General features: G+C 45.8%; 1 protein-coding gene and 1 long non-coding RNA gene across 6 annotated transcripts; one reads left to right on the top strand and one right to left on the bottom strand.

The window, feature by feature from the left end:
* Positions 1–1,376: 1,376 nt before the first annotated feature.
* On the bottom strand, positions 1,377–57,292 carry GPR22 (G protein-coupled receptor 22). Of its 5 annotated transcripts, none has more exons than XM_032954269.2 (5): positions 56,820–57,292; positions 25,230–25,262; positions 13,013–13,317; positions 11,384–11,987; positions 1,377–8,983 (listed from the first exon to the last, which is right to left on the bottom strand). In XM_032954269.2, exons 4-5 carry the CDS (start codon positions 11,933–11,935, stop codon positions 8,153–8,155), a joined length of 1,383 nt encoding a protein of 460 aa, XP_032810160.1. In that variant the 5' UTR covers positions 11,936–11,987; positions 13,013–13,317; positions 25,230–25,262; positions 56,820–57,292; the 3' UTR covers positions 1,377–8,152. The 5 variants fall into 5 exon arrangements, with proteins under 5 accessions (XP_032810160.1, XP_032810159.1, XP_032810158.1 ...); XM_032954268.2 differs by lacking the exon at positions 56,820–57,292 and adding an exon at positions 56,002–56,805; XM_032954267.2 differs by lacking the exon at positions 25,230–25,262.
* Positions 57,293–106,227: 48,935 nt separating this feature from the next.
* Positions 106,228–113,252, top strand: LOC142924575 (uncharacterized). The gene is made up of 3 exons (XR_012941689.1): positions 106,228–107,171; positions 107,761–107,954; positions 111,181–113,252. It is a non-coding gene; the product is annotated as an uncharacterized LOC142924575 (long non-coding RNA).
* Positions 113,253–121,896: the final 8,644 nt, after the last annotated feature.

The raw sequence follows: 121,896 nt of genomic DNA, 5'->3' as shown, positions 1-121,896 counted from the left end.
CACACTGATGTGCCAACGTTGTCGAGCTTGGCTGCATAATTCATGACACTGGGAGGATTACCGAGGACGCCGCTCTTTAAGTGTTTGTCAATTTCCCCGCACGAGTTTTACAGCACCGTTGACATGTCCTTGTAGTGCTGTAAATTTAGGTTTGGTTAGGTTTAACAAGTAGGCTTTCGCGACCAATACCATTCATAATATAGGTTGAATTTGGGTTAGATCGCGTAAATATAAATGTGTCGTTGAACCCGCCACCAACCAACACAGCCACTTAGTAAGATTTGTCATGTAAACAGAACGTGCCAATTTGTTACTATTTCAGCACACCAGGGGGGCTGCCGTGACGGGCGAGAGGGTGGGGGTGAAATTCACAGAGGGAACAAAGTGAGAGAGAGAGAGAAAGAAAAAAGATCAAACTTAGCAAACTTAGAAATGTAATGCAACTCAGAGAGTCGGCCAACACAACAGTTAACGCTTCACCTGGTTGATCAACGTCCTTCCAAAGTTTGCAAAAATTTGCATCCGTTTTCTCGGTTGAAGTCGATTGCTTGTGTTGCGATCGAAACATCGTGATCTATTAGTTATTTTCTATCTACGTGACTTTACCGAAAGAACCAAAGAGTATGAATTCCTGCAGTCACGAAAGCTTCAAATCAAGACGTGAGAATTGTTTATTTACAAGGAATGCAATATGCATGCAAATTATTCCCTCGCGATCCGTTTAGCCTCAATGGAGCAAACGTAACTTTACAAAGCGGGAGAAAAATAAATTGACGTCACAAAGCTCTGCCCCTCCGCCCCCCCCCAAAGAAAAATAAAACATGCTTCAAATCGCTTTAAACTATTGTCATTGTAGTGCGTATTTAATGTGCCGCTGCACTCTGATGTTGTAGGAGAAAAAATCATTAAAAAGTCTATTTAATTAAGTAGAAAGTGCTGTCTATGTTTATTTAAAGTTGCGCATTTTTATGTGACGTCACATTTCTCAAACACCCCCCCCCCCTCGTCACACATCGTCACAAATGTCTGACCCCCCCCCCCCTAGGTGCGTGACGTCATTTATGGACGGTCCCCTTAGCACCATCGTTGTCCTTTCTACCCTTCCTCGATCTGAGGAAGGGTAATCATTGCGAGGGGTTGTCCCACACTGATCCCTGCCCAAGCAACGTTCTTACCCGCCTCTACTGGACTTGTGTGAAAAATAACTTAATAGTTCATTGGAATCGAATCTTGAAGAGAACCGCTACCTGGAATTTGATTGATTTGCTTGGGGTTAAGTGGGGGTGAGTTGAATTAATCTGTGTATGTAATACCATTGTACAATAATCAATCTGTGGATATAATACCATTGTACAATAATGCCCGCAGCTCACACATCTCTTTGATCAATTTTATTCTCAACAGAAAATAAATACAAATGCATTGCCTGCTGTAATGCACAAAGTATGTGGCGCTTTTAAATAAATTACAATATATTGTGACTGAAGAACACCCATACTGTGCAACGGAAAGGTACAAGATCAGGATAAAGATGTGAAGCCGCATCTAATAATGCTTCACTGCATGGTAAGCTAACAGACTTGAAATTCTGGATCTGCAAATACAAAGAGCAACATTTATACAGTACAATGTACAAATACACCGAAATGAACTTGCGTTAAATTATTTAGCATTAATTATTAGATATTTTAAGTCTATTTTTCTTGATTGCCAATGTGCTTTGGATGTCAGTTTTCAGTATACATCCTTATTTGTTTTCGTTTGTGCAGTTTTATTTTAACCTTTTATGTGTTCTAAAATCACTGATCCCAGTTCGGCACCAACACACACACACACGCACGATTCTCCAAAATGATCATGCTCCCACCGTGTGTCCAATGTAACTTCAACTCTGGTAGACAGAGAGGCATCCTCTGATTGGCATGCAACATGTCCACTCAAAACCCCCCTTCCTCATGTTATATACGCTCGGAGCTCGGTACAATCAAATCAAGTGCAATCACAAATTCTCGAACCAGTGGTGTAGCGTGCTTGGCATTGGCCCTGGTGCAATGAATGAAATAGGGCCCCACTGTCCAATTTCTCCTGCTCTTTGAAGCCTGGCAACTGGGCCACCCCTACTAGCCCCCCCCCCCGCTCCAGCCCATAGCCACCTCGTGCAGTTTCACTGCCTGCACACTCGATAGCTACGCCGCTGGCTGGGAATGATAACATTTTGTGCAGTCGTCGTCATAGGCTGCAATGGAAATGTCAAACCCATCGGAACGTTTTCTGTTGTTGGTGGAGACAGAATGAAAGGGTTTCTTTTTGTAATTGTATATCCACCCCAGGGTTTGAACTTGAGAACCGCTGTGGTGTTCTGCTCGGTACCCTGGTGTGGTACATTAGCCCTTTGGGTCACAAGATAACGCTCCGGCAATTTCTCACGAGTGTGCGAACCACGCTCGACTCTCTTGACATTTCATGAATGAGCAAAAACACCACACAAATTGTTTTCTTATCATGAGGCAAGTAGGGTATTCACATTAAAATGTTTTATGCAAAGATACCAATTGAGCAGAGTACTTGTGTTGGCCCTACCCAAGTGTCCTCTGCGATGAAACAAATTTACAACTAATTTGATTTCAAAGAATAACTACATTAACCATGAATTTCTTAACCAAATATTACAAAGGAAAAACAAATAGCTTAATATAATTCTCAATGAACGTTTTCACTTACCCTTCTCCATTTGCTTTCATTCATACGTATCTTTTTGTCCACTAACCATGCCCTGTGCTTGCAATGAGAAAATTTAATACTCCGGGAAAGGAGATCACGTGCGTGCGTGAGTTAAGTGTGGTTCCAATTCAATCCGCGTAATTTAGAACCATCCGCCATGTGTGGAAGTCAAGCAGCGTAACGGATAATAAAAATCTGTTCAAGTGAACTGCCTTTGGCCTCCGCCTGAATGAGGACGCTCATGTAATTCATATTAAGCATTTTACATCGACGCTGCTGCCGTAAAATGCATCATCGGTATTCATTTCAACGTGCAATAGTGGATTTTAACGCCTATCCCAGTGCACTGCATTGATTCTTACAGAGTCATTTATTCAGGAAAAGGTGTATTTTTAGCACGTTAACTTAATGATCAGCATGACCTTATCAGATTGAACTGGGTGATGCTCGGCAAGGGGTTAAAATGGATGGCTTTGGACTGCACGTTTAAAATTGCTCTCTCTCTCTACTTGCACATCCAAAAAGCCTAGGAACTATATAATTAATGTGAAGAGTAATTGTTGCCAATTTTAAAGTTATTCGCAAATACAATACGGCAGTCTTGTCATTGACTCTAATTATCCTTTGGGCCTGGATAACGTTGCTCTGTTTTTGTTTCTGCAACATGCCATTTGAGAGATTAAAGGGGACTAGGCAACCCAATTCGGCCGCGTGGAAGACTGAGTGGGGCTTATTTTCTTACGTGGAAGAAAACGGATGCTCGAGCGCTGTACATTGGGTTATCTGAAGAGTATCCTGACAAGTTTTTTCGTGTGCATATTACAGTGAGGGAAAAAAGTATTTGATCTTCTGCTGATTTTGTACGTTTGCCCATTGACAAAGAAATGATCAGTCTATAATTTTAATGGTAGGTTTATTTGAACAGTGAGAGACAGAATAACAACAACAAAAATCCAGAAAAACTCATGTCAAAAATGTAATAAATTGACTTGTATTTTAATGAGGGAAATAAGTATTTGACCCCCTCTCAATCAGAAAGATTTCTGGCTCCCAGGTGTCTTTTATACAGGTAACCAGCTGAGATTAGGAGCACACTCTTAATGGGAGTGCTCCTAATCTCAGGTTGTTACCTGTATAAAAGACACCTGTCCACAGAAGCAATCAATCAGATTCCAAACTCTCCACCATGGCCAAGACCAAAGAGCTCTCCAAGAATGTCAGGGACAAGATTGTAGACCTACAGAAGGCTGGAATGGGCTACAAGACCATTGCCAAGCAGCTTGGTGAGAAGGTGACAACAGTTGGTGCGATTATTCGCAAATGGAAGAAACACAAAAGAACTGTCAATCTCCCTTGGCCTGGGGCATCATGCAAGATCTCACCTCGTGGAGTTGCAATGATCATGAGAACGGTGAGGAATCAGCCCAGAACTACACGGGAGGATCTTGTCAATGATCTCAAGGCAGCTGGGACCATAGTCACCAAGAAAACAATTGGTAACACACTACGCCGTGAAGGACTGAAATCCTGCAGCGCCCGCAAGGTCCCCCTGCTCAAGAAAGCACATACATTCCCGTCTGAAGTTTGCCAATGAACATCTGAATGATTCAGAGGACAACTGGGTGAAAGTGTTGTGGTCAGATGAGACCAAAATGGAGCTCTTTGGCATCAACTCAACTCGCCGTGTTTGGAGGAGGACGAATGCTGCCTATGACCCCAAGAACACCATCCCCACCGTCAAACATGGAGGCGGAAACATTATGCTTTGGGGGTGTTTTTCTGCTAAGGGGAAAGGACAACTTCACCGCATCAAAGGGACGATGGACGGGGCCATGTACCGTCAAATCTTGGGAGAGAACCTCCTTCCCGCAGCCAGGGCATTGAAAATGGGTCGTGGATGGGCATTCCAGCATGACAATGACCCAAAACACACGGCCAAGGCAACAAAGGAGTGGCTCAAGAAGAAGCACATTAAGGTCCTGGAGTGGCCTAGCGAGTCTCCAGACCTTAATCCCATAGAAAATCTGTGGAAGGAGCTGAAGGTTCGAGTTGCCAAACGTCAGCCTCGAAACTTAATGACTTGGAGAAGATCTGCAAAGAGGAGTGGGACAAAATCCCTCCTGAGATGTGTGCAAACCTGGTGGCCAACTACAAGAAACGTCCAGACCTCTGTGATTGCCAACATGGGTTTTGCCACCAAGTACTAATTCATGTTTTGCAGAGGGGTCAAATACTTATTTCCCTCATTAAAATGCAAATCAATTTATAACATTTTTGACATGCGTTTTTCTGGATGTTTTTGTTGTTATTCTGTCTCTCACTGTTCAAATAAACCTACCATTTAAATTATAGACCGATAATTTCTTTGTCAGTGGGCAAACGTACAAAATCAGCAGGGGATCAAATACTTTTTTCCCTCACTGTATATAATAAAATATATATTTTAAACCAAAAAAATGGTTGCATTTAATACAACGATGTTCTCACAATGAATACATTATCAGTAAATGCATGTGATAAGAGATTAGGCATCTGTCTCTTGGTCTGACAGTCTTAATTATGGCAGCTTAAACCATCTGTCTCTGTTCCTTTGCTGACACAACTCAGGCCGCAAGAGAAAACACAACCATTGGAGCTCACGCACGTTCGTGCCCACAAACCCCGTGCATCGCTACACACAGGCCAATTTTGGAAAACAAGTGGAAGCTCTCATAAATGCTCGTTGTTGGATCTCTCCGATGTGTTCCCTGGTTGTATATTGGGCTGTGGTTTGCCAAGACGTCCCGACGCTCCACGTTCTGGGAGCATTTTTATATTCGATTCCTAAAAAGAAGCTCCGAGCACGTAAAGCGAAAGGTGGGACATCGCGACGAGCGACACGCGGTTCAACCCGAAAACCCATCGCAGAGCTATAAACAGCACAATCGCGAACAACCCCACGCAGTAGCTTATTAAACCTGCCCAGGTCACAGCATGTAACCCTGCAAGGTCTCAACTTGGGTTGGGCAATTTCCTCTTCAGCAACCCTAATTCAACCCTTACTCAATGCAGCATTGTAGCACCGTATGGAACATTGTACATCCACGTCCGTGCATTTGGCAGCCCCAGGAATTTGCAAAGGAATAACCTCATTGCCTGCATTAGGAGTATGCACCCTTAATGGGGGTGTGTGCGTGTGTGTGCATGCGTGTGTGTGTGTGTCATCTCAATTATTTCAAACATAGCGCCCTCGTGATAGGTAGCCGTGCACTATAAGTAGTGGCGCGAAGACCAAATGTACGAAATTATCACGATGTATCTCTTTATCTCTCAAATAATCTGGCACGAAAGTAATTGTCATGTTTCTTTTGAAGATTTATTCCCTGCCCACTCATTTTGTGAATTAGTTTGAACAGGTTGTATCTATAATACGCTGCATTTAATTCCCTGAAGTTTCATCTTAAGTTATATATGTTTTTAGTTTAACAGCAGCAAACTCTATATATATCTGTACACAGTTTTAAATCACTTTTCAATATAGATTTTTGTTGTTAAATCAAGTTAAGCGCGGTACATGGGTTTTAATGTGGGGAACACAGTTACAAGCTATACTACACAGTGTACAGAGTCTGCATCAGCAAGACATTGTGGCGAGACACTATCTACAGCATAAGTTTGTTTTAAATGTGCACAATTCATGTCTCTTGTGCGGTGCGGTGCGTGTCCTGTCATTTTTATTTTTTGCGAGACGACATTCATTGATTTCGATCATTGCACAACGTGTAACAGAAGCGGCACTTCAAAATTCGGACACGTGGGCTCAGTTTCGAAGAAAAGAAGTGAAGAAGCGCTGTTGTGAGGACGCCAACGCGATTGACCCCCGGCCGCTGATCGTTTTCCACGGCGCGTTACAGCGGCGCGTCGCGAAGGTGTCCGATCATACCCAGGAAGGGGGTTGAGGGGGATACCGCTTTTTGGTCACGAGCGATCAAAGAGTTTGCCCACGTGCATTTTCACACTCTTTTTTTTTGTCGTTGCAAGATATTGCAAAAAAAAGTGTGCGCGCCGATGGCCTCTCTATGGGGTTTTTTTCTCTCTCTCGGAAAAGTTTCTGCTTGCTGAATAAACCCGCAAGCTCCTTTTCAAACCAAGGCACTCGCCCGAGCTCCCATTCCTTCTCCGTTCGGCAGTAATCCGACCGCTAGCCCTGCACATGCCCACCCAGAACGTCGGAGACGTGATCGCGCGGTAATATCGGCGAAATGAAATATGATTGTGCACTGATGCATAACTCCACGTGGGATGTGCGTTGGTTTTGAAAGATGGTTGGAGAAAGAAAACGAAAGGCCAGGAGCCCCGTGAAAGAAGGCTGCCGTGTAAAATGAACTTCATCTCCTAGCATGACAGTGTCAGTCGATAATTATCAGTCCCGTCGGTATCCTTTATTTAACCAGGAGGATGCAAATTACCCGTTGACATGCATGCAACAGCATTGCCTCTTTTACAAGGGTGTCCTGGTTTCACTGGTATCAATTTTACTTCACTGGTACCACCAATCATCAGTGTTTGTTCTATGACTGTGCATTTGTTGAATATGTACAGTATATACAATGCACCTCTTGGAACTTCACGTGTGGTTCACCATTTAATGTATTAATTTCACTTCCCGTTGCTTTAAATAAAATAAAACATCGCTTAAAGCCATTTAGGCTTTTAACGAGGGTTAAATCACCGTATCGTGCCAAGTTTAGTAAATGGCGTTTAAAAAGCTCAATCCAGGATAATAAAGTTCATAGTGATGATGAAACATTTTTGCAATTGTTAGATTACATTGCAATTACAATGTATTATAAACGACAAGGATATATGTAGTAAAACAGGCCTAAAAAAGTCTCCATATAAAAATCCCTCCCATTGCTTTATTTATGTATTTGATCAGTTTTTTTTTATATTGACGTAATAATCACCATCACAAACGTGTGAGGGGCAGCACGAGTTAATATGTTCACATTCCACAGAGTCACGTTTAACAAGCACACGTCTGTGCAAAAAGATGAATTTGCTCAAAAAGAAATGTTAATCAAAGATTTGTTTTTCATCACGTAGACAAAAGATAATTTTTTTGCACATCATAATTTTAGATATCTTTTATACATATATTCTGTCTCTTCTTTTACGAAATCATGAACTCAAGTAGCCACGGCTGGCTTCGTCATTATAACAATCTTAAAATCGCGTGTAGAAAAATGAAAATAAATAAGCAGCAGATACTGTGTTGGTATTCAACTTCAGTTTTCATAAACACCCAAAAATGTTCTTTTTAGACCACAAACACCCTTTCTTTTTTCCCTGTAATACAACATGCCACAATACAGCAGTTTGTCCTTTTTTTCATTATATATAAATGTAAAAGCACCCGTTAAGTGATTTCTTCAGCGGGGGTTGCAGCGTCTCACTCTTTGATGACCTCCGTCATGCACTTGTCCGTGACATTGCTGCCATTGTACTTGACCTTGCGGTTGCGCTGTGGCTCAATCCACGAGTTGTGGATGACGGCGCCGCTGTGCGGCGGAAGCTGGTCCACCTCCACCACGGACACCACGCGCTTCTTCATCTTGTTCTTTAGCACCTTCTGGAACTTCTGTCTGGTGAACGCGTAGAGCAGCGGGTGGAAGATGGTCGTGCCGTAGGCCATGGCCAGGAAGCAGAGTCTGATCTTCACGAGCACGTCACTCGGGCCCATGCACAGGATGACCGTGTTGAGCACCGAGATGGGCGTCCAGCAGACGAGGAACGTGGAGATGATGATGAGCGACATTCTGAAGACGCGCTTCTGCCTCTCTCGCCTCTCCCTGTGCCTCTTGACGGCGCGCTTGAGCGCCAGGATGACGGACACGGACGTGCGCACCCCCATCGGCGCGTTGTTCTGGGCGCCGCTGCTGTGCGACAGCGTGCTCTCGCGGTGGCCGCTCGACGTGGTGGACGCTGTGTGCGCCGTGCGCTTGCGCTTCTTGTTGGCCGCTTTGCCGGGCTTCTTCTTTTTCCTCTTGGGCGCCGTCACGGAGAACCGCGAGCCGATCTTGATGTTGAGCGCCTGCAGGATTTTGGAGTAGGTCACGAGCATGACGACGGTGGTGATGGCAAAGAAGGGCACCTGGACCAGCAGGTGGTAGTACATGCCCATCTCCTTGTGGTACTCGTTGCGGTTGACACACAGCAGCGTCTTGTTCTGCCAGGGTTTGGAGTTGGGCTCTTCTGAGGCCGCCTCCATGAAGAAGCTCACCTGCAGAGAGAAGAGCCTTAAGTAATCCTACGCTGTTGTCAAGGGAGGAGCGATCTTTCAGTAGTTCACGCAGTGCTACAAACACGGCCGAACCGAGTTTGATCCCTGGCCATGGCACGAAGTGGATTCCTGAATCAGTCCTGGCCTCCTCCCGGCCTCCCCTGCCCCCAAACCCCTTCACCATCTCGCACTGAACAGCGTGGTGAAGTATGGTCAAACAACCGCCATGACTGATGTGTCATGGAGAGAGGCCTTCATTCAGCTGTAGATTGACAAATGAAATAAATGAAAATTCTGAAGACTGCATAACTTGAAAACAAAAGGCCACAATTGAAGGGATGAAGCGAAATGTATTTGGAAGAAAATATATACTCGCAAAAGTGAGAGGCAGTCACATTTGAAGGGAATGACAGGAGATACAATTCATATTACACGCACATTCTTCGTCTCAAACTCACAATTTTGCCTTTAAATTCACATAATTCTGATGCCCGGCACACTGCAGCAATTTATCAAGAATAATTACATCATGCTCCGCCCGGGAACAGCACCTTGCATTCAATAAAAAATGGGTCTAAGTGACTGCAACTCAAGATGAGTGCCTGCTTTTTCTTTCTCTGTTTTTGGTACAGAAGTAAAATTAGAGAGCCAAGTCCCACATCAGCTGTGGGGCTCCGTGGTTCTCTTGTACTAAAAGCCCATGCTGTTCTTGAGTTTTAACAGCTTCACTAAGTATTCTTGGTTCTTTCGGTAAAGTCACGTAGAAGGGAAACAATAAAATAATAACAAATGACCGCATCCTTTATTTTCGTCTCCCCCCTCCTCTTTTCCGAACATAGATGGACTCGTCCATCTGAACAAACTGTCAAATCGCTCTCCGTGGTGCTAACGTTAAAAATAACCGCCACTTTTTTCAAATTTTCTTGCTGTGGTTTTCACACCTGATGATGATTGCTTGTGTTGCAGTCGAAACGTCGTGAGAATTGTATTGTTTTATATTTGTATTATTTTATTGTTTCCCTTCTACGTGGTGACTTTACTGAAAGAACCAAGAATGTGAATCCCTGCAGTCACGAAAGCTTTAAATCAAAGCTTCACCAAGCTTTGATTTTCTGTAATTGTTTGCATTCTGTATACTTTGCAGAGACCTTCTAAGTCTCAAACATTAGTAAGGTTCACCTGATCCCAATACACGTTAAAGGAATTTCAATGGTTTATATTCCCAATGGTCATGAAAGCGCAATCCCCGATGTTTACGTGAATAGCTGATCTAACTGAAATGTGTCAGATGAAGTTTGCTCTCACCGTTACGACAGCTGGATAGTTTATGACAGCTATAGCACAGGGGATCAGTTTTATGTTTGAGAAGCCAAGAATTTAATCTCAACAAGTACATTGGAACGGAAAAAAGCGTAGTGGATTTTGGCAAAGATATAAATTACTGTTTTGTTTTCTTGGACACTGCCACGTATAACTCCACCGTCTGTCGCATTTGGTACTTTTTACATGAACGGCATAATAAGTCAAAAAATTCCCACGGTCGCTTTGGCCGGCGTCGTTGTGCGCGCACCGTTGTGCCACCGCGCCGCGCTATGAATCACACGCACACACGGCGTCTATTTCCTCGTTGTGTACGGGCAACACATTTCTAATCTATTTTGGAAATGTGGCCTTTTCCCCAATTTTCACTCAGGTTATTCTTTTGGTGACATGTCATGGGGGACAAAGGATCCATTTGGAATTCTGGCCGAGCAATGCAATCGCACTGTTGGACATTGGCCCACAGATGGAGATATAACAAAACTACTTCTGGGCTCCCTTTAGAGCAACCTCTTATCGACACTCGGGGAAGCACTTTCCCACATGCTGTGCTACACAGAAATGTCCACTGCAAGGCAGTCAAAACAATATTTTTTTATTCTCAAAACTGGGCTTTGGTGTCCAGGCTGAGACCATTACCTCACTAGACTTGAGAACCCAGTTCAAATCGCAGTACACTGCCCAGATTCGAGGCCAGGGTGTCGACAGTGCAGGCTGACTCAGTGCTCTAACCTCTAAACTACCGGGTCACCTCGCACTGACCCATGCTTTAATCAGCCAGCATTAAGTGTCCCATAAAAGAGACGCTGCTATTGTCTCTGCTGCTCGTGATAATCTTATCTCGGACACCGAGTCGATGTCTGTCAAAGGTGAACATAACTTCCTTTCGAGCTATGTCAAACAAGACACTCGAATTCATTGCATGTTGCTGATGAAGTTGCTTAGTTTAAGCTTGGAAAGTATGCTAAGCATTAATCTTCCAATTTGCACGTGCTGCATTCGTGCGCTGTAGTCCACCACCTCCAACAACAACATTCCATTCACCCCCCCCCCCCTCCCCCACGCTCCACTGTCCCTCACCTCCAGGAAGGGGATGAGGAACGCCAGGAAGGACAGCGCCCATACGATGGCGAGGATGGCGCCGGCGCGAGCCGGCGTGAGCACGCGGTTGGCGGGCCGCACGGAGATGTCGTAGCGGTCGATGCTGATGACGAGGACGCTGGCGGCGGTGGCCACGCCGGCGAAGGACGTGGCGGCCTCGTGGGAGCAGCACAGCAGCGGCGTGCTGCGCTCCAGCGGCGACAGCAGCAGGGCCACGGTGAGCGGCACGCAGCCGAGGCATATGAGCACGTCGAAGACGTGCAGGCTGACCGTCACCGCGTTGCTCACCGAGCCCACGAGGCCCGACTTAGCGCAGTAGAGGGCCAGGACGATGAGGTTGCTGCCGAGGCCCAGCACGATCTCCAGCGTGAGGAGGCTGGTGAGGGCCACCTGCAGGGCAAGTGGGTAGGAGGGGCCCTCGGAGGCCGAGGAGTTGTCCCGCGGTGGAGCGCCGTCCGGGGCCAGCTCCCCCGGGATCGACGACGATGAGAGCGTGTCGGTGACCATTTCGGAAAGATTCCTGGTGCGCATCACGGAGGGTGGCCGGATTTCCCGGTGCCGCAGCTGGATTTTCTGGCCCTCACTATGAGTTCGAAATTGAGAGAGAGAGAGAGAGATAGATACGAACGTATCATGGCAGTGGTGAGCAAAATTATAATACTCTTGTGAGGTGTTTTGTTTCCAATAAACATTGGCCGAATGACATTATGGGCCTTAAAACACATTTTATGAAACAAATTAGTTGTTTGTAAAAATTGTAGCTTCACCTTCAAGCGTTATTTGCAACGATGAAATGCATCTAAACAATATAGAAGTTAGGACCTCCTTTGCCGGTACCAAAATATAAGAATAGGTTTTTCACCTTTTTTCTGGCAACAAAACTGAAACCTTTTTACTAGGAATCATGTCTGTCAAAATGCAAACAAAAAACATACTCTGATAATATATGCATTGTCCTTGAAACTGATTGGTCCACACCAGAGACAGCTTTCTTTTGAGCCTGGTTAATGCAGATATGGTGCTGGCAAAGGAGGTCCCATGATGTAGATGCTCAACCCCAGCTCTCATTACTCTGATAGTGGCATTGTCTTTGAGTTGTACGCCTTTTGGCGCCCTCTGGTCTAGCACCAATTGAGACGAGGCTCAAAAGAAAGCTGTCTCTGGTGTGGACCAATCTGTTTCAAGGACAATGCATATATTATCAGTGTTTTTTGTTTGCATTTTGACCACAAGTATTGTGGTTAATGCAGACATGATTCCTAGTAAAAAAAGGTTTCAGTTTTGTTGCCAGAAAAAATGGGAAAAACCGATTCTAATATAGAAGTATTCGCAATAACATTAATATCTTTGGTTTAAGACATAAATGACCACCGTGACATGTTTACATACTTTCAGAGCCAATTTTCCGACAGCAAAAGAATATATATTGATATCTCATTATCCACAAATTCAGAAAAGGGCTTCTCAGAAATGACTGTAATTTATAAAAATACGATTGGTGTTTTTGTTCCTCCAATGTTGATATCTTTCATAATTAGGCAAAAGCCCTCGCATCATTTTTTGACATGGTATATTGCGTTTTAAACGCTGAAAGACGACCGTACTCACTGTCAAAAAGGTCCCAAGGGTGGCGTTATTCCGACTCGGTTCCCTCATCCAGCGGCCGCTGCATTCCTCTCCGTGATTCATATTCAGGGGAACGTGCGCGCAAACACACGCGGCGGTGGTGCCAGGGACGGTGGCCTCTTGCCCCAGCAGCCCCGAGCTCCCACAGCGTCCACCCGATTGAACTTTGTGAGTCACTGGCGGCGGCGGTAGTGGCGGAGGAAAGCGGCTGCCTGCAGCTTCCTGCGAGATTTTTCCTGCTGTGTGCCTCGCTCGTGAGCCCTCCGCATCATTCCGAGCGGTGCCACCTGTCGGACGAAGAGCAATCTCCGTAAATCACGGTTTTCAGTGCCTCTCCTGCGCTCATTTAAACGTTTTGTTTTTGCCATGTGCTCCAATGATAAGAAACAAAATGCACGCTAAATTTGATAAACCGTATAGAACCGCGCGCTTGGCAGGAGGCTTCATTTAACTGGATTAAACAGGTCATCCCAGGACATACGACAATGAATCACACATACTAAGCCAATTTCCCTGTTTAAATATACATTGCTTTAATATTTTTTGACATACTAGAGGGATTATGTTAATGCGAAGAGGTCTACGGGAAAAGGGTGCGCCCAGAGGCTTTCTGCAGTGTAGCGGCAGAATTTCCGGACGGGTCCGAGCAGACTTGAAGAACCGAACTGGTGAAGAACCGAACTGATTCTCCTCCCCGTGAATGTTGTTTTTTTCTCTTTCCCCCACGGCAGAACAAAGCAGAGGAAATGTCATTACAAGGAAGGTAATGCTCACTCCAAGGGAATATGTTGGCCTGTGTGGCCAATATTGAGCACTGAATCTGTATGCAGCACCCAGTGGGAAGATTGATGTTGTGTCTTTCGACATTCTCTCCCTATACATTATTTACCGGCCGGTTTCAGAAGTGGCGAGCCCCACATTTTCCTACAATGTGATTTTTTTAATTATTCAATACCCAAGCTACGACACAGCCATGAGACCATTTGTATTATTCATCTTGGTCCGTGTCTCATGTCTGCCTCCAATCCTACTGACCTCCAATAAACATAAAAAAAAATTGTTACAATTCACTCAACCTTTCCGAAAAGCACCCCCCCCCCCATCCTGACAGTAGCACCCCCCCCTTCCCCAATCAAAAAAACAAAACCGCATACATACACACCTTTTACAAATCATGTTCGTGAATCATGGAGTTCCACACCGGATTTAAATGATTTATCTGGTTCCCAATTGACTGCTGGGTCAGGAGGTAAACTTGAAGGACCGGGAAAAGGTTCCTGGTGTGTGTGGTTTCAGCAGGAAATTGAATCTAAGAATATATCATTAAGATACGCATGATGTATGGACAAGATTTATTGTCCGTCACGTTTACTGCCATGCAGCAGCAGAAGTCTGCTTTCCATCCCAGCGTCATCTTCGATAAATTTATGGACTGAAGTCGAAAATGGCTGCGATGTGTGACGCGTTCTTGCACTTATTGCAAAAACCGTAAATCATTCGCGGCGAGACACTTTTCCACGCCGCGTTTTCTGATGAAACGTTCTAAAAAATTTTTGTTATTATTTCATTTTTTTTGACTGAAGATCGCTCGGGTCACACCGCCGGAGCGAAAGCATTGTTTGTATCGATCAGCTGTGACCTATCTCGAAGCCTTCAAGACTCCTCCCGGTGTATTTCGTGCGCTCCTCCCTCCTGCCAACCTCCTTTTATTTCCTACGTCTTCCCTCCTGCACGATTTGAGCTTTTGTTGTCACTCATCCGGAGCGCACAATGAATAAATTAATACGATTGGGGGGGGGGGGGGAAGGCACCCAGAAAGCTTTTTTCTAGATTGATTTTTTTCCCTCCCTACCTTCCTGCACTCTTGCGTCGCTCAATCTGTCAGCTCCTGGACATTTTTTTTCTTCCCTGCTACCATGCAGGGCTCAGCCAAAATGGTTGTAAATCCACTCGAGCAAATGTTTGCTTAGCTCTTTAGGCACTGCGCTTGCTCAGTACTGCCCTCCTACCACAGAAGGAAGAGGCGTGAAGGCTTATTACCAAGCAGTCCTTTACTGCCGATAGTAAATTACGCTGCTGACGCTGCTGCTGCTGCTACGTGCGGCACCGGATGGTACGTACGGATGTTGGCGCCGTACGTAGCCAACCGTGCTAATCGGAGGTGCGGGCGAAGAACAACAAACTAAAACACAGAGCGCAGTTCTAAGGACGAATTAGAAAGCAGTTCTAGTACAAAAAGAGGCGCCGGTGCAGCCCTGCAAATCTTAGTTCATGCTACTCCTGGTGGAAAGGCCTCCCGTAAGAGAAGCTATGGAGAGTGGCTTGGCGTCCTCTGGTCTAACGCCGTTTGAGACGAGGCTCAAAAGAAAGCTGTCTCTGGTGTGGACCAATCCGTTTCAAAGACAATGCATATATTTTTGATTGAAAGCTTTCGTGACTGCAGTAATTCATATTCTTAGCTCTTTCGGTAAAGTCACGTTGAAGGGAAACAAAATAATAAAATATATTGTTCCCCTTCAACGTGACTTTACCGAAAGAGCTAAGAATAATGCATATATTATCAGAGTATGTTTTTTGTTTGCATTCTGACCACAAGTATTGTGGTTAATGCAGACATGATTCCTTGTAAAAGGTTTCAGGTTGGTGTTTTAACATCTTAACACCTGTTTTGATGCCAGCAAAAAGTGGAAAACCTATTCTCATATCTATGGAGAGGGTAACTTTGGCGTACTCTTTCATGCTGGAAGAGCATCCACATTTTACCCGTCGGCACACGCTACCTGCAGACTAACTGACTGTGGTGTACTCATTCACCGCAGTCAGCAGACACAGACGGGGTTGGTGGGTTGGGGGGGGGATTTAAGAAACCTGCCCATCACTTCAACTGCCGCGTTTCGAGATCGAACCGGCGACCTCTGGATTGCACATCCAGTGTGCTACCCCCACTACACATCGTGGCAGCATTCAATGCGGTGGGGGTCGTGCCCAGACATCAATGTGGATACAAACGTGCACCCCCCACCCACCCCCCGGCTTCCCCAAGTCCTACTCCAGCTTGCGGACACCTACGGAAAGCTAAAGTAATGACGAATCTTGTTCCTTACGTTGGGAATATATCTCATACAGTCACCCGAAGCCTCGTTTGATAAGATACCATGGCCGATAGCAAAACCATATACACACATTGTTGGTTTTATCAACGTGGGACGTGCTGCACGAAGGGCAAGGAGCGGCTCGTGTCAGTTTTGACGGGATGAGCTGCACGATTCTATTACAAAGCTATCTCTCATCGGCACCGTATCCGCCAGTCTTTATGTGTAGCCACGTGTCGCTATTTTTAAGCGTGCATCTTCCCCTGCCCAGTCGTTTCCGTCATTCCCACAAAACCCTGGTAACGTCTTTGACAGTTTATTGTTGTTGTTGTTATTGTACGTGCAGCTATTGGGACGAGAGGTGAGTGAGGTGTCCCCAAAGCAATGCCCCCCTCACCACCACCCCCTCCCCCCCCCCAAACTCTCCACTGCAGCGATTCCATAGCTGCAGAATCCACAGCCGTGTTGACTCCGGGTGCTGATTCGCACCCACGGGATCATTTCACATAAGTGGCGCCGCTATTGACCGTTTTGAATTGGCGCGCCGTCTTGTGAACACGACCAGCCCACTGTCGCCGGTCTAGTTTCAATCTTCTCTCTTCTTGAAACGGGACACAGTGTCCCGGACCCCTTTAAGACGACTCTAAGCGCACCGCTGTCGCGTTCACCATTGTGGCAGCACTGTCTCGCACTGCGACTCGTGCTGTTAGTCGGTCATATAATTAAAATAATCCACCCGGGGATTGCCAGAACTCCTGCAATAATGAAAGGCAATTAGACAGGAACACAGAGGCATTAGCAAACAAAAGGGCCTCGGGTTATCGCAGCCAATCTGGTAACGTGATACTGGCCTGGCTAATCATTCCGAAGTTATACACTGGAGATGCCTCCCAGAATTACCTTGTGATGCAGCCAACACCGCTACGTTGAATACATTTTTGGTAATATAAAAAAATAAAACGTTGCTGTAATTTGGAACAACTAAGTGTTTTTAATATTACGTGTTAGCTTGTAATGCAGCCAACAATACTACAGTGGCTATATTATTGGAATAAAAAAAACAAATCTTTCAGTATTATGGAAAAAAGCCTAATTAAAACTATATTTTAGATTAATTTGCTTATGATGCAGCAAACATGACTACGTTAATTACATTTTTGCAATTTATTCAGTTAATTCGTATATTTTCGAGAGAGAGGAAAAAAACAAAAGTCAATTACATTTACAGTAATATTTTAAATCCTTTTTCCCAGCTGAAGCTATTTTTGGTGCTTGTTGGAATTTCAGAGTAATTTAATTATTTGTCACAAATCATACACCCTATGTATGCGCAAATTCAGAGGTCCGCAGCTTATTGTGGGATCTGATATGTCTCTGTAATCTGCGTACAGTACATATGTAATGGGCCCAGCTGGTGTGATTTTTTTTCTTGGCTGTCCCTTATATAATACGGGGAATGTTGCCGTCGTTTCACGGTTGCCACACTGGACTTGAAATCCAGAGGTCTCCAGTTCGATTTGATCTCCTGGTGTGGCATTTGAAACGATGGTGCAAGATTCTTAAATCTCCCTTCCTCTGGCCGCCCAGCAGTACAAATGAGTACGCCAATAAGTAGATCGGCAAGGTCAAGTGCGGTGAGACGTAAGTGTGGGCACGCTCGCGTACGTTGAAGGTAGTGAAGTGGGACAGGGCAGGATACGTCTCTCGACAAGGATAATTGCCGATGGTCGAGACTGATGCTGGAGATCAGTCAGAGGAGAAAAAAAGATTTCCAAGAGGATGTCCACCATGAAAATGGAGTGATGATATCAGCTCTCATGCAAGGAGCGAGACTGATTGTTTCATAGCGACACCGTGAGATGGTGAAGGCTTAGGAAGGCCTTCGTTCAGCAGTTCCCCCGCACCTCCGATTAGCACGAATGGCTACGTACGGTGCGAAATAAGTTCAACATACATGGCTGATGATAGTATCTAAATGCAAACGTAACTCACGTTGCCCTACTCAAAAGTGGGATGTGCATCGCAGGGAGCAAGGAGTATATTTAAAAGTTTTTTTTTTTTAAGATGGGAACAGTCTTAGGCAGATGATAATAGGGTCTTCAGCCTGGACCTGAGCGAGGGCTGGGAGTTGAGAGCACGAATGTCTGTCGACTCCCGACCAAGTGCAGGGAGTTCCAGATCACAGGTGGTGGGTGCCAGGAGGGTTGGGTGGGGGGTAATTGAGGAGAAGCAACCTCCCACTGAGCGAAGAGCAACTGGGCATGCATAGAGTGCTGCTTGCAAATCATGCATTTAACAAGATATGGAAATTGAGTGGGTGCAGCATTATTGGGTAGCAAGTGAATGAGCGACAGCCAGTGATTAACGGCCGTCATTACAAAGACCTGTATGTGAATAATGGAGCTTTGTTTTCCACGCGTATGGCCCCCCTCACTCCTCCTTAATTCAGAAATAATGAGGTCCCCACCTGCTCTGTGTTGTGGTGTGTACTCGGCGAGGTTTGTGCGTTAATAATAATAATAACGTTATATAGACTGAGCCATATTCTCTGCAGGAACAACAACGACAACAGCAACGACAACTGTTGGTGATGTCCAGGCCTCAGTATTAAATATCGCAGATGGTTTGTACGGTTTCGCTTTGCGTGACAAAAGTATTGGCATAAATTGAGGCGGGATAGGGAATGGAAGTTCAGCAAAATGCACGCTTGAATCGACTTGTAAGCACCGTTGAGTGTGTACCGCCTCATATGCACGGGTGTTCTCCGGCTCCTCCGGTTTCATCCCAAAGGCAAAATACTCCTAAATGAAAGCGGCAAAGCATCCCAATGCAAGGCGCTCCTACATACGAGTCTTGAATCTCGGTGGAGCTTTCCTTGATAAATAAACGATGTTCTGGAAAATAAACATGGGCTACGTAACATCAATGACTTAAAATTCAGTAGAAAACAACAATCCCTACTTTATGCAAGTCAAGGTTGCGTACCGTTAATACAAATACCGTAAGACCACTACTCCTGTTTCTCCACTTTAGCTAGCTCCTTAAAGCAATGGACAATTCGTAAAGGCCCGCGGCGTTGACAGCTGCCACCAATCTCAAACCGCGGAACGCACAGTAACGCCATCGCCCGCTTCCTTCATTCGCTAGCAGCATTTCGGATGTTTAACGTGAGGCTACTCACGGAAGCTGCTGCCCACTGGCTCGCTCGTCAGCCTCGACGTGAGCATTTAGATGTCACGGCTCAATTCATTCCGTACGAAAGAAGGGGTGGGGGGGGGGACAAAAGTTCATAGAGCTCCCCTTGCATTTCAATACAGCTCCTGGGCACTGCAGAACTCAGAAAAGGCATCTCTCTCATATTCGCAGTGACGCTCATGTCAGCTGTTCCTCCCTGGTCACACACGCCAAAGCATTATCGCCGTGTTAAGTCAGACTAATGCCCACTGTCACTTGCAATGCACACAAATGCACTGTCACTTGTGTCTCTGTGTGTGTCAATTGTGTTGAGCAGACGCAAACCAAAAAACAACATGCCACCCACGTGTTTGTCTCTGTTCACCATAGCTTTGCTATAACATCATCGTCATCATCATCAGCCAATGTCTATCTACTGCTGAATTAAGGCCTCGCCAAGCTGCCACCGTACCTTGTGGCCCTGTGCTGCCAGAGCCCCATCTATCCTGCACGTGAACTAATCTCATCCCTCCGTTTCCGCGGATTCGTTCTCTCGCCTTCCGCTTCCTTTCTGTCGCCGGTCCCGTCCACCGGCAATCACATCTCTTCCGCAAGCGTGCCCCGCCAAAGCACACTGACGTTTCTCAACATTCAAAGACATGTCTCTGTCTTGCATTTTCCCCCCTGATCCCATGCGTGTTCATCTTTCTGTTTCTCAGTGCAACTCTCTGTTTTTCTCCATTGCTTTTCAGCTTTTGTTCCACTTGGTTCCTTTGTGCCCATGCTCTGATCCACCTCATAGCAGCTACTCTTAATATGCACCGATTATAATTGTGTGCATATTATGCGACGCATGATAATCTCAAATAAGCTATGTACAATATGTATACTGTATATTTTATATCAATCCAGCATGGTCGAGCACATCTTCAGGGTAAGGTGGATAAAACTCAATTGTGTTTCTAACACACGAAGAAAACCATATTTACCTCTTTGTACCAGCAAATGTCTCAGTTTAATCATCATCATCATCATCACCAATTGTTTACGTTGAAGCCAAAACAAGTATTTTTTGTTGCTGGGTCCCTCAAACGCAATCATAATAAAGTCACAAATTGTATACACAGTTGCCAACGAGGCATTTATCATTGTTAATTTTACCGTCAGTTTGTTGTTAATTTCTCCACCCACATATGTGAGCATTAGTTTGGCGACGAAGGAAAACATTTAAGGAACCGAACATGTGGAACTTAAGAATGTGTGTTCTTGAGGTTGTAACTGCCAGATTGCCCACCGATAACCCGAACTTACATCTCTCATTGCCCTCATCATCATCAGCCATGGCCAATCGAAACAGCTCAATGTGGATGACACACAGCAGTCATCGCCATTTACTGCAAAACCTTGTGGCAGGAGCCTCCTGCAAAATATTCAGGAGACTCGGCGAGGTTTTCCTGGGTTTAACAAACTTAAAAATAAAATAAAAAAAATCCGCCGCATGATGAAGGCCTGCACAAGCTGCCGCCATCTCCCACAATCCTGCGGTGTAACAAGCCACCCAGCACCCCTGGACACAAGCTGATTTTTCATCGCTCCATCTCCCCGGTAGACGATTCCTCTCGGACGCCGCTCCAGGCTGCCGCTCCCTCATTATTCTTGCCATCGGCCATCAGCGCTTCTAGCGACGTTACATATCTCAAACTCGCTTACTTTTATTTATAATTTCACCCTCAATGGGTCAAGTACAATGCTCACTTCATATATTACTATTTAATTGCATGATATATTGTATTTCAAGCGACTTAAAATACATGGTATATTTATAAATACCTTGAGTTATTGCCTCAAATTCAGAAAGTCTAAGTTTTTACACTTAAACGAGCATGGTGCGGTACTCATGTGAACCTTATGGCGCTACCTCGGGGTATCATAGTACCCCGGCTCTCGCACAATGTCCGTGATGCAGTCATTTTTAGTCTGTTGATGGTCGGCGATGCGGCAATCGACTCATCTCGACGAGCGGCACACGATGCACCACTACGGTGCGTGCGAGCGTTCAGGGTTTCAGCGCGATCGTCCTCGCTGTGTTTCGACATCGCGGAGTGTGACACTGATTTCGGATTGATTGGTACCTCAGCCGCGGAGTTAAGCAACACCCCTGGAAAAAATAGTGTCCCAGAAATAAAATATTTAATTGCCTCGTCCATTTTGTATTATTTGGTACCCCGGGGTACTGCCATAAGGATAATTTATTGTTGATGGCTCGGGTCACCACCTATTCCACGGACCAAACCCAGGCACGGTTCTCAGTCAGCCGAGGTCTATCAAAACTGTGCGGCACTGTCCATTATATTGGAATAAAGTTCAACACAATACCACCAGATATCGGTACACACAATCAATTCCTGCCGCCTGAACACAGATGCCAATTCGTGAAACTGTCCGGGTCAAATCAGGACAGGTGGGAACACTATATATCCCTAAGCCAGTGGTGGATATTCCTCATTCCTTTGGCAGGGGTGAATTCTCCTGCAGGACAACCAGTTTTTGCCTGCCACGCGAAGCGTTGGGCATTGAGCCTGCAGCGACAATGGTTGCACGCATCTCCTGGTGGTGATTTAAAATCGCAGCTTTCACGCTCCCACCGCGGCACCGCCACCCAGCTGCAGTGACATTGGTATAAAACTACAATGGTTTGTAAAATATTACATTTCCTCAATGGCACGGAGCGGTGGTGCAGTGGCTAGCACGCTGCGCTATGAACCCAGCAACCTGGATTTGATTTCCAACCATGGCTAACATCAGCGGCGAGTGATATCACAATCAGTCCTGGGCTGCCTCTAGGTCGACTCGGCTTTAAAATGTTTATTTTAAAATTAGTGGTGTGTAAACATCACCATTGGGGAGTCAAAGGCACCGACCACATCATCCCCTGATGCACCACACCAGCCTAGAGAGAGGCTATAATGAAGATTTTTGGCTTTTTTGCATATGTATGTATATATAAAAGACTTTATTCGGACAAGATGAGATCTGCCGAGTGAGCCAGCGTTACTGGCACTTTAAGTGTAACAGCTTAGACGTTTTCCATCGCCATGGTGTGGGGAAAGCCTGTTTACTTTCGGCTGTTGCATTTAGATTTCGCATCTCCTTGCCAGAACTGCATTGATTTGTGATGTATCCTACGCTGGAATGCAGCAGCCAACACGCGGATGGCTTTAAAACCCAGCCAAAATGATCTCAACGCAAAATAAAAATGAATGTATAATGCTAAGCAGTGCTTTAACTCGAAGCATTCAATAGCAGAATCTGGCACGTGGTCACAACATAATTTAGATTCTGCCCGATTCAATTTAACATATCCTTCCAGAACTTCGTAAGTTATAAAGTAGTTGGGGAAAAAAGGTACATAATTATTTAAAAAAAACATTGTTATAGAACTAAGCCATTCTGTATGTCGGAGATTATGGGTTCGAGTCTGGGTTTCGCCCACGCATAACTAATCCAGGTTCTCGAGTGCAGCATGATGATGGTCTCAGCCCAGGCACAATGACTGCACAGGAAAAAAAAATCCCACTATGTTAAATTGGGGCTTAAACTAAATTTTGAAAGAAAAAAAAATCCAACTTTGAGAGTGAAAATGTAAAAAAAAATGTGTCATTGCTATGAGATGAAGACCTCCATGGTGGAGTGCGTGGGAATGTGCAAAGTTTATCTCAGAAGTAGCTCAATTATATCTACTTTTGTAGGCTGTTCTTTAACACGGGGTGATGCACTGTTTTCTTCGATTTTTGAATGCACATTTCGTTTCGTGAAATGACATGTAGCAGTGAAATATGGGTAAACTCAGCCTAAAGTGTGTAATGCTAATGCAGTAATAATGCTCATGGAGTGTTAACAAAGGCGGATGGGGGTTGTTGTTGTTGGCACGCACGACCTGACCTTAATAGGCGCTCACTAACAACCAGACTAACAAGGGCATCCTTATACATGATTTATTTGTGTATTGTTTTTAATGTACACGTGCGTGTGTGGTTATCTGAACTAGTTCTGGGTCTCCCCTCGATTAACTCAGCCTCGAATGAGTATCGGGTGCGGTGTGTGAACATCGCCAATAGAGAGAAAAAGACGGCCGGGCGTGGTTCTGGCCACCAACCCCCCTTTGTGCGCCATGCCAACCTTCTGAGGTATACGCTCACAGTACTTGCCCAAAAAGTCTATTTATGGATATATAAGGGGGATCTTTGTCTTGTTTGTTCGGTACACAGTGTCCTTCGGTTACATCATGCGATGCAGTCGTCATGTTTACTGAATACAACCCGTGTGTATAAAGCAGACAGACCTAAGGCAATCTTTTACACTCTTCAAACAGTATGTCTCTTGCAAGAGACCTTGGAATACTCAAGTAAAACTCGATACACTCGAAGTATAGTAAAACATTGTTCAAAATAATAGCCGGTGTCAATTCATTTCCGCATGAAGGCCTCCCCCCGCCATGTTGATCATGGGCATTGTTTGACCATACTTTGCCGTGCGTGTCGGTGAGCACTGCTGTGGCAGCGTAGAAGTATGGTGGCAGCAGAGGTTGAAGGAGGGAGGTCCAGGACTGCATTAATTATAATTATCACTCACCGCCGGTGGTAGCCGTGGCCAGGAATTTAACTCAGGATAATCAGATTCGTGGCGCAGTGCGTGAACCCCTCTATCGCAACCCCTTTTGTCGACCCACTGTTATGTGAGGGGCCTCCCCACACCATGCACGGGGGGGGGGGGGGGCGGCATGTGGGGTAATTTGACTATACTTCACCGTGCCGGTCAGTGCGGGTTGGTGAAAGTGTCGGGCATAGACATGGGAGCAAATAACTAAACTGAACAATTTTTTTTATTTGACCAGGTAAGGCCCACTGAGCTATAAAGCTGTTTTTCAGAAGCGACCCGGCTATCACAAATGATAGCTCAACGAAGCAGTTTATCACGTGGACATTTATAGCAGCAAAAAAAAAACCGAAACTCTAAACTCATGTTTCTAATTGTGGAGGGAAAAACCGAAGAACCCGGAGAAATATCTACGCAACCACTGGGAGAGAGACACCGCAGACTCAAAATACACAACAGGCGTCAGGGTCGGGATCGGACCCACGACCTCCTGCATACCAGGCGAGGTAGTTAACGTCTCGCCACCGTGGGTGTAACAATAGTGCAACGGCAGAATAGTACAACAATGGATTTTACAACAATGTCCTCTGCTGTTCACAGTGTATCCCCGCAGCAGCCTATAACACCTGTTTTGTGCCTGGTGGTTGCTCATATAAGCTCTGTTCAGGCTCAGCCCTGCTCAGCTTACGGCCAAAAATCGCCCACGACGTGTCCGATCCCCTCTGCCCTCGTACACGACAGCGTAAAACGATGTAATTGCATCGAATGAATAGAGCAGGGTCCTTTTTTGTTACACAATCACATGAACCTTAACTGTGCTCTAGGGCATGCTGAACTGTCATGCAATATTCATAACAGTTGCTGGCAGTAATGAAATGTAGATAAATAATATAACCTCTTAAGCATAATCGATATGAAGAGCTGACCACTAAAAACCCTTGATCAATAGAACCAAAGTGCACGTACACTGTGCCATGTACAGACGCTCGCGAGCAGACTGCTGACCTCCATGCGCCTATACGTCGTGCCATCCCTGTACTCGGCGCGCTATAAATGTGCAACCCTAATGCCTTCTCAAAAAACAAATGCATTTACCGGTGATGTTATTTCCTCTGATAATGTACGGTGTAAAATTCAATACAACGGATGATAAGGCGTTGTGTTTGTTTGAACCAATTTGAGTGTTTTCTAAATTTATTTTTGCATTATTGAAATATTACTCAATGCACGGCGCATCATTTTTTCGTTTGCTTCATGAATACAATCACACGACGTACCTGTGCCGATGCTTGCATCCTGGGATTATATCCCTTAATTGGAGGCAAGGAGAAAACGAAAGCAACGAATAGCAAAGGTGAGGATAAATCCTTGTTTGTGATAGCCCAGTGGAGTAAATCTTCGCAGAGGCCCTTTCCATTTTCCTCCCACGGCCCGCAGATTTCTGCGGGGAAATCGCTCCGTCTGCCGTCAAGCCAACATTCGGCACACACTCTCATCCCCCCACCACCACCCGTCGCTGTCGCCGCTATCACCCAGCGCTCGCCAATCCCTCCCCTCCCGCACTCCCTCCTGCCCGCCCCTCCAGCCCACCAGCTTCACACGTTAGCACCCACGGGTGGATCAATAAGCACCCCCCCCCACCACGGAATGAAAGCAATTTAAATCTCGGCCGACACTCTTCTGCTCCGCTGCCGCAGCCGCACGTAGCTTGCCGGCCCCCGAAAATTCACTTTCACCGGTGAGTCGCTTTTGCCACCGTTACACTCCGGGCCGTTCCGCCAGCCGCAACGAAAGGCAATTTCTGCCCTCCCGAAATGTCCCCCCCCGTTTAGACAAATCGAGATCGTCACCCCACCGCAATTCCTGCACATCAGAATCGGAAGTTTGTTTTGCCGAGGTTAAAAAGCCCATGAGAGCGATGCAGCTTCCTGTGCAAAGGCCCACCCGGACAGCAGAGAACAGTCGGCCCAGCCGATGACAATTTTTTCTGCAAAAAAAATACAATGAAATATAATCCTGCCCAGGGCTCGTGTTCTACGTCCTGCAATGAAGGGAGGATCTGGAACATTGCGACACGCGGGTCGTACCTAAGAGTGTATTACAACTAATATGTCACCATCTGCTGCGCGGTGTCATGCCACCACAGAGGTGCGCAACAGCAGCAAGTGGCATTACCGCCACGAGACCCCCCATCGGGCAGCGCGTGCCGCAAAAAAAGTTGCGTGACAGCAAGAGGATTTATGTCGAAGCTGATGCCGAACGGAATCTTAAATGAAGGACCTCTCTTTTGTTGCCTGCAACTGGGGAAGGAGCGTTGGTCGCAGCAAGGATCGGGAGGCGGATGGCATATTTCCCAGCACACCCATTTGATCGATGAGAAAACACAGCAGAATAATGACCCTCTGCCCCGAAGCCATTCATTCTGTTGCTTTGCAGACGCGAGGTCTGCAGAGTTTTACGCGAAGACACCGCACAACCTGCGACTGCACTCAAGGCACTTTATCACCCGCGACAGATTTAAACAATATTGGGTATCAGGCGCTCGGTCACCCGGCGTTTGAGACTGTCCTGCCGGTGTTGTTTTATTAATACAACTTCAAATTGTGCATCATATACTGCTGCAAGAAGGCTCCGCGCGTAACATTTACGAGGCTCCAGCTGTCATCGTTTCCGCAATGGCGACGCGATGACGTTTGCATTTAATTTGCGCAAACTCTCACGAAAATACGTACGTGATCCAAAAACATCATGAAAAAAACACGAGTTAGTGGATACATTCGCGACGAACAAGAAAAACGTGGGGTGGGTGGGTGGGGGGAGAATTAAAAAAACGGAGCTTCAAACTGTCGCTGAAAAAGGACACCAAATGGGAAGAGTGCCCGTTTCAATAAACCGTACACTCATCGTTGTGTCCGGGCCGAGAAAGCTTAGGAAAGCGTGGTCAACAACAGATACGTTTCATCGAAATGCATGCCAGTCCCTTGCGATGCCACCGAATCATTCCATTGAACCGACGGCCCACACCTGAATCGGGCGCTCCGCAAAAAAAACCAAAAAAATCCCAGCTTGCCTTTTGCCAACGCGGTACCTGTAACCCAATATGCCAAGGCAGCCACCAGGGCTGACAACATTTTAATGACATTTAACCACGGGATGACATACTGCGCTCTGGCCGCCGCCAGCGAGTGCGGGGAAGTCGGTCGAGTGCGGGAAGCTGCTTATCCAACTCCGTCGATGCGTCGTTGCCTTAGCGAGATGGACTGGGTCCAGCGAAGGGGGGTGTCGACTTGGCCGTCCTTCACACGGCAAGTCGGCACTCATTATGTTCTGGGTTTTTTTTTCATCATCGGTAATTCCATGGAGGATGGGTGCGTGGCAGGGGGGGGTGTTCCCCCTCAACTTGACAGACTTTTGGAGGGTGGGGGGACAATGGATTGTAGACCCGCCCCACTACATATCGCTGTGTACAGAGAGGTAGGAACCAATATACTTAATTTTAACAGCATACAAACTCATTCTAGATTTGAAGCTTTCGTGACTGCAAGGATTCATACCCTTTGGTTTTTTAGGTAAAGTCACGTAGGTAAAATAAAATTAAAATAAAATAAAACTAAATTAAATCACGACGTTTCGGAGGCAACACAAGCTTCCGTCTTCAGGTGGAACAGACACAACAAAGTTCGCTGTATCAAGTTGCCTCCGAAATGTCGTGATTTAATTTAGTTGTTTTATTTTATTTTTATTTTATTTTACCTACGTGACTTCACCAAAAAAACCAAAGAGTAGCATACAAACTAATATCTTTAGTCCAAACGTTTTATTTACCACAGATACATTTTGATCTTCGCATTCAATCTTTCCATTTCACAAATGCGCCCCTTTGTTATATTTCTTCTCTACCTCAATGCAACCTCTCGTGGCGTTTGGACCAAAATTTCTCTCCGTTTACCTTCTTCCCTTTTCACCGTCCACTTTCCCCGTGCACTGGAACACGTTCCACAGACGTTCTACTTGGAAGGTCATTGGCGGATGGGTTGGGGGGTTGGGGGGCACAGCTGTAACATCCCGCAACGTGACAGTGGCCCTCGTCTGCTCTGCTGGGGGACACTTTGCTCTTCCTCATGGTTCAGCAGCAGAGATCACGGACGCACGGCTGAACCCCGCCATACAAGACGGTCGGTATCGGGGACGCCTTAAGTTCACTGCAACTGAGTGGCTCCAGGCGCTGTCTCGCGTTATCCCACCTGACATCCGCTGCGACGCCATCGTGCAACACGAGATGGGCCACAGCAACAACAACAAAAAAACCCGTAAGCAATTCCGACCTCCCATCCACGGAAGACTTCAAAAACCAAACCACGAAAGCGCTTCAAGTCGTTCTGGAAATTAAAATTACGGCCGCTATTCATGTAGCTGGCACCAACCCATCATCCGGATGGCCAGAATCGTGGAATGCGTTCAACATAAATGACCAACACCTCATCGCCGACCTAACAGGTCCCTGGCTTCGACCTCCCGTGACTACGGTGGACTGCACTCAACCGAATCCGCCCAGGACACGGTGGGCGAAGAAGGCGGCCACCTGCTTCACGAGCGGAAGATGAGGGATGACCCCCGAGGGCGACTGTGGCCACGCGTCCCGGACCGCGGAACGTATCGCATCAACCTGGCCCCGCACGCCTCATTTCTCCACTTAGCATCTCGGGAAGCCGCCGTGTGGATCGACAAACTCGGACGTCCCATTCTGGGCCCTTTCCCGTCGTAACGAAATCAGAAGAATGCACTATTCACGACTAAATTACCTGTCCTAGGAACAGCGTCACTCCGCGGAGGGAAAAAAAAAGCTGTAGCTGAGCCGAGTGGGCACAAGAAAGTGCCACGTAATCTGAGGCAGGGACTCCTACGCTTGTCCACATCTCCTCTCTCACCCCGTCTTCTTTCTAATGGACACCTGGTGGCGGTGACACCACCGCAGTCCTTCGCCCTGGCCCCTTACGCTCCCGCCATCGTGATGCCATTCCGCCGTGTGAAGCGGTGGCACCGCCAATGGCTTTCAAGGTCTACCGAGCACGCACCAATTGCCCTCAAATTCCTGACCGCGGGGCACGCATGTACGCTGAACCTCTTTCGCACCGCACGTAGCCAACCGCGCTCATCGGAGGTGCATATCCACATCTGGCTCTCCCCACATCAGAACTCCCTCGACGTCACGTGTAAATCGGTAACATTTTACACGGGAGAAAATGTTCAAGGACTGAAGTTCTCGAGGCGCACAAGTATGGGTCACTGAGTATGGCCAATGCCACACTCCGTGAGAGACGACGGAATGAAAGTTAAGTGAGGAAGGAAGCGCCGAGAAGGAGCGCTACAAGTGAGTGGCGAGGTTGGATTTGCGTGACAGGTGGCATCGCTTACGCAGCAGGAGGGGAACGATCTAGATGAGTGTTCCTGCCCGGAACCCCGCATAGAGAGCGAGAGAGATGCTCGCTTGCGTACTGGATTCCGAGAAGGGGCTTGCGAAGGCTTGGCGGTGGGAAGGGATCCCTTCACCCCCTTTAAATGTACGCCCCCACCCTACCTCAACCCCCATCTCGGGCTGCCTCTGTGGACTTGAAACCCATTTCGTCAGGCCGCATCGCTGTTTTCAGTTGAGCGGCAAGCCGCTGCGGTCAGCCGGAATCCTGGCCGCTGCTTTGTTAATAATGGCCCCCCACTGTACGGTCGCCAATCTCATAACGGATCCTTTAAAAGCGGAGTTTGTTTACCCCCCCCCCCCCACTTCTTTAAGCGTGATATTGTCACTCTTCTGTTATTCCAGTCACGTCCTGCAGAGTAAAATAATTAATAAAAAGGGGGCAGAATCGCTTCAGAGAGACGTGCGGATCGTGAGTGAATTCCTAATGATGGAGATTTTTTTGTACATTAACCCATTTACCATGCCATAAAAAAATATTCACACATTATTGAAGGGCTTTTGACAAAATTTGATCACATTTACCTAATGAGAACATAGCAGCAATGCGAAATTGACATCTTAAATTGTTCTCCGTGTGACGATAGACGAGCTTCATACGTCGTCTTACGTGACATGTCAATATCTTCCTTTTGGTAAATTGCTTCTTGAAAAATTTACTGCGATACTGACGACCAAAATAATGGTTTACGTTGATGCCTTTTGGAAGACCTAAAAGGTGGACTGATTTTCTGAGTAGCTGTAGAACGAAACACATTTTCTAAAAGGTATTGAGCCACCATTTATGGCGCTTATTTGCGTTTTAATGCAGCAAAACTCACTTAGAGCTCTGTGTGGACCATACGAAATGAATTATATTCACAAATTTAAATGCCGGCACCTATCACCTTTCAACACCTTGTGTTGTTGGTGATGTATGTTACAGCCCTTTGTCAATCCACTGCTTGATGAAGGCTTACCTACATTGTGTCGGTCATGGGTTTTTTACATTTTGTGTTTACCTTACCATACTTCACCACGCTGATTATTGCGGATTCATGAAGGGTGGGTGGGTGGTGGGGCATAGTAGGGGGTGGGGCACAAGACTGGTTCACACATCACTCTCGCCCTGGCCGGGAATCGAACTCAGGCAGGGTTCATTGTGCAGTGCACTAACCACTGATCCATCTTATAAAAAAAATCTCACTGCAGCCACACTTCAGAGGTATATTTTTTTCCCATGGTAGAATTCGCTTAGAGCTCCTGTGCCAACATTAGACAATGATATATTTCACAAATATAAATGTCTACAACTATCACCCTTCAAAACCCCCTCTAAATTGTGCCATTTCACATTATAGTACTGTTGTTGGATGGCTTTTTAGTGGTTCTGCGAGTCTTAACTCGATCTCAGGACTCTCAATTTATCTGCATGGTATACTACTCAATAATAATAATAGGGTCAAAAATTGACGGTCTCACCCCAGGTTCCCACCTGGTTAATACATTGATCAGTGCAAATGAGCCATGCAAAGAATAACGATGCCTATGTCACACAGTATAATCGGGAAAACACCACAATTCCTATCAGCAACCGGAGCAAAAATCCGCATTCAGCTTTCTGCTGGCCTAGGCATTTATTATCTGGGAGTGATTCATGATTGGAATTACGCTGAGAGACAGACAGAGGAACGAGAAAATTAGAGAATATACACAGGTTAATGGGATCATTCAAACTGTTAAGGGAAAATAAACAACTGGGGCTTGGGCAGGAAGCGTCGCTCCGAGGGTTGATGGCGAGCGGTCAAGAATGACGACGGAGTTGCAGCCGCGAGATGGAATGCACCTGAATAGTTTTCGGCCACCGAGGAGATGGAGCTATGAAATCGGCTCGCGTGCAGGTGCGTTAGGTGGAGTATTACATCACAGGAAGGCCTTCATCCAGCAGTGGATTGACCGTGACAGATTATGATGATTTTCTTGGTTTTATGGGAATTATTATTAACTGCATAGGATATTAGATTTTGTTCTCTAAACAAAGTATTATCTGTAATACAAAAATTATGATTACGTAGGGTGGGGAGGAGCGACGGTACAGTGCCACTGCTTTATTAAACCAGCTGACAGGGCTAACACGATTCCCAGCCGTGGCTAACACGAGTGGTGAGCAATTTCTGAACCGGTCATGAAACCCGCTCCACCATCCCATACCAGGCAGCGTTGTGAAGTATGGTCACATAACCCCCCCCCCCCACCCCCCATGTGGACTCACACATCCAGCAGTGGATTGTCAGAGGGCTGTAAGTTACTATTATCGATGAATGGATGCGTCGTTCCACCCCCGCTACATCGCACGTCTGTCCGTAACCCCACGAGTTATCCTAAACTGTGCATTAGCATGTGCAAGACTCGTCACGTTTGAAAAATTAAGGCATTTGCTCATCAAGGTCACAGCGGCTCAACGCGCACGTTGATTGTTGCCGCACGCCCCTGTCGGGATTTTATACATATATTTTTTTAAACACCTGCGCAGGCAAAGATGAACTTTTTGCACTCAAGTCAAGTTCTTTAACCGTGGTTGGTTGGTGGCGTTGCCACCAGCACAATGGACGTTAATTGGTATGGTCACGGCCAAATATAAACAGGGCATTGATGCGACGATGTTTGCCGGGCGGACAAAAAAAAAGTTGGCACGGTCACAAAGTCGTTAAAAAAATATGAACAATAACAATCCCCCAGTGCCGATTATCCATTAAGCAAAAGTAGCATATGCTACGGGCCCCAATATTTAAGGGCCCCGCGCTAAATGTTTTCAAGCTATCAATTCCGCTTCAGTGATTCTGAACTTGCTCTTACGATCGTGCTAGACTGCCTTCAAACTTTTATGAACGACTGGGTGTTAAAGGTTAGCGATTTGTCGTATTATCTGGCTGTATAGCAAATGAAAAAATGCAATTACTTTACTATGCAAGTAATTTTTGTAATATATTTACGTGTTTTTTATTATATTTAGGGCCCCTTTATAACATATGCTACAGGCCCCCCCACTAGTTTAAATCGGCACTGTAATCCCCCTCCTCACGACACACAGAAACGTTACCTATTTCCTTCCCTGTGAAAAATGACGCATCATGCACAGTTAACTGGCGTTGCCTCCACCAAATGTGGCGCTTTTCCTCACGAAGGGGCATACAGGCTGCATCTGGAGAACCCAGCGCTGCTCTGCGCAACTATACAAGGGCACACGTGAATCTAACTATAGCTTTTGTCAGGATGTTGTAATGGCAGAGCAATTCCACTGCATCAATGCAAGGTTGTAAGCTGTAAATAGCCTCAGAGTACTTTACGGCTGTGAGTGCATTTTTAGAAGCAAGAGAGAAACATACTAATTGATTGTACAAATTTTGAGCAGAAGAAGAAGAAGAAAAACCGCACGCTATTGCTGCCAACAGCCAGCATCCTTGTTTAGAGACAAACTCTCTGCACAATGCACGGAGAATGACAGCGGCGCTTTCTTGCGGCAGGCATCACGGTGTGTGATTATTTGAACAATTGTCGCAAAAAAAATCATCGCCGAAAAATGAAGGCTTTTATTTGCGGAGAGCCGCAGCATCGATTCACAACCTGAACAGAGTGGTAATATCTTGAAATGAAAGAGATTTATATTTTTTTTTTGGGGGGGGGGGTGCTGGATGGGTTGGGTGGGACGGGGGGATGATGGAGTGTGATGAACAAAAACAGAGCCAATCAGGCGCGGGTGACCTTTGACCCCCCAGGTCCGAGCTGACATGATGGTGGCATTTTTTTTTTTAAAAAAAACCTCACTGCAGCTCCCACACCAAACTTACTTCTGTAACTGGCCATGTAAAATAATGGAATACTCTGCATTTTCCTCACACTCGAGCGGTGTGAGGGCCTCCATTTTGTAGCGGTGATGGAGAATTCTAAAACAAATGGCCCTTGCTTGACCTCGTATCACCATTATCATCTGTCATGATCATTCCACTGCTGGATGAGAGGCTGCTCAAGCTGCCGCCATCTCTTACAATCCCGTTATATAACAAATCATCTTTGCACCTGCACACGAGCGCCGATTTCATTGCTCCATCTCCTCGATGGCCATTCGCCTAAACGTGTTTGGTTCCTGAGCTGCCGGCTGCGTCAATGTTTTTTGACCATCGGCCATCATCCCGTCGAGCAATGTGTCCAGCCCAAGCCCACTTATATTATATTCTTGGTTCTTTCGGTAAAGTCACGTTGAAGGGAAACAATAAAATAATAAATGTATTGTTATAATTATTTTATTATTTTATTGTTTCCCTTCAACGTGACTTTACCGAAAGAACCAAGAATGTGAATCACTGCAGTCACGAAAGCTTTAAATCAGTTTGAATTATGTCATTAAGCTGCGAATAATTTCAACTGCGGGTAGTTTGTAAATACTGCATATATCGATTTTTGTTCTAATTGTTTAGAATTTTACTAATTTTATGTGGAGTTTGCGTTTTAATGTGACGGTGCTTTGTGTCAGAAAGGTGCCACGCCTAAACAAAAAAAATGACCTGACTAAAACTGTCGCCATTGCTCTGTCAAGACTTTTGCACACAATCTAATTTCATCATTCTACCTCCATGGTGGACTTTCTGTTGGGCCCGTTTCCTTCCTTTGACAGCCATTCTGTTGTTAGTCTCGCCCACCGGCTATCTAAAACTCACTTGCTTTTCTAAACAGTCAATGCAATCTCTATAAGGTGCCGATGTTTTTTTAATCCACATGTACATTTTCTCATATCTCAATGTCATTGGAGGCATGCATCCCTTCTCATATGTTTCTTTGTGCATTGTACCATATGAAATGCCAAGGGTGTGTTTCTGCTCACATGCTCTGGAGCACATTGTTTTCTCTTTAATTTGAGATGGGATATCTCAGACAGAGGCATCTGCTGTGTATATGGATTCACAGGCAGCCCTGCGGCCGTGTTAAATGATTAATCATAACGTCTCTTGCACATCCTTCTGAGCTGCCCGCTCATATGGGGGATGAGGTTTTTTTTGATGTGGAAATATTGTTTTTCTATATATTGGCTGAGTTTATTGTCACAACTGTCATTATACTCTACCGTTCATCTGCCCTCAATTTCAGAGATAGTTCAGTAGGCTATGCGATTATGTAACTGTACAAACACGTAATGTCTCAAGCACTAAGGTGCAATCAGAGTATCCTTGTGATGACAATTTACTGATACGTTGTGTGCTTGAGTTTACTTTTAAAAATACTACTGCCCTGAGAAAAGACATTGCAGGAACCACAGCGAATGCAGGGGCAGGGGGGGGGCTGAATTTCTGGCAAACAATCACGTGCATAGTTGTGCTTCGTTAATGAGACATGCTAGGGTGCGTGACGCAAGGTAGGATAAGCAAGGCGGAAGTAAAAAAAAAGAACACGGGGGCAGGTTAAGTGTTTTAAAAACGATTAGGCAACAAAAAAACTTTACGCTGGAGGGCCGTTAGGGAGACGGGCGCAGCCTTTGAGTGGTCTCCACGAGTCCAACAGCCACGGGGAAGACATCGGAGTGGATGGTGGATTCGTGTTCAAATCAAATCTTGGAGGTTCGCCACGTCGACTGTGCAGCAGCTGTGGGAACCGGCTGAAGGTGGAAATGTGTTGGTGACGACGTGTGCTTCCGTGGCTTTGGCCAGGGTTCCTCCTTGGTCTTGAATGTTATTTCATACTTGACGTCATCACACAGGGCCATCCCGAGCTCACAATACTTGTGTAATGACCGAAAATGACCCCAAGCCAATGTGCAGCCTAACGGCTATTCAAAGATAAACCAAGGTCTCCGATTGGCGGAAAGAGGCTTCCAGAAGCATTGGTCGGGAGGCGTGGCTTTCAAAGTGATTGGAGGAAAAGGTTTGAACGAGGATAGGCGGGAAACAAAGTGCAACCCAGAGGCGATGGTTGGGATCCATTAGAGAGGGAACATTCGAGAAGGGGACTGAAACGATTTAAAAGGGCAGAGTGACAGAGCATAAGCGGAGGGGACGTTTGAAAGTAGAGCTTCAAGTTCAAGCACGAAGCCCCAACCTGGATTGTTCTATGTGAATTAAAGCGGCTCCTAGTACTTTGTCGTCCGAGTCTTAACACATGGGTACTGAAACATGCACACGTAATGAAGGTGGTGACATTTTGACAACTCTTTACGCAGAAATATACTTGCGATGACCCATCGATAGATTGGAATTGACTATTTTTCTTACAAAACAGGCATCGATCATACGCACAGGAATCTATTATTAATTGATTGATTAATGCATGTTTTGGTGGAGTGATGGTGTAGGTGGTCAGCGCACTGCACTGTTAACTTGGCAAATTGAGTTTGAATCCTGGTCACGGAAAACATGGGTGGAAAGTGATATGTAGACCGGGGCAATATGGTGCAGTACAACAGTGGGTTTGTATTCCCTGCCATCTATTTCCACACCATGTAGCCTCACAGCCTATACCAGTCTGGCAAGCTTTGTGGTCTCCCATCCAAGTACTATCCAGGCTCAAATCTTCTTGGGCTTTCGAGGCCTGACAAGAGAAGGTTCAACACACAGGTGTGGGATCCATGTTTGTTGCTCTGTCATTGCGGCTGAATGACAGATGGACTTTTGAGCCACCTTTTTGGTTATAGCTCTTAGCACTTTTCCCTGTCACGTGGTAATTGTGTGGTGCTTTCCCCCTAAATGTTTAATAGGGGACCTTGGCATAACCCTCTGACATTCAATTCCCTAAATATCTCAGATGAAATAAAATTATGACAAGATATCTTTGAAATGAAGGGTTGTGTCCCCTGGACCATGAAGGAAATGATCATGGGGGGTGGAAAGAAAAAAACTGAGGCCACAATCTGGGGACCTAAGAACATTCGCAAGACGCGTTTTGTGAAATTGCCGGTAAACCAGCAATCCTCGAGAAAAGCCAAGTTTTTAAATTGTTATTTTCAAATTCACGTCTAAGAACATGCTTTTGCCCCAATTGGAGCTGCAATTTTGGAAATATTTCGTGGACCTGACCAAGGTCAAAATAATGGCCTGGTTGTTTCGTCTGAAATTTCCTTAATGTTTGGTTGACACGAGAGTTTGTGATGGGGAAAAATAATGCCCTCTAAAAAGGTTACGTACCAGAGATTTGACGAGGGGAGGGATTTAGTTTCGTAAGAAGAGGTGGTCTGGAAATATCACATATTGAAATTAAATATATTCCCACATAAAAGAACATATATAATGTCAAAGATATATATGATATGGCAATTTTTTTTTCAGTGAAGACGCCTGCCTGTAATGTGGATACATTTAACATGAACGACCTTCTGTGTCCCGGTGGCAGGAGTAGTGGCGCAGTAGTTGGCCTATTGCGTGATGAACCCAGCCACCCGTGTCGTTCAATAGCCCGGCCACAGCTAACTTGAGTGGCGAGCGATATCTAAACCAGTCCTCGGCCCTCTAATCACCAAATCGGCAATGACCAGCGTGGTGAAGAATGGTCAAACAACTGTCATGACCCCTAAGATTTTGGAAGCCCTTTATCCAGCAGTGGATTCGAAAATGGTCTATTTGTCATTATTATTATGAACACAGTGTACTTGGCAAAAAGCACACAACATATTTCCACAGTGATGTAAAGAGGCTTTCTATATATAGGTGCTGCTGGATGTTGTATTGAAGCTGTCACGGCTGTAATGTGTGATTGATCATCAGATACAAGTGTTTGGTGAGGTAGCCTCTCCATACATTATACTTTGTTAAGACCAATGGGGAGATGAAATAAATGTTTTATTTCGAGACATTTTATCATGCCGGGCGAGAGAGAACTGCAGGCCAATCGTGACATCGGCAGTGCCGAGAGGGCAACCTTGTGTCGTTGGGAAACGCCGGTTCGATACGTTGGACCGCACACGTATGATTTAAGCATGGCGATGCGTCGCACATTCGAATTTGCAATGCCGGCGTTAATTTAAAAGGAACTTAGAAAGGCAAGCTTTGGATTATAATTAAATGCCGTGGCTTTCAATCTGTTCTGATGTGACGTCCCCCAATTTGACGGTTGGGACTGAGGTCCTCTGTGTGCATTTTAGACAACCGCAGCTTTCACGCTTCACTTTATTCACTCGGATTTTCTGTACCAATCCAATTTTTCGGTGACCCCCCCTTTCTGGAGGTCAAGAAAGCATTACTTCTCGGTTTCCTTTCATACATTTTTTTAAATGCATTAAAGAAGTTGTTGTGGAAAAACAGTAAGGTGTTATTTGCCGAAGAGGTGACTGTGGTGGTTTTGAATATTCTGTTGGATGAAAAAAGTCATAAATATGTATATATTTTTCAAGCAATGATGTCACGGACTGCTGTTTTTGTGTGTGTATATAGCTGCTTCTTACCATGAGAAGCATCCTGTTTGCTGAAGCAGGTATTACTCACGATCAATTTTGTTTCTGCTACGTGGCATTTGCCAACATTTCATCCATGGAAATCTCAACGTGACAAGCCGCCACAGCCCACATCACTTATAGTTGTTATTCCTTTTTAGAAACATTGGGCGAATTGGCAAAGATAACAAATTGACACAGCGTCGACGATACGTGCGCACTCTTGGATGCCACTCTGCATGATACTCCGGCATGCCACTCCGGCATTTGCAGGATGTGCCCGTGACTCGAAGTTCGAGTGACACTCAATAAGATTTGAGTGGCGCTGGGATTCGCAAACAAAGAGTCCGACATTCTCGCAAGGATGCACAAATTAAAACCTGTACAAAGACCCAACGCCGCCACAGACGGATGGCTCCGAGAAGATCCTAGGTCACCGGTGCATGTGAGGACACTAAAAAAAATGTCCCAAGAGTTTAACAAGTGTGATTAAAGTGTCGTGTCAAGCCCCCGTCATTGTTACGTGCGGGACACATCTACTCACTGCAAGAGTATAAGGGCACTTCAACGCAGCACTACCCACACAGAGATTGGCTCCCTCCTCCTCTGTGTTGGCTTAAAATTATTTTTGCACACGAGCTGGAGGTGGAGTGCATCTGTGATTAAATTCGAATCTGGATATAAGCATAGCCCTCGGGAGCTAGGCCAGATGTGCTTGTATCCAAGTTGTACTTTGCATTCCACCCACCAGTGTGATGTAAGGACATGTTGCTAATATCAGAACTGTTATTTTTACAAGGCGCGCTTATGTACAGCTTCTACCAGCAGGCTATAATCATAAATAATAAAATATAATATCACATTGACAATCGTCTGCTGAGTAAAGGCCTTCCCTCACTGTGCTTTTGCCATGGGAGTTGTTTCACTATTAATCGCCCTACTGGACATCTGTGAAAACGGGCTTCAGAGGTCATCGGATTCCTCCAGTCTAAATAAAGATTCTGATTCTAAATCAGTAGCCACATATGTTTGGGAATAGATGTGCGTGTGCCAATGTGGTACACATCATGCCTCTTGTGGCTGGCTGCAGGGTTTATTCGAACCAATTGCATCCAAAATATCACGCCAAGTCATTCATAGCGGATGTTTGATTGTTACTTCACCACGCTGGTTAGTGCTGATTGGTTAAGGCGAAGGGTGACAGCTTATGAAGGACATGGAACGCTTGCGTAATGTAGCTCTCAGAGACACCGTCTTGTCTTTATGTATATTTATTGTGAATAAAGTCCGCTGACAACTTAACGAGTAACTGCGAGTGACTATATACACTTGGGTCATGAAACGACTCTATTCTGAGACAACATAACTCTAGCCTCAAGACAACTCGAAGACGATGGAGACGACCCATTCCAAGGCGGCGACGGCGATTCCCCAGAACAACAGCCCCCAGGTCCGGTCCGTGCTGGCCACGCCGCTATTCCCGAACTCTTGCTCACCGCACCTGGCCGGGTCAATCTCCAGCCCTTATTACACTTAGCCGCCGTTGGGTCCCGTGCTCCCCCTCACGTGACCCTGTCAACGCTTGTCCCATCAACCATCATGAGCACGTAAATTAGTAACCATGATCCCGGGGAACCATACTGTCCCTCTATCGCCCCGTGCTGTCCTTACACTTGCATAGAGCATCGCTCTTCGTTCTAAGGTGGCTTTTGTAAAGCAATGTGGTCGAAATCGTAAACTGGCGAAGAGCCCATAGTGTGGGGCCTTTGATCAAAGTTATTATATTTGTTTATTCAATGGTTTTTTTCGGTAAAGTCACGTATGTAATTTATGCAGTCACGAAAGCTTTAATTCTTTATTATATTTGTTTATGTTTTCATCTCGGTGAATTGTCATGGCAAATCAATGTACGGGCCACAAACACAACCCGCGTTTTTGATTCATGAATACAGCATTGAGGAAGCAGGATTGTACCGCGTTATAAAATCTACGCTTAGTTCAGGTGAAACCTCAATATTTGGATTGTTATTTATTCCTTTTATAACTAATTTAAATACACCTTGACAAATTATTGATGGAAATGTCACGAGGACCTTGCCTCAATATTGGATATGCCCACAGATGAGCATTATGGTCACGTATATTAAAAAGTACAACTCATTTTACTTACGTTTCATGTATGTATGCATATTTATAGTTTTGCATTTGTCTTGTCATTCGATAGTCCAATACCCATCCGTTAGAAATGTCTTACTTTTATAGAAATATCCCTTTGAGAAGATGATACAAAATATGTCGTTTCTATTATACAAGTCCTGTTGAAGCAGTCATCCTTCTGATTTATGGTTAGCATGTTGTAAAAATGTAAAAAAAACAAAGTTTAATCTAATTCTTTTTTTTATATAACAATTTGTTCCATATCCTCTCAAGTTATATGGAGAGATCAAAGGAGTTTATTTTACAGATGGATCACCAACTGACTCCAAGGTAAAGATAAGATGACCGCCATTCATATTTAATATTTTTGTACGCAATTTCATAAAGGCCCACAAGTATAAATCTTGACAAAGCTTTCGTGACTGCAGGAGTTCATATTCTTTGGGTCTTTCGGTAAAGTCACGTGGAACAAAAAAACTACGACGTTTCGATCGCAACACAAGCAATCGTCATCAGGAGAAAAAAGAGCGGGAAAGCTGCTGAAGCAGTCTGTTTTAAAGATTTGAAATGGGCGCAGCCCAAGGGTCATAAACAAAATGGGCGGGGCTAGTGATGTTAAAGTGAGAGATTAGCATGGCAATGTAAGATCGCAGAGCCACCGCCACATCGAGGGCACGAGCGATAGTGGCTGTGTCAGTGTGAAACAATGAACCTATAAATGTAAAACCAGAGAGTCGAAAATAACTACTAACATTGGAAGGAAGGATGGAAACATCACATGAAGCCATCCAGATATATAGACACAGACACAATTTCAACCGAGAAGATGGGTACAAATTGAGCAATCATTGGAAGGACGTTATTAACCAGTTTAAGTCATAACTGGCTGTGATATTTCCATCCTACCTTCCGATGTTAGTAGTTATTTTCGACTATCTGGTTTCACATTAACAGGTAAAATGTCTCACACTAACACATTTGCCGTCGTTCGTGTCCTCGATGTGGCGGTGGCTCTGCGATCTTACATTGACATGCTAATCTCTGATTTTACATTAACAGGTTAAATGTCTCACACTAACACAGCCACCGTAGCGCGTGTCCTCGATGTGGTGGTGGCCCTGCGATCTTACATTGACATGCTAATCTTTGATTTTACATGAACAGGTTAAATGTCTCACATTAACACAGCCACCGTCGCTCGTGTCCTCGATGTGGCGGTGGCTCTGCGATCTTACATTGACATGCTAATCTCTGATTTTACATGAACAGGTTAAATGGCTCACACTAACACAGCCACCGACGCTCGTGTCCTCAATGTGGTGGTGGCTCTGCGATCTTACATTGACATGCTAATCCCTGATTTTACATGAACAGGTTAAATGTCTCACACTAACACAGCCACCGACGCTCGTGTCCTCGATGTGGTGGTGGCTCTGCGATCTTACATTGACATGCTAATCTCTGATTTTACATGAACAGGTTAAATGTCTCACACTAACACAGCCACCGACGCTCGTGTCCTCAATGTGGTGGTGGCTCTGCGATCTTACATTGACATGCTAATCCCTGATTTTACATGAACAGGTTAAATGTCTCACACTAACACAGCCACCGACGCTCGTGTCCTCGATGTGGTGGTGGCTCTGCGATCTTACATTGACATGCTAATCTCTGATTTTACATTAACAGGTTAAATGTCTCACACTAACACAGCCGCCGTCGCTCGTGTCCTCGATGTGGTGGTGGCTCTGCGATCTTACATTGACATGCTAATCTCTCACAATACAATGGTTACCTCCGCGCTCTCGTCGTGCAGGTAGCTCTCCAATCTTACATTGACATGCAAATTTCTCACTTTAACATCACTAGCCCCGCCAATTTCGTTTTTGACCCTTGGGCTACACCCATTTTAAACCTTTTAAATGGCCCACCTCAGCAGCATTCCCACTCTTTTTTCTCCTGATGACGATTGCTTGTGTTGCGATCGAAACGTCGTAGTTTTTTTGTTCTACGTGACTTTACCGAAAGACCCAAAGAATACCCACAAGTATACTTACTGCATTAGGAATAGCAACGGCCATGCCCTAATGCTGACCACCATGTTTACACACATTATGACAGCGTGCAATAAAAAAAAAACATTTTCTGAATGATACCTCAATACCTGAAGGAATGCTGGTTGCAATGGTGGCCTGTCTCCAGCACCCTCCCGAAAGCTTATTTAATGTCTCCGATGTGTGCTTTGTACCACGTCTTCCGAGGCACGATGCCCCCACGTTTCACTGAACACGCTGGGAACTGCTTCAGCAACTGAATTCGGCTTTGCGGAATTGAATGGCCGTGCCAGTACCTCGGAAATGCCGTCACGTTTTGAGGAACTGAATTCAGTCGCTCGGGGAAATAAGAAAAATCTCCCAGCGTGCGGAGCGGGAACATCGGACATCACGTTCGCCAAACAACACGCCCGGCACAAGCCACAAGCGAATGGCAGAGCTAAACTTCCACGGACGGGGGGAAAGACACCGGGTGCTGGTCCCCTTTGCGCGTGAGCTTTTGCACGACGCGCACGAGAGAGAGAGAGAGAGGGCCGGCGGCTCCTTGGGCCACCTCTCGTCGTGGCGACCGTAGTTTATTTACGGTGTTCACCAACTCAATTGGGCCTCCGCTCGGAAAGTCAATGCGGCAATTCTTGCTCTCCGTTGCGGTCGGAGTCACGCTCTCAGTGGCAGAATTTAACGATCGGCGATTCAAAGAGGAGAGGAGGGGGGGGGGGGGCACGGTTCGCAGTGCATGGCTCACCCGGGGACCGATGATTGGATTGAAATGCAAATTGGGCATTTATGTCTCGGTGGCCTATCGGTATGAGCAGCTCTGTTGTTGTGACATTTGCAACAAAGGATTTACTCTTTTTGTTTCTAATAAGAGATTGGATTTTTATTTGTATTAATGTCATGCGTGACATGTAGACGTCTACCACTGGAAAAAAATCGTTTGCTCAGCAAATGGAAGGCAACAAACACGGCCAATCCCTCCCCCCACCCCCACGAAAACCTAGATATTGAAACTTTGTGAAGAAATTTGCCTCACTCCAAATTGATGGCAAAAGATAAAGGTGCAGCCCTGCAATTGCATGCTCATGGCACTGCTGACTGGAGGGTCTCAAAATAGAGAGAGAGAGAGAGCTCAAGAGAGCCCCTCCAAAGGTCATTTGACCTACTCTTCCATGCTGGCCAGACATCTTGGAAGAGGTGGGCCTTTGCCCACGCTTTACCCTACAGCAAGACACCTGCCCATTAACCGACCGCAGTGAACCTATCTACTTATGCCGCCCGGTGAACAGAGGCGGCGTGGGCGTGGGGAATTTAGGAAACCTGCAACCGTCGTTTCAGCTGCCACGCTGGGAGATCGCATCGAAAGCGGTGAGCCTTTCGGATGGCGAGTTGAGCGCGGCCGCTAACCCCTGCGAGGGAGATGGCATCCCCTGGGGCTAACGGTAATTTGTGCGACGTCGAAACGAGAATCTCTGAGCCATTCCCACTTGCGACAGAGCGAAGCAAATGCTCGTCCGAGCGTGGTGGATTGATTGCCCGGTCCTGATTTACAAGGCAGATTAAAATTCCCGCTCGCGGGAACTAACGCGGTGACATCAGAATGCCGGGGGAACAGGTAAGCTGCCATGTGTTAACTATAAACAATTTTTATTTTACCAGGTAAGGCGCACTGAGCTATATATTGTAGCTCTTTTTCAGAAGCGACCTGGCCACAAATGATAGCTCAACGAAGAGGCTTATCACGTCTAAATGTACAGCAAGGAGCCAAATACTCTAAGCGCGTGATGTTGATTCTAAATGTGGAGGGAAAAACTGGAGGGCCCGGAGAAAAATCCACGTGACCACGGGAAGAACATGCAAATTCCAAATATACAGCAGGCGCCAGTGTTGGGATTGAACCCACGATCTCCTGTATACCGGGCGAGGTAGTTAACATTTCGCCGAGTGAGGGTGGGGATGCTGGGGGCTGGAAGCACCAGGAGCCGGTTTCCTTGCTTGAAATGCTGAATAATGAGCAGGGGGAGAGAAAAGAAAACGCTCCCTCTTTGGTCGTTTGGCAGCGGCTGTCAGAAAGCACGCCTGACGCTGGGATTGCCGTTGGGCAGCCGAGGAAAGGGCAGTGGAGGTCGGAGGCTCAGGGGCAGCCGAAGGAGATGTGCGGCTCCTCATTGCTGTCCCTTTGTTAGAGCCGACGCAGTAATCTTTAAAGCATTTTTTTCAACCGCGCCACACCGTGACAGCTGAATAGCTCGGCGCTTAGCGTATTTGGAATACCTGCTGGTAAAGCCGGGGGTCGTTCGTAAAGTGTGCCGTCTACCGCAGTAGGGAAGGACATTGACGACTCTATGAAGGAAGAAGGTCATTGTTCACATGTAGACGTACATCCTCTAAATAATGTGTTTGTAAGGAACATATAATTGTATATTGATGTTCCTGAACCAATTCCTAGCAAATGACAACATGGATTGCAGTAAATATGTTCGAGGCAAGGTGGGCCAACTTTGTGGAATTTCACCAATTACAATAAGTACATCTTGTTTTTTTCCACCGACAGCGTCATATTGAGAAGAATGGTTGATGCTTTGAGAGCCAACCTAGAACATCCCTGACTATTTACACAGTTTAACCTATTCGCTCATTTTCAGTTTCAGTTTTCAGTTTTATTTATGTGGTATAGCCCTGTGAGCCATTCGGCTCATGAAATCATATGGTAATTATAATTATTCGTATCACGAGAGACAAAGACGGCCGTAGTCCCAAGCGCCATAGCCAATTGGCTGGAGGCCAAAAATTATCATATTTATTAATCAGTCCATAGCGGGTTTGGCCAATAGATGATTTTAATGGACATTGATTCATCAATTAAAATGTAGTATTATGCTCATGACACATGCATTGAATCTTTCATGTGTTAATCTATATAATTTACAACGCATGAACATTACGTGCAAATGACGCGTGCTTGGAATTACACCGACAGTCGGGAAAGAGAGGCATGTGGATCAGCGAATGAGCACAAATTATGGGAGACATCATCACGTTGACTGTCAAGGAAAAGGAGCGGGGCTTGTGCAGCATACATCGCGAGGAGTGATTATAGCGGACGGACAAGACTGGCCGTGGAATGCCAGCCAAAGGCAGGAGCACAACCAACAGGGCGAACGCCCGCTGCCGAAATGGAGCGATGAGAATAGTTCATGCGCAGGAAATGTCATGGACTGTGGCATCACGGGGCCTTGTTGGGAAAGCAACGGCACGGAGAGGCATTGATCTCGATGATGGCTGTTGGTGACGATTTGCTTGTAATAATTTCAAATGATAAGTGTTACAGCTCGGCTAATGGGGAAGAACGCAACTGCACCAACGAGACAAATCGTCGCGGGAAACGACAGAAACGACGGCGTGAAATCGAAACGACGAGCTAAATCTTGTCCGGATAATTGAATCGTGATACTGAATCGTGACTCTTCATCAAACTTGCTCGGGGAGCGATGACGTGCAGTTGACGGGAGGGAATTGTTATGGAGATAATTGCTTATGAAGGTAGCTGTTTGGCACGCCTGCAAACGCCGCTCTGTTGTTGACAGACAATCGATGAGCGCCGCTTGATGTGCGAAATTAAGAAAAAGATGCCTCCCTCCTCCTCCTCCTCCTCACAAGTGTCCCTCTCAATATTGGAGCTGCAGCTTGCACTGGCCAGATTTCCCATCCATTCGCTCAAGAGGCGAATCATTGGCGCCTTATCTCGCAACGAAACGCGAGGCGCCTGAATTATCAGCTAATGAGGTGGGGGTGGGGGCATGAAGATGGAAATCGGCAACAACTGAGAGCAAAAAAAAAAGAAATGTCCTAAGTGATTTCGGTTACTTCCAAAGAGGAAGTGGTGATGACAATCAGGCGGGTTGTGAGGCATGTTCGCTGATTAATAACCGACACAATTGGAACGAGCGAGGCTTCTGCCGACGTTCACTCTCTGTGTGAGGAGAAGCCCTTGCCGCCATCGACTGCTGGTCACGGCGTGCGAGTAGGATCGGCTGCCAGAGCATCTCCTCGGGAATCAGAATCGTGGGAAAATGAATCCGCTAGAAAAGCCGCAAGGCTTTGCTGTTGCAAAATATCCCTGTTGTTCGATGCGGCGACGCTCTCCGAAGAAAGTTTGCATGTCAGGGAATAACACTGAAACGGCTGGATAGATTTTTTTCTTAAAAGCCATTTGATTGTATGATTGAGGTGTAACTGCTAAAGTACGCGTGTATATATATAAAACTTTAATTGTGAACTCTATACGTTCGCTCTGGAATGGTTGACAAATATAAATGGCCTGTGGCCTGTCAAACATTTATTTGACGGTGCCTAGAATATTTTGAGAAAGAGAATGACTGTGGGTTGGAGTCCGCCTGGGACACGTCCGCGTGTGTCTGTCGTGTGTGTCATGTGTGTGGTGTGTGTGTGGTGTGTGTCGTGTGTGTGTCATGTGTGTGTGTCTCGTATGTGTGTCATGTGTGCGTCGCGTGCTCATGCCAGGTCTAGACCGAGCCATTCCCGGTGCGATTGTGGAGCATGGAAACCCCCCACTCACTACAGGCACGAATGATTCTACTCCTCTCGACACACTCTCCCAACCTACCTCTCCCCTCTCATCTTAATCTATTCCCCTCCACGCTGTCTCATATCTATTCCATCTCGGATCACTCTACTCCCCTCCACACTCTCCGAACTCTCCCCTCTCGTCTCACTCCACTCCCTTCTGCGCATCCTCCCACGTCTCTCATCTCAATCTATTCCCCTCCACGCTCTCTGCTATCGACTCCATCTCGTCTCACTCTACTCCCTTCCACTCTACACATTCTACGCTTCAGCAACCGAAGTTTTCTCCTAAAGCTCCCGGTCCACTTTCGCTCCGTACGATGTCGCTTATTCTCCTCTGCTGTCCACACAGCTTGGAACTCCACTCCCCCAGCAGTCTGTGATCTCGACTCCCTGCCTCGATTTAAAGTCCAGGCTCAAGGCCTTTATTTTTCTACTTTGACGGACGTGACCGCTGCATCTGTACCAAGGGAGTAGCCATGGAGTCAACATTGGGGGGAAATCTTCCAGGGTGTCTGGGAGTCCCAACCCAGCAAAATATCTACATTTGAAAACGAATTTCCTGCCAAAAATATAAAAAAATTCACTAACACATGGGATGGACTTTTTTTCATTCATAACAATGTCTAATAGTGTATTATTACATTGCTCTGTTTTTACTTTTTTACCATTTCTTGTTTCATTGTATGTAATGGCAGAGATTAGGGATTAATAAAGTACAACCTAAACCACAATAATATAAACAGAAATCTATGCGTTGATTTATATGAAGACAAGTCCAGATATTGTGGCCAAGGTTTAGCAAATTGTTGTTTTTATTTACATAGCATAGCAATTATTTTCATAGCAATATATTGGGAGGGGGGGGGGGGAGACAATTATAATATGTATTATAATTACGGCCTTGGTCTGTACAGCATCTTAAGATGTACGCCCAGAATCGCGCGACTGCCCACGGGAGAATGCTGTTCGTGGTAAACATTCACACGCAGACACAGGCAGTGCAATGAATGTAAAGTTGTCGCAGTGAATGCGCTAAGCTGCACGCGAGGTCGTTGATGCACATTTAGAATTCGAGTGAATTGCATTGTGCTCAGCTATCTTGTAAAATTCGCGAGCATCTTGATGTTGAATAAAGGTGTTACATTATTTAAGTTTGAATGGATACCTTTCAGCATTAATTATTCGAGTATGGCGCAGAGGCTGTGTCGTTTACCTAAATTCTATGAGCGTCAGGGGGGAGGTGGGAAGGCGCATACAGATACGGTATACAAGATTCACGCCTCAAGGTCGGTACACCAGGAGAAAAATACCTATCATGTCATGCGACTAGTTCACGTTCTCGTGCGAAGTGCGCACGATATTCCCAGCCGCAGTCCATTGATGGTTGTGAAAAGGAAAATGAACGCCCCTCCCCCCCTCCCCCGACGTTGCATTTGCACCTCGCGTCGTAGGCGTCGTCAGCGCTTGCAATGGATGAATCAGCCACAGGTGCGCCTCGTAGATCCTCGTAGCTCGCTCCAGCCGGGGCTGTGGTCGTGCACAATTGTCGGCAAGAGGGCAACTTGAAGAGCTTCTGGAGGTAGCGCCTGCGGGGTGTCATTTGTGGTGGTTCCACCTCGGCGGCGATGACTTTGAGGACCGTGCAAAATGGGACCACCGGCTGCTGCCCAAATGGCACTCCTTACAACGTCGTGGCACTCCTTACAACGTCGTGACACTCCTTACAACGTCGTGACACTCCTTACAACGTCGTGGCACTCCTTACAACGTCGTGGCACTCCTTACAACGTCGTGACACTCCTTACAACGTCGTGGCACACCTTACAACGTCGTGGCACCCCTTACAACGTCGTGGCACACCTTACAACGTCGTGGCACTCCTTACAACGTCGTGGCACCCCTTACAACGTCGTGGCACTCCTTACATCGTCGTGGCACTCCTTATTACAACGTCGTGGCACTCCTTACAACGTCGTGGCACACCTTACAACGTCGTGGCACCCCTTACAACGTCGTGGCACACCTTACAACGTCGTGGCACTCCTTACAACGTCGTGGCACTCCTTATTACAACGTCGTGGCACTCCTTACAACGTCGTGGCACACCTTACAACGTCGTGGCACACCTTACAACGTCGTGGCACTCCTTACAACGTCGTGGCACTCCTTATTACAACGTCGTGGCACACCTTACAACGTCGTGGCACCCCTTACAACGTCGTGGCACACCTTACAACGTCGTGGCACTCCTTACAACGTCGTGGCACTCCTTATTACAACGTCGTGGCACTCCTTACAACGTCGTGGCACTCCTTACAACGTCGTGGCACCCCTTACAACGTCGTGGCACTCCTTACATCGTCGTGGCACTCCTTATTACAACGTCGTGGCACTCCTTACAACGTCGTGGCACACCTTACAACGTCGTGGCACCCCTTACAACGTCGTGGCACACCTTACAACGTCGTGGCACTCCTTACAACGTCGTGGCACTCCTTATTACAACGTCGTGGCACTCCTTACAACGTCGTGGCACACCTTACAACGTCGTGGCACACCTTACAACGTCGTGGCACTCCTTACAACGTCGTGGCACTCCTTATTACAACGTCGTGGCACACCTTACAACGTCGTGGCACCCCTTACAACGTCGTGGCACACCTTACAACGTCGTGGCACTCCTTACAACGTCGTGGCACTCCTTATTACAACGTCGTGGCACTCCTTACAACGTCGTGGCACCCCTTACAACGTCGTGGCACACCTTACAACGTCGTGGCACTCCTTACAACGTCGTGGGACTCCTTATTACAACGTCGTGGCACTCCTTACAACGTCGTGGCACACCTTACGTCGTGGCACACCTTACAACGTCGTGGCACACCTTACAACGTCGTGGCACTCCTTACAACGTCGTGGCACTCCTTACAACGTCGTGGCACACCTTACAACGTCGTGGCACTCCTTACAACGTCGTGGCACTCCTTACGTCGTGGCACTCCTTACAACGTCGTGGCACACCTTACAACGTCGTGGCACTCCTTACAACGTCGTGGCACTCCTTACAACGTCGTGGCACTCCTTACAACGTCGTGGCACCCCTTACAACGTCGTGGCACACCTTACAACGTCGTGGCACTCCTTACAACGTCGTGGCACTCCTTACAACGTCGTGGCACTCCTTACAACGTCGTGGCACACCTTACAACGTCGTGGCACACCTTACAACGTCGTGGCACACCTTACAACGTCGTGGCACACCTTACAACGTCGTGGCACTCCTTACAACGTCGTGGCACACCTTACAACGTCGTGGCGCTCCTTACAACGTCGTGGCATTCTTTACAACGTCGTGGCACACCTTACAACGTCGTGGCACACCTTACAACGTCGTGGCACACCTTACAACGTCGTGGCACACCTTACAACGTCGTGGCACTCCTTACAACGTCGTGGCACTCCTTACAACGTCGTTGCACTCCTTACGACGTCGTGGCACACCTTACAACGTCGTGGCACACCTTACAACGTCGTTGCACTCCTTACAACGTCGTGGCACTCACGACGTCGTGGCACACCTTACAACGTCGTGTCACAACTTTGTGGCACCCACGACGTTGTGGCACCCACGACGTTGTGGCACCCACGACGTTGTGGCACCCACGACGCTGTGGCACCAGCATTTTGCACCAACGGGTGGGGCACCGGCCGCGTGCCAAGGCGCGTCGCTCGATGTGTCGCGACCACTCCGCGCTCAATAATCACAGACGACGGGGCTTGTAGGATGAGTCTCCGATTCACTTTAGGGCAAACACGTGGGCAAGCGATACGGATCGCTGGCTGCGTAGCCGCAATGAAGCCTAACGCCCGCGCGCACACTCCTCTCTATCCCATCTTGCTAATTAAAACTGCACGGGGAAGTCGGACGTGTCGCACAGAGGCGACAGAGGGAGAGGCAAGGCGGCTCCCGGGGCTTGTGGGTAGTGTTGCAAGCGGTGGGGGTGGGGGATTACTTGATGGTTTCCCTGCCGATTTTCGCACACCCAAAATCTTAATTTGCAAATTATAACGTGGGTTGTGTCGACGTGTGTGCTGTGCGCACAAGCAGATTTCAGCCTCCCACACGTTTCCCCCCCACCACCACCACCACCTTCCTGCTCCATGAGTGTGCATGCGTGTGTGGTGAGTGCGAGAGAGAGGAGGTACCGTGAATAGCAGGTGTCTGGCCTGCGACCTTGGCGTGACATTGAGAACACTGACATGACGCTGTATCCCAAACGCGTGGCTGTTCTCTGAGAGCATCCAACTCCCTCCCCCCCACGCCGCCCTCTGACGCTTATAGAACAGAAGAAAAAACAACGATGCAACCTCGCCGCATTGCTTATGTGTTGATACGAGGAATAATTAAATAAATACAAAATGAATGGGCGTAGCGAGCAACTGGTTAGAGAGGCTGTGGTTGTGATCCAGTAAGCACAGCGTGACAAAGGCATTGGCAGTACTTTTTTCAGGTTTGTATAATTTCGCTATGGGATATCTGTCACTGCTGTGATGGATTCTTTACCGATGGCATCGTTGGAACTGTTCGGTAGCGTGTGTCTTTTTGCGAAGCGATTGGCTTAACGTTGCCTTTTTTCTCTCCTTCTCTCTCAAATTTCAGCTCTTGGAATAACTTTTTGTCGAATTGTCGTCCGATTTTCACGGGCTTCTTGTCAATGTGCAGAACACATACGGCTTACAAGTACACACGGCGACATTGTGAGCTGGCCTATAAATAGAACAGTTACGGATAATGAATTAAGGCAAAAGCCACACTCGCACGCTTTGTTTGCCAGCGCAGCGGCTTCTGATATATTTATTAATGACTACGGGAGGACTCTCTTTTCAACAAAATTAAGTCCTTGAAATGTAATCCAGATCATACATTTCACTGAACACGTGGACGCAAACGCGCGTCTAGAATTAGAGTAAATTGCATATGGCTTATTTGTTTTCTTGTTGAATTCATGACAATCGTGAGGCTTAATGAAGACGTGAAAATCATTCGCTTGATTTGATGCCTCTCGGAAGAGCCGTCCCTAGGGTTACGTCGAATCGGGAAGACTGCCCCTGGCCCCGCACTTTGGGGGACGGTATCTGATGTAATACTTCCGGTTTAGTTTGAAGGCGTCAGGGGGGGGGCACACACAGTGGGGTTTGCCCCAGGCCCCGCACCCCCCTTATGGATGGCCCTGCCTCTGGGGGTTATTTGTTTTTGTTGACAGGTCATTATTTAGGAGGTGATGCAGTTAAAGGGCTAATTATGCCGGCAACCAAATCTCTCTCCACGTGTCCGATCGTCGCTGGATTTCGTAAGCTAAGGAGGTGTTTGAGCGTGGTAAGTCATTGGATGGGTGACCACCAGTGCATACCAGGTGTTGTAGGCAACAATCTGTGAGTTGCCAGGAGATGGCAGCACAGCAATAGGTTTGGTCCATTCACTGGAATGGATCTGTCATTGGATTGAATCTATCTCTGCGGACTTAGAGTGTTGTACCTTCGTATGCGTGGATTTTTTTCCGGGTTCTCAGGTTTTCTCCTTGGCGCCAAATCCTCATTCATGGAAATGAGCAAACACCCCGATGCAGGACCCTGCTGATTTTTTTGTTTCAAAGACTTGATGAGCGTTAGCAGGGGAAAAGAAATGTCGAATTGCGGAAATGTGCGACGCATTCTGATTAGGTTACAGTGTACGCTCTTCAGGTTTTGTTTTACGATACTGCCCTTAGTGGCTGTTGCATCATCGCCACACGTAATTGCACCTTCATGCGAACAATTTATTAACCTGAATTGCACTCGAGGAGCAGAAATGTTGTGTGCCCCTTCTCCGTGCAGAGATAATAGCTTTGCTCGTCCCGTCACCAACAAACAACAAAAAAACCCCAGAGCATCCAAAAACATTTAACATTTGCGGCGTTTCGTTGTGCCCTGACAACCTTAACGAAGCGTTTCGTGAACATATGCTGAGTTTGTGATCTTGTCAGGTACCAAAAGAGTTGATTGTTTTACGAGGCACCCCTTCACTTGGGCCCAATTATCCGAAGCGCCCGTGTGCTTTCTACCTAATGGCGCTTGTATGAAATAGACCCTCGTCAATGGACATTACGGAGCCCCTGTGTAACGGCGACACGCGTTTTATGGACAATCAATGGGGAACGCGATACGACAATTTTTTTTTATCAAACCGATTAAAAGGCGCGAGCGACAAAGGCCGTCGGGAAAAGGCAACGGCAGTGCGGAAGCTTCGCTGTATTATTTATCAACAATATCACATCCCCTCCCTTTCGTAGTCTCTCGCTGATCAAGGGCGACTTCCTTCCACCGTGGCACCGTGTGTACTGAGATAACTGAAGGGCCCAAAATGCGAGATGCCCAGATTCTGTCGCAGGTGGGTCAGGAGGTTTTGGGCGCGATGGATCGGTGGGTGGGTGGGTGGAGTGAGCTGCAGAGCACCCGATTGGCTTCCTTGTGCGCTCGCCGATGAGACTCAAGATGAACGATGCCAACCCGAATGCTTCTCCTTCCAAGTTTGTGCGATCTGGAGCCGATGTAGATGTCACATTTTTTTTTGTCAACGCCGTGACGTGGCGTTGACACACGACCCGGCGTTTGACTTGCAATCCGCGCGTCAAACACATCGATGTGATTTAAAGGCTACATTTGGAGTTAACATTATTTTTATATGGTTGTATTTTGGAGCTGAACAGGTGGCTCAATGGTAGACCCAGCCCATCATCTCTCTGGGGTTCGAGAAATTAAGTACCACTTTGTGGGGAAGTCAACAGTGGTTGTCCTATGGAGAGGCCTCCCTCCCACCATAAAAATGTGGAATTTGCACCACTGGGTCAGGGCTGTAAAGGGGATATGAGCACCACCTCAATGCCCATTTGAGCAGAATGCGTTTATTTTATTTTTACATGTTCTACACGATCTTTTTTATTTTCGCCTTGGTGGACAGCTTAAGAGCGCGTACCCTGGGGGGGGGGGGGGGTTATATGATTACCTTTATTTAATTAACTTACCGTTTTGCCCCGTTGCATGCGCGATTAAGCAAAACAAAAGATAGCTCCCAGCTGTGTGGCATTTCCAAGCGGCTTCGCAGTACAACGAACAAATACCTGGCACGGCACATACGCACACCCCTCCTGGCTGCTTGCAACTCGGTAAACATGTAAAACGCGCACCGCTGGAAGCCCTCTCGCAAGCACCCATGCTGCCACACTTTGAAGGTGCAAAGGCTGCAGCAGCGAGTGACACCACTCTTTTTTGTTATGCGTGTTCAAATACATATTTTTCGGGTCCGAGGTGGGTGCAGCAGTCGCGCAATGCCCCCCCCCCCCCCCACCATTCCTTCATTAAACGCGCAGCGAGCAGTTGTGATGAAGAATTACCAAATAACCTCCCTGACTAATATGGCTGTAAGGAGGCAGGCCTTGATCAAGCAGTGGATCGACAAAGGACTGTACTGTATAGTCATTTCAAGGTCCGTAAGTACCGTTGTGAAAAGTCTGTGATTTCCAGCTAAATTTAGCACGAGGCAGTGTCCATCTGCTGTTTACATCCCCGAGCCAGTGGGGGACATTCCTCATTCCTATGGCAGGGACGAATCTTTCCATAGGGCAACGACGGTTCTTCCACACATCGTGGTATTCATGTTATCAACCCTGGAGGGCTGGAGGACTGAGTCAACCCCAACCTCTTGATCAGAATGAGAATATTTATTTATACTGAAGGAATCCAATGAGCTATAAAGCTTTCTTTATTCACAGCTATCCAGTAGAGCTGTCCACTGTACTTCTATACGCTCTACTTCTGAGCCATCCAGCCAGATCTCGTGGCCGGAGACGTGAAGGGTGGCAGAGGATAAACATTGATAATCAACATCAGTCATTGCTAATCCACCGCTGGATAAAGGTCTCCCAAAGCCGACGCTGTCGCTCACGAATCTGAGATGTAACAATCCACGTAGAACCAGCACACGATAATGATTGCTCGGCTTCATCTCCTCGGTTGGTGTCCTCTCCTATTCGCTCCTTTCCACGGCTGCCACTCCGCTACTATCATCCCGTCGAGTGAAGATTTATTCGCGCCTTGAACTTACGTCTTAAATATGACAGAAATATGAACCGAACAATTATTCACCTCGTTACTATGAAATGGATCGGTAAATTCGATGCAGCGGCCAATGAAAGAGCCGTGAGTATTGGCAATTCTGTGCCAAGATGCATTACAAAAGCCATAACGCCGCATCGATGACATCCGCGCACGTCTCGAAATTTCACGAATAGACCAAATAAGTTTTTTTTTATCCCACCCACTCGGTTGCGACGTGCAAATCCAACTCGTTTCTTTTTTTTTCTTTCAGAAAACAACGATGGCAGGTACAGAAACACGATATATATACAGTACATATTTTACCCGACCAACACACAAAGACAAGCGATTTCTATTCACAGTGTGGCAATGCTATTTTCCCTTTAGTTTCGTGAAAGATAAGAGGTTTAATTCACCTCGTTGACATTGTGAAAAATGGATATTTCAAAAATATATATGACTTTTTAACAATCAGCATTTGCTTTGGGTGTTTAATGAATGCACTTGCTTGAAGCAACCACCCAACTCTCCATTATTGATCGGGCGGTATTGATCGCAATTTAACGTCGAACACTCGATAAGAATGCATCTCGTCCTTAAACACTTCCAGTGAGTATGAAGCATCTGAGGACAGCCTTTTTGACCTCAAAATGTCACATTCCTGTCTCAAAAGACCTTGCCAAATGTCTGACATTTGTACCGATCGGGGTTGTCCTTTGCGGACGACGGATACATATGGAAGTTTATATATTTCATGTTCATCTTTGTTGCCACAATTTCTCTCCCCTGCTGTGTCAATGACTTCAGAAAACTAATGTGCACATTAAATTGCCATGTTAGCATGTATGAGACAGAGTGCAGTCTGGCTTCATATGCATTCAATCCATTACAGAGAAAAGCCAAAGCAATCGAATGTGCTTATTTGCAAAGAAGCTATTGCTCTGAAAGAAAAGCAAAATCCAGATGCATTTCATGATCCTAATGATTAATCAACGATGCCGTAGTTATTAGTTTTTTTTCTTTCTAACTTGTGTGTGTGCTGCTCTGCAGCGAAATTGAATGACATTTGAAAAAGTCTCTTCTGTCGCTGCAGGAAGCACAGCCTCGAGCTAATTACTTAAACCAAATTGAATTCCCTTCCTTTTAAGCATTCTAAACGCATCTGCAGAACAGCGGGTTACCAGATCAATACAGAAATGAGGAACGGAGGGATGCGCGCACACGCACGCACGCACACACGCGCACACGACGCTTACCTGCAGAGTTATTGGAACATCGGAGCTGCAGCGTTACTAGTTTTGTCCTCTGTGCGATAACCTTGTGAGTGTGGCTGACGGCCGCGCTTGAGAATGCACCGGACTGGTGAGGGTGTTGTTGTTGTTGCTGCTGCTGCTGGGAGCGCCGCTGTCCGTTACCGCGCGAATCACAAACCGGAGCTTCCCACTTCGGGGTTCATCGTCGCGACCAATCCAAAAATTACCCAGGGGGGTGGGTGGAGGAGGATGTGGTGGGGGGTGCACACGCGCATCGCTGCGATGGCGAATGAGCCCACGCTTGCTGGGATCCTTTAAGTTATTTTGTTTTCTGCGTGCAGAAATATAATTCGCGGGTGTGTGTTGTTTACCCAAAATAAGTTTGCCTCTACAGAGGACGTTCGCCAAACTGCCCGCGGCAGCGACAATCCGACAATCAGGACGACGGCGGCAATCGGAAATGAATCGACTCCCCCTTCCCACCTCGTGGGGCAGAAACGCATTAGACGAAATGTGCGTCTGAAATAGGCAGGGTGGGTTTCCAACGTGTCGAGTTAAATTGTATACTTGTTTGTTGCATTGCTTTAAAAGCAAAAAAAGACATACGTATTTTAATTATAAGTCTTTTCCAGGGAAACCTTATTCAAATGTATATTACATTATTGGGTCTTTCGGTAAAGTCACGTAGATAGATTCAAGAATAATATACAAGAAAATGAATTCCTGCCGTCACGAAAGCTTTAAGTCCTTATTAAAATTCTTATTTTGTATTTGGACACATTTCATGCAAAAAAGAAACTGAAATCAATGAGTTCACTTACCCTGGGTAACGTGAGCTTGATCCGTGCAAGAGAAAGTAATTGGCTACTTAAGCGGAGTCATTTTATCATCACAAAGAGTGAAAAAATAAAGACGTCCCTAATAAAATAAAAATAAAACTGATCTAGGCTGTCTTTGTCATAGCTGTCCGAAGGCATGCCCAGCTTTCAGAGAGGGGAAAAACCATGAAGAAAACTAAAAGGACGATACAAATTTGTATAAATATCTTCCCCCAGCTTATCTTTCGGCAGATGAACCAACGAGAAAATCTGCTTCAACGGGCGCGTCCTTCTTGTCAGTGCTTGCGGAGACGCACGAACACAGACATGCGACAGATGCGTCCAATTGCTCCTAATCTTCACAGCGGCACTTGGAGGATGACTGGGACATCCCTAGTAATAAATAAATAAAACATAAGGCGCATGACACACACGTGTGTCTCAACGTCGATCGTCAGCCACGAGGGGTTTTTTTTATCTCCCCCCCCCCCCCCCCCAGATAGAGGCGTTCACACCGCCGAGCGAGCGTGCGTTGTGTGCGTGCGTGTCGCGCGCGTTCGCGTCGCCTGCCCAAGAACGGCTCGAGGCTGCGGGCCCGGCTTGAGGCTGCGTCGCCTCTCGTGGCGCCGGGCGTGTGCACGTGGCGTGCGTCTTCTGGGACAGAATGGGGAGCGGTGGCGCAGCGGTTAGCGCGCTCCGCGACGTACCCCCCAACGCCGGTGACGATTATCTGAACCGGCTCTGGGCTTCCCTTAGGTCGACTCGGCCTCCAATGAGAACCTGGTGCGGTGTGTAGTAAACATCGCCACAGGGGAGACAAAGGAGTTCGGGCGTGGTGCTGTTAAGGCTATACGGGCGCTCTTTCTCTTTGTTTTGTCTGAAACAGAATGTTTATATGGGTAGCCAGAGTGAGATGTAAAATGTTGTAAATGTGAAGAGCCATGTTAATGCACCCATTGACGTTTGCGCTGAGAGCACCTTCAATAAACGGAACCAAACTCAGAATGGGGCGGGGGGACAAACAGAGCAACGTTGCCTCGTTTGTTTGGGTTTCGTTTTCTGAAATTGCTTCCAGGAACGTGCAGCGTCCCGGTTCAATGAAATTGGAGCGTTCGATTTGAAACGTTAAAATACAAACTGCGGCCTGTGTGACACACTTATGTGCTGAAAAACAACACTTCGCGACGCGTCTGAAAATAACAATTTATATTGGTGAACAAGAAACACTGTGTGTGTATGTATGTAATAACGCTCCGGTTACTTTGGATGTCTAGATTTTATTAACATTCGTTTGATTCAAGGAGGCGTAGGGCATAGTTGCAGCAACTGAGTGTGGCATCTGAGAGTGTAACTCACAGGCTTCATATAAATCTCATGGCAACACGGACACCCGGTGTCAAAATCTTCTGCGTAATCGCCACTTTGCTGGTGCCATCTTCTTGGGAAACTCTTCTCCTTGATGCTGTGCCAATTAAATGGGCAGACTGGTGGTTGTAGTGGAGACGGGTTCTGTTTGCCAATTCACCACCACCACCACCACCCACACCAGCTCTCTGATTATCCCCTTGACTTCCAATTTGCTCCAGAAAGGTGGCAGAGTTCAGATCGCAAAAGCTGGTCCCCCGCTCACTCAGCTGTGCGATAAGGCTGAGGGGAAGAGGCGGACGCGCAGAGAATGATGATAATAAAATGATGAGAAGCCCAGAGCAATCTCTCCCCTGCGCATCAGCGATACGTGTGAATAACGCTGGTAGGCCTGGCATATTTGTTATGCGCGGAGCAGCAGAAAAATCAATGCTCCATGTCTATTGTCTAGCTTCACCTCGGGAATTGTTTTAAAAAAATGTGAAAGGTGCAGCCCTGCAATTGCGGTAGGAGTACATCCCGTTCTAAAACGCTTCCATCGAGTGTGAAGCATCCGAGGACAGCCGTTCTTTTTACCTCAAAATGTCACATACCTGTCTCAGAAAGACCTTGCCAAAGGTCTGACATTTACACTTAGGGTTTGTCCTTTGCAGACTACGAATACATATGGAATTTTATTTATTTCATGTTCACCTTTGTTGCCACAATTGCTCACACCTGCTGTGTCAAATAATTCAGAAAATTAATATACGAATAAAATTGCCAGATTGCTTAATGGATGCTATTTTGGCCTACTGCATCACGCTGGCTGTACATATTTATGCATGTTGGAATTCGTTGGCACCGTGCTCATCGGAGGTGCATGGGAATGGCAACGATCGAAACACAAAAAAGCACTTCTAAAGAAATTAGTTTTCAATTTAGATTTAAAAGAGCGTTCCAGACGAACCGCAGAAGCGCATCCGAAAGCAACGCGATGTGGCCTTTGATCGATTGTTAGCCAAAAGCTGCTGCGCGGATAACCACAGTTCGCGCGATGATCCATGCTGCTTAACGAGATTAGCGAGGCATCGTCGTTCGTTTGTGGCAAGCACTTTGTGTGTAATGAGTGCGACCTTATTATCACGTATTCGTTCCGCAAACTGGAAACCAATTCAGCTCGGCGAGCACCGGACGGACACGATCGGATCTTGCAATGCCTGACGTGACACGCGCCCAAAAAATGTTGCACACGCTGCAGATTGCTACTGTTTTTTTGCCAGACGTCTCGTAGAGTAGTGAGTTGCAATAATCGAACCTTGTTGATACTATGCTACATGCCAACGTGGTGGCTATGTCACGACTCACTAGTAGCCGAATGTGTTGAAGCAATGGCCTAACAACCCCCAAGGCTGAAAATGTGCGAAAGAAGCCTTGATCCAGCTGTGGGTTGACAAAGGACTGACAATTATTTTTTATAATCATAAACCCATATGCCCTCCTGTACATATGCATGCAAACACACGATATGTGTTCTCTTCTTTATCCTAAAGTAAAATTGCATAGAATAGAATAACGAGTTTTATTTCTACGTATTTTTTTAAAACATTAAAGTATTGAAACTAACCAACAATTTGATTAATTAGGAATATACAATGTCACATCACAACAAGGGTAATGTGCATATAGCCGAATATTTATACAGTAAAAAATATATATATTCTGAATAACATAAATAGTACCTCTACAGCAACTCATAGCAATCGTAACATCTGGCAACCCAGCAGCATTTGTTTAATGAGTCTGACTGCTGATGAGACCCAGAATATCAAAACCGGTCCAGGGTTTGCTTGAAAAAGCAAATGCTCCTGGATAATATTGGTCTAGAAAGTTAAAACACATCCATATTATTCATTGAAGCTCTGTCGTCCCGACAAGGTCTGTACCTTTCACCTGAAGACGGCCGCTTGCATTGTGGCCGAAACGTCGTGAGAATTTTATTGTGTTATTTTATTATTTTATTCTCATTCTACGTGACCTTGCCGAAAGAACCAAAGAAGAATATTAGGTTACTTGACGTAATTAAAATTAAAATACAATGGCTTATGATAAGCAGGTAGTATGCAAGTGGGTGGCCAATGAACCATCAATTGTCACTTGACTGTGCAACTACAAAGCATCACAACTACTTGGTTTTACTGCTAAACCTCTTGGAACCAAAAGTGACAAGGCTAATGAATGGGCAATTGAGTCCACACAGAATTGCACTCCTTAACGTTCCACCCCGGAGATCAGCCAGTGTGGGGTGGGGCTCTAATTTGGGTTAGCACAAAAACAAGATGGGTTCGCCTTATTGCCAAAATTAAAAAAAATCACAAAATAAATGCAACAATGTATTTGCTTATTTAATCACCATCATCATCCTCCTCCTCCTCAAAAGCCATGATCAATCCACTTCTGGATTAAGGCCCCTCTTCGTAGTCACCAACCCTCACGGTCTTGCAACGGTAGAATCTATTTTGCCCGGATCTCCTCGGGCTTTGGAAGCTAAGCCGGTAGGAGCCTGGTTAGGACTTGGATGGGTGCTTGCTGTGGTTTGCCAGGCGTTGGAGGTAACGGGGCTGTGAGGTGGCAGTATTGTGTGTCATCCCCCTTGTGTGCATGGATTTTCGCACGTGAATCCAAATGCTTATATACGGAATTGGCCACATCAACCAATGCAGGACCCTCGTGAATGCATTTTTCTTCAGACTCAGTGAGGCTTTTCCGAGTAACGAATTGCCATTATTGTTATTTTTTCTACTTATATACATAGGCTGATAATCGATAATGAAAAAATGCAATATGCGAAAAAGATGTATTTGCTTTAGTTGAGCACGTTTATTCCATATTCTTCCCATTGAGGGATGCGGTAATTTTTTAAAGGGTGGATTGTGAATGATGGAATACATCTATATTCCACGTGACATATGGAGCCAAGATCCATTGCAATTGGCATCATTATTTATTATTTCTCCTCTGCTCCCACTCGCTAAATTGACCGCTTATGGCAAGCCCTGTGCCTGACGACTGCACACAGTATGGTAAACAAAGCAAGCACACACATAGGGCCCTGAGCAGCTCAAAGGGCCGCAGATTCCCGTGGCATATACTAACACTATAATGAAAATAAAAAAAGTAAATTAATCTTTCTCATCTCTATCGCGTCTGCATCTCTCTTCTCTCATCTCACTCGATCTCTATAACTGTGCGTACCCGTTGTCTCCGTGTCGACGTCATTTCAAAATGTATTGCGTTGGGCGCCCAATTGGCCAGCACTAGCACCAGTGCATCCAGAGACTCAAGTTGGCATGGCCAGTGCTGGTGCAACGCTGGCAGAGCTCTGGGCACGTGGGCACCTCCATAATAAACCGGCCTACGCGGTCACTGTGACAAAAAGAAGGCACTCTACAAGCCATTGCACTATATCACCTTGGCGCTAATGGGCAGACTGCTGTGCCCTTTAGAAGATGGGCAGGGAGTGGATGAGATTAAGAATGATGCCTGTGTCAGACAATGGTAAATGGGGATCCCTGGAGTCACGGGGGGCTCAATGAAAACGTGCGAATAACAATCGCTGACATTTCATGCACTTAGGGCTCTATTGCCCGCAGGTGGTCTGTACACGCAAACGAGTTCGTTTACAGTGGGGAACGCCTTCTGAGATGTGGTGCTCCGTTCACTTGAGGGCGGCCGCGACGTGAAAGCTTCTCTCTGCCTACTGCCAGTGTTTGACAATGAATGAGTTGCTAAAGTGTTTTGAGAGTAATTCATTCTTCGGGGGGCAGGGGGGAGTGGGGGGCAGTGGGGGTGAGAGTGAGAGGAGGGGGTGGAGAGGTGTAGCAGATTTAAGGAAATACTCAAGATCAGACTAACATTTTTTGTTGTTAATTGACTGTATCGGGTTTAACGACACATTCATATTTACGCGATCTAACCCGCAAAAAAAACCTCCATTATGAATACTCAAGATATTAATTAATTCATTGTAACAACAAAAATTGAATTTAAAATAAGGACATTCCGAGGCACAAAAAATTACACACACAAAGGAGCGACTTGCCTCTTTGTGTAAATGGAGATAGTAGGGCACTCGAAGCTAAATTGGAAAAGTAACAGAGGTATATTTGGCTTCATTAACACCGATGTGAGAGCCTTTAAGAATGTTGAAACTAAAATAAAACTATTTTTTTTATTGAACCAGGTAAGGCCCACTGAGCTCTATAGCTCTTTTTCAGAAGCGACCTGGCCACAAATGATAGCTCAACGAAATGGCTTATCACGTAGAAATTTATAGCGGCCAAAGGCTGCATAAACAGGGTTGTCATGGTTAGTGCGCTAATTTACCATGAGCTCTAAGCCAACGGTATTTACCGAGGACATGCGGGTACATTGGCAAGTGGTCGCGAGCGCGTCTCTCATTTCGAAATGCTGAAATATGACTCGGATTGTGTGGGTAATCTGGAATTGTCAATGCATAATGGGATTGTTATTACTTTCTCCCCATTTCCTGTGATATCCAAAGGTGACGTTAAGAGCCTGATTCTTGAGCACGAACACAAATCCTTACTACTGTAGGCTTTGCCATCTGAAATGAAGATACAGACTCATTTTTATTCATGCAAAAAAAAATATTTTCCCACAATTATATTCCGATCGTCCTATCGTCATCATGCAGTGAGACGTAACAAACAAACTATCACCGCGAGCAGTGCACCAGCCTGTGTCAGATAAAGGCCTAAGAAGGTGGCACGGCAGAACTGGGTCTGCCTCTCTTTCGCTCGGCATTCGAAGAACAATTGACGAGATGTTAGTCAGTTTAACACGTAGGTTTTCGCGACCAATATCATCCATAATAATGCACGTTGACTCATTAATCGCCCCCCCCCCCACACCACATCTACGCCTCTATATAAGGAACGAAACAGGTGGACTTCTCCACATATCTGGCTGTTGCCTGATGAAGCTAGTTGTAATTACTGGCGAAACGTCGTACTCAGTTTGTAAATGTTGTGGCTTGGCTCTCCAACACACCGGTGTGCTGTACTAGTGACGAATTGGCCACGTTCTGTTTACGTGACAACCCTTACTCGTTGTCTGTCGGGTGGTGGCGGGTTTTAACGACACATTTTTCTTTTGACTCTAAACTTTCGTAACTGCAGGAATTCAAATTCTTGGTTCTTTCGGTAAAGTCACGTAGATAGAAAATAAAAATAAAATACAAATAATAAAATACATTTTAAATTAAAAATAATACATTTTTGCTTTTTATTATTTTCAATTTATTATTAAAATGTAATTCTTTATTTTATTATTTCTATTTTTATTTTATTTTCTATCTACGTGACTTTACCGAAAAACCAAGAATATGGACACATTTATATATTTACGCGATCTAAAAAAAACGTATTAATTGACGAAATATTTCGATTTAAAGCTTCCGTGACTGCAAGGATTCATCTTCTTTGGTTCTTTCGGTAAAGTCACGTAGAATGAGAATAAAATAATAAATTAATAAAATAAAATAACACAATAAAATTCTCACGACGTTTCGGCCACAACACAAGTGGCCGAAACGTCGTGAGAAACGTCGTGAGAATTTTATTGCGTTATTTTATTTTATTATTTTATTCTCATTCTACGTGACTTTACCGAAAGAACCAAAGAAGATGACGAAATATTGTAGCCGCGTGTCGAGTTTGGTGCGCCCTTCGAGGGCGTCAGGAGTTTGCTTGATGCAGAGCGGTCCCGCCTCCTGTGTAAAGTGTTTCATGTGCAGAGGTCTGCCGCGTGATGAACAGATTGCACTTCGCGTTCACTCTTTCGTTTTCCGCGTGTGAAGGAGATAGCCCCACGTGCCGCGTGTTGTTCGAGAGCGATTAAGCGCAGGCCCATTGCCGTCGACACAGGCTTGAAGCCGGGTGGTAATTCCTGCTGCTACTTCTGCAGTCCCTTCAATTGCCTCGTATCCACACTTGTGTGCTATCCCAATAGTGTGTCTTGCATGCGAAGTGTAACGGAGCCATCTGATTACGGGTGCTGAAAGAAGCAGAATTCATCTTCTTGGTTCTTGCGGTAAAGTCACGTAGAATGAGAATAAAACAATAAAACAAAATAGGACAATAAAATTCTCACGACGTTTCGGCCACAACACAAGTAGCCTTCTTCAGGTGAAGGAACAGAACTGTCGGGACGACAGCGCTTCAATGAACGCTGCTAAGATTCGCAGCATCTTTTAAGCTAGGTGGTAGAAGTAAAGCGCCTTGACCCACCTGAAGAAGGCTACTTGTGTTGTGGCCGAAACGTCGTGATAATTTTATTGTCTTATTTTGTTTTATTGTTTTATTCTCATTCTATGTGACTTTACCGAAAGAACCAAGAAGATGAATCCTTGCAGTCACGAAAGCTTTAAATCGAAGCAGAATAAAGTAAAAAAAACACACACACATTTTATATGATTCTCTGTGTTGAGGACATTGGTGGTCAGGCTAATAATCGGCTCGCTACACTTGGTTAATCCAGAGTGGGTAAGGCCTGGTTTCAAACGAAGGTAACTCGGCAATGCTTACTTAGTGCCTCTGACGAAAACATCGTCTCTCTGAGCAACCCGGCCACCTCCGACTGAAATTTCCGCGCAATGAGAAATTGACACCGTGACAATGATGACCACGATTACGACGGCGATGACGTTGCTGCTGCTGGTGGTGATGATGACGATGATCGCAACAAGGCACGTTTCGTACGCTTCACAACCGCTGGCAAAATGGGCGTAAGTTTTTTTTTGAAGCGGGGCAAGAGTATCGGCATTGCGAGCGGCGTGCAATGTAACACAAAGAGAATAAAACGATGAAATGTCGCAGGGGCGGTGGGCGCTGTTCCGTTGCGAAATCCCTCCCTTGACTGGCGAGCGGCTGCGCTTTAAACGCAAAGTGTGAGCCGCGTGGAATAATGATGGGAATGAGGTGGGTGGGGAGGAAGGGGGCATGATGGAACCTCTCTCCTCACCTTCAGCAGTTAGGATTGCATGGAGTTGGCGATGTCATTTTAAGAGTGACGAGGGCCAACTACGTCGGCACCGATTAATGATATCGCCGTCGTCGATGCTTATTTTGATATCACGAATTATAACGTGTGCGTGCGTGTGTCTACGTGTGAGCGCACGCGTTCACTGCATCGTGTAGACCCGCGGCGGGGTGGGGGTGGGGGGGGCATTTCCAGTCGAAGCATTGGCAAAACAATAGCCAACATCCTTGCCAATGTCTTGGCAATAGCAAACCAATGGCGGTGTATTTAACGGTTGGCGACGTAGTAAGACGCGAGGCGTTATACATGGGAGTGTGGATGCTGGTCGAGCAATGTGTCCGCAGTATGAACACAGGTTAGAACAACGTGCGCCCTTCGACTGCGATTCACTTAAAACGTCAACTCTATGTGTTTTTTGGGGGATGAGGATGAAGGAGGGAGGGGAGGGAGGGGAGGGGAGGGAGGGGGGAATTTAAATCCGTGTTTAATAAAGGAGGTGTTTAGCGTGTGGCATGCTTAGGGATGATTGAGGTTTGTCAAGATTAATGCGGAAAGTAGCAGCGGGCGCTGCATTGGGGCTCTCGCCCAAATTGCAAACGCAGGGCTGTAATGCTGAGTAGGCGTGTTGGGGAATTTCACACCGTCCGCTGAATACTAATGTCTTCTCCCCCCCCCCCCGCAAAGAGTGGGGGTGTTGGGAGACGCGCCGAGCTGCGGTGCACTGCGCTACGAACCCGGCGAACCCGAGGTTCGATCCCCGCTCACGGCCAATACCGGTGACGATTATCTTGCACCGGTCTTGGGCCTCCACCAGGGTCGACTCAGCCTCAAATGAGAACCTGGTGCGGTGTGTAAACCGTCGCCACTAGGGAGACAAAGGCAGCTGGGCGCTGTGCTGGCCACCCACTCCGTTGTGTGCCGTGCCATGCCAGCCTTAATAGGTGCTCACTAACAGCACTTGCCCCTACAGTCTATTAAAGGCTATACAGGGGGGGGGGGGTCTTTGTCTTTGGAGTGTGCGGGAGGGGGCTCCTGAGAGCATCAGTAATTTATCCGGTAAATTGTGATAATATATTTTGAAATTGCTCGGGTCATTATTTATCATTCTGAATATGAATGATACATAATGCTCTGGCGTTTATACACTCGTACAGTAGATCGACACCCCCACCCCTCCTCCCCCCCCCCCCAGCAGTTTGACGCATTGTCACGATCCAGCTCCACAATTTAACATTGCCATTATTTTATCGTCTGTATTTTTTTTACCATCTCATTTGTATCTTTTCTCATTTCGTCCGTCTCATTTGTGCAGTTTGGTTGGCTCCGACATCCAAAATGTAACGTGCAGATATAATATGCGTATCGTTTGTATGCAACGTACTTCTGTTCTAAGACGCGTGATTCAGTAATGTTACATGCACACACGAATGGATTTATGCCGATTAATCCAGCCATCGTTACACATCCAATAGATATTTAGTTTTTTGCATATACAGTGCACTACATGCGACAATGAGTGGGCTTAGCGATACGTGTTGGGGAATATTCATTGAGATGAGATTTGGAGATGGATGTTGGGAATATCTCTCAGGGAAAGGAGGCAGAATGACGAAGTGAAGAGCCCTCAGCAACGTTAATTAATATTCTTGAGGTCAGGCAGGCGAGATTGTAGATGATTTTGTTCTTGTATTGAGACAAAGGAGATGCAATTCGAAGGGCTATGGAATTAGAGACTCAATCTCACATAGAGACCCATTTACTCACACAGAGACTCACGGAGATCTATAGGCACAGAGATCCACAGACTCACACAAAGACCCATCGACTCGCACAGAGACCCATAGACTGACACAGAGACCCACAGACTACACGGAAATACATAGACTCACAAAGACACATACACTCACAGAAAGACCCATCGACTCGCACAGAGACCCAAAGACTGACACAGAGACCCACGGACTAACACGGAAATACATAGACTCACACAGAGACCCATAGACTCACAAAGACCCATACACTCACACGGCGACCCATTGACTCACGCGGAGACCGTATACAGTATATTGGAAGGGCGATCGAGATGCCATCGGTGCAGGGTAGAGAGGGACCGAGCTTGAACTGGGGGATGCGGTGGGATGGGGTATGATGAGTGTAGATGTGAGTGGGTTAAGAGCCACAGAGTAGAAGCTCATGGAGAAAATCCAAGCAGTCAACCCCATGCAATCATGGGACCTCTGGCTTTTAATAAGAATACATTTCAAATACTAACTATACAAGACTTCAGATATATGTCGGTGACAATATCTTCGCAAATAGTGTTTACTTAGATTGTACGGTCAAGATGTTTGTACAAAACAATCGGCGACTTGGAGTGTCTTAAAGGTCATTTCGTTTCCTCCAGTTGTTTTAATGGCAAGGAGACTAATGTGAGAGTCTTGCCAGCGGCGGACGTGCGTTGCCGGTAAAGTTGAACTGCTGACCTCGAGCCTGCAACAACAACAAAATGCCGCTAAAATTCCAGAGCGACGCTCAACGCAAGGGAATGCGAAACGGATGGCGAGAATGGATTTTGACTGGAGCGATTGACGATGCATCTTATGTTACGATATGGAGCGGCGTTAGCGTTTGAACTCTTTAAACGGATGCGTGTGTGCGTATGTTGTGCTCCGATTTGCTCTCTGAATATCCTGAACCTTTCTTCATGACAGCTGAAGATCCGCAAACACAGACGCGTGGCACATTGCATTGCATGCGTGCATGCATTTACAGAGGCAAAGGAAGATTCCCCCTGAAGCCTTACCAGACTGTTGGGGCAGGCAGGTTCTGCTGGCGATCGCCCATGGAGTTCAGCACGGCACACGAGGGTGTGGTGTGGTGACCACCAGTGGTTTAGTGAGGACGTAATCTTGCTCTATTTAACATTCCTGACACCAAATGCAGTGTACTTATTCAGAGACACTAGTAGGAGGCGTTATCCCTCTTGTTTATTCAGGTTCTCATAGCCATCGGGGATAACTCCATACCGGGCCGGGACAGCCAACATGCTTCCAGACCCACAGCTTGAAGAGGCGAAGACCACTACGACAGCAGCATGAAGAGTTCCATTCCCGATTCTGGCAAAATCACCCGATGATGCTGGATGTAATTACCAGCGAAACGTCGTATTCAAATTGTAAATGTTGTGAATTTACTCTCCAACGCACCGGTGGGCTGAAGTAGTAAACTAATTGGCGCGTTGTTTACGTGGCAAACCTTACTGGCTGTGTCGGGTGGTGGATGAGTACGACACAACATTTATACTTAACGCGATCTAACCCAAAAAACTTTATTATGAATAATATTGGTCGCGAAAGCCTCCGTCTTCAACTCACCAGTGGTGATGTTTACACACCACACCAGGTACCAATTTGAGGTTGAGTCGGCCTAGGGGAGGCCCAGGACCGGTTTTGATATCCGTTGCCGATGTTGGCCACGAGCGGGAATTTACCTTGGTTCCCTGGGTTCGTAGTGCAGTGCTCTAACCACAGCACGTTCACTCTCCGCATACATACACAAACAAAGACAAAGATCCCCCGTATAGCCTTTACAGATTATTTGGGCAAGTGCTGTTAGCGAGCACCTATGAAGGCCGGCACGGCACACGAGGGGGTGGGTGGCCAACACCACGCCCCACCGCCTTTGTCTCTCCCTAGTGGCGATGTTTACACACCGCACCAGGTACTCACTTTAAGCTGAGTCGACGTAGGGGACGCCCAGGACCGGTTCAGATAATCGTCACTGGTGTTGGCCGTGAGCCGTAATCGAATCCAGCTCGCCAGGTTCGTAGCGCAGCGTGCTAATCGCTACAAAGACAAAGATCCCCCGTCTAGCCTTAACAGACTGTAGGGGCAAGTGCTGTTACACACACACACAACCATCAGTACGAGGTATTGGGTGTGGCAATAGTTTACCCCCACGTCCAGTGGCGAGATGACTTGTCATGAATCTGTGTCAATATTTAAATCAGGAATTTATTATTTCGTCTTATATTTACCATCTTGTTTGTGTTGTTTCACAATTCTGACGTCTCATTTGTGCAGGTGCGTTCACTTCATTAACTTTCACGTAACATTGGAATATCATTTGCATGCATCTTGAGGTCAAAATTTATTTTAATTGATGAATCCATGTGTTGTTAGATGTCTATAATTATCCATATAAACCCCTATCGTGATTGAATGATCGCATAATTATGGGTCATGATTCGGGTCAATAATAAATCATTTGCTGTCTGGTTTTGACTTTCGTTGGTATTATTTCTTATTTTTTTGGCTTCATTCTCCACTCTCATTGAACTCCATTACCCCAGATCATCATATTCCCACGAACTGTGCGTACAGTGCCAACAATGCAATGTTAGGATGTTACAATTCTATGCATTTATTGTGAGCACGATAACCATTTCAGTTGAATCAATACAATGTTACATACCGAAAAGACACAGACGTACGTCCACACATGCTTACGTACATACATACGCACGTGCATGCATTCAATAGCTGCGAAAGCACGTAGCAACTGTATTAACATGCATGCATTCACCGCAAGCACCCTTTGACGAGATCATCAGCTGTGACAGCCGGACCGTCACGCACTAGCGGACTGAACTCTCCCCGCTGGTTGCTGGTGATGGCGGTGACAACACGGGCCATCGAGGCTAATGTGGATAGTGTCGATCGCACCAAAGGGCACGGCGCCATCCAGGTTGTCGGTCACCATCTCAATCATCTGGTCCCGCCAGGCGTGGCTGCACCAGCGATCCTCTCCGGCAACCTCCACCGCCGGGAATCCGTGGCCCCCACACACAAAAAAAACAGCCGCTGTGTTTTTTTTCTTTTTGCTCCGAGTAACAGCAACACGCATCTTTGGCATCGGCCGAGCGGGCTGTGGAGCCAGAGAGAGCTCAAGCCACTAGGTCCCGAAGGGCCCGTGTCAGTCAATATCATCCCGATGCCAACCTAACACCACGACCACATTTCTTGCCCTCAACGTGACTGCCCGCGTGCGTGCGTACGCGCGCGTGCCTGCCACGTGTGCGTCGGCGCGTGGGTTCGCGGTGTCAAGAGGTTAATTGTGGTCGTGGAAAGAGACTGCGAGCAGGTGTTACTGGGGTCCCTTTTGCCCCTGATGAGAGCTCCAGATAAAGCCACCCAAGCCCAGCACTTAGGGGTCACAAGTCACGAGACTTCAAACCAATTACCGTGCCACCACCTCCCCAACAAAACAAAAGAAGGCAGCCTCTTCCCATAGTTCTCTCGTTCACAAAATCAGTCGCATCACTTGGCCAAGAGCTTATTGAAGGATAATGTTGACTTTTTCTAAGGTAGGGCCACTTAATTGCAATTACGGAGACTTAAAGTCCCCGCCCCGTAAACTCGAGCACCGCCAGACCCCGTGCGCCTGCGGCCAACGTCCCTTGCGCGTTGACGTGGGCAAAGCCAACAGCGTGCATGTTTGTAGTCGCAACAACACAGCCGCTGCCTGCAGGAGGTTTGCTGGTGGCGTCATTTTAATGAGCGTATATTTTTAGCGCTTAAAAGCACTCGCATCGCTGTTCAAAACATAACTGAAAAACGCCTTTGCCACGGTTGTTTGGTGGTCGCTGGGTCTTCACGTTGTAAAGTGGCAAAATAATTTTTAGTCAAATCAGTAAAATGCCAAGCAAGGAATCTGAAATAACGCGTGCGTCTACTTTGTATCAACATTGATGCGTTTCACACCTGTGCCTCATAATCGCAACGAGTAATCAGAGGCATGCGATGGAAAGGCACCCATTTAACATTCTGCAATGGGGTTCAACTGGCCCAACGCGCTCGCGCACGCAGGGATATTCGTGCGGGAACATCTGGTACAAAGAACATCGGGGCGGGCGGGAGTGTGGAAGTGTTGGAAGAATATTCCGTTTCTCTGAGCCCTCTCCTCCACCGTCCACCCTCTCCCACCTCCCCGATCCCTAACCTCTTTAAAATTTCAAAGGCGACAGAGCAACGCGATTGTTAAATTGGGTGCGGGTGGCTCAGGGGGACGTTGGCTCTGGTTTGCTTTCGTGCATCGTTGCAGGTAATGAAACCGCAGCAAGGATCCCATCACGGACACCCCTCCCCCCGCCTTCCACCGAAGGGCTCCATCATCCCTTGACACCACCCCCCCCTCCCCCCCCAGATCCATTTGTGTGTAAATGTATTGATCACGTTTCATTAAAAGGCTTTTTATTATTTAATAGACAAGGTGGAAACGTTATCGCGACTAACTTTCGTGATTTATATACCACGTGCTGTACGTTATCTTGATATCACCCCTCGCTCCGCACCCCTTTAACTCTTAAATTCTATTGCATTTATGGCGACACTGGATTCACGCTAATGGGGGGTGGGGGGCTGGGGGCTCTGTAGCCAAATAACACGCGGCAAATTAATCTAAAAGCATATACTGGACGTCGAATTGTTTTTATCACGGGTTGGTTTTTTTTCGTGTTTTTGCGACGCGGCCTGCACGGGGAGTAAGGTCGTTTAAATAATGAGATTGAATACCGTGCGGTTCATTTAATCAGCAAGCATGTGCGTGCGTGTGTGCGTTTGTTTATGCAACCTCCGCCTGGCACACATTGCAGACGCAGCCCGACCTGTTAGCGGCATCGCTTCGTCGCAGAAAATTTCGCCCCGGTCACACTGCAAACTAATGATGGATTCATTCTCCACCATCCCGGAAGAAAAAAAAAATCATTCCACCGTACTATGCCACTGAGCAAAGAGCAACAGTGTGCGGTGGGGAGCAAAACAATATTGGGGGTGGAGGGCCATCACCCACTCAATTAGGAGGGGGCAGGGTGCTAACAATAGACCATAGCACATAAGCACGAATCCCTAAAGACACAGAGGTAGGAGGCAATTGACTTAATTATATCAGTCGTAAGTATTGTATTACAATATACATTTAGGATTGCAATACAGCTAAAGTACATGAATTATGTAATGCAATGTTGGTTTATACGTATCATTTTCAGCTGTTTGTTAATTGTGTTGGTCATGGTTTAACCATACTTCAACACGCTGGTCAGTGCAATAAGTCCAACTCAGGTCCTCCGATGATTATTAATTACTACAATTTTAAAAAACGCCACTTTTTTCAAATTTTCTTGTTGTGGTTTTCACACCTGATGATGATTGCTTGTGTTGCAGTCGAAACGTCGTGAGAATTGTATTGTTTTATATTTGTTTTATTTCATTGTTTCCGTTCTACGTGGTGACTTTACCGAAAGAACCAAGAATATGAATCCCTGCAGTCACGAAAGCTTTAAATCAAAATTTAATACAATAATATTTTTGATGATGAACATGAATGATCCGATGATTCATAATTTTCGTCATAAACATTCATCATTATACTGATTTTAACATCTCACGAATAACAACGCGTCATCGGTGTCTTATTCTCTACCACGGCTAACATCAGTGGCGATTGACATCTAAACAACGCACTGACCAATTATCTTAAAAAAACAGCATCGCTCGTTGAATCGACTTTGTGAGAGAGTGGTGGTTCAACAATCGGGTTACCGCTTGCATGTAACCTGAGCCAGGGATACAAACCGATGCCCATTGGGTCTCAACACAGCTTCCCTGGTGTCCAATCCAGTCGCCTGCAACACCCCCCCCCCCCCCCCGCACAGAAGTTGCTGATTACCCCCTTCTTAACGTCCACCACTGCTGTTGCGGTGTAGCCGTTGACAACAAGGCACCTGAAATCCACAGGTCTCTGGTTCGATCCACCGGTGTGAAATTTGAAACAACCGGAACGTTATATTCTTGGTTCTTTCGGTAAAGTCACGTAGAAGGGAAACAAAAAAACGCCACTTTTTTCAAATTTTCTTGCTGTGGTTTCCACACCTGATGATGATTGCTTGTGTTGCAGTCGAAACGTCGTGAGAATTGTATTGTTTTATATTTGTATTATTTTATTGTTTCCCTTCTACGTGGTGACTTTACCGAAAGAACCCAAGAAAATGAATCCCTTCAGTCACGAAAGCTTTAAATCAAAATTTAATCGGAACGTTCTTGATTAACACCCCCCTCCCACACTTCCGCTGCTGTCCACCCAGCCATAAATACATAAATAGCTCCGCTCCCAAATAACAACAATAACTTTCAACTCGTAACGCGCACAGTTTTCGGTCGCCCTCGTCGAGAGCAACAGAGAGAACGTCTCGGAGGCGCGAAGAACTACGGACGAGCGGGGGAGGCAGCCACGTGGTGAGCTGGCGGCAATAATTGCCAAAGCTCTGAGGACCTCTCTATATTAAAGTGTTGTCAGCCAATTGATGAGTGTTTACATGTGGGAGAAAACTGGAGCACCCAGAGAAGACCGGCGCGTGTAAGGGGGATACGCTCGATTCCGTACAGACGGAACAGGTGGAGTCCACATTTTTACTATACTGCCTCTTCCTTCAGCAAGCCAGGGTATTGCCACAGATGTTGCGTAATGCGAAGGGAGTTCTTGCAACATTTGTGTGATCCACCAACCCCCGCCTCCAGTGCTGGATTGCAGGCCACGTGCGTAACCACTACCGGCCGAACACCCTTCCAGAGGGGCTATGTCGATCTCTTGGAGGACCTTCTTCCAGACGTTGCTTGATGCAAGCAATTGCAGGACTGCGCCTTTACCCTTTTGTTGACTACCTTCTCACATCACTGAAAAAACATCGTGGCATCCGCGCGCGCAGTCTCACCGATCCTGCTCCCCACATGCCCCATAAGCCGTGAGGTTGATTGAGCCCCCCCCCCCCCCTTCTGAACTCCCCGCCCCCCCCCCCAATTGTAAAATGACGTTGCAGTCCACACGAGCCGCAAACCTGCTCCGTCGTCACAACGTGTTCGTGATCCCAAACTAATTATAGACATGAGTCAACCTGACCGGTTCAGAGTGCACTTTGACGGGGCGCGACAGATACATGTTATACATGAGCACATTAAAACAAAAACAAAAATCAATCATTTCCAGAAGCACATTGCTAATGTTTAATGTAATAAAAACTAATTATCAGAATAATAATGGCAATTATATACCCGGGAAAGCCTCCCTGAGCCCCCAAAACTATTTTGGAATGGATTTGCATTACGAGTTTTTTTTTTTTCAATTAACATTCATGAGTGTTGGTATGTGTGTAGAAAACGAAAGTAAGCTACAGAAGCCCACACATACGAGGTTGTATTGTTATACCCTGGCCACGATGCAGCCCCATGCCTACAACACCTGGTAAGCCCTGGTAAGTCATCTATCCGAGATACTAACCAGATTCAAACCATGCTTAGACTGTGACATGTGACAAAACGCATGCAAGTAGGAAGGACTGCCTTGGCTTATACGGCTAACCTGGGGTGGAATCGGATAAACTACGTTGCCCTTTAAAAAAAAGAAAACGTGAATAAACAAATATCGTTGAGTAATCCGAGCCAAGATGGCAAGATGGATCATTTGCCTCTTTGCTTAAATATTATGGATGCAAGACGGTAAGAAACCCCTAAATGCTATGAGCTGTGAGCAGTGCCCCGAGTGTTCCCCCAATTGTGTATGCAGACGAAAGGCGACTATTGCCCGCTACTAATGTTCTTCGTAAATTATGAATGCGGCGATGGCTGTTTACAATGAACCGATGCATCATCCGTCCGTGGATTCTCCCCCACCCACCCACCGCACCCCACCCATCCCCCCACCAGGGCCATCGCCATTGCTGCACGTGGGCTCACTCGCATTTCATATCGCGCTCACGTTCGCCTCTCTCCGTCGCTCGTATTTCGCCAGCGTGTTTCTGGGATATCGTCGAATCTTGGAAATATAATTTGCCGCTGCTGTTGCCTGTGCGTGAAACTGCCAGCCGATCATAATAATAATAATATGTCTTGCAGAAGCTGGCGTTGTTTTAATGTCCTAGCTAAAGTTGTCCTTTCAAGAAAAATCCCAATATTTTAGTGCAGTGACAACACGGCACTTTTTCAAAACCCTTACGACAATGTCTCAATGTTCAAGTGCTGTTTATTCTACTCCTAATCATGTGATGTTCTGTTTAGATAATAGTTTTTCAAGATACAAACACGGCAATAAATTAAATGTAAAATACACTAAAGCCCAGTGATAAAACTCTCACGGTGGGGGGGGGGGGGGGGGGTAAAGTCTGGAGCTTCTGAAAGGTTAAGGAGCAACCCTGAAATTACTCTCTCATGCCATTGCTATCAGAAGAGCCTCCACTACAGGGAGTTCTATAGAGTCCCTCTTGAAGATATTTGGTTACACCAAGTTGGCCAGACGTTTTGAAAGAGGTGGGGATACCCACACTTTACCCCACCACATGCGACCTGGTGATCGACCCATTTAGACTGCTGGGTGGACAGAGGGGGTGGGATTCAAGAAATTTTTACCGTTGTTTCCACTGCCGTGCCGGGAGATCGAACCGACAAACTCTGTATTGAAAGACTCCGTGTGCTTACCATTACACCATACGGCATTCCCAATTAGCAGGTGAGATTATGACATTAAAACCATTTGGCGTCTGAGTATTGGAAATGTAATTCCCAACTGTGTGCACAGCAGTGACTTTGAATTCCCAATATAGACAGCACTTTGAGGTTTGCTTTTGGCAAAATGAACTTTCCATGTCCAGAGCATGTGCGTGCGTGTGATTACCGGTGAGTGGGGAGCGGTAGTGCAGCAGTTAGTGCGCTGCGCCACAAAAACCTGGGACCCAAGTTCAACTCCGGCTCAGGGCCAACACCAGTGACGCTTATCTGAGCTAGTCCTGCCCCCTCCCCCAATGTCGACTCAGCCTCACATGAGTGCCTAGTGCGGTGTGTAAACGTCGCTACTCGGGAGACAAAGGCGGCTGGGCGTGGTGCGGGCCACCCACCCCCTCGTGTGCCGTGCCAGCCTTCAAAGGTGCTCACTAACAACACTTGTCCCAACAGTCTGTAAAGGCTATACGGGGGATCTTTGTCTTTTTGACCACTGGCGAACTTGTGTTGGGGATTCAAAGATGCATCTGCAGTTCTCTTATCTCCACAGCACAAGACCGCTGGTAGGAATTCTGTGCGGGTTGGGTAAAGATAAAAGATACAGTTCTGCAGTTGCTCGCTCATGCCACTGCTGGAACACAGGTGCTCCACCAGGGAGACCTCTGCAGAGAGCCCCACACCATTCCACGCTCGCCAGACGACTTTGCACAGAAGCAGGAGTACCCACACTTTACCCCACCACATGCGATCTGCCATTCGACTAACTGCCGTTGCACCCATTTACGCTGCTGGGCGCACCGCTGTTATAACCGCCGTGTGCCGCGACATCGCACCGAACCGGCGACCTCTGCATCTCAAAGTCCCCTGCGCTGAACCCCGTGACACCGCGTCTGGGAATTTCACCGAATTGTACGCGACATGCAGGTGGCGCTCCAGCGCGAAATTTTCGACCTTCGCCGTAGACTCCCGTTCCCTCGTCGGGAGAACATCAAAGGTCACGGGCATTGCCTGCGAATTTGCGCGCACTCGTTTCAGCGCTGCCCAGCTGCGCGACATCAGCCTTTGATTCTCGGCGCACACGGAATGCATGACCGTGTTAGGAATTGCTTCGTGGCCACGGGTCCAGAAGGCGAGGGAGTGGACACGGGGCGGTAAACTCGTAAATGTGCGCACTGCGCGCGTTATTTTCCCGTGGAAAGTAGCAGCTTTTTTAACACTGGTGTCACCGTAGGGCAGAGCAAGAAGCGCGATCGTAATTGTTCAGCCTTTGGGGTCTTGCACAGCGCAAGTGATGTCTCGTATTAGGAGCATTTAGCTTTAATTTGTTCTGATAGTGCACCAGTGTTTTAATACCCTGCACTTGTGCCCTTCAGGTTAAGAGTAATTATAATGATTCGTGCATGTTAATGGGGAAATAAAATAACGACTGATGCCAAACCTCAAAAAGGCTGGATGCATTGAGACCTCTGAAGTAATATGATGTAATTTTGATTTAAAGCTTTCGTGACTGCAATGATTCATCTTCTTTGGTTCTTTCGGTAAAGTCACGTAGAATGAGAATAAAATAAGAAATTGATAAAATAAAGAATATTATTGCGTTATTTTATTTTATCAATTTATTATTTTAAAGAATATTATTGCGTTATTTTATTTTATCAATTTATTATTTTATTCTCATTCTACGTGACTTTACCGAAAGAACCAAAGAAGATAATATGATGTATTTATTTAGTACACATCTCTCTGCACCAGTTTTATTTCAATTGTGCAATCGGTGTCGCATGGTGAGATGGATCTGTAGGTACAGAGCCGGGCAACTCTTTGTGTTCGAGAAGGGCTCACACAAGCGAAAATCACAGGGCGACATCCGAAATCCCCTTTATGTGACTTCTGCTCCAAGCAGCCGGAGGCAGAACTTGCCCACCTACTCCACCATCGAGAGCCACGCTCGTGACACGACAAAGTCACTAATTAATAATAGGGCTTTTCCCCTTTTTTCTGGCAACAAAACTGAAACCTTTTTTACAAGGATTCATGTCGGCATTAACCACAATACCTGCATTCAAAATGCAAACAAAAACATACTATGATAATATATGCATTGTCCTTGAAACTGATTGGTCCACACCAAGGGACGGCTTTCTTTTGAGGCCTTTTGGCGTCATCTGGTCGAGCACCAATTGGGTCGAGGCTCAAAAGAAAGCCGTCCCTTGGTGTGGACCAATCCGTTTCAAGGACAATGCATATATTATCATAGTATGTTTTTTGTTTGCATTTTGACTGCAGGTATTGTGGTTAATGCCGACATGAATCCTTGTAAAAAAGTTTCAGTTTTGTTGCCAGAAAAAAAAGGGGGAAAACCCTATTATTACATTTTGGTACTGGCAAAGGAGGTCTAATGAAAGTCATTTTACTTTTGATTTTTTCAGATGGGGGTTTTTGTGTTTGTGTGTGTTTGTGTGTGTGTGCAGTCATTGGTAAATGCGTGCAACAAAAGCAAAGTTGAATCACAGGCGGGCCGCATGGTTCTCAGTGATGCCAGCTCAGCCCTCTGCCCTCTAATAAATTAACGCAAATATGTTTTATATATGTATAGTGCACGTCGTACACGCGTGACTTGTACGACACATACCCGTGATTTTTTAAAGCAGTGGATAGTCCATGAATACTGAACACTGCGGTCAAAGAAATGGTCACTCAGACCAAACACAATTTCTTGGAAATTATTTAAAGCGGCCCAAGTGAAACGGAGTCAGCTAAAAGAGCATGGAATGGTGTCTGGTTTTGTGGGCGTCACAATTCCATCATTAACGATGTTTACTACAAACGATCGACGCACACATTGTTTATGTTTGCGATGGTTGTACGGTATATTCTGTGCACAGTAGACAACATCAATTATTGGACAAGTAAAACCATTCTTTTGTAAATAAATATATCTTAGCAGCGATGTTATGCCTTCCATGGCTGTGCTCATGCCCAGTTCTCTTGGCAAAGCCTGTTCGTCATACAAAATCAGATGATCAGTGACTCAGAGGTTGCTGCGAGAGGTTATCGATGAACACATTTGTGTTTGCGCGAAGTTTATCGCCCTGATGGGCAAAGCGCCCACGGAGTGAATAAACACCGATTTTGAAAGCAGCTTCGCGTTGAGCCCTTTGTGCGTGATGCGTTACCAATAGGACATGAAAGAGTCCACTAAAATTGTTTACAACTTGCTCCAACCCAGTGGAGCGAAACGTCCGGACACCGTGCTGAACAACACACAGGTCAGCGGGCTTAACGGTCTTCAGAGGCTTGCGTGTGGGTCGGGGGAGGGTAGGCGCTCTAAGGGGAGGGGGGGAAGCAATGTTGCTCCTTAAAGTATGAGCGAGCTGTAAACAGACCACCCAGCCACACCTCGTGAGTCAAGCAGCTGCTGCAATGTGCTCGCCTGGCATGAAGTAAACTTGAGTCAAGTCGACAGCGCCGTCCACGAGAAGGTGTTTACCCAAAAACTAAAAAAAACGATTACACTATTTGTTATTTTATCCAGGTAAGGCCCTATTAGCTTCTTATTCAGGAGCGAGCTGGCCACAAATGATAGCTCAACGAAGTGGCTTATCACGTGGAAATGTATAGCAGCCAAACAAACACACCATAAACGCACGAATCTAAAATGCAGGGGTAAATATTGGAGGACCCGTAGAAAAATCCACGCGAAAACGGGGAGAGAACATGTAAACGCCATATATACAGGCGTCATGGTCGGGATCGAACCCATCGACCTATTGCATACCAGGCGAGGGAGTTGACATCTCACCACTGTGCAGCCGGTCTCACAGTGCGTTAGGTCCATCGCTACCAGTTCAGACAATTCAGATAGGAGGCATCGTAATGCTCAATGCTGATTTGGCAATTGACCAAAATGTGTATTCGTCAAATCTTTTAACGGATTCCACATTTATATTGTGGCGCTGTGGTGGTGAGACGTTATCTCCCTTGAATGGCATACAATCAAGCGGTTCGATCAAAACTCTGATGCCTGCTTGTATATTTGGAGTTCGCATGTTCTTTGTTCCCGTGATCAGGTGTATGTTTGTTCGGGTCCTCCGGTTTTGTACTTAAAATTGAGAAACAAGCATTTAGATGATTTAGCTACGACTATTCATTCCCACATATGATGATATAAGGCACTTCGATGAGATATAATGTGTGGCCAGGTCACCTCTGATAAAGAGCTAATGGCTCAGTAGGCTTTGCCTGGTAAATGGAATCGTTTAGTTTATATTGTGTGAACGATATTGTCACGCTTATTTTCATGAAGTCTGTGTGCAGACGGCTCTATTAAAATGGTTTATTTCGTAGTTTATCATATCTATCCGGAGCTGAACACAAAAAGATTTAATCATCCCGTTGGCCGTTTCAGAAGTCATTACTATGTAAATTAAGGGGACATGGTGGGAAAAAAAAGTATGGACTAATGATTGACTTGGCACTAACTGTGGCCAACCCCAGGCGAAATGGTAGGGAAATTGAGAATGTGGACCAGATCAAATGTGCAATTTTGCTGCAAAGAATTAACCCTCAGCTGGAACATTGCACACAGAATTTCTGTTTACATTCTTGCGCTAAAACGGTCACCAATAGTGCTTTTTCTATGCATAATTGAGTGTCGTTAATAATTTTATGAATAACTTCCCCCTGAAAAAGTTTTCACTTGCCGTTCAATAATCATCCTTGCGGAAATCAAGTTTTTTTTATTTTTGCTGCTCACAGCGAGAGGCCAAATTCCGTGCGGAATTAATCTTGATAATGAAATCGCATAGTGCGGGTGATCAACAATCGTATAGTGAAGTGCCCAGCAGAGTTGTTATGGATAACGATCATCAGTCGTGTATTGACAACAGCGAATTTGGCTTGCTGGCTTGCTGGCTTCAGCACGGTTGTGGCTGCGTGGCAAGTGGAGGGCATAATTAAGATGATCTGGCTTGGATGCAACTGAGTCGTTTGTTGTACCCACCTCCTGCAGACAGTTGCTTAATTAAAAATAACGGATGCCCAGCCAATGTCATTGACTGCCAATATTCCTCCTCTATGTATTTAAATAATTATCATAACCCTGAATTTATAGCATGTCTAAATATCAAAGATTGTATGCACGTTGAACTTCATTCGCACCGTACGTAGCCAACCGTGCTAATAGGAGGTGCGGATAGAGTCCTTTGTCAATATATTGCTGAATTGGGGCCACCCAAAGTGGTGTCAGTAATGGGAATTGTTTTAGAAATGCTTCCCCACACTGGTCGGTGTGGGAGGTGGGCATCACTGATCCAGCTATCACTCGCCACTGATGTCAGCCGTGGCCAGGGATCGAACTCAGGCCGCTGGTTTCATAACACAGCAACACGATAACCGCTGCACCTTGTGCTCCACCTTGGCAGAGGTAGACATTGCTCGCTAAATATTTCAATTTCCGTGGCAAGCGAACAATTCCACAATTTGGGACGTAAATAGTGGTATATACCGTATGCACGTCTGCAGTGTTACGTTGCAGTGTTACGTTTGAAAGTTGCGTGGCCTGACCTCTGCTGCCAGCCACCTCCAACCATCCCCAGCAGCCACCTCCCCTCTTGTTTTGTTGTTGCTGTTGTTGTTGTTAGCGGTGACCTTTTCAACTGTTGCGTGTTGTCCATTACGCAGTGACAAAGGAGCGCGCGTGAGCTTTTTTCACGGACGCGAAAACAAAATTGCGTGTGGTAATTGGACATTTGAGGCGCTCGAGACACACAAGTTATCTCCCGGTGCATTAGGAAGAGGAGCCGTGGTGGCACGAGGTTAAATGCACGCCAATTAAAAATGCTAAAGGGTCCCGTGTAGCTCAAGGCGTCCCTGGAATTCATGAAAAATAATATCGATCCGCTAAATATTAGCTTGTACGTACGTGGATTATCCGGCTGCTTCCAACGTGACCTGGCGAAACCGGTCCGAAGGCTCCATCAGTCCGGCGATCGTCAAACACGTGGTTGCTGAACGAGAGCATAGTGCCTACGTACAGCATCACTGTACAGTCTTCGAGATTCGAGTGGTAGGTACGGTACGGTAAATACGGTCCCTTTTTACAGTAAGATATTTCTTGTTTGTCAATCTATGTGATTTTTTGCGCCAATTTCATACAGTAAACAAATGCAAAACACAAAAAAACACATATACACAACACCTAAAACATGGAATACAAGAATGTGCCAAAATAACTATTTTAAATAATGATGATTAGTGATTATCCTGCGTTTAAAAAAAAATCCGGCGCTCTCTTCCCCTCGAAGCCGCCGGGTAATGGGTAATCTAATGTATGTTGAACTTCTTTCACACCGCACGCAGCTAACCGTATCAATCGGAGGTGCTTCAAGCGAATCGGAGCTTGAATTCACATCGTAATAAGCGTGAAAATCAAACAGCATTAACAAATTAATAACGCTTGACTGAAAGCTTTCGTGACTTGCACGAATTCACACTCTTTGGGTCTTTCGGTAAAGTCACGTGAAGACGATTGCTTGTGTTGCGATCGAAACGTCGTGATTTTTTATATTATTATTTTTCTATCTACCTGACTTTACCAAAAATGAATAACTCTTATCTTGTCTGCAGCTCGCTTCCTTAACATCACTACGTCGGTATCTTACCTACATCCCTCATTTCACTCCGTTTCTTTCCACCTGTTTAATCTCTCCCCTCTTAGCATCAGAACTCGATCTCTCGTCAAGATTGATCTCTCTCGTCACGCGCTACTCTGCCGTGTCTCCGTTTCGCTGGGCGTCGTCTCGCTAAGGGGTCAATGTGTTGAAAGGGGGGGGAACCCCCTCCTTAAAATGAGTTCTGTTTGCGGCCCAACCGACGGGCCAGTAGCGCATTGATCGCAGGAGGCTTTTGTTTCACTAAAATAGAGGTACGCAGGACCGGAGGAAGCTTTTCTGTTCCCCCTTTTGCCTTTCAAGGAGGGTCGCGACGGGTATTCTGCCCGTTTGAAGGACCCACGTTATCCTTAATGACACACACGCTACACCGGACGTGAACGGTGAATGAACACCCAGAGATCCCTCGTGGAAAAAAAAGCCCCTTCGTCTCGGAATATAGCCGGTACGTCATCGTAATGCAGCGGTGTTAATTACCGCAGGGACCCATTAGGATGGAACATTAATTGAGAATTTCACAGGCACAGGAAAGAGCCATTCATTGCACTGAGCCAGATCGGCAAGGATAACAAGACCGGTTAAAGTAAATATGTGAGTGCTTACGTAGACCAGCGAGTGGATAGAATGAAAATCCTTAATCTTAATTAACTGTCGCGTATCTCCTGCCTCCGCAACATAGCCTTTTGCCCACATGTTCACCGAAAGTAAACGTTTTGTGATGACTGTGAAAAGACACATTTAACGTGGTCTGTATTTCTCATGGTGTTTTTAATAACTTGATACGATACGCTCAGTGTGGAATGCTTGCAATGAACATATTATGATTATTACTATTTTCTCTGTTGCAGGAGGTTTTACTGATAGGAGTCTTGCCCTGTCAGGTCCCATTTCGAAAGTAAATGTAATTTTGAATTGCTCTCACTTGCTGACACTGTAAGTTCGTCCATCAGAAGGTTGTCTTGGAGTCAACGTAGTTTCTACTTTGTGGACACAGTGCAGTTCTTTGCGTGTGGCGTTCCGAGCTTCATTGGTGCTCGCTAACAGCTCTTGACCCAACGGTCCGTTGAAGCCTATACGGGCGATCTTTGTGAAAAACAGTTGTGGAGTGGTTCACGCACTTAGGCTACGAACCGGGCCACCCGAGTTTGATTCCTGCTCAAAGGTAACATCATTGGTGAATATCTGAACCGGTCCTGGGCCTACCCTAGGTCAACTCAGCCTTAAATAACTACCTGGTGCTGTGTTTAAACATCAGCGCTAGGGAGACTAAGACAGTCAGTCGACTATCCACCCCCTTTGTGTGCTGTGCCGGCCTTCATAGGTACTCGCTTACAGCACATACCCAAGAGTCTGTTAAGACTATACGGGTGTGTGTGTTTATTGTTGTATATTCATAATTGTTTTTTTAATGTTTTTCATTTTCAACAATAATTTCCACTAAAGAGAAAACACAAGTATTATGTTCTTCCTCAGTGGAAAATCGGGATGTATTGCTGAACTCTATTACAATTTGCGTTCAATTTGGAGACAGAACGGCCATCAGAGTTGAGTGATATCTAAACCAGTCCTGGGCACCCCCCCCCCCACCTTCATCATCCCAACACTGATCAGCGTGGTGAAGTATGGTCAAACAACCATCCCTATAATCAACGTGCAATGGAGGAAGCCTTCATCCAGCAGTGGATTGATGAAGGTGCTGCGAAATTGAATTAATCATTCGTCTGAGAAAAAAACAGTAAAATAAGCCGCCCCCCCCCCCCAAATAAAAAAAAAACAGACTGTTTATCGTCAGCCGTCGCTAAGCTTAGATTTGTGCTGTGTTTGTATTGGTGTGTGTTTTTGAATACCTTACACGTTCTGCCCCCCCCCCCCCCGTGTCGTTGATTAACGGTGTTTTCAATATCGGTTAAAAGCGTACATTAGTGTACGCCTACTTTGGTTTAGTTTTGGAAGCGACTGTTTCTTTGTAAATGCCGGAACAGTTTAACTCCTGGATACACTGTGAGCCTGGTTTATTGTTTGTTTTGTCTTAGCCTTGTGCCTGGCGCTCGTTTTAATGGCAAAAACTATGGCACCGTGTCAAAGTTGGACATTGTTGGTGGGGAGTTATTTTTTTTGTTGTTTGGCCCATCCGCCTTGACCCTTTGCCCCCAAGCAACGTGCAAACCCATAACAGGTAATCATTCTGCACGTGGAATTTCGTGCCCGTCAAAATCTTTCGGGAGCTTTATTTATGCTCTCCGCTCTGCCGAGGTGTGTGCCTGTTACAAAACTCTTCTCCCCCCCCCACCCTATCAGCACCAACGCGCTCTCGCCAGGGGCCTGCCGTGATTGTGTGGCACTCCAAGGAACCGAGCGACTCGCCCCGGCGCTCTGCCCTTTACTGTCCCCAACCCACCCAGCCTTCTCGTCTTGACAGCTCTTTACCATCCCTACTCCTGCGTGTTGCGAGTTCGCCAAATATTGACCAGGGTGGCGCCCACTGCAGCCCATCACTCCCCCCCACCCCCCGTCACCCCCCACCGCCATCGCCAGGCAAAGCGTGGTGCGTGCGTCCCACTCCGTTGTGGGGAGCGGTCGTGTTCGCGGGTGGCGCGCCGCGCTACGGACCCGCCGAGACTAGTTCGACTCCTGCTCACGGCCACAAACACCCAGTGACGTGTATTCGAACCGCTCCTGAGCCTTCCCCCTAGGTCGGCTCAGGCCTCAAAATGAGTTCCCGGTGCGGTGTGTGTAGTAAACATCGCCACTCGGGAGACAAAGGCGGCCGGGCGTGGTGCCGGCCACCCACCCCCTCGTGCGCTGTGCCGGCCTTCATCGGTGCTACTCGCTAACAGCACTTGCCCCAACAGTCTGTTAAGGCTATACGGGGGATCTTTGTCTCTTTGTTTTTTAGGGGGGGGGGGGCGGGAGAATCGGCGCCTGGTGCAGTCACGTCAAAGTGGGGTGGGAGGGATAGTTCGGCGAGCAGATGTAACCAGGAGATGGCCGGGGATAATGCCACGCTAATGTCATTTGGCCCCCCACTCCTCCCTCCCTCCCAAGCACCCCGCATCAGCGGGACTCCGTCGCAGTGCATCGCGCGCCCACGGGCGTCTGCTCGCGGGCGGCTCTCCCCTCTCTCTCTCTCGAGCGCGCTTAAACTCTTTACCTCTAATTCAATCAAGGCAAAGGACGGCTTATGGAGACGTTGAGAGGATGGCCTTGTTGGGCATGTGCTCGCTGTTACTGTACAGCAAGGACGTGTATTTGTTGTGACGTGCCGGCCAGTTGCTCTCTTGTTTTACGATCAGAGGAAACAAGAAGATGCTCGGTGTAGTCGGCACTTTGCTTCGTTCATCATTTCGTTCATCATGCCGGCCAGTCGCTCTCCTACTCCGCCCACCCCCGAGCGGGCACTGCCACCAATTGTGTACACACTCTGGGTTTTTCTTTCAGCCCTTCTCTCATTTAAATATCACTCACGGATGGGCGTTCGCTACAGAGAGCCCTCTTTAGGATGATCATTTGTCACGCGGCCGTAGATTAATTCCATTAATCACCGCACCAGTGTATATGCATTCTGATAAACATCAGCTCCTAATGGCTCTTTCCCACTCATTTTGTCGTAAGTCTACAACGTCAGTATCTTATTTCCAAGCGGTTGCGTGAATAGAAATGTGCCTGCCTCCTATTTTGTTTAACCACTTGAGTCGCTGAAGAAAGACGTGGCTGGTTTGTGTTCCAGCTCGCCATTAGCGGGATGAATCCTAAGCAACAGCCGCGAAGCACGTTCTATGTTTATACACACACGGAAAATGTTCATCCGTTGTGTAGAGATTGGGCTCCCTCCGCGGAATCTGATTAAATATTGATGATTTAATAATATCATCTGGCTTCTGTCCAGCACTGAAATATTCTGTTGATGTGGCATATAATCATGACGCTAAGAAGATAAAACTGCCAGGAAACGAAATTAGTATTACAGGGCACATGTTACTTAATGGGACACGGGCATTAACACCAGCAACGGCTTCAATAACGCGCCAGGTAATTGGGCAGCATATTGGAGAGCGAATGGAACTCTGCTATAGTTATTACAGTACGATACACATACACATAGATAAATACATCCGAAGATTGGAAAAATGTTTCACTTCACTATACGTTTAATTTTTCGATTTAAAGCTTTCGTGACTGCAGGGATTCATATTCTTGGTTCTTTCCGTAAAGTCACGTAGAAGGGAAATAATAAAATAATACAAATAAAACAATAAAATTCTCACGAGGTTTCGATTGCAACACGAGCAATCATCATCAGGTGTGAAAACCAAAGCAATATTTTTTTTAAACGCCACTTTTTCAAATTTTCTTGCTGTGGTTTTCACACCTGATGATGATGATTGCTTGTGTTGCAATCGAAACCTCGTGAGAATTTTATCGTTTTATTTGTATTATTTTATTATTTCCCTTCTACGTGACTTTACCAAAATAACCAAGAATATTCGTTTAATGTTTATTTATTTGATAAGCTACTTTTGAAAACGTCACTGAATATTGGCAGATTTTTTTTGACGGTTAGAAACCATAATACAATGGTATTTATGTATAAAAAATCACGGTGATAGACTGATAACTTGCTGACAAGGAAACAAATCAAGTATAACATTCACAAAAATTAAATTTATTTTTTGACGCTCAAAGTGTTTTCTGTGCAATCAGTCAAGTCAACTTTCGCCCAAGTAGTAGGTCGCTCATTCTGCCCTGCTGTCACGTACGTTTGTTGGACTTCATTCGAACGGTACTTCGCCAAACGTACTAATCGGAGGTGCGATGGAATGACAACAAACTGCCCCCATGGTCCGGTTCTCTCCCCCCCCCACCCCAGCCACATGTGCTGTCTGCTCCTGCTCAAATCTAAAGTGCCACATGAGCGCTGTGCCTATTGGATAAGACGGTAGCCCTGTGCCTATTGGATAAGACGGTAGCACCGTGCCTATTGGATAATACGGTAGCCCTGTGCCTATTGGATAAGACGGTAGCACTGTGCCTATTGGATTAGACAGTAGCACCGTGCCTATTGGATAAGACGGTAGCACCGTGCCTATTGGATAAGACGGTAGCGCTGTGCCTATTGGATAAGACGGTAGCACTGTGCCTATTGGATAAGACGGTAGCCCTGTGCCTATTGGATAAGACGGTAGCCCTGTGCCTATTGGATAAGACGGTAGCCCTGTGCCTATTGGATAAGACGGTAGCCCTGTGCCTATTGGATAAGACGATAGCACTGTGCCTATTGGATAAGACGGTAGCCCTGTGCCTATTGGATAAGACGGTAGCACTGTGCCTATTGGATAAGACGGTAGCCCTGTGCCTATTGGATAAGACGGTAGCACTGTGCCTATTGGTTAAGACGGTAGAACTGTGCCTGGGGCCTACAGAAAATAAAGGTTCTACGAAAACACACATTTTGACCGGTTTTATTTGTATGATAAAAAATGTAACCAGGATATCTTCTTGAATAAATATATTTAGATAGCAAGGATAAGCATAGTGTTTATACAAAGAGGTAGTCATGTCAATGCCAATGGGGTTTTTTTCATAAGGTGAGAGAAATTCAGACCGGAGATTAACTTTTCGAGATTTTTTTCATTGCAAAATCAGCAATAACATCTTCAAATGGTGTTTTTCGCACAATCTCATTCTCAATCGAGAGTAGTGCAGGGGAGGACAAAGGCGGCGTTGTCGCGCTACGCGTGAAACAAGCGCGGTGACAGCGGCGGTAGTCAGTAACACGGGCAGCAGCAGCAGCAGTACCAGCTGTACTCAGTTATCACCGAAGGCCGACGAAACCGAAGTGGCCAGGGCCGACAAGAACCTTAATCCGGTCCTGGTGGCCATGCAACCCAAACTGCTATGGATCATATAGTAAACCACTGGAGGTAGTCTGTGCTCCTTCAATAGAAGAACCTTCGCCTGAAGCCCTCTCGTGGCTAGCAGGCCTCGACATTGGCATTCACCTCCTGAGCATATTGCCATGCGCAAGTTTAGAATAGTCCATGCTTGAGGTCTTTCTGCTATTTGCTTATATAACTGCCTCTCTCTATTAAAGAAATACGTCCGCTGTTTATCTACAGCGTCTTGACAGATACCGAATCTTGTGAAAATAAAATGAACCTTTTTTCATTTCCTTACCACGATGGGGTGTAACAACGCATTGGTTAATCGATTAACACCGACAAAGGCTCGCGATGCATGCATAGAATTTGGCGTCCAAAATATATCCATGGTACTCAAACTACTTGGCAGCTGAAATGCCAATGGTGCAGTCAGGCTCATGCAAATGATCAACCGTGAAAGTAAAAAAATGAAAAACAACACCAACAAAATTGTAAAAATGATAGTAGAAAAGATATATTAATAATCAGATCGCAGCCATGAATCATGACGCACATCTAATAACCTATAGTGGCTGGGAGGGGACGCATCGTTATCACGTGCCTTAGGGGCCGGCCATAAATGACGTCACGCACCTAGGGGGGGGGGGCAGACATTTGTGGCGATGTGTGACGAGGGGGGGGGGGGTGAGAAATGTGACGTCACATCAAAATACGCAACTTTAAATTAACATAGACAACACGTTCTACTTAATTAAATAGACTTTTTAATAAATGTTTTCCCCTACAACAGAGTGCAGTGCCACATTAAATACGCACTACAATGACACTAGTCTAAAACGATTTGAAGCATGCTTTATTTTCAAAATGGAAATATGGTTTTGGGGTGGGGGGCGGCAGAGCTTTGTGACGTCATATTTGAGGGGGGTCTGACTTTTTGTGACGCTGTGTAACGAGGGGGGGGGGTGGTAAAAAAATCGTCCAAAATCGCGTGACGTCATTTATGGACGGCCTCTTACTCTCCACTAACGAACAGATCAGCAATCCGCAATGCATTTCCACAAAACCACATCTGCACTTTATCATTAGGACCCGCTTTGAATGTGAAACGCACTTGGTTGGAAACAACACTAAATTCAGACGTCAAAAAGGTAGTCTGTACGTTTTGCCACGGTGTGCCATGCTAACGCATTCAATTCTTTATATGTATTATGGGTGCTGTGTTGACTTCGGCTGGCTTCGTAGCCCATTGTCAACCTCAGGTAAAGCGTAAGGTGCAACATTACCACGTGCAAAGTGATGTGTTTGTGAGACGATATCGTGACAGCGCGGGGTGACCCGCGGCGAGCGGGTATCACCGGTGGCCGGCCCCGTCCTACCGTGACATCCACGGTTTGTTTTGGAGCAACAACAACAAAAACAACAACAACAGCCCAGACGGAAGAGGGGACATGTCACACGCGGATACGTCTGGGAGGCACAGCCGCGTGCTCTCACCAACAGCGCCGGATGACTGACGGTCAGGCCCCGGATTTTGCATCGGCGTCGAACGTTGTATCCAATGCAGGTGCGGCACGATAGTGAAATGCATCGATCGATGTCAGCCTCTTCAGCTCGACATGCTTGCCGTATGAGCACATCGACCGAAATGCACAGAGCCTTCGCGTCAGATCATGGAAGCTAAGCAGAGGGTTGAGCCTGGATGGCGCTTGTATGGATACACGTCGTGCATAATGGGTGTTATAGGCTGCTGCGGGGGGGGGGGGGGGGGGGGGCTACGTGGTGGGCAGCAAGAGGGCAGAGCAGCAAAGTCAGCTGTTGTACTGCACTTTCAAAGTTCCCGTGACTGTTGTTCCCCGCCTTCGCCGACCCGTACAGACCACCAGCGTTAAGATAGTATGGTCAAACGGCCCTCATTACGACTGGCACGCCGTGAGAGGGCTGTCATTCAGCGGTGGATTGACAAGAGGGCTGTAAGTGCACCTCCGATTAGCAGGGTTGACTACGTACGGTGCGAAAGAAGTTCAGCATACATACAGCACGTATGTGTTTGGCTCATGATGCAGGCATCGAATTGCGTGCGTCATTTACCGATGTTTCTAGATTAATGAATGCTCTACTGAAGTCTTGTCTTGGGTTCGCATTGCCCCCGCAGCCACTAGAGGTGCGACCATTCACCGTATGTGATGTGAAAAAAACGATTCGTTTTATTGAACAGCATCACAAACCCTGGATCCAAATAATGCTTTGCAGCGCTGGCGGAGGGAGTGACGAGTGCGTGATCGCAGCGTTTGTGGATGGCGATCTCATTCTTGGGGGCATTCGTAATAATAATGAATAACAATGCTTAACCCTAAGTTCCATGCGTGAGGGTTTTTGACCATGCTTTACCATGCTGGTTCTGGTTAGTGAAGGTTGTGGGGCATCCAGGGGGCTGTGTCAGACGTCACTCAGCATTGCTGTTAGCCGTGGCTGGGAATCCAACTCATGTCACCACCTTATTCACAGTGCAATTTTACTCTTTGCTGCGGCACCGCTCTACCCCATCTAGGCCATATGGCCTTATGATTCTGGACTTTTCATGCAAATGCTGCGCCATAATACGAGGCGATAAAGAGAAAATGTCCTTTGTAACTACACGTCAAAGCATATTAGCCCTTGAGGCTCCGACTAATTGCCGCGTGTGTTATGCCGCGTTTCAGCATCTCGGCTTGAAGTGTATAATCTAAAAACAAGGCCAAGCATCCTAGGGAAATGGTTCAAACAATTCAACGAGGTAAACATGTTTCACGACAAGTCGGCCTAATAGCGATTCAATTAACCAAAACGTGTGTACGAGAAAGCAAGGTGAGATGCACGCTTTGAATTACATTGAGAGGCAGAAAAAACCAAGGCCGTTGCCATGAAGTCAACATTGTGGGGGACCAAATCTTCCTGGGGGTCTGGGGGTCCCAACCCAGAAAAATATCTAAATTTGAAAACGAATTTCCTGCCTAAAATATTTAAAAATTCACTAACACATGGGATGGACTTTTTATTTATTTTTTACAATAATGTCTAATAGTGTATTGTATTACATTGCTCTGTTTTAACTTTTTTACCATTTGTTGTTTCATTGTATGTAATGTTTGAGATTAGGGATTTATAAAGTACAACCATAACCACGATCATATAAACAGAAATCTATGCATTGATTTATATGAAGACAAGTCCAGATATTGTGGCCAAGGTTTAGCAAATTGTTGTTTTAATTTACATAGCATAGCAATTATGATTATTCTTGGTTCTTTCGGTAAAGTCACGTAGAAGGGAAACAATAAATAATAAAAATATAAAACAATAAAATTCTCACGACGTTTTAGCACCACGGAGCTAACGTTAAAAATAATCGCCACTTTTTTCAAATTTTCTTGTTGTGTTTTTCACACCTGATGATGATTGCTTGTGTTGCAGTCGAAACATCGTGAGAATTTTATTGTTTTATATTTTTATTATTTATTGTTTCCCTTCTACGTGACTTTACCGAAAGAAGCAAGAATATATATAGCAATTATGATTCATTTTTTATAGCAATATATTGGGGGGGGGGGACATTTTGAGCATATTTGAATATTGGGGGGGGGGATGTGTCCCCGCAGGTGCGGATGTGTTCCCCCCACCCCCCCCCCCCCCATATACTATAATTACGGCCTTGGAAAAAACACACGGATTGGAGAACGTATGCAGGTTAGAGACGTAACTTAAATTATTAATAAAAGTGGCCATAGGCAGGACAATTCGCCAGCAGAAAGGGATGATGGCAATTGGTCGAGGATAGCGACGGAGTGGTAGCTGAGGCGTGGAACCCGTCCGTTGAGGCGTCTACCGGGGAGATGGAGCTATGAAATTATCTGCTGCTGGATATATCGATATATTGTGGGATCGCAGGATCGTACAGAACATGACTATGACTTGTGGTAGCAATTCATCCCGTTGTGGATAGACCATGGCTGATAGTGACAAAAGGGTTAAAAACATTTTAAATCTCTCAACTAACGGGCTTTGTACTGTATCACTTTAATTCGACAGTCTCTTACAGCTCATGGACATTTTTGTACAAAATCAAGTATTAAACCATGGTGAATCGCATGCATTTTTTTCAAATTCCAATTCAAAAAAAAGACTTAAGGCCCAGTAATGTATCCTTGCCCCCGCTGTGTTGCCAGTGGCAACGAATGGAAAATGTTCTCATTTCCTTACGTATTTTTTGCAATAAATTATCCTGTAGGCAATGCCACACAATTTAGCGGGGGGGGGGGAGGGGGGGTGTTGCATGTGCTTGCATTTTAATGAAACGTGCGAGACATGACTCCGTGCAGTATTTCAATTCACTTCACAACACGCTCCTCTTGTTTTGCACACGCGGTGTGGCTGCGGAATAAAAATTGAATTGCAGAATAATAATGAAGAAAATCGTAATTCTTAATGTCACAGGGCTCCTGCAATGTTTAACTGTAACCGTATCTGCTTCCCCAGAATGCGCAATGGGACCTTGCGCTGTGAATGTAGAGACTCATGAGGCTGTATCCTTGCTTCAGGCATTCAGGCATGCCGTTGTGTGATTTTTACTCATTTTACATGAGCGAAAATGACTGTTTTAGATGCCAGAGGAGGTACGTAAGCAGTACACGTGACTTGCCAATAACTCTACATTCATCATGTGCTCGTGCAATGGTGCAATGGGGTGGGGGGGAGGGGGTTAGAGTACTGCGCAATGAAAATGAATGTTAAAGTCCAAAAGGACTTTAAAAAATGGTCCAAATTTGATGTAAATGTCATCAGAAAATGCCATATGTCGGTATGCATTTTTTTATTGAGACAATTCAGTCTATGCTTTTCGTTTAAATTACATCATCTTCGCATGTTCTCTGATGCACGTGTTCCCCTTTGTGTTTCTCAAGAGTAATTCTAATCGTGCATCCACTCTCGATGATTCTTTGTTCGCTTTTAAGTTTCTGTTCCAGGTTAAGAAAGGTGGCCTTAGGCAGGCAACTTCGCTCGAAAGTGGTGGTGGTTGATGGGCCGCAGAGAGTGATGGAATGACAGCCAAGAAGTGCAACGCGTTGAGAGGACGTCAAGGAGTGATGATATCAGTTCGTGTGCCATGGTGCCGGATCAATGTGTTGCATTGCACGACCGTGTGAGAGATGGTGGTGGCTCGCAAAGGCTTTCTACCAGTTTAACACGCGGTAGGCTTTCGCGACCAATATAATCCATAATACATTTTTTTTGGGTTAAATCGCGTAAATATATAAATGTGGCGTTAAACCCGCCACCACCCGACACAGCCAATTAGTAAGGTTTGTCACGTAAACAGAACATGTAAATCCTTACTAGTACAACACACCAATGTGTTGGAGCGCAAAGCCACAATATTCAACCAGCATGTGGATTTCCTGGATTCTGTGGCTACCAATGATGCTTTTAAAGTTGCGCACAATTTGCACTGCAATCCATGATGTGTTTGGGCTGGTGTTAACCTTTCATATCCTTTCTGTGTGCCTTAATCGTCTTGTAAATAAAATACTTTTGGGAAGAAAAAAACAGTTGAGCACAAATTTAGTCCACAACTGAGAGACACACATCCAATGATTCTGCATCACATTCTAGACGAGGCATTGGCCATGGTCTTCCACCTCGAGTAGGCGCGCCGTGCGTTGCCATCGCAGAGATCAGTGGCACATTTAGCACGTTTCGTAATGTCACGCGTGGAAGCCGCTGCCTCGTCCCTGCGAGAGCCCGGCTCATTTGCATGCCTCAGCATATGTTTATTTGCGGGATGTGGGTGGGAGGCGCGGGTGGTGTGACGGTTTGTGCAGTCAAGCGTGGAGAAAGTGAAAATGCATTTTTAATGCTTGAGATTTGAATGAGCCGCAGGTAATGATAAGCACGTTTCAGAATCGCGGTGTGTTCTGCGTGTCTGACTTGCATCCATGCCCTCTGGGTATTAGTTATCGCTTCACTGGCACACGTGCAGCATGCATAAATATTTTTTTGGAGATGGTGAATTTTAGTCTGGGGGAAACATCTTACCAATACTAAAATGCTCAACTCTGTTCCTAAACAAATCGAGGAAACCATATGTTGCTTCTTTGAGAACGTGGGAGTGATTTAAATATGAACGGCGTCTCCTTAAGTCCTCTGCCCAATGGCGGATCCTTGGCTCAAATTCCCTCCGTCATGTCCGATCTTTTGAGCTTCCTTTCTTCATTTCAAAAGCAGCGTTTCTGCCTCTTGGCCTCCGTCCCGGAATCCTTCCTGAATTTTCCTTCACGAAGCCCTCACCTCTGCGAGAGATATATGCCCAATGTACTACATCCGTTGCCTTTCCTGCATTGCACTGATGATACGCGGCTCATAGAACGGTTCTCAAACTTCCCCGTTAAATTGTGCTGCATCTCCGTAAAAAAACAAAAATATAATAGATATGAGTGTATGCACACGCGTATTTCTTTAAAATTGTGATATATTCCAATCACATTTTATGAGTGGGCTTTCGTGACCAATATGATTTTGAATGAGTTTATTTTCCCTTAGATCGTGTAGGTACAATTTCAATTTCAGTACGGTATATACAGTGAGGGAAAAAGTATTTGATCCCCTGCTGATTTTTTTACATTTGCCCACTGACAAAGAAATGATCAGTCTATAATTTTAATGGTAGGTTTATTTGAACAGTGAGAGACAAAATAACAACAACAAAATCCAGAAAAACGCATGTCAAAAATGTTATAAATTGATTTGCATTTTAATTAGGGAAATAAGTATTTGATCCCCTCTCAATCAGAAAGATTTCTGGCTCCCAGGTGTCTTTTATACAGGTAATGAGCTGAGATTAGGAGCACACTCTTAAAGGGAGTGCTCCTAATCCCAGCTTGTTACCTGTATAAAAGACACCTGTCCACAGAAGCAATCAATCAATCAGATTCCAAACTCTTCACCATGGCAAAGACCAAAGAGCTCTCCAAGGATGTCAGGGACAATATTGTAGACCTACACAAGGCTGGAATGGGCTACAAGACCATTGCCAAGCAGCTTGGTGAGAAGGTGACAACAGTTGGTGCGATTATTCGCAAATGGAAGAAACACAAAAGAACTGTCAATCTCCCTCGGCCTGGGGCTCCATGCAAGATCTCACCTCGTGGAGTTGCAATGATCATGAGAACGGTGAGGAATCAGCCCAGAACTACACCGGAGGATCTTGTCAATGATCTCAAGGCAGCTGGGACCATAATCACCAAGAAAACAATTAGTAACACACTACGCCGTGAAGGACTGAAATCCTGCAGCGCCCGCAAGGTCCCCCTGCTCAAGAAAGCACATATACATGCCCGTCTGAAGTTTGCCAATGAACACTTGAATGATTCAGAGGACAACTGGGTGAAAGTGTTGTGGTCAGATGAGACCAAAATGGAGCTCTTTGGCATCAACTCAACTCGCCATGTTTGGAGGAGGAGGAATGCTGCCTATGACCCCAAGAACACCATCTCTACCGTCAAACATGGAGGTGGAAACATTATGCTTTGGGGGTGTTTTTCTGCTAATGAGACAGGACAACTTCACCGCATCAAAGTGACGATGGACGGGGCCATGTACCATCAAATATTGGGTGAGAACCTCCTTCTCTCAGCCGGGGCATTGAAAATGGGTCGTGGATGGGTATTCCAGCATGACAATGACCCAAAACACACGGCCAAGGCAACAAAGGAGTGGCTCAAGAAGAAGCACATTAAGGTCCTGGAGTGGCCTAGCCAGTCTCCAGACCTTAATCCCATAGAAAATCTGTGGAGGGAGCTGAAGGTTCGAGTTGCCAAACGTCAGCCTCGAAACCTTAATGACTTGGAGAAGATCTGCAAAGAGGAGTGGGACAAAATCCCTCCTGAAATGTGTGCAAATCTGGTGGCCAACTACAAGAAACGTCTGACCTCTGTGATTGCCAACAAGGGTTTTGCCACCAAGTACTAAGTCATGTTTTGCAGAGGGGTCAAATACTTATTTCCCTCATTAAAATGCAAATCAATTCATAACATTTTTGACATGCGTTTTTCTGGATTTTTTTGTTATTATTCTGTCTCTCACTGTTCAAATAAACCTACCATTAAAATTATAGACTGATCATTTCTTTGTAAGTGGGCAAACGTACCAAATCAGCAGGGAATCAAATCCTTTTTTTTCCCTCACTGTAACCATAACCCTTCACCACCTTGCAACCATTCAACTACCTTGGAAGTCAACAAAGAATCATGGAGAGATGATGCACGATTGGGATGACATTAAATCTTGACTTAAAGCTTTCTTGACTTCCTCTTTTTTTTCTTCTGATGACGATTGCTTGTGTTGCGATCGAAATGTCGTGATGTTTTTCTTATTTTTTATTCACTTTATTTTTTATTATTTTATTGTTATTACTTTTTTCTATCTACGCGACTTTACCGAAAGACCCAAAGAATATGGAATAACATTGATAGACACAATTAGGCAACACGTGGGGAAATACGCCAATCGGTTAGTTTTTTTCAACAAGCCGGAATGAATGTTGAATAGCGTGCAAACTCGTAACAATTAAATACGACGTTTCGTTGGAGACACATTCTAGTTCATGAAGCCTGTCTTAGCCAAGCAAAAGTTTTCAATAAATATATAATTAACCTGATATGATTTTTTTCAACGATCACACACTAACAACTACTCCAAAAATGTGTATTTTTCTGCAAAAAAACACGTAAAAATTGTTGACTGTGATTCAACTTCCAATATTTAAAGACGTACCCATCGGAAGCCATTCAATTTATGAACTTAATACTCAGGGGAGCTCCTATCTTTTGCGGTTTTCGATTTATTCAGATTTGAAGATCATAAAATGCGTATTTCTTTCGTTCAAAACTGCTTGAATTGGAAATATCTCAAAACAATAAAATCTAAAACAATGGTTCTCGTTTTAATTGTACTTGCAGTTTAACGCTCTATCAAATAAAAAAACACAATCTTACACGTTGAACGGTTTCTGAATGACACCAGGCACAAACATGATTATGAGGCACTTAAAATTGAGATTTGGGGGCCTTAAAATGAAAAATGTCGGATTTTCAGATTTCCCCTTTTTGTGTCCTAAAAGCTACATGTGTAGCAAAGTTCAGCTTTCTTCCTTATCGGGGAGTACCCTAGAAGTTTTTGACACATACAGATTCAGGTATTTTTTTATATATATGATTGCAGTGCGAATACAACCACGTAGTTGTCCACCTGTTGGGAAAATCGGACCAGCATTGCCGTATTCCATAACCACATCAGTACAAAGTTACACTATTTTGTACGTCTTGCCAAACTAAGACCAATGTAGAATGGAAACTGAAACATTTGTACCGAATGTGTTTGATAGTAAAAATTATAATAATCTGCACTTATAAATCTACTTGTGTTCGTCATACCCCATATAGCTTCCGACAACACCAATATAAAATAATTCTAGCATGATTAACAAAACCTCAACAACGTGATAACATTCGAATGTTTAACAACATACTAATTAACCTTGACATAATTGATAATTATACATTTAATTTAATCACATTAACATTCGGCTGGCTGAACCAATGACATATTTATTTTCGTATACTCTAACATCATTAATAACCTTCGCAGCAATAACATTATGCTGCTTAATGTATCACGATAGAAATTACAAATGATACATTTTAATTATCACGTGAGCATCAGCTTCCATTTGACCTGTTTGGCTGGGCTGGTGATGTCACCGCACCTCTCTCAGGTCCTGGTCAGAAGATGCAGTTACTTGCCGAGTACCATCTGATGGTCACCTTAAGATGCTGGGTGTCATTTCCAGTTAATAGGTGGTATCTTATAGTCGCATTGTGTGCGGATTGTCTTTCAGCATACATTGCGGTTTTGCTCAAAACAATATCACTTTGGCGCGTTTTGTTCACGGGACAACTTTATTTCAGCTAAAATACAAGTTTTTATTTTACCAAGTAAAGCCCACTTGGGCTACACAGTTATTTTTCAGAAGTGACCTGGCCACAAACGATAGCTCAACGAAGTGGCCGATCGTGCTGAAATTTACAGCAGCCAAATACTTTAAACGCGTGTTACTAAATACAGGGGGAAAAAACCGGAGGACCCGGTGAAAAAAATCCATTTGACAACGGGAAGCGAGAGAGACACGCAAACCCCAAATATGCAGGCGTCAAGGTCGGGATCGGACCCACAACCTCTTTTATACCAGGCGGGTAGTTAACATCGCGCCACCGTGGCGGAGGGTGTCAGGTGGTGGAGGGTGTCAGGTGGTGGAGGGTGTCAGGTGGTGGAGGGTGTACGACAAAGTTTGCCTTCTATACTTCTGCGGTGTAACCCAAAAGCAATCGTGAAACAGTGGCCACAGTGCAGCGTTTCATTGCACGTGATCTTCACCCCGATTTCAGAAGAACATTTCATAATCGATTATGGTAATTTCAGCACACAGAGAGAGAGGTTCGTGCTTGGAGAGGCTAAAAGAGGATCACATGGAGTCGGGAATAAATGCAATTTGTAGACGTTATATTGACTGTTAAGAGAAGTTGGCTTGGGCAAGATACGTGCCGAGGTGAAATGATAGCCAGCGGTCAAGACTAACGATAGGGTGGCAGCCAAAGGAGATTGAAAATTGTGACGATGAGATAGGCTCGTGTACAGGTCCGAGTTGGATTATTACATCACAGCAGCATGAGCAAAAGTGATGGCTTCTGGGAGCCTTATCCATAAGTGGATTGATCATGGCCAATGATGATGATTTATTTTTGCTAATAATTCTAAATATATATTTTAAATTTAGATCACAGCATTGTATGCTGCGGTTTATGTTTTCCATCCATTTCACATTTCTTAATTTGTATTTATATTTGTATTTATATATTTAAAACAGTCAACGTTATGAAATGGCCACCGTTCATTTTCACGAATTGCTGAGCTCATCGTTTCACCTCGATCGGCAGAATTTGCACAAACACAAGACCCATTCGTGAGAGTGCCTGCAGCACTTGACCTGAACGTCATTGAGGCTCTTCGATCCTAATCGGAACTTTAATAAGGACAAGGGCTGATTGCATTCTGGACTGGAGTGGTTGTGAAATAACATCGGTCTTCAAAATGCTATCTTGATCGCGTGTTAAGGAAAGACAAAAAACTGGAGTCCGCGTCAATGCCTTCAGTGTTTTGTGCTCGGTTAGTAAAGTGTGTGTGAAATTGCAAGCACATTCATCCGCATAACCCGCAAGCATTTGAATCATGGAAAGCAGGTGGCACAAGTGGATTCGCTGATGTCTCCTTGCAGCGCTGTCCACAGGGGAGTGGTGCGGTGCCTAGAGCAAATCCCACTGTGTGGGCCCGCCGACGTCTTCAAACTAAAAATAAAATAATTACATCTGATACCGTGAAGTCAAAGCTCCCCCCCCCCTCAAATCGTCGGGCCCCGGGCGGTCGCCCCGATTCTCCGTACCCTCCTTGTTTCCAGCATGTTTAATGGACGTGTTGGTAACAAGTACGGGTATTTTGTGGCTTAGCGATAGAGCGAGTGGCCATGCAATCGGAAGGTTGCGAGTTCACATCCTGGTTGGGGGGGGTTGGCTCAGTGCATCAAAAACAGTACAACTCTCGCCTTGTGGAAAGACTCACTCCCGCCATACGAATGAGGAATCTCCACCACTGGTCACACCATCGTCTTGTGTAACATGCAGGCCTTAATAGGTGCTCTGTAAAAGCACTTGCCACAACAATTTATATGGCTATGGGAGTGTGTTTCTAGCTTTCTATTGACCCTTGATGGATGAAGAACACGTTTAAAGAACAATAATGCAATTAATACGAACTTAATGTTAAGATTCATGTGTAAAAATCTACGAGAACAGAATTTGTCCATTAATGTTGTGGGTCACAACTAGAGCTGATATATACTTTATTTAAGTAATACATGCTAAACCGATCAGCGGTTCGATTATTCTGATAGATGACACGTAAATAGTCGGGAGAGAAAAAACAGTCTCACCACTGTTCCCACATGTGCCGCTGGACGGGAGGTGAAGGGTGGCGTTTTGTGATTTCATCGGAATGATCGAGCTGCGTCATGCTGGGCGTGGCTTGTCGGGGGTTTCCTGCCTTCGGGAGGGGCAGAATTTGGGGACAGACACCATTTTTCTAAATGGCCCCAAGTAATTTCTCATGAAAAGTGAATAATAATTTTTAGTCGATCAATTGACTGAACTAATTGGTACGGCTCTAGATAACTTTATCGACAAATAAAGTTCAATACATGCAATTATGTGCTTGTAAACATCCAACTCTTAAAACGTTTGCAATCACTGCTCATAGACTGTGCTGTTTATGTCCGAAGTTGGGATCTGGAGGTCATCGCTAACGTAGAGGAGTCATTTAAAAATGCATAGGTTTATTGGTTAAAATTAATTCCCAGCCTCATGATACACGCATCGCACTGGGTATATGTGATCATCAATTTTGTTTTCATTTGCACGCCATGAATCCATTAGTTCACGTGACCCCTGCTGCCACTAGAGGCCGCTGCATTCGCCACAAATGAAAGCGATTCTTGAATCGAATGGTGACCCCGAAAAAGTGACAATTTGCCTAATTACAAGCAGGGAGGTGGAGGGGGGGTGAAATTGTAAACATGATGTAGAGTCAACAGATTCAAGGGAAACTTAGCACGCGTTCTCTCTCTACACGTGATGTATGTCAGTCGGTTCTGACAGCTGCGACGTGCAGGATTGATGCGCTTACTTACGAATGGGTCTCTCATAGGTGACACGAAAGCAGGGCTCGGTGTTGTGATACTGAGCAGCTGATATAATTTTGCCTCCGTACTTTCTCCCATTCCTGTATAGTCACCAGCTGTGAAGGGTAAAGGTGCAGCCCCGCAATTCTCTGCTCACGTCCCTGCTGCCGGATGAACCTCCACTTTGGAAGCTCTAAAAGGCACCCTGCAGAGTGAATTGTTGGCCTACTCTTTCACACTGGCTTGACATCTTAGAAGAAGAAGAAGGAGAGTATGTACGGTGCCCAAATATTGTTTGTTATATCCCAGCACACCCTTGACCCTGCCGTTCGTCTGTTGGTGCCACAACTGAGCTGCCGCGGCGAGGTCTGTGGAGGGCAGCGCCGGGAGAACCAACACGGCAAGCTGTGGACTGCAAGTCTCGGTGTGCTCACCGTTACACCACGGCCGCATTTCCCGTGCACCACTATCGAGCAATATTAAGTCTTGATTTGAAGCTTTCGTGACTGCAGGAATCCATAATGTCTGGTTCTTTCGGTAAAGTCACGTAGATAGAAAACATAATAAAAGAAAACACGACGTTTCGGTCGCAACACAAGCGTCCGTCTTCACCTAAAGTCTTCTTCTATCTACGTGACTTTACCGAAAGAACCAGAGGGTAAGCAATATTAAATTAAATGCGAATATTTGTTTTTGTTACGCAAAAAAACATCCCACGTCGGGGAGCGTTATAGACGAGGCCCGGTGGGAGACGCGACAGCCGTACGTTGAGGATTTAGTCTCGGCTCGAGGCCCTGAAAGATGTCCTTGAAAACACAGTCACAGCATTAAATAAGGGGGCTGATTTATCGGCAGGGATATCCTCGCTGGATACACTGGGTAGAACGTTAAGCCCAGGGTACGACCTGTGTTTTATCAGACATGGACATATTTTACAGCCTTCGCAGTCCTCTGTGAATGGCAGGGTTACAATCCCCCCCCCCTACCTCCTCCCCCCGACAAAGAAACCCTTTAATGCAGCCTCTTTCAAACGCTGCACATTTTACATATGCATTTCAAATATACATATATAAATATATAAACACCACAAACGTTTTGCACGTTTTGCACGTGTGAACGAATGGCGAAAAGATAAGAGCGCCACGCTTCCCTTTAAATTATCTAAATGAAGCCCACGTGTATAAGGCTACGCACCGAGATTTCGCAACGAACACAGACACATTGTTGTTGTTGTTTTCAATTCGGACCGGGGACAGCTGCAGCGCAGGCTCCTCCTGAGAGTGCATCAACGAATGTCGCCAACAATAAAGTAGCATCTCCTCCCACGAAATTTGTCTGGACGGAGTTGTCATGCCGTCCCGCCGTGAACCCTCGGCACGGCCGCGCGTACAGGGCAGAGGAGTGCAATGTAACGTCGTGTGGCATTTCGAGATAAAGACACGGTCGCCAGCCTAAAGTCATTTCGATCCACGGGATGTGCGGCAGCTCGCGGACTTTGCATCATCGCGTCAGCAGACGATCGTCGTAGGGGTTTTTGGGTTAGGTCGCGCGAATATTCACGTGTCGTTAAACCCGCCACCGTCCGGCGCACGGCCAAATTAGTAAAGGTTTGTCAACTAAACAAAACGTGACAATTCGTTACGAGTACAGCACACCGGAACAGGAGGATTTCGCCACAACTCTGGCTGTTACCTGATGATGCTAGCTGTAATTACCGGTGAAACATCGTACTCGAATTGTTAATGTGTGTTTACTCTCCCACACACCGGTGTGCTGTACTAGTAACAAATTGGCATGGTTTGTTTTCGTAACAAACCTTACTAATTGGCTGTGTCGGGTGGTGGCGGGTTTAACGGCACTTGAATATTGACGCGATCTCACCCAACAACCTCTATCGTGGGTAATATTGGTGGTGGCCAAAGCCTACCAGGTGTTAAACTTAGCGGATCATCGTCGCGACACTGGAAGCAATCGGTGCACATCAGTCTTTTATTTATTTTCGGGACCGATATTATCCATATTCTTTGGGTCTTTCGGTAAAGTCACGTAGATAGGTTCAAAGAAACTAACAAAAAAAAACAAATAACAACCTATCTACGTGACTTTTATCGAAAGACCCAAAGAATATGAATTACTGTAGTAAAAGAGAGCTTTAAGTCAAGATTCAATATTATCCAGCGGTATTTGTTTAAGCAGGTAACATGTAGACGGTTTTGACTTTCCGAGCCTCATCAGCAGTCAGACTTGTTGAACTAATGCAGCTGCTGTGTTACCAGACATTATTGGCAATAGCATCCCATATAAACTATGGGGGCCTATCATTAATACAGTTCCAATAGCAATATTGCTTGCAAACTCATCTATTGTTTCGTAGCATTATAGAAAAGAGGACGTATAAGCTGATATTACATCATACATTCACAGAAGGAAAATTCATTTCATTAATTTAAAAAAATCCCTACCACGTGTGTGGGTGTGCGTGTACTGTACGTATTAACTCTTGCGTAAGATTTTCATTGTAAGCATCATTATTTAGCGCGATAATCCTCTTGGACGGGTTTGGCAACTACAAATGTATCGAGTGATCTTGCATAGTTAAATGTTAAGGGGTCGTGAAACCAGGCAATTATGTGACACGGTGGGATTGGAATGTTCCTCATTAAAACGCACTCACGTAATGTGTACTAATTACATTAGTAATGGCTTTCAGTGGGCAGAAAACAGTCGTGCAATCTTGCCATTGCCTAAAGGGTAAATGGCGGGGGAAAAAATAAAACCCCAACAAAAACTGAACGCCAGTGGAGGAGGAGTGAGGAAGTAGCATTACCAAAAATGGCTTCAGCCAAAAATCTCGATGTCTCCAAAGGCCTCTCTGATGTTAATACATTTTTTGTTAAGTTAAAATTCACGGCGTCTCCTGCCGGAATTTCCAAATCGAGCAGCCCCTTCACTCCACTTTATCCATGACATGGCAGCTTTATGGGGGTTTTTTACCCTGTGTTGCCAGCAGCCATACATGTGAGGAAATAATCAGTATTATGGTGAAATTTTTTTTTAATCATAATCCGAATTTTCATAGCTTCGTTTTTTTAACACTCCTCCATTTAATACAGCCCCGCAGTGGCAGGGGCTATGGAAGGATTTAAGGGGGAGCTGATTGTATGCATGCTGAACTTTTTTCGCGCCGTACGTAGCCAACCGTGCTAATCGGAGATGCGAGTCAGGATAACAAAACCCTCCCCACTGAAGGCCCAACCCTAAACATGCCTCCCCCACCCCCCCTGCACATTTCTTACAGAGACGTCAACAATGTTGGTGCAATATTTAACGCAAGCGATGGCGATTGAGCGGCGTGCGGCCATGGCTCACCTTAGTAGTGATCGCAGGAGGCGAGAACAGAACGCACGACAGACAAAAGCAAAATCGTGCTCATTCTGCTTAGTGTTTGCCATTTGTTTTTAAGTTTAATATTGACTCGACGCCCATAAGTTTTTGTATGCACCCCCCCCCCCCCCCCCCACCTTTAAACAATGTATCGACGACTTGGTCAATTTAATGTCTTTGCGTTGTGTGTAAAAAAAAAATAAGTAGCTGGGAATGGCAAACACGCGTAACACCTTGTTCAAATTCCAGACCTGCATCGGAGCCCTCTGTGACCTCCACCAACCGACACGATCTGACGACAGACTCGCCGCGTGTTGATGATCACTCGAGCGTCCACCAAGGACCCCCGCGGCTCAGCCGAGGAGCCCAGGCAGCTAGAAGCCACCACCAGCGCGTGCCGCAGTTTGATAGCGCAATGCAGGAAGAAGCCTCGCCACTCATTTATTTTAAGGATCCGCTCGTTGGTTTTGTCGTCTCGTTTTGCATTGTTTTGCGTGATTGTACGTCTCGTTGTTACAGTTTTGTTTACTTAATAAAAAAAATGTTCAAGTAACATAATATAATTTTCATGTAATATACGCATCAATTGTAGTTTCAGTTGTTCCTTCGCCTTACCCTCACCAGTGTAATATAAGGAAACGTTGCTTTTATCAGCACTGTGTATACAGTGGGGGGAAAAGGTAATTGATCCCCTGTTGATTTTGTACGTTTGCCCACTGACAAGAAATGATCAGTCTATAATTTTAATGGTAGGTTTATTTGAACAGTGAGAGACAGAATAACAACGAGAAAATCCAGAAAAACGCACGTCAAAAATGTTATAAATTGATTTGCATTTTAATGAGGGAAATAAGTATTTGACCCCCTCTCAATCAGAAAGATTTCTGGCTCCCAGGTGTCTTTTATACAGGTAACGAGCTGAGATTAGGAGCACACTCTTAAAGGGAGTGCTCCTAATCTCAGCTTGTTACCTGTATAAAAGACACCTGTCCACAGAAGCAATGAATCAATCAGATTCCAAACTCTACACCATGGATCTTGTCAATGATTTCAAGGCAGCTGGGGCCATAGTCACCAAGAAAACAATTGGTAACACACTACGCCGTGAAGGACTGAAATCCTGCAGCGCTCGCAAGATCCCCCTGCTCAAGAAAGCACATATACATGCCTGTCTGAAGTTTGCCAATGAACATCTGAATGATTCAGAGGACAACTGGGTAGAAGTGTTGTGGTCAGATGAGACCAAAATGGAGCTCTTTGGCATCAACTCAACTCGCCGTGTTTGGAGGAGGAATGCTGCCTATGACCCCAAGAACACCATCCCCACCGTCAAACATGGAGGTGAAAAATTATGCTTTGGGGTATTTTTCTGCTAAGGGGACAGGACAACTTCACCGCATCAAAGGGACGATGGACGGGGCAATGTACCGTCAAATCTTGGGTAAGAACCTCCTTCCCTCAGCCAGGGCATTGAAAATGGGTCGTGGATGGGTATTCCAGCATGACAATGACCCAAAACACACGGCCAAGGTAACAAAGGAGTGGCTCAAGAAGAAGCACATTAAGGTCCTGGGGTGGCCTAGCCAGTCTCCAGACCTTAATCCCATAGAAAATCTGTGGAGGGAGCTGAAGGTTCGAGTTGCCAAACGTCAGCCTCGAAACCTTAATGACTTGGAGAAGATCTGCAAAGAGGAGTGGGACAAAATCCCTCCTGAGATGTGTGCAAACCTGGTGGCCAACTACAAGAAACGTCTGACCTCTGTTTTTGCAGAGGGGTCAAATACTTATTTCCCTCATTAAAATGCAAATCAATTTATAACATTTTTACATGCGTTTTTCTGGATTTTCTTGTTATTCTGTCTCTCACTGTTCAAATAAACCTACCATTAAAATTATAGACTGATCATTTCTTTGTCAGTGGGCAAACGTACAAAATCGTCAGGGGATCAAATACTTTTTTCCCTCACTGTATATAAGGAGCGCCTATATTCAGTTCGCACTGCGATGCATTCTTTAGCGCCCAATTAGTTGCACGTGTCGTGAACGTACGGAATCTATTTAAAAGCCATTAGTCGGTGCATTGTTACGACCCTCCGCGTTCAGCGTATATTATTTATGCGCAGCCCTCCCACGGATGGCATCTCAGGGCACCGGGAACAAAGGGGACATCGAAGATCATAACAAGAGAGCCAGCCCACTCGCGAAGGAAGGGACTGCAGGCCAAACACAGCGTGCGAAAACGATGCAGTGTGCACAATATGGGTGTAACGAACGCGCATAAACTCAATTTAAGAGCCACTTGGTCAGCACCCAAAATTTTCAATCCAGGGGTTACCGGTTAAATCTCCCGACGTAGCGGTTTTGAAACAAAGGTGTTCAAGTTTCCTAAACCTAGCAGCCTCCCCCCCCTCCGCACTCCCTGCATCACCTCTGGACCACCCAGCAATATAAATGGGTGCTCGCCACAGTTGGTTCCATCTGCCGGGCACGCGTGGTGGGGTAAAGTGCGGGTGCTTCCACGTCTGACAAGACGCCTGTGTGCGCTGTAGGAGTCCGAATACCGTCTGTAGGGGCTCTGGAGAGCAGGGTTTCCCCATCCCCGGGCCATCGACCGTGGCCAGTTAGGAACCGGGCCGCACAGCAGGAGGTGAGCGGTGAGTTCGCGCGTGGCCCGTCCATTGTTTTATTATTTACCACATCCGTCCGCGCCTCTTTCCCGCACTGCGCACTTGTCTCAGTCACGTGGTGTTGGTAAGCCCACAAGCTCTAACCCCCTAGTAGCCACAATGAGTAAAAAACAAACGTCGCTGGAGAGCTTCTTTGAAAAGGAGGAAAGAGCCAATGATGACACCCCCCCCCCCTCCCCCGGTCCGTGAAAAAATTGTCTTCCACGAAACCGGTCCCTGGTGCCAAAAAGGTTGGGGACCGCTGCTGTAGAGCTACCCCCCCCCCCCAGTGGAGACCCTTTCCATTGGCAGTGGTGCGAGCCAGCAATTGCAGGGGCTGCGCATTTACCTTCCACATTTCATGACTGTATAGTAAAGGGATAACACAACATATTATATCAGGAGTTCAGCATCACAACATTTTTTCTGAATTAGTTACGTATGAATAATATTTATTTTATGTACGTCGTCATTGTTGTTATTATTATCTTTTGCTCTTAATTGGTTTACATGTCGATGACGTATTTGCGAGAGATGTTTGGGATTATTACTTTTGTATGTATATTTGCTGCTGCAGCTGGTATCGAAGGTTTTCACGTCAAAAATTCACGTCGTGGACGGTGGTGGGTTGCTCGTGGATGGTGACGGGGATGGAGAGTATCGACCCATTTCAGAGGCCACGGAGTGAGTCGCATTTACCCGAAGTGCCACGCGTTGTTGGCATCTGTCGTCCTTGCCTAAGCAAAACAACAACAGCAAAAACAACACCATGTGAGTCATGATGTTTTCAGCTGCACAACACGATTAGAGAGATTCATCGGTGGGAAAATGCGGACGCAAAGCGCAGCGGCTGTGACTTCATGCCGGCACGTGGCTTGCACGGTGCACATTTATCAAGGACGGAATTGAAAATGACAAGTTACGTGCCGAAAAGGTTTTTTTTACTATCCACGGGAAATCCGAACAAATTGTAATGGAACGTCATGAAGACAAGATAGGATTTGGTTTGAAACTATCCAAAAAAACATTTGTGAGGGTAATACTGTATTGCTATATTTCAAGAAGCTGCGGGATTTAGTGGGTTTTTTTGGTCAAGGTATAAACAAGACAAGCGTAGTGCAAACGACTGACAGATGGCAAGAGACATTTCTGGGATTTGCTCCCCACGAGCCACCAGATTACAACTCTAAACTTTCATCATCAGCTCAGCGGTGCCACCCTGCTGTGTTTTTACTTGCATCTATACTTTTACTTAATGTGCCACTCACGATTCCTGAGCAGGTCACCCTTACATTGCGGATTACTGAATTCCACACTGAGCCATGCACGATATATATGTAAAGTATATGGTACTTTCCTCCATTTTCATTCCCGGTGCGCTATTGGCGTCATTCAGTGAGACACGAGCATTTTTTTCTTCGGTGCGCTACAGCTAAGCTGCAGCACATCACTCTTGTGTCAGAGCACAGCCCACGGAAGATGAAGTCACAGCTAATTCCCAGGCCCCGTTAATACGTACACAATTCTCTTTAGCCACACGAGGGACATATACTTTGTAAATGCTCTCCAAATATTATCGTTCAAGTGCCAATATAGTGAGTCTCAGATATATGTTTTGCACTGTGATTTTTGGCAGTTCTGAGTGACAAAGCTTAGGACCCGGCTTAATTACCTTCAGCTGACCAGATTCAAAAGCAGGCTCTCCAGAGGTACCAGCTCAGCAACTGGCCTTCTCAGCCACCCATTCACCTCTCATGTCTATAATATTAAGGATTATATTCTGTTTGGCGAGCAATTCAAATTTAATATCGCTTTCGTATGATCTTCATAAAAGCTTACAAGCAGCTTTTGTGATGCAGCAATTGAATACATGATTATTTAGTAAACTAACGTCGTGATTTGTTTTATTTTATTTTATTTCTAACTCAGTGACTTCACCGAAAGAACCAAAGAGTATGGATTCCTGCAGTCACGAAAGCTTCAAATCAAGATTAAACAACATTGTAAAAAGTAAATAGATAAATCTGTCTTCATCATCAGCTATGATCATTTCACTTCCGGATAAAAGCTTTCCTAAGCTGAAGCTATTAATTATACAATTATAAGCTATTTTGATTGTACCAGGTAAGGCCCACTGAGCTATATAGCTGTTTTTCAGAAGCGACCTTGCCACAAATGATAGCTCAAGGAAGTTGCTTATCATGTGGATATTTATAGCAGCCAAATACTCTGAATGCGTGTTTCTAAATTTGGAGGGAAAAACCGGACACGGGAAAAAAAATCCACGCGACCCTGGGGATAACATGAAGTGTCAAGGTCGGAATCAACCTCACGACCTCCTGCATACTAGGCGAGGGAGATAACATCTCACCCCCCCCCCCCCCCCCACAATCTCTTCATGCACCAATCCATCGAGCTCCTACACACGCGCTGATCTCATCACTCCATCTCCACAGTGGACGACCTCTCAGGCGTGTCTCTTCCTTTGGCTGCTACTCCATTAGTCTCGACCACTGGCCATCACCCCGTAGATCAGAGAACGTACGCAAGCTAGAGACACCATAAATGACTGTCGAGAAAACGTAGGTGGGCTTTTTTTGCAAGACACATCTCTAAAATAGATGAGAGGGATATCCCCTTTTGTACAAGACGACACAATGGAGATGTACATAGCATCTAAATGTTACCCCATCTCAAGACGCTCTGCAGAAACAGCGGGCATATTATTTTCAATTAGAGAGGCAGTCAGTCATAGGCCATGGTGAGAAGGGAAGGTTATTGAGCCTGGACCTGAACAGGGGCATGGAGTCGAAAGCACAGATCAGAATCAGTATTTATCCTGGAGAAATCGGATGAGCTATGAAGCTCTTTGTCACAGATGTCTAGTAGATGGGGGAAGGGAGCTCCAGACAATGGGGTCAGCAAAAAACAACGAGTGAAGGTCTTCTGGAGATTTCCACACGAGGGTTTTGTTTTATCCTGGGGAGGACAGTGCCTGAAGATGATAGAGTGAGAGATGAGATGAGAGGTGGAGATGCAGGAGAGTGTATAGCAGGGAAATCGATTGAGTGAGATGAGAAGGGAGATGCAAGAGAGTGTATGGCATGGAAATCGATTGAGTGAGATGAGAGGGGAGATGGAGGAGAGTGTGGCATGGAGAGCGGTTTAGTGAGATGAGAGGGGAGAGGGGTACAGGAGCTCATCGACGGATGGATCTTGAAGATAGTGAGGTTGACGTTAATCCAGGATGGGATCTGGAGCGAGTGGAGTGATCTGAGTATTGTGGTGATGATGTGGCCTTTAAATTGAAGGAGTGCGAGTGAGGAGTCTGGCAGCGGCATTTTGGATTTTGCGGAGTTTGAAGGTGAACTTTTGAAGAGTTCAGAGAGAAAGACTTAAAAGCAGCAATGTGTTTTTTTGTTTCAATTCAAGAAGTTTAATTTGTTCATAGAGTAAAGTTACTCTTCACATGTGATGGATGTTGGTCGGAAAAAGTTGTAGAAATTCCATTAATACAGGCAGTGCTGAGTGGACCATTTCGTCCAACATTCATTCATTCACTTTTGATACTAGGAGCTCGGGACATTTTCTATAAATCCCTATTCTGATGTAGGTTACAGAAGTGAGACGTATAACATTACTTAGTAGCGGAAGTTTCCTGTTATCTGTCAAAGATAATCCGTCAGATTTAAAAAAAATCTGCACCCCCGTCTGTCTTGTATCCGCCCGCACAATGCAGTCTTTGCACGCACACACAAACGCCATAATAGAGGGGTTTTTTGGGGGGTTATATGTCTTACTTTGTACTCGTTATATATTGAATATATATTTTTGGGTTAGTTGTCTTACTTCGTACTCGTTATAGATATTTTTTAATGATGTAAAAATCTTCAACTGTGCATTTCGAACTCATTTGCATTTTCCTGTCGCATGTTAAATTAAATGTAACAAATATTTGGGGTGGGCGGGGGGAAAATCCTCGTTGCTTCTTTTTCAGCATTCCACCATTCGCCGTGCATTCTCTGCAAACGGAAGGACGGCGAGTGGCTCGCAGTTGCCCAGCCTCTTTCCTCGCCTCGTGCAAACCGTGCGCCGGTGTTCTTCGCTCGGGGGTCTCTTACGCTTTGCGACTCGCAGATGGCAGTGAGGCAGCGGTCACCAAAGCTGGAAGTCATCATCTCCACGGAGCACGTTTGGGGGTGTCGAGGCCAGTTCGTTGCCCTCTCAAAAGATCAACCTGTGCTTTGGCAAAACAAATTAAGGAACAAGATTACAAATGTTTTGTGCGCATTGCTCATCCTTGTGGTACTTTTAATACAGAGAGTTCACTGCGTAATGAGCAAACATCTTTCAATGCACCATATCGATAGCAGTCGAATGATGTTTTAAAGCAAATACAATATTAATCCCTTCATTAAAATAAACACTCATTAGTGACGTGTCCGTACGTGCGGTGAAACCTTTAGAGCTGGGCAACGGCCCAAGTCTAGAATTTCAGCCATTGTTACAAATATAGTTTATACGATATGTTGTTTAACCAGGCGAGAACTCAAGAAACCATGACGTCGCATTTGCAAATGTGACCTGGGACATCAGTCTACCGCTATGAGGGTGATGATTGCCATTTGTATCGTACCAATTGAGTAATTTTCAGGAAATTTTTGTAACTTTGCAAATGTTGACCGTGGTGCGAGCACTATGCCTAACGCACAGTGGATGGTCACTGCATCACGCGCTTTCAGATGCGCTTCTGCGGCCGTCTGGAATGCGCTTGCTTCCGATAATAGGGTGCCACTGGAGCCATGCACTGTTACGTCACGATTGAAAACCCATTTCACGAGAACTGCTTTTTGTGTTTAGTTTGTTGTCCTTCCCTGGCACCTCCGATCAGTACGGTTGGCTACGTACGGTGCAAATGAAGTTCAACATACGTACTTACATACTGGTGGCGTGTGCTATTATTGCAATCGATAAACCCCCGGTCATAATTAGGGTGGCCGCTTGATTCGAACCATGAACCTTGCAGCGAGCGGCGATCGCGTCACCGCTGGGCGATGTCCCAGCTGTTGTTAATGACCACAAGCGGCCTGCAAGAGGCGAGATTCTTCACGAATGAGCCGTTTCTGTGCACCAGAGCGTAGCGCTCTTTCTGGTCAGTGCCTTGCAAGATGTCTACTCCCGCAATGTCATTCTCTCCTCGAATGTTCACAGATATCCCGTGTGTTGCCTGCGCGTCCCACGTGCGGCTATCGCGCTGCGCCACGAACCCGGCGACCCGACTTAAATTCCCGCTCACGACCAAAGAAACAGTCGCGAATATTTGAAGCAATCCTGAGCCTACCCCTAGGCCGACTCAGCCTTAAATGAGTATCTGGTGCAGTGCGTAAACATCAGTGCCGGGGAGACAAAGGCAGCCAGGCGTGGTGTTGGCCACCCAACCGCCTCGTGCGCTCTGCTGGCCTGCATAGCTGCTCGCTAACAGCACTTGCCCCAACAGTGTGTTGAAGGCTGTATGGGCGATCTTTGTCTTTATTTGTTTTGTGCCGCAGATCACAGCAATGCGGGCATCAAATTGAAGTGGCATGGATCATTTCTATATAGCAACTTAATGTTAACTATTTTAGTTTAAAGTAAATATGAGCACCACGACTGCAGATATGTCTTAATATATTCAAAAGCAAAGTTATCAACAATGTGTGCAAGGTTTTTGTTCAGATAGTATTTTGTCGAAATGCAACATGTATTTTTCCTGTCCTGTTGTTTCCAATTCCATTTTTAAAATAAGCAAAAAAGTGTTGCATTAATTAAATTTTCTCTTTATTTATTTAACCAGGATGTCTTAATTATAGTGCAGAGATGATAATTATCGTGAGTGCTAGGATGCACGCCACACGGATATCAGATGTTGTCCATGTATTCGACATTCAGATGAAATAAAACCAAATACATCAACATGAATAACATTAGTCGATCAAATTTAATAGCATTTTAGATTTTTACATATTACTAGCTTATATCCCGGCGTTGCCCAGGCCAAAAAAATATTTCAAAACTACTCTTAAAAATCTCACAGCAGTGCATACTGACTGTGGTGGTACCTGCTATGATTACAGTAGTGCATATCGACTGTGGTTGTACCTGCTATGATTAGTGCATACTGACTGTGGTGGTACCTGCTATGATTACAGCAGTGCATATCGACTGTGGTGGTACCTGCTATGATCACAGCAATGCATACCGACTGTGGTGGTACCTGCTATGATCACAGCAGTGCATACTGACTGTCGTGGTACTTGCTTTCACTACAGCAGTGCATACCGACTGTGGTGGTACCTGCTATGATTACAGCAGTGCATACAGACTGTGGTGGTACCTGCTATGATTACAGCAGTGCATACCGACTGTGGTGGTACCTGCTATCACTACAGTAGTACATGCTGACTCTATAGCAAGTATGTATGGACTCTATAGTACAAAGTACTCACCTGACAGTGGCGTGGTGAGGCCTAGTCCCGTGCAGAGCCTCCGGCCTCGCCTAGATGGTCCAGCCGGCCGAGGTGGCACCTTGGCAGGCTGGGGCTGGGCTGCTACCCCTGACCCCCCCCCCCCCAGCCACGATCTCCCCGACCGCTCTGCAGCAATATCTACGGCCTATAGTGGTAACATCTAGCGACTGTATAATAGTGTAGTGTTCGATTTCACTCGGACAACTTTTGTCTTTCTTCGGACACCGCTTTATTTACAACTCTCCGCATGTCCTCAATATTCCACAGTATCCTGGTCGCCACGGCTCGCTCGCCATGCTTCACTCACCTCGCTCGCCACCTTTGTCTCTCCACTCCCCACTATCACTGCGCTTACTCCACCGCTAACTTCTTCGTCTCTGCTCTCCGCTATCACCGTCGCTATGCTCTCTCCACTGCTAACTACTTCTTTTCTTCAGCTCCGCTATCGTCACGCTCTCTCTCTACGGCTAGCTGCTTCTCTTCTTCAGCTCTGCTATCATTATGCTCTCTCTACTGCTAGCTGCTTCTCTTCTTCAGCTCCGCTATCGTTACGCTCTCTCTACTGCTAGCTCTGTCTCCAAACTCCGTCTCCAAACTCCGTCTCCAAACTCTGTCTCCAACTCTCCAACCAACCAACTCCCCAACGAACTCCGTCTTCCCCTTCGTCTCCTCAACTGCTCCACGTCTTGCCTCGTCCAGCCCCCAACTCCAACTCTCCACTCTCGACTCCAACTCCCGACCTTATCCCCGCTCTCATCACACCCCAATTAATCAACCCGCGTCCCAACGGCGCTCCGCGTGCCCGTGCGCCTGTTACCTCGCCAGACTTCAAGACACCACTCCAGCCTTGACCACAACACCAACCAATCACAGCCGTCCTTGGCTCCCCCAGCGTAATTGTCCTAACATAACCTGTACTTTATGAGACCTCCTTTGGCGGAAACAAGATATAGGAATAGGTTTTACCCTTTTAACTGGCACAAAAACTGACACCTTTATTCAAGGCATCATGTTGGCGTCTTCTGGTCCAACACCAATGGAGACTGGGCTCTGGGGGGGGGGCTGTCTCGGGTGTGGACCGATCAGGTTCAAGGACAGTGCATATTATTATCAGAGTTGTCTTTTTTGTTTGCATTTTGACTGCTTGTGTTGTGGTTATTGCAAACATGATGCCTTGAATAAAGGTGTCAGTTTTTGTGCCAGTTAAAAGGGTAAAACCTATTCATATATCTTGTTACTGTCTTTGCCTTCGCTACAGGCTGACCCAACATGACCCGTAATGACTTTGCCTTCGCAACAGGCTGACCCAACATAAGCCGTACTGTCTTTGTTTCCATGCAATCACACTGTTTGTATTACGCACCTTCCTACTCCACTACAATAGTAATAACTGCACGCATCGGGGTGGGGGGGGGGACATCACCCAGTGAAGAATTAACGCCAGCGTGTAGTGTATTTCTGTAGCATTTTTAACGCGAAAGAAAATGTCCCCCTCACTCCCACCGAAGGCGTGCGACTTGGCATGGGCCGTCTCCCCCCACCAAAGGCGCGCGAGTTGGTATGGTCGTGCACTGCGTGATAAATAAATCAATGCTAAGCGCACAAAAATCGCACTAAATCGCTAATTAAACAAATGTAAAGTTGACGGATGTGAAAAAGGAAATAGTGCTTGCTCACCGCAGGGCTTACGGCCTGGTACCTGGCTATTTTTTTTTACGTTAACCCTACCAATGAAGGGGCAAATCGTTCGCAAGCACGCGAACAGACACAAACCCACAAACAAACCCACAAACAGACAATTTTTGACTTTTATATATCTAGATTTCATATAATAAAAAATAAATTTTTTAAAAATGCGTGCAATTTCCTTGCTTTAAACCCATAAAATTAACAACGTGAAGGTTTGTTAAATCCCCTGTCTTTCATATTCTTTGGTTCTTTCGGTAAAGTCACGTAGATAGAAAAAATAGTAATAAAAAGAAAGTTAATAAAAAAATATCACGACGTTTCCATCGCAACACAAGCGGTCGTCATCAGGAAAAAAAAAGGGTATAAATTGGTTCACCACGGTAAGTCGATCGGTGGGGCACTTGTGGTGGGGTCAAGTGTCGGTGCTCCCACCTCTTCCGAGATGTCTGTCCAGCTTGGCAGAGTAGGCCAAATAAGCCTCTGAACGGGCACTTTAGAGTTCCCTCTCGTGCTAGGCAAACAGTTGCAGGGATGCACCTTTAACTTGTCCACATATTTACAAGGGATCATGGGAAAACCTTCTCACTGCAACTCCACAAACCAACAAAAAAATCTACGACTTTAACCTTATCCGGTATTTTTTGTTCACACCTATTTAGAGCGCGACATTTATTCTGGTAATTGTCACCGCCTCGCTGAGCCAACCACAGCTCACGGAATGCATTTAGCTACCATAGTGAGTCTCCGGCGAGCAGTGTTTGAGAGGTCGGATTCTATGTGCCCTTGGAATACCACGTGCGGCAAGAAAGCTGTATTATTTCAGCTAAAATTGGGGGCAATCCGGTGTGCGAGTGACATTTGTTGGTGTCTAACGTTTATCGACGTTGCCGGTGGTAGGAAGGCCTCTTTCTAGGCAAGCTGAAGAGCAACCCTGCACTCTCCAAATCTCAACATTCCCGTTTGGTACTGCACCTCGTGTGTTCTCATAGTTCTCTAACCAGACTTGATTTAAGGTCATCCAGTGTTATTTTTCCAAACTGATATCTTGGGCTCCTACCCCAGGTTTCTGGAGTGATGGAACGCCCAGTGCAGCGGTCCCAGCAGTATTCCTGGCTCCACCACAGTTAGTCGATTGGCAGGTCGCAGATGGTGGGGTAAAGTGGGAATGCTCCAACCTCTTTCAAGATATCTGGCCAGCGTAAAAGAACGAGCCAAAAATACCCAATAAAGAGGTTCTCTGAAGCTCCCTCGAGTAGGGCCTTTCCGCCAGGAGTGGTTGAGCTAGACATTTCAGGTCTGCACCTTTCCCTTTTACCCATGAATTTTGGGCCAGCCTTTTTATTTCTGTTACCCGGTAGACCAATGACAACGGGCTTAGGAGGCTTAGGAGAGTGCGGTCTGAGCTCTGCAACGCAGTGATCTGAGACATGAGGCTGCATCCTTGTGGGACCCCCCCCCCCCCCCCAAAGAATTAAACTTTACTCCACTGTGTGTGGCTCGTGTAATCTGTGGCCTTTGACTTACTCTGCGCCTCTGCCACACATCGCGCCGGTGATAGAATCTATTTTGAAAATGGTTTTGCTTTAACTTCTCGTGAAAATTAGATCACGATGCCGGTAAACTGATATTGAAGTAAAATGCGACGAGTATTTAAAACTGGATCAGGGTAAAAGTGAGATTCATAGTATCTCATCGGGGTATAAAGCCAGAGGAGGACATTAAGGTAAACGAATTTCGGCTCACATTGTACATTTACCAACCTCTTGGCAAGAGCATGCCAAGCATGAATTCGTTTTTTTTATTTGTTAAGAGTTGTGCTGAGTTGTGGTAATGCAACGTGGCAACATTATTGAAATCGACATTCTGCAATTCAATAATTAAATGGATATCCTTTAGCCAAGCCAGGGCACCACTCTCCTGATTCTCTGGAGATGGTGAATAATGTGTATTTTCACGCTCTATTTCAACCGCCTTTAAAGCTTGGCACCGGTCGTTTGGGCATAGCCAGGTGGTTCCAGAGGTCTCACATGTTTGCCGCCAATCTGAGTTTGAATGGCCTCAGGAGCAGAAACCATCATCAAGCGCACTGCCGTCATCGTTGTAGCGGCTTTGGGCTGGCCATCGAACAAAGACGGTCACTGCATTGGGCGCTTTCAGATTGCGCTTCTGCAGCCGTCTGGAATGCTCTTCCTTCCAGTTATAGGAAGCCCCTGGGGCTATGCAATTTTAAATCTAGATTGAAAGCTAATTTCTTTCGAGCTACTTTTTGTGTGTTAGTTTGTTGTCCTTCCCCCGCACCTCCAATTAGTGAGGTTGGCTAGGTACGGTGCGAATGAAGTTCAACAAACATACAAAACAAGCCTCTGCCTCGGTCTCCTTACAACGAGCTTCTTACCTCCTTGTGATGCAGCCGTTTCTGCAACGACAGAACAAGTATGGGCTAGTGCAACATTTGGCAATGTTGTAGTTCACTTCTATACCCCCCCCCCCCCCAACGTCTGTGCTTCCGGCCTTCACCAATCCGCACTGGCCAACTTGCGGGCTCCCATGGGGTGGGGAGGCCCGCATCCAGCAGCAGATCGCTGTAACTGGTACTACACGGGACGTCGTTTGTCCACGGCATGGCCATCGCGTGTGTCCATCGCAGCGTTTCCGTTTCCCCTTCTTGTTTGAATTAGCGCTGTATACACAATTCAGAGACAATCGATAGAACAATAAAACAATAAAAAAGTTGCGCACGACCTTGCAATGAAACGTATCCTATTTTCATGCAGCATTCACATTTATAATGTCCTCTCTATCTTTGGTTGAATACATGCATTCAGGATGAAGTTAATACATTTTTTTTGTATCTGTTATGACTACATGTGACAGTCTGCATTCAATTACATTCATACAGTCTGCATTCAATTACATCCATCGGGAACGTACTGTAACCACAATGCAATCATCACAACCTGATGCCAGTAGTGCCCGTTACACAGTAATGTTTCTGTTTAGGAATACACGTTATTCAACCTATGCCTCGGTGGCGAGATCTTCACTACCTCGCCTGGTATACAGGAGGTTGTGGGTTCTATCCCAACCCTGATGCCTGCTGTGTATTTGGAGTTTGCGTGCTCTCCTCGTGGTTGCGTGGATTTTTCTCCAGGTCCTCAAGTTGTTTCCCTCCACATTTAGAGCATTTGGCTGCTACAAATGTACACGTGATAATCCACTTCGTTGAGCTATCATTTGTGGCCAGGTCGCTTCTAAAAAAAGAGAGCTACATAGCTCAGTGGGTCATTCCTGGTAAAATAAAATAAAAATAGTTTCTAGTAATTTAGTATTTTTATGATTAAAAAATTTTCCAGTTATTTTATCCTGTTTAACGATAGAAACCCTGTTAAATTCATCGCCTAAGTGTCTTGTCTGCCATATTTAATGTTCAATCTCACGCGTTGAAATAGTATAGGGGACATCTTAAAACATGCAGCACGCCCCGAGTCACCCGGCGAAAATCTCCCCAACTAGAGATAAAAAAACACGTGAATGAAGCGGCAAGCTATAAGATACAATGTAATCCACCAAAACACGAGCTGCATAATGAATCATTATTTGTATAATTCATGTGAAGGTGCTAAAGGCACAGCGCTGCGCTTGCTTGTTCACACCACTGCTGGCGGAAGGGTGTCCACTGTGAGGGAGTTCTCAAGAAGACCCTCTTGCGGGTAATTGGCCTACTCTTCCACGCTGACTTGGAAGAAGTGTGAGTACCCACACCGTGCGTGACCTCCCGATCGATTAACTCTGGTGTTGCCAATTATACTGCTGGCTGAACAGAGCTAGGGGGACGATTTTTTAATAAGCTTGCACCGTTGTTTCATGTGCTACGCTTGGAGACCGAACCGGTGAAGTGTCATCACCATTACAACACAGCGGCATTCATAATGTTCGTAATTCACGTGTAATTATGATTAAGGCATCAATCGTAATGCTATTTAAGTAAATTAATTTCAACATTTCAATCGATTTATGAAACAACTCAAAATAACTTACCGCGCACGGAGCAGTCGCGCATTGAATGAGCGCGCTGCACTTTGAACCCCGGCCACCCGAGTTTGACTGCCAGCTATGACTAATATCATTGGGCGGCTAATATTTGAACTGCTCCAGGGCCTCCCCTAGGTCGACTCAGTCTTGAAGGAGTACCTCATCAGCACTGGGGTCACAAATGTGGCCGGGCGTGATGCTGTTTCGCACCACCCCCTCAATGCCCAGCGCCTGCGTACATAGGTGCTCGATAACAGAATAGGTTAATAGATCCACACTTTGTCACGCGCACAAGCCATCAGCATAATCTGGACTCGTGTTTTTTTCTCTCTCATTTCGTTGGCTTCCAGTCAGTGACATTTTCGCCAAACCTATATTCATGGGAATGTAGATGTTGATAGTTCTCCATTCCTACTCGACAAATTGCTCTGAGGAATGAAGTTTCAGTGTGTGTTTAAATCAGATTTACTTTTGTAGTGCGGATAAGGGGGCTAATTACAATGGGCACATTTATCTTCGTCAAATTTGGGATGTTTTTTTTAAATCTTCCCACAAGTAAACTGGCAGAAGCGCGACATGAATACAAAGCCAATGATGGAGAATGATTAATAAATGCACCCGGTGCTTTCTTGAACTAAAATGTTGCGGTGTGCATAATGTCAGTGCATGGGGGGGTGCTGCCATCGTGTAATGGCGAGCATGCTGCACTTGAAATCCAGAGGTCACTGGTTCAAAATCCAAACATGTGGCACGACAGTTGAAATAGTGGTGTAAGTTATGTTTTGTTTATTCCCACCATCTCCATCTACCCCGGTCGTGTCAATGGGTTCACCACATTTGGATGATCGGCAGGCCCGCGTGTGGTGGCTTAAAGTGGCGGAACTCCCACCTCTTTCATTCCGTGAGACAAAGCATCAAGCCAGCATGGAAGATTAGGAAAGAGCTAAGAATAGGATATCTTGAGTTCCTTCTGGTTGAGAGAGTCTTTGGCCTGGCAATGTCATGAGAAAGTAATTTCAGGGCTGCATCTTTTTTTTTTACATTTTAACAGTCAGAAAGTCAAACATTTATTTCCCAAGTAAAGCCCATCGAGCTATACAGCTATTTTTCAAGACTGCCTTGGCCAGTAAAAAAACATTGAATAGATTAAGATCAGTGGATAGTTTTAGAAAGTAATCTTATGTTTTTCTATTTATAATTGTATATTTGAGTAAAAAGTTACGTGTAGACTCCGTTTCACCATTGTGTATTTGTTTACTCTTTGTTTTCTTCATCCTCTGTAGCCTAAATGTAATAACCGAAACAGCGAGGTATTTGGAATTCTATTCAAGGACAAAGTAACAGAGCAAAATAAAAATGAATAAATTAAACTTAACCGCTCTACCAACACTGAAACAAAACTGTAATAATTGAATCTAACCCTGAAAAAGAAATGTAATCATTTAAATAAATTGCTTTCCTGCAAACAAGGCGAGAGAGTGTTGATACGAACCCTGTAACGATTAGCACCACCCTCACCCCTCACGTTACAATTTGACTCAAGGATAGATTATATTTTGTAATCACCTGTAGGTTTTTGCACCTCCAGTGGCTGCAGGTGTCAGGTGACCCAATTATACGTATACCTTATCCAAATGGACCATCATCGATTCTGCTCACAATCCGATTATTGTAATCGATAACTTGATTATTAGGTCCCTGGTAAAATAAAATAAATCTTTGTATAAATGTTCGTTAGAATAAAATCGTGAGTCTGCTTCACTAACACGCCTTGACCAGCGTGGTGAAGTATGGTTAAACTCCTATGACCGACATGGTATGGTGGGAGGGGGGGGGGGGCCTTCATCCAGCAGTGGCTTGACGAAAGGATTGCAATTGTACATGCACAAGGATTGTAGATAAGCCACATTACTGCTGAGATCAGTCCTAATCTCTGCTCCGAAAAAAACATGTTGGGATGAATCAAGGTTCCCAATAGCTCAGTGTTCTTCATTTCAAGGCCCGCGGGCCACTGACGGCCCATGGTGGCCTTTCGTGTGGCCCCTGGCAATACAGGCGGCGCGGGGGCCCCTCACGCTGATGCTGTCTTCTCGGCGAAAGTGCTCCAGCTGCACCCGTGATGTTGTGGCCCATCTCCAGAGCGGCACGACCTCCTTCACAGCACTCAGCAGCGTGTTAGAGCCATTGCCCGGTCCGCTTGCTCTATCGTTTATTCCATTATAAGGCAGCGTGGATGACATAGTGCTTATAGGTTTTTAAAAAATATTATTATTATGAGCTTGTGTACCAGTGGCAATGCAGCCCTTTAATATTTAATCTCTCTGCGCGTGTGTCTCTCTATGTGTCTCTCCTTCATGTATCTCTCTGTGTATGTCTCTCTCTGTGTTTGTCTCTCTCTCTCTCTGTTTCTCTCTCTCTCCGTGTGTTTGTTTCTCTCCGTGTCTGTGTTTGTCTCTCTCTGTGTTTGTCTCTCTCTCTGTGTGTTC

The sequence above is a fragment of the Petromyzon marinus genome, chromosome 14 (assembly GCF_048934315.1).
Source record: "Petromyzon marinus isolate PM22_M1 ecotype Great Lakes invasive population chromosome 14, UKy_Petmar_22M1.pri1.0, whole genome shotgun sequence".
In the NCBI taxonomy this organism is placed as follows: Eukaryota; Metazoa; Chordata; class Hyperoartia; order Petromyzontiformes; family Petromyzontidae; genus Petromyzon; species Petromyzon marinus.
Note: the sequence above shows the minus strand (reverse complement) of the source record. Positions and strands in the feature narration are given on the sequence as shown.

Coding starts and splice junctions, on each gene's coding strand:
- GPR22 (XM_032954269.2), bottom strand. CDS start 11,935: ATGCGCACCAGGAATCTTTCCGAAATGGTCACCGACACGCTCTCATCG. Junction 8,984..11,383: donor TCCTCATCCCCTTCCTGGAG/GTGAGGGACAGT, acceptor TTCTCTCTGCAG/GTGAGCTTCTTCATGGAGGC.